Raw genomic sequence first — 144,179 nt, 5'->3', positions numbered from 1 at the left:
GTCGGGAGCAGGTTAAGTTGGAAATTAGAGATCAACCGGTGTAAAAGCACCGCCTGCCGACCAATCAATAGATTGATAACGGCGTCACCATTCTTAAAGAAGATCAGGCGGAGCTCGGTGCAGAGAGAGAGAGAGAGAGAGAGAGAGAGAGAGAGAGGGGGAGAGAGGGGTGCGCTCATAAAAGTTAAAACCTTTAGAGACCCCGTTAACATTCCCTGATGGGTATTTTTAATAATAATAATAATAATAATAATAATAATAATACATAAGTTATATATAGCGCTTTACATGGAACTCAAAGACGCTTTACAAACAAAAGAAACAAACAAACAAACAAACAAACAAACAAACAAACAAACAAGATGAGTGATTATTGTAAATTATGGATAGGCCAATTGAAACAAATGAGTTTTGAGCAGTTTTGAGCAGGTGTTCAGTGAGTCCGACTTCATGTGGATGGGGAGTGAGTTCCAGAGAGTGGGGGCAGCTATTGCAAAGGCTCGGTCCCCCAAAGTTCGGTGGGTTGATTTGGTGATGGGTTTGAGGAGGTTTAACCCTTATGTGGTCCTTCAGGTCCCAGTGACCCAAAGGACAAAACAAGGGTTATGTACTTTTGTTTACTTTGTTGAGAATTGCTCTCTAAACCCTGTCTCTTGTAAAGTAAGTAAGTAAAGTTTATTTCTAGAACACATTTAAACACAGTTTAAGCTGACCAAAATGCTGTACAAACAAACACTAAGGTGCTGTATTAACCCTTGTGTTGTCCTTTGGGTCACCAAAAGTTGCTGTAAGAGGTCTGTGAGGTATGGAGGGGCCAGATTATTGAGAGCTTTGTAGGTGATGAGTAGAACTTTGTAATGGATGCGCTGTTGTACAGGGAGCCAGTGAAGCTGTTGAAGGACAGGGCTGATATGTTGTCTTCAACCGGTGTGGGTGAGGAGGATTTTTATGAAATATATATATTTTAATGGGAGAGAATTACATATCGGCTTCTTGAGCCGTGTGTCGCCAATGCGCATATCGGTTTGAATTATGTTTTTATATTTTTTATTTGCTCTCACGATTGCTTCCCACTGCCAGGGTTGCAACTGAAATAATAGGCTAAAGCAACGACAGTTTATGGAAAGCACAAGTGTAATTATGGTCAGATCTTGGTCCTGACTGATGGGGAAGTGATATTGATAAGAGTAATTTATGCATCTACAGCGTGATCGGCAATTTATTTTTTTTTGCCAGCTTTCCTTCCTGTTTTAGGAAGCAGCGACTGTATTGCGTTTTCCCTGTAAAACCGAGTCTGTGTTCTTCATATTTATGGAGAATTATAATTTGCTCTTCTTATATATAACATGCGGCTCTGGTAGGTGTTTGCGATTGGTCGTGGTGCGCAAACACCGCCTCTTTTATGTGAACGCGCACGCCGCTGGATTGGGAAACCCCTGGGTTGATGGAACTAGTTGATAACCAGCGTCGTAATACAGGTTATGCGGGACCGCGGTTGTTAGGTTTGGTGAAGCCGGATTACTGAAAGAAATCCAGGCCATGTTGATCTGGATTCGTAGTACAGGCCTCTGGAGTCTTTATACCACAGGTAATGAGGAGATAGGATCCAGGTGTGCAGTCCAATCACCAGACACATCCACACAGCAACACACACACACACATTATACCACAGGTTATGAGGAGATAGGATCCAGGTGTGCAGCTGAGTCCAATCACTAGGACCCTCCCCCCCCCACCGCACACACACACACACACACACACACAAACACACACCCACAACAGAAAAAGTGAGACAAAAACAAATCAAGAACTATAGCACTGGCTGTGACTCATATCGCTATAAGTAAGCAATCCCACCATCAAAAATGTATTAAAAAAAGATGTTCTGCAGAAATAAATTACAAGCTGTGTAAAAGCCAACTGGTTTTCATCATATATAAATAACGTTACTGTCAATAAAACATTACGTTCAACCTATTCACCGATAAATAGACGGACTCCAGAGGGTTGAATATGTAGGTCACCCATATTCTATGTTAACTTATGTTAACATATTAATGTTATATGGACATTTACAGTCACTTTCAACTACTCCATCTCCAGACCAGAGTGAAAAAACACAGTATAAGCAGCCAAATATTCTGGATGATGGAAGATGTAGCACTCTGATTGTCGATGTTAACACATTTACACATGACTAGATTTATCCATATCTATAATAAGATCTTGTGATCAAACATTTGAAAGCGTAAGTTGGAGAGAGATGAAAAAAAAAAAAGGAATAGCAGCTTGAATTTAAAATATTCTGTTTTTCTTTTCCTATAATTCTAGAGCTGATGAAGGGGAACATAATCAAAAGTTTTTTCTCAGCATGTGACAAACCCATAAATGAATTGTCATTTGTTTGATTAAGCTTTTGATTTGGATTCTTTAATGGACTCCGGAGATAATAGGAACATGCTGCGAGGCATCACCTAAACTTCTGCTGTTTGATCAGATCTTCTGTTTTTTGGAACTTTTCTAAGAACTCTTCTTTTTTACATGAATTAATAACTTTTTTCTACTGTCTGTCTAGTTAACTAATCACCTTGAGATAAACTCAAAGGTTTTTGCAATATTGCTACTTAGCCAGGGGCGATTCTAGGATCAGACCTTTAGGGGGGGGACTCAGCCCCTAATGCGAATGTGACACAGATATAGTGCATGCAACCCATGAATATGCTTATTTTTTTAAAGTAAGTGCTGTAGTACAACTAGCAGGAGACATGTTCTAATTGAGGTAAGTTGGAGACACTACCTTCTTTAATCATTTAATTAATACATATTTTTGTTGTATCTCTTTTCGGTGGTGTAGTTTGTAGACGGTCCCTAAGCACTCGTCTTACTGCTGGCTGTTCGTTGAGCCCAATGTTATTTCTCCAGCTCGGAGGACGGCTCGTTTTGATGAAAATGAGTGTGTAGCTCGTTGTTAACCTTACTACGTTAGGAAAGATGCGTCATTTGTGATTTAATAAAATTTCGCTATAGAGTAATTGATCCCGAAAGTTTGAATCTGTGAATATCTTTCTAACTTTATGCTTTTTTGTTTCTCAGCTGACCCCAGGGGGGCTCTGTAACAAACTCTAACTTGAAGCACAACATTTTCTTTTGTAATTTTTAGGGGGGGTGAGATGAAATTGAAAAGGGTCTAAAATCGCCAATGTATTTAGCCATTAATGCCAAGGAAGTCTCTGAGTGTATACTGAGCTCAGTGTCCACTGCGTGTACAGTTCCACTTAGAGATAAAGAGGAAGTCTCCAGACACAGGCGACCTTTTCATAATTCCACCCGGACGATGACATCAGTCTGACAAGGGTTTCAGAATGCTCGCGTTCCCTTTTGATCAATACATCTTCAGGGACTTTACAGTACAATGTGATGACATGCTGGTGACTTTTCACAGCTTTCTCTGAGCTCAAGTGAACACGTTTGAGTTCAGAGAGGCCGGCAAGAAAGCTGCAGGAACATACACACACATGCACACATGCACGCACCCACCCACCCATGCACGCACGCACGCACGCACACAGTGTGTTTCACTATCTTTGTGGGGACTCGTCATTGACATAATGCATTCCCTAGCCCCTTACCCTAACCTTAACCATCACAACTAAATGCCTAACCTTAACCCTTACCCTCCACCCTAGTTTTAACCCAAACCTAACCACAACCTAATACCTAAACCAAGTCTTAACCCTCAAACAGCCCTTTAAAGTTGTGGGCTCCAGCATTTTGGCCCCACAAAGCTGTCCGGACCCCACAAGTATACTGGACTCCCGGTTTTTGGACCCCACAAATGTAGTTAAACAAGAACTCACACACACACTCACCTTCCTCCCGACACTGGAGCACTTCTGGTGAATATTGGATGGAGTGATGGGGAAGATCTCTGAGAGAGAGAGAGAGACAGAGAGAGATAGAGAGAGAGAGAGAGAGAGAGAGAGAGAGAGAGAGAGAGCACACGGATGAAGCCAGGGGGAAAATGGAATGTGACAGAGGCTTTCTCTTTGTCTTCTGTCCTTAAGTGCTAAAGTCCATTCAGTTCAGCTGAATTCAACTACAGGCAGGTTCACTCTGACACATTCTTCACATGGACTCCAGTGCTGGCTGATTAACACAGACGGAGCTTCACAGTAGTCCGGAATCAAAGAAATTGAAGGTGTCACATTAATTTCCTCAGTGGCATAACCTGAAAGGTTATTGCTGGAAAATGGATAATCAAGTTAGGAAATGAAAAGCTGTTTTTATTGGAAGGCATTTTTAGACATGAACACACATGAGTCTATTAATTGTGACCCTACTGTTTTTGCCGATTGCTTAATCAAAATCAAAAGTATTACACAATTATCAAAATCTTACACTCAAGGAGCAAGACATTGGCCCAGATGTGCACCACAATAAATAAGCACAATGTCAGCCTCACACATAATGCAATACACACAGCGATTTGCAAAACACTAAACACACTTTTATACATAGGCGGTGATTTATGTTTTCCTCCGTGGGTGCTCACGGGCGCACGCCCTTTAAAAAAAAAAGTAGTCAAAAAATGTTTGCATTTCAGAACCTTAGGAAATGGACAGCGTCCGACACGAACACACGCCTATTAACTCGATAACAAAGCTGTAAATTAGGTTATCTTTTAACTCAGGACAGCGCCACTTCTCACAAATACAGATAGGATTGGAGATGAGAAGTTTAAAGGTCCCATGGCATGGACATTTCACTTTATGAGTTTTTTTAACATTGATATGCGTTCCCCCAGCCTGCCTATGGTCCCCCAGTGGCTAGAAATGGTGATAGGTGTAAACCGAGCCCTGGGTATCCTGCTCTGCCTTTGAGAAAATGAGAATGAGAATCTTCTCCTTATGAGGTCATAAGGAGCAAGGTTACCTCCCCTTTCTCTGCTTTGCCCACCCATGAGAGAGAGAGAGACATCATGGCTTGAAAACAAGCGAATCATGGCAGTTGGTCAAGGCCACAACCCCCCCCTCCACCTTGCCTCCCCCCCTCTCCTCCTCAATAGCATTTAAAGCTACAGACACATCCTATGGAAAGCTCATTGTGGGACTGGCTCTAGTGGCTGTAATTCTGCACCAAGGCTGAATTTCAGGAAAGAGACTTCAGATACAGTATTAGGGGACCACTAAGGCCTATATAAAAGAGACTTCAGATACAGTATTAGGGGACCACTAAGGCCTATATAAAAGAGACTTCAGATACAGTATTAGGGGACCACTAAGGTCTATATAAAAGAGACTTCAGATAGAGTATTAGGGGACCACTAAGGTCTATATAAAAGAGACTTCAGATAGAGTATTAGGGGACCACTAAGGCCTATATAAAAGAGACTTCAGATACAGTATTAGGGGACCACTAAGGTCTATATAAAAGAGACTTCAGATACAGTATTAGGGGACCACTAAGGTCTATATAAAAAAGACTTCAGATACAGTATTAGGGGACCACTAAGGCCTATATAAAAGAGACTTCAGATACAGTATTAGGGGACCACTAAGGCCTATATAAAAGAGACTTCAGATATAGTATTAGGGGACCACTAAGGTCTATATAAAAGAGACTTCAGATACAGTATTAGGGGACCACTAAGGTCTATATAAAAGAGACTTCAGATACAGTATTAGGGGACCACTAAGGTCTATATAAAAGAGACTTCAGATACAGTATTAGGGGACCACTAAGGTCTATATAAAAGAGACTTCAGATACAGTATTAGGGGACCACTAAGGTCTATATAAAAGAGACTTCAGATACAGTATTAGGGGACCACTGAGGCCTATATAAAAGAGACTTCAGATACAGTATTAGGGGACCACTAAGGTCTATATAAAAGAGACTTCAGATACAGTATTAGGGGACCACTAAGGCCTATATAAAAGCATCCAATTAGCAGCATGTCAGAGGACCTTTAACTGACACGTAACCGCGATCAGCTTCATGGGAAATTAAGAATCAATGAAAAAAATGTAATGTCCGCAACACTGCTTAAACTCCCATATTTAATGCAAATGCAACTGGGTCTTCTTCAGGCCTGAAGAAGACCCAGTAATGAAACACAGTGTTGCGGACATTACATTTTTCGATGCACTTGCATCATTAGGTTTTGCTTTTTTAATAACAAATCTGTCCATTTTAGTCTCACTCTGATGACCTAATGCACATGCACGCACTGTATAGTGGGGGGATGGAGAGGGGTCAGATGCCGTGATTGGTGGATAGGATATGGAGCAGGGGACTGACAGTGACATAACCACAGATGCTCCACTTAGCACCAACTGCAATGTTTAATTTTAAATGAATGTAGCCTACTGGCGGTCTGGCACACGTTGGTGCTCAGTATTTTCTGTGGAGCACCCACGGTATCAGCGCCTATGCTTGTATATATTAGACACAGAAGTATATCATGATGTCACTTCCTTGCAATTCCAAAGCACTGACTGTCTGTCATATTACTACACCTAGAGCCAATCTGTGAAATGCAGCCATCAGATGCGCAAACACATGATTGCTTAATTGTAGACAAACCAATCAGGTTTAAAGGTTCCATGACATGGTGCTCTTTGGATGCTTTTATATAGGCCTTAGTGGTCCCCTAATACTGTATCTGAAGTCTCTTTTATATAGACCTTAGTGGTCCCCTAATACTGTATCTGAAGTCTCTTTTATATAGGCCTTAGTGGTCCCCTAATACTGTATCTGAAGTCTCTTTTATATAGACCTTAGTGGTCCCCTAATACTGTATCTGAAGTCTCTTTATATATACTTATAGGTCCCTTAATACCCTATCTGAAGTCTCTTTTATATGGGCCTTAGTGGTCCCCTAATACTGTATCTGAAGTCTCTTTTATATAGACCTTAGTGGTCCCCTAATACTGTATCTGAAGTCTCTTTTATATAGGCCTTAGTGGTCCCCTAATACTGTATCTGGGTGTGGCCTTGACCAACTGCCAATTTGCTCGTTTGAAAGCCATGATCTCTCTCTCTCTCTCATGAGTGGGCCAAATTCTCTGGGCAGGCAAAGCAGAAAAAGGGGAGGTAACCTTGCTCCTTATGACCTCATAAGGAGAAGATTCCAGATCGGTCCATCTGAGCTTTCATTTTCTCAAAGGCAGAGCAGGATACCCAGGGCTCGGTTTACACCTATCACCATTTCTAGCCACTGGGGGACCATAGACAGGCTGGGGGAACACATATTAATGTTAAAAAACCTCATAAAGTGAAATATTTCATGCCACAGGACCTTTAAGCACTATAAAGATGTAGCAGGTAAGTCTAGTACTTTCTCTACTGTATTTTCAGTTGTTTTTTTCAGATCTTTTTTTTGTTTGTTGTTTTTATTACTGTAATTGTAACTTGTACTGGATACAGTATTTTATGTTTCCAGTAGCATGAACACTGGGACATGTTTTGTTGTGATTCTCCATGTTGACATGTTGACTGATTTGGGTATATGGAGACAAATAAATTATATTTTCCTTATATTACCAACAGGGCAACTGCGCCATGGCCAAGGCGGGGGGGGGGGCACAGTCTTATAGAGTTTAGATTCAATTTAATTTAATTTAATTAATTTAGGTTTCATGTTTGGGTTTCATTATTTGGGCTTAAGGGTGGATTTGGGCTTCTTCAGTGTAGGAACGTCCTGACCTTATATGACCTATAATCCTGATTATCATGTTTGAGCTCCTTCCCCATCCACATCTATACGACCAATATCTGGAAAACGTGAGCGAGATTGATATGGACTGTTGTGAATCTGTTACATTTCATTCTGTAAAGAACTCTGAACAAAGTTTCTCTCATGTGTATTAAAGGGTATCATAAATCTGTTTCATAAATTGATACACTGTTTTCCTTCCTGAAGATTCATCTGCATGAACGCACCTTGAATCCTCCTTTCCTCTGGAGCCTCTTTCCTACCTATCTACTCTCTCACGCCATCGAAGTGAACGGCGCCATTGTTTGTTTGTGTGTCTCGTTCTACCTTTAGAGCAGGGGTGTCAGCTCCACTAAGGGCCACAGTGGAAAATGAGAATTACATTAACGGCCAGACTTGTATAGTTTGTTGACATGCTTTTATTTAAAAGAGTAAAATATTTTTGACTGTATTATTGCATGTCTCCTATAGTCTTCTCACTTACAATGTGGCCCACGTAAAGCCCTAAAAAAGTCAGCTAAAGAGTTCCTTAGCCATCATAGAGGAGCAAATCAAACGGCGCACACGCATGCACGCATACACACACTTTATCAATAAGCCAATTTATCAGGCCTAGTTGTATGTCAGTTCTGAAGGATTTTTATTGTTTATATTTGTTCTCACACACACACACACACATATATACACACAGACACAGACACACACACACATTTAAAGACATGAGGATAAACCCAGACATTTAATCAATAAAGCATTTTAATGTGGCTGGTTTTTCTGCAGTCAAAGATTTGGCGCGCACGCACGCACACACACACACACACACACACACACACACACACACACACACACACACACACACACTGCCAGCCCATTCAGTGCAGCCAATATCCAGGTCTGGGCGGTGAAAGAGACACAAGCATCTGGCCCCGGATTCACTACCGTCCAACATTCACCTCTCGCCGACAATTTAACCATTTGAGAGCGTAAATAATGGCGGACTGTACAGGTTTGTTACTTGAATGGAGGAGATCTCCCTGTTTGAAAAGAAGTGAAACTGACGGAAAACAACAAAAAGACTTCAGCGCAGGGTTTATTAATTTAAATATCTATCCTTCCCCTTCAGTATGATCTTGTTTTCCAACATGGAAAAAAAGTAAAGTGACACGTACTTGTGCGTGATGGATTGCACAATTTGTTTTTCAGCAGAGATAAAAAAAAAAAAAAAAAAGATTCACGGTTTCGGGGGTGGACTACTTGAATGACAGCTTGTAACTCTCCTGTGTCGGAAACGTTTGAGTCAAACCACTCACAATGTTTTTTGAAAAATGTCAGATATAATTGGATATTAATGGGGATTGTCAAGCACCTCTCCCTCCATCTCTGCAGTCAGTTAGAGAGCGGCACACACACACACACACACACACACACACACACACAGCTCTGCTGGAAGAGGCTGTTCAGTCCCACTCAGGCCGCCCACACGGACCGTGCGTTCAATCCCCCCACCATGTTTGCTCCAGTGCTGTTTTTATTTTTTTTTGCTTGTCCTTGTGAAAACAATGTAATTTAAACTGTGGCACCGGAGAACAACACTTGAAAATGAGAGTCTCTAGCTGTATCTTTGGGGGGGGGGCCTCCCACAGAGTATGTGGTAACGGGTCAGCAGTCATCTTTTCCCTAATCAGTCCTCTGTATCCCAGAACCATTGTGCGCTGCTTCGAGCTAAAAAAAAAAGGTCACAACAAGAAACCGGGTCACTAGTATTTATGATGTTTACGGGGAATATGAATAACCTTCTCGGTGCTCATGTAAACACAGTATCCCAAATATGATCATACATGCACACCAATATTCCAAATATGAAAAGAAAAAAAAATTCCAAATACATTTTTCCCCCGATTAAGACATGTGTGATATGCCGGTATTCAGGTTTTCGAAGCGTTATTTAGACATGTATACAGCATATTCAGAATCTGTGTCTCAATCGGGGGGTTTCTCGGCAGTTTATGACTCTCAGCTCTCAGCTCTCTGTGCATTGCTATGGTTACTGCACACAATCCAACCAAGGGGGCGAGCTTCTCCTCGGAAACGGTACCTCCTATGGCACCATTTTGATGCTAACAAGCCATCACCTCCCATTAGCATTCCATTGACTCCCATTCATTTTGACGTCACTTTGACAGAGAATAACTTTACATCTGAAGCGTTTAAAGACTCTATTTGTCCGTTGTTTATTTCTAAAGAAACAAGACAATGTATAAAAGGCTCCATTACCTTGTACCTCATGTTATGGCTCTGTAGCAGAAGTTTTTGTAAAAATAGGCAAACGATTGTGTCATAACCACGCGACTTATCGTACAGTAGCCTACAGGAGAAGCTCTCAGGCAGTTTCAACTCACATTAGCTGTTTAAGTTTAATAATAATAAGAGGTTCAGTCCTCGCCGCGGCGGCCGCGAGGTCGGGTTCCAACCTGCGGCCCTTTCTGCATGTCATTCCCGCGTTGATATGGAACCCACGCAACTTGTAGGTTAGACCCGCCCCTTCAATAGCATTCACACACTACTATTGGCCAGGCGTCCATGCTTACGCAAGGTAACGTAACCAGATTTGTTCAGGTCCTATCCCCCTGACCAAGCGGCTATCCTAACCATAACCACTCGAGGTCAATGCCCAACCCCAAACCAATCGAGCTGCTTCGTAGGGCGGGACTTGCCTAGAAGTTTCGTGGGATCCATAATAACGCTTCCTGCGTCATTCCCCCTCTCTCTCCCCTTTCATGTCTAAGCTCTCCTATCAAAATAAAGGCCTAAATGCCACCAAAAAAAATCCAAACCATTACTGCTGTTATTTTTGTGTGTTCTTTTTTTAATGCTGCTGTTAATTTTATTGTTCTTTAGTTTCATTGCTTGTTCTGTTGATGTTGTGCAGCCCCTCCAGTCCTTTCACAGAGCGGCTGCTTGGTGACCGCCATCCAAATTCATGTGAGAACAACCCGGCTGGTCGTCGCCTTCGACGGTCGTCGCCGACTGCCCTTTCTTCTTCTTGATGTCGAGGCTTTCAAACTTCTTTTTGCACTCCTCTACCAGATACGCCTCTTCCAGATCGTGGATGTGCTTTCGCTGCTCCTCCAACAGTCTGTGCAGCTTCTCGTTTTCTACGTTCAGTTGGTCTCTGCCAAGGTTGTGGATGGTCGTTTGCATGTCCATGACTTCTTTAAGTAAGACCGTATTTCCAAGACACAGGCAAATGTTGTGGTCAGCGATATTTTGGAATCTGTCGCAGAGTTCCTCAAATTGTCTGCGGAGCGGCTCGCTGTCTTGGAAAAGTTCCTCTCGTTGCAGAGACAGTCTGGCTTTGCGCAGCGTTTCAGAATAAGCTTCCATCTGCTCGGGATCCATCTTCGTTGTTGTGGGTGCCTTTAAAAAGCCGGTTATTTCTTCTGAACAACGAGTGACTGAGGGGTCACGAGTTTTTCTCCTCTGAACTCTGGAGTCTTCATTGAGACTGTGAAGCTAAAAACAGGGGGATGCTACATTTATGTGACTATGATGTCACATGGAATCAGAGATCAAGGCCAATGTGAAATTGGCATGATGACATCATAGATCAAAGAAAAAGACAAAATCCAAATCTGTATTTTTCTTTTTTTGTCAGACCATGCTATCAAGTGCGGTCAGAACGTAGTATGTATTGTCTTAGTTTCACTTTGCCCGACATTCCTCCACAGCGCTGCGGAGGAGGGTCTGGCTAGTCCACACAGCATTCCGGGACGGGAGAAAAACGTGCTCGGGTTTATTGGCATTTCTTTAAACCAATCGCAATCATTCATGGGCGATCAGTGATTTTTGCTAACACAAAAATCACTTCTGAGTATTGTTCCGGTCACAGTTCACAATCAACCCATAAAGCAAACCTCTTCAGACAGAGAAGGAGAACCTGCGAGGCAAACCGGATTCATACAGCCACACAGGAACGCAGAAAACACAGAATATGAAGATAAGATAATCAGTGTGTCATTGTGGGACTGCAAGCGTGACAATCATGAGAATGATATGTTTAGATTAGATTCAAAGCTCACAGATGTAAGCTGAATACAAATGCACGGCGACAATCTTCCATTCCTTTAATGCTTTTGCTTTTGCGTGTGTGTGTGTGTGTGTGTGTGTGTGTGTGTGTGTGTGTGTGTGTGTGTGTGTGTGTGTGTGTGTGTGTGTGCGTGCGTGCAACTGAAGGTGTGTCAGACATTGTTGGGTGAACATACAGACGCTTGTTTTTTATGTTTGTTTTTGAATGCTACCTGTTGACTGTTGGAGCAGACGATGCAAGAACATTTTCTGTGTGAACAGAAACCACTTATCTTCATATTCTGTGTTTTCTGTGTTCCTGTGTGGCTGTATGAATCCAGTTCGCCTCGCAGGATTACCGTCTCTGTCTGAAGATAATAGGCATTTGCAGGACGTTCAGGTTCAATTTGAGTTTGTCTGCTTCTTTTAATGCACCCACGCTGGTGAGTGTGTTTAACAACCTGTGTGTGTCTGTGTGTGTGCGTGTGTGTATGTGTGTTCTCGTTTAACTACATTCATGGGGTCCGAAAACCGGGAGTCCAGTATAGTTGTGGGGTCCCGACAGCTTTGTCGGGCCAAAATGCTGGACCCCACAACTTTAAAGGGCTGTTTGAGGGTTAAGACTTGGTTGTAGGATTAGGGATAGAATTAGGTTATGGTTAGGGTGAGGGTAAGGGTTCAGGTTAGGCATTTAGTTGTGATGGTTAAGGTTAGGGTAAGGGTTAAGGTTAGGCATTTAGTTGTGATGGTTAAGGTTAAGGTAAGGGGCTAGGGAATGCATTATGTCAATGACAGGTCCCCACAAAGATAAATGATAAATGATGAAAACGCATTGTGTGTGTGTGTGTGTGTGTGTGTGTGTGTGTGTGTGTGTGTGTGTGTGTGTGTGTGTGTGTGTGTGTGTGTGTGTGTGTGTGCGTGTGTGTGTGTGTGTTTCAGCAAACCTCAGGCTTTGTTTTAATCAAATCTTTTCTTCTTTCTCAAATCTTTCGTTTAATTTGAATCATCTGGTGCGAGAGGGACAAAGGCTTAAATATTGCACAAATACTTCTCCAAGAAGCAGCTCATCAACTGAATTGATTGAGGAATCCTCTGTTGTAAACAGTCTTAATGCCCGTGGTCGAAATAGAAAATATACATGACAATAGTTTCATTTGGCAACGGATGACCCGTTGGCAGAAAATGTTCAGATCGCTGCAAATGAATTTTCATACAGATGAACTGAAACCAATGGTTGTCTGGAAGACAGAAAATGATAAAGAGAAAACAGTCTGCGGTTAAAGAGATAAAACATGAAAAAGCACACACACTGCTGTACTCATAGATCGAGAAAGTGGTCGACGGCAAAATAACAATATGTGCTGTTTTTGAAAATACAGAATGCAACTTTTTTTTTGTAGTGGCATTTTAGTCCTTTACTAGAAAGGACAGCTTTAGACATGAAAAGGGAGAGAGAGGGGGAACAACATGCAGCAAAGGGCCGCAGGTCAGAATCGAACCCGCAACCGCTGCGTAGAGGACTAAGCCTCTGTATATGGGCACACACTTTACCAGGTGAGCTACCCAGGCACCCAGAACTTTTTCCTGCCTAAACTTAACCGTAATCTCCACCGAATTGACCGGCAGCTCACGGTGCTCTGTACACAGCGCTGGTTCAATTCAACTTAAACAGCTTAAACAGCTAGTACGGACTAAACGGAGCTCTGTAGCCGATGTCATGTGACCAGTCGGTGGTCTCCTAGTTTTCGTATGATATCATATGTTTTAGATAGATAGATAGATAGATAGATAGATAGATAGATAGATAGATAGATAGATAGATAGATAGATAGATACTTTATTGATCCCCAAGGGGAAATTCAAGATCCCAGTAGCTTAAAGACATCACACACAACATACACATACAGTACATCATAAACAGGATGATAAAATAACAAATCCACATGACTAATATGGACAATAAAAGAAAAGATACTAAATAAAAAATCCACATGAATGTACTATAAGGGATGTATAAGCATGAGAGGCTTGCAGTGACAGGGCAGGGCCTGACCCTGTGATTCAGTCTGCATGGTAAGGTGCTCTATGACAGGGTGTGTCATAGAGACCAGCAATAAATATGGACAATATAAGAGAATAATTTAGACACAGTAATATAAAATCTATAGCAGTGCAAGGATAAAGTTAAAAAAAGACAGCATTAAGTTTTATTTAAATTAAAATTATTTTAGTGTGCATAACTTTTTGTACAATATCATACGAACCCGTTCATAAGAATGTGTTGAGTTACCCTATGTACTCAGGGTGTGGTCAGTACCTGCTGACATCACAGTTGGTTTCAGTAAAGATTAGATGTGATTAGAATAGATTCAAATTAAATACAAAAATGTTAATCTCTGCTTCCGCATTTCAATCATTTGGATTGTGTTTGAACAGTTCCACATCAGAGCCTCAGGTCCTTTTTTCCGTGATGTCGCCGGCGTTCATTATATTAAATGTACCTTTTAAAATGCCTCCGTGGTGTCAATCCACTCCACAAGAACTGCCTCCTTTCTTCCTCTCTCCATGTTGTAATAACGCACACAGGGCATCTTTTGAAAAGTGGAATGGTCAAAGACTTGAAAGCGCATTCAATCAGAACATGATTTGAGTTTTTCTTCTAAATTTGAATAGCGCAGTTATCAAATCACCAGGGAAACATGCCTGTTGAGAATCCCACCTCATGTTTCAAAGACAGGTGTAGAATAAAAGTTCCAATGTTCAGGACGACATGCAATATGTCCAGGGTTTGACGTAAACTTTTCTTCTCACCAGCCACTGAGGTTACTAGTTTTCCAAAAAGTTCCAAGCCACTTTCACAAGCCACAACTTTCGTGGGAAAAATTACGTTTTATTTGATTTAAGTTGCATAAGGTGTGCAACCATTTTCTCGAAGAACTAGATTTACAACCCTTTTAGAAGTAAATGACCATTGTAAAAACCCAAATCAAGAAAACATGAATGATAAGTTTGTGTAAAGCTCCTTTAGTATGCAAACATAAAACCGATTCAGCAACCCGTTCTCACTCCCAACTCGTAAAATACTGACGCTTGGTCGGTGGCTCTCAGCGCCAGATACCGACGCAAAAATCCCCCTTTAGCGTCTGTATGGAACGCACCGGGCAGAGCGGCAGCTCGACCGCATCGCTGTAAGATGACGTGGTATTAAGAGCGACAACGGTAGTGAGTAGTATGAAGGGAAAGTAGGGAGGTTGATTGGACTTGGAAAGAACTTGTTTTGGTGGAACATATGTACGTTCAAAAGTTATTTTAGCCGTGCAACAGAAAACTCCGATTGGACAGATAGTCTAGCTAGCTGTCTGGATTTACACTGCAGAGATCTGAGGAGCAGTTAACCATAGTCCTCACAAATCCACCGGAGTTAGAATTCTAACACAAAAAAAGCAGAAGGTAACGGACATCCGTCCGAAAATAATGACATACAGCGTAATTTCCGGTGGCACCGGAGCAATCCCGGAAGTGGAAGGTCATGGATATGGACTAGAGTGACTGTGATACACGCCACTGCCGAATTCTACCCACATTTGGCTGCTAATGTCAAGCCCTGAATGAGTCGCTTTGCTGAGTGTGTCTAAAGGGTTTCATAATAACAAAATCTTACAGTGGAAATAATTCTCCTGCAGTCACAATTTGTGCCAGGTGCTTTAGTGTGGGCGAGTTGTGCTGTCTTTTCCTTTGGTTTTCTGTCTCTTTCCATCCACAGTGGTTATCACTGCTCCTGGTAACCACCCACTTCTTTCTTTCACTTTGCTCTTTTTAGAGCTTAGAAGACAGCATGTTTCTCACTGGAAATGATTCACATGTCAACATAGCAACAAGTCCTCCAAACCAAATAGGTTGTTTATTCCTACCCTCTAATATGACCCGCGGGAGTGTTTCATAATTTAGCAACCCGAGCAGGAAAAACAAAAACAGTCCACGGGAACTTTTTCCATCCTCACATCTTGTAATGGTCACAGTTTTAAAAACATTTATAAAGATATAGTGCGTAGTTTTCTTCTTTAGTTATACCATGCTAAGGAATGTCCAATTTAACCTTTTCAAGGCTGAGGAATAGCATGAGATCTTTGATCCATAGAGCAGCTGTGGGTGGGAGTGATGACTTCCAATTTAATAGTATGGGAAAGTCACCGGACGCCACAATCTTCTGAACGTAGCCATACTGAGAAATCCAGAGAGAGTTGTGTGGAGCTGATAGTCTTAATTAGCTTTGTACACACACACACACACACACACACACACACACACACACACACACACACACACACACAGGAACATGTGTGTGTGAATGTGTGTGTGTTTCAGTATACATTTCATTTATAACCGTGTGTGTGTGTGTGTGTGTGTGTTGCGAACAGTGCTGTTCAGACAGCACAAAGGCCCCAGCTGTGTGGGAAGTGATTCCTAAAATTGTATCATGGCAGCCTCTCCATCATTCACAGAATACATGACTGCTCCTCCTTTCTCTCCGGCCTCGGCAAGAGTTCCTGAGCTGCAAGGAGGAAAAGCTGCGGATGGACGTGTCCTTATTTGAATTCTCACCTTCGCTGCCATCCTTGCTCACTCTCGCCCTCTCGTCTCACATGTCCTTTGTTCTGTCAGCTCTTTGTCGTCCTGCTTTCCTGATTTATTTTGCACCCTGTCTGCCTTGGCTTTCCTCCCAATTTGCCCTCTGTGGGTGTCATTCTCTCTTCCCCTCCATTGTACGGCGATTATGACGCTTTCTCCTAATGATGTCCCTGGATTAAAGTCTTCCTGATGCGCGTATAGAATCTGCACTTTGGGTTTCTGGCAGTGCTAATATGACACAGAGGCGGGAAAAATGCAGACAGCAGCCATTTCCTAAACCACAACTCATACCTTAATAATCACAATTGAACTGTTAGGCAGAACCACATGCAAATGAGTCCCACCTGCCCCACCCCAACGCCCACCGCTGACAGTCTCCGTAATCAGCTCTGTGCTTGATGTCTCGGTTTCATGACTCGGCTGTTTAGCATTAAAGCTGCTGTGTGTTTGGGAAGTGTAATCTTCCTCCTGCTCGTTGGGCTAATTTCACACTCCGACACTTGTAACTCCTCTTGATGAGCTGTCTGATGAACTCTGTGTGATCACAGAATATTGAAACGGTAACGTAGTATGGGTACCTGATCTGACAAGCCCATTTAGCGGCCTTGTTTTTATCGCGTTGGACGTTGCTTGTGTCGGTCATAGTCTATATACACGACCAGGTGTTAAATTGGGATATGTTGTGTGGGGGGGCTCTCCCTAGGGGGGTCCGAGGTATGCCCCCGCGGGAAAAAAAATTGAAAAATAAACCGTTAAATGGCACTTTCTGGAGAGTTTTGTGCAAAGTAATGGAGAAATTGAGTCTTACATGATATGTACAAAACTGCAAGGTTAAGAGCCTATACTCTGCATTGTTGTAGTATCAATATTTGGGCATTTAGCATTTACATTACTGTTAATCAGTCATCACTTGATTACACATTGTATTACCTTGTTATTGAAGTGACCCAGACAATGTGCCAAACATAATGTGCCACATGAAGAGACAGTGCAGCATATGACAGTAGCAACAGCTGAGAAGATTTGGGTCTGTGGTGACCAGGTCCTCCTCACACAAACTTCCTTCTCCCAATCTCTCTCTTTACTACAACACACACACGCACGCACACACGGCACCGAGTGGGGCTCTCCGATGCTCGGAAGCGAGCCGTGGCCGGCTCAGAACCCTGCCGCTGGAGGAGATGCAACGGCGAGAACCGGTTCAACGGCTAGGTCAGCGACATGAACTCGTAGCGGCCGGTGGAGCTTCCGAGCACCGGGCTTTGGAGCACCCTAACCCTAACCTAACCTAACCTAACCTAACCTAACCCAGGCATTTTATCTGTTAATCCTACCGACGGAGACACTTTGGCGTTGTGTAGTTGACCCGCGGTGGTGAATTGTCTGCAGTTCTGGGCGGGTTGTTGCCGTGTTCTGATTGTTCTCATCTCAGCTCCGCCGAGACAAAATAGGCATGCCATTTCAAACATCTTTCATTTATTGTCAGAAATATCATGTTTTCACTTTCATCAAATTTTATGTGACATGTTTAGAATTCAAGCAGGCACATCCGGACAAACGAGCAGGCTTATGTGCTGGGGCTGAGCCCCGGAGAGCCCCGGCCCGATTTAACCACTGTACACGGCCTTCCACTTCCCGGGATTGTTCAGGTGCCGCCGGAAATTCCGCCGAATGTCCCACATTTCGGCCGAATGTCTGTTACTTTGGGCTTTCTTTGTGTTGGCGTTCTAACCTCCGGTGGATTTGTGAGGACTATGGTTAACTGCTCCTCAGATCTCTGCAGGGTAAATCCAGACAGCTAGCTAGACTATCTGTCCAATCTGAGTTTCCTTATACTATACTCACACTTTGCATCTTTTCTAGAAGCTGCCAGCGTCTGTGTTACATTATAATCCTATGGATTTACAAAAAAAAGTGTGAGCATTTTTATATTTCTTTTAAACGCCACCGCCAACTTTTGTTCTGCAGCTCGGAGCGTCTTTTTACAGCCGACCAATAACCAATAAGAAGTGGAGTAGCCAGACCTGTCGTTTCCAAGACAACAAGAAAAAATGGAGTCGGAGCACAGCGAGTTATACAATATGACCGGGTGCTCCCTGTACAGGGAACTCACTTTGTTTTATCTTATTTTAACTTATTAACGTTAGCACTGCTCTCTCTCTCTGTTCTTTCTCTAGCTCGCTCCACCACTTTGTTTTATCTAACGTTAGCACCTCTCTCTCTCTGTTCTTTCTCTAGCTCGCGCCATCTCTTTAATTTATCTAACGTTAGCACCTCTCTGTCTCTCTGTTCTTTCTCTAGCTCGCGCCATCTCTTTAATTTATCTAACGTTAGCACCTTTCTCTCTGTCTCTCTGTTCTTTCTCTAGCTCGCGCCATCTCTTTATTTTATCTAACGTTAGCACCTCTCTCTTTCTCTGTTCTTTCTCTAGCACTGCTCCACATAGCGCTCTAGCTAGGATACTGTGGCAGTAGCTGTTGTTGTTGCAACAAAAGACGCACTTGGCTGTTTTTTTAAATCAAAAGCGCCCTAGTCAACTTTTTCTCATAAAAAAATACGCCAAGTGTGAACATAGCCTAAAACGACTTTTAAACGTACACGTTCCACCAAAACAAGTTCCTTCCCGAGGCTATTTTCGTCCGGTGCTTAGCGGCGCCCAAGACGATTGTGATTGGTTTAAAGAAATGCCAATAAACCAGAGCACCTTTTTCTCCCATCCCAGAATGCTGGGTGGACTAGCCAGACCTTCACCCAGACCATGGTATAAAACAGGGTAATTGCTAAGATCTGGTAACAAATTGGGTGTTACACAAGAACCACAGTTTACAGTACTCTAATGTAAAACTGGTCCCTTCATTCCCTTCAGCTTGTGTCTGCACACTCTCAGCATATTCAGAGAGATCAGGGCTTGTTAAAGGATTTTAAAAAATATATATAGCTTCATTAAGTTATGTTCACATAGAATATTTAATTGTGTTTGAAAAAGTGCTGACGTTTCTTGTCAGGAGAAACAGCACACAGTGCACATTGTTTCCATAAAAGAAGGGGAAAAAAGATAGTTTATTATTAAATTATTACAACAGATCTTTTCCTCCACGTTTGCAAAGATGAAACGCAAAGATTATTGTGATTGACAAGCGTCGTGAAAAGGCGGTGGACGTCACTCAAATCTGATGAGCTGAACTGCGGAGCACTCCAAGGACAATTTAAAAAAAAAAATAATAATAAGGTAAGTAACGAAGATTGCATGGCCGAGAAGGACAATGTAATTGGGCTCAATTTTGGACTCGCAAACATTTTGGAAAACGTTCTGCTCTACCAGATAAAAGCCTGTGGGCACGAAGCCTTTCGAAACACACAAAATCACACCATCAGACAGTAACACTGTCAGTGTTTGGACAAATGGCCTGAACATCTCTGACATCAGCAACAGCAGATGTCAGTCAGTCAGTCAGACCGACACACACACACACACACACACACACACACACCTACCTGACAGTCATCCAAAGCAAGATCTTTCATTCATCAACCATCAACGAGGAGTGTGAGGTTAAAGACTGCACACGTAATAACTGAAATAGTCTTAAGGTAATGAAAGAGGGTAATAGGTCCAGTGGTAATGATGATAATTGCTCACTGTGAAGCAGCGCTGACTCTGAACTAAATTGTCTAAATTACAGCCCGCGCTAAAAGCAGACGCACAAGCGAAGGAGACTTGTAGGAGACGAGCGTGACGCAATACCTTACCGCTCTGAAAGAAATGGATTAAAGCCTTGCTTACAAAAGCTGGAACAAAATGAAGACTTAATAGGATATTTAGTTTTATTTTAATCTGTCCTTACATCCATATCCATAGTCAGTGTATTACCTACAGTCACAGATGTATAAAAAAAACAACAACCTGGATACAGCGTCCGAAGCGGCGCCCCACTCATTCCTATGAGAGTTGCTCAGTGGTGCATGAAGCCAAGAAGGTTCAACATCCAAAATGACCTAGATCACGTGTCAAACTCAAGGCACGCGGGCCAAATCCGGCCCCTCGCAAGTTTTGATCCGGCCCGCGTATCATTTTAGGTTCACAATAGATTTTGGCCCGCCTAGCTGTGCGCAGAAACCGAAAAGACGGAAACCTCTTTTCGAACTGTAATTGTGTGAGACTCAAAGCAGAATTTGGCAGATTTGCCGACTTTGAGACTCACGAATTCCCTCAGAAGCAGAGAGTTCTCATATTTAGGCTGTGAAACAGGTTGCTGTAAAAAATGTAATCATTGTTTTGCTTGATTTGCAAAACTCTATGATGGCTAATAAGGAACTTTTTTGGGGGGGGCTTTATGTCGACATAACTGTTAGTGAGAAAGCTATATGAGACATGCAATAATACAGTAAAATATGTTTGACTTTGATTAAATAAAAGCATGTCAATAAACTCTACATGTCTGGCCCTTGATGTGATTCTCATTTCCAAGTGTGGCCCTTAGTGAAGAGTTTGACCCCCCTGACCTCGATGATCGGCGCTGCTTCCACACTGATGATGCCAAGTGTTGGGAAAGTTCACTTGCTACATGAACTAGTTCAAAGTTCAGTTCACACATTTTAAAATGAACTAGTTCAGTTCATAGTTCATATTTCAAAATTTTTAACTAAGTTCACAGTTCCAAAAATGAACTAGTTCATAGTTCTTTGTTTTCCATATGTTGCTGCGAGCTATTATTTTTCAAAATTATTGCCACAGCCCATGTTGCATATATAGAACCACAGACAGCAATTATTTTATCATTTTTAACACTGAAACTATGCGTCAGATTCCATCTTCATATCCAATCAGTTCAATGTGCCGTTTCAGGTTTGCTGTGGATGGGACTGAAGTGCGGATTTTCTTTTTGAAAGCCGGCGGGCAAAGTTTGCACAGAAATGTCAGATTTTTCCCATCCTCACCGACCTTGTCATAAAACTGGTTTAAATGATCGTACGAAGCCTCCATGCTGCTTTTTGTTTTGATGAGGCATGTGGAGGTGAGACACTGGTGGCTGGTGTTGCCAGATTGGGTGTTTTTTTCCCGCTACATATTAAGGCCTGTTTACGGTGTGTTTTAGCCGGGTTTTGACCTGGAAGGCTCTATAGAGATCTGGCACCCTATTGGACGAAGTTAAACTGAGAGAGCGTGCCGTTCACAGACGCCAGAATGAAGGAGCTCACAGTAACGTTCATCAGGCAGTAATAGTAGTTCAGTTCCCGTCCGCCCAAAATATGAACGAGTTCATGAACTATCGTTCAATGAACGCGTTCAGGCACAACACTGATGATGCCCACAGAGCAGGTGCACTAGAGACTTCTGCTGGCTACTTCCAGTTTAGCACACTCTAGTCTATATCCATGACGTTCCACTTCCGGGATTGCTCTGGAGCTGCCAGAAATTCCGCCTGATGTCCTTCTTTTCGACCGGATGTCCGTTACCTTCCTCTGTCTCTGTGTCGGCGTTCTAACCTCCGGTGGATTTGTGAGGACTATGGTTAACTGCTCCTCAGATCTCTGCAGGGTAAATCCAGACAGCTAGCTAGACTATCTGTCCAATCGGAGTTTTCTGTTGCACGACTAAAACAACCTTTGAACGTACACATGTTCCACCAAAACAAGTTCCTTCCCGAGGACGACTGCGATTGGTTTAAAAGGGATGCCAATAAACCAGAGCATGTTCTTCTCCCATCCCAAAGTGCTGCGTGGACTGGCCAGACCCTCCTGCGGAGCTCTGTGGAGGAAGGTCTGGCAATATGCGACTAGGTCTCCACTAAGTTGACTAGGAATGAAATGATTTAATCGTGCAGCTCTTCTGGACTTTCCAAATGTTATCGGACCGAATGGATAGTGAAACGAGTCATTTACAGAAGTCTCTCTACCCATGTAAGTCTATGGGGGAAAAATCTTTTTGGGCCAGAGGGCATAACGCGACGGACATGAAAGTTGTAATTCCACTGTTTGGCCACTATGCCAAATTGGCTTCAAAGCCCAGCACACTTCCAGGGGCCCCGACTACAGTAAATGGCAGTTGGCACGCCCCCAGTTTGGAGAAGCGGGCACAAGTCCCAACACGGAGGCAGCAGCTAAACGTACATTGTTGAAGTTATAGCACCAACACGTTGCAAATAAATAATCTTTTGCAAGATAGCGTGCAGGAATTTGTTGGCAACGTACGACCTACTCGTCCCTCTCACTTGTTATGGTTTAGTGGCTTTCCCTGAACAAATTGTCAATGCAAATGTCTTTATTTGTGCCCACACACCAAAGCAACTCTGAAACAGCTCATCTCCGACACAAGCCCCCTGGGGGCACTCGCTGTCAGCAACAAGCTTTCCCACCTCGACACAGTCTTTAATTGCAAACATCAAGGCGCAGAAAGCAAAGTTCTACTCGTCTGGTTGTGCAGGTGATTGATATATTGCCTAATTTTAGTACGCTACGTGAGTGATCAGCGTCGACAGGCTTTGAGAGTGACGGCGTCCCACCGAGGCTGGCCTACTTTAGAGTAGCAAAACATTTTCACCATGCGATCGCAGGCCTTGAACCAGTTTATCAACCAAAGACAAATGTGTGTGTATGAATGAATGCACATACATACCATGCAGAACTGCTACTTATTTTCATCACCAATACTAATATTTAGGGTATGAAAGGTCATAATAGTAATAAATTACAACATTGACAAAGCCCAGAGTAGGGCTGCGCCCCCTTTCAGTTTTTAGATTAGTTGACTAATCCGTCATTTTGGTCCGAGTCTACCAAGATTAATCATTTTTATGCTTTTTTCATGCTGAATGATTTCCAAAAAAATCTGAGCACATCTCTGCTAAACACAAGATTTAAAGTGGTGCTTTACATGATTGTTTGTGGAGAAACCGATCTGTCGACTAAATCAACTATAATTTCTAAAAAAATTTCCCTGAGGGGATCAAAAAGTATTCTGATTCTGAACTAATCAATTAGTCGACAAAATCGTATGAGTGTTAAATTGACTAAGAATTTCTTCAGGGTTTCTACAGGTTTCCCCAGGTCAAATTTGAGACTTTTTAAGACGTTAATGAATGAAATTTAAGACCTATATCACGTCCAGAAACGTTGTCTGAATTAATTTTAGGACTGGTGTCTAGATTGGCTGCAATATAAGCTGCATGTTGGTATCATCTGTAGTCCTTATACAGCAAAATATATTTGGGACTAGCGACAGAAAGAACTACAACACCATGCAATAATTAATAAAAAAAATGTAATTCTAAAGCGCTGCAGAAACATTTCAAGAAATTAGAGGTAGCGTTATATTTATGTAGGAAAATTAAAACCCGTTTAAATTATTCAAGACCTAGAACACAATACTTTTTAAAGGCCTAGAATTTTGATTTAGAAAATTTAGACTTTTTAAAAAGGACAATTCCGGTGCAAAACAAACCTAGGAGGTAATAACAGATGTGTACCCACTCTGTCGTTCTCTGGGACATTTTTTCATGCTAATTGAATGTGTTCGTAGCTTGAAACAAGCTAGCGTGGACCGCTGATTAGCTTACAAAGCTAGTATTCGGGGCACCGGGAAAGTAAAAACATATTGCTATTTTATACCACTAAAAAGGCTCCAAATATAACCACACTTCAACGGTAGCATAATGAGGGTCCCTACATGTAAACCGAAACATTGAGAACTTCGTAAGTGTACAGACGGTTTATTAAAAAGATAGTTCAGAAAGACAGTAGCTCCCAAGACAGCGGCCGCCTGTATACGAGAATGCTACTGTCTTTATAATCTCTCTTTTTAATAAACCGTCTCATTATGCTACCATGGAAGTGTGGTGATATTTTGAGCCTTTAGTGGTATGAATAGCAATTTGTTTTTACTTTCGCTGTGCCCCGAATACTAGCGTTGTAAGCTAATCAGCGGTCCACGCTAGCTTGTTTCAAGCTACAAACACATTTGATTAGCATGAAAACATGTCCCAGAGAACGACAGAGTGGGTACACATATTGTCCTTTAAGACCCCACAGTAACCCTGTTCTTTAGTTAGAGAGCCCCAAAGGGATGGTTCTAAAATGCAACTTTTCTTTGGCCAGTGTTTAAAAAAAAAAGAAGAATCAAAGAAAAACAGCAGATCTCCACATTTGAGAAGCAGTTTTATATTTTTAATTGGAAAATAATTCCAAGGCTATAGAACGACAGTAGAGAAAATACATGATGGTATGACAGAAAAGTATGAAATAGGTATTTCAAAAATACAGAAAAGTGCACAATTTCAGAAAATAAAACAAGCTTTTTTTCCTTTTCTTTTTTAAACTCAGGCAGCTTTGAAAAAAACTATTTCCTGAACAAAAGAAAGAACACTCAGCAGGCCTTCATCTTGAACAGAATATAATGTACAGAGATGAACAGCCAGCGGTCCTACAGTCATCGCTTTTAGCACTCAGACCACGTGGACTATAACAAGTCTGCATGGAGGAGTTTCAATAACAAGTACACAGTAAAACCGATGATGCTTTCATCCTGCATTCTCTAGATTTAGTGTACTATCAGGTTTGTTCCGAGGGAAGAGATAAAGTGCGGTAGAGAGTGAGAAGTGAATATAAAGTGAATGACAGAGGCATTTAAAATACCTGACTTCCTATCTGAACAGTTATGAAAATGAAATGAATAGTTGCTTAGAACAACGCGAGACATTTCCAAAACGCTCTAATAGCAGCTTTCTTGATATCACTTGCAGAAAATAAAACCAGTGAGCTGGTGCTGCACCGCCTTTCACAAACAGGACAACATTGAGACGTCTGAAAAATGACACCACATAACTGCTATAGCTTCCTCACATTAAGTAAAACATAAAAATAAAATAAAATAACCATTCTCCAGCACAGCCCAAACATGGCGAGAGAATATTGCACTTTAAAGTAAATAAAAACAGTCAGCATCTTTTGTCTAAGAGGTGTAAAAGATGTACAAATTCAGAGTGCTTACTATTTAATAAGAGTATCTGCAGAGACGTGAGTCATTTGATGATAAATGTGGACAAAAGAGCAAAAAAAGCAGCCAAACGTTGATTAGTATTGTGAAGGAATAGTTCAACATTTTGGGAAACATGTTCAAGATTTAGATAACAACCAACAAAAAAAATACACTAAAACTCCGCACTGAACGCACAGATGGAAGTGGTATCCATCCTCTCATCGAACTCTCAGCAGTTTACTTATCCAAAATGTTGAACCATTTCTTTAACTGCCACTTTGCCACGTAGTCAGCTGTATATTAGCGACTTTGCTCTATTCTGAAAACAGTATTAAACTATAGATTTTTAGATTAAATAAGATAACTTAGAAGGCATGTTTTAAGACTTTCCAGCCCCCATGAAATAGAAAAAAAGGTGTTGGGCAGCTAAATGCTCCCTTCATTTTGTGAAGATAGTGTTGAGATGATGTAGAGTTAATGTAAGTAGGTTCATTATTTAGCCATCCTGGAGCGAAGGCGCCTCTTAATGATCGAATGGTCACTCTCTCTCTCCTCCGGCTCTCTGCTGATTATCTACAACAAGAAAAAAACAAATTGTTAAAGTGCCCATATTATGCTCATTTTCAGGTTCATAATTGTAATTTGAGACTGTACCAGAATAGGTTTACATGGATTAATTTAAAAAAAAAACCACCATATTTTTGTTGTACTGCACATTGCTGCAGCACCTCTTTTCACCCAGTGTCAGATCTCTGTTTTAGCTACAGTACAGAGCGAGACCTCGCAACTTCTGTAACATCTTTGTTGTCCGTTGCACATGCGCAGTAGCTAGGTAAGGATTACATGAGCTAGCTAGCCGTTTCTCCAGCTTTGGCCTGTACAAGGCAAGATTAGCCGGGAGACTTCTTCTAAACGAGGGCGCACTTCCAGCTTTGAGTGGAATACCTGCAGAACAGGGACATGTAAGTAGTTCTATACAATTTATTTAGTAGATTATGGTGAATTTGTGTGTGTTGTAGCAGTGTTTTGCCATTGAGATCGAGTTAGCATGCTAACGGTTAGCCCCCTAACCCCCTCGTTTCGGCTAGTGGCGTAGAAAGCCGAGCAGATTTTGAACAGCTCACCCGGAGACTGAAGACAAGACACATTCAGAAACCGTATCTCACTCAATACACCATGGATGGTTTTTTTCCCCAAAGTTTTTATGCATGCGGAAGCACCAGAGACACAAAATAACACCCCAAATTTTTGTTTTTGTGTATGACTGTAGGCTTGTAATTAGAGAGGCACAGACCCGTCTTTTAACAACCAATCAGAAGATCGACATCTTAGTTCAGTGGCTCAGCCAACGCCATGAACTGAGCAGATTGCTTATCGAGTCATAGTGCGTTCCATTTACAAGTCGGATTTTCGTTTTCGTCATTAGCTCTAGCCAGGTTAGCCGTTGTCAGCAATGCCAGTTGTTAACAATGCATTACGCTGTTTTTTGTGCATTCAAACAGCGCAACATATCCACAGATATAGAATATGGACAGCGCTGCATGTACGACTGATTTAGTGAGACACAAATAAGACAGAAGTGCTTATAACTGTTACTACAGCTTTCAATGCTGTTGGTGCACGGAGCAGCCATGTTGGATTTTTAGCTCGGGTTACTCTGTGGTTGTCCGAGTTCCGAGCTCTGCGCTCACGGAAGGCTTATATCATGTGGACGCGCCAACAGTTTTGTTGTCATTACTTAGAATTCCTCATGGGGGTGACAGAAACTACGCACTATAGCTTTATGTACGGATTTAAGACTTTTTAAGGCCTAACATTTTTATTTTGAAATCTTAGACTTTTTAAGACCCCCCCCACTGAAACCTCGGTGTACTAGGACGACAGTGGGCTTATGTATAATGACACTTACTGGGTGGGAGGGCATGTCCATGGGGGAGGAGATATCAGGCCGGTAGAGTTTCTTTTTGTTCTTCTTGGCTCTCAGACTGAGGGATGAAGAGGAGGCAGAGGAGGCTGGTGAGTCTGCATCGCCCCGGCCGCTCACCAGACTCATCATCTTCTTGGCTGCAGAGATGGAGGCATGCTGAATTAGATACTTCCGAGAGATTAAGATCTATTTTAATTGACTGCTTAAATTTATGTTGGTGAACCATTTGATCGTGTTAAATGTGCTCTGCATATTAATTTCACTCTGATTCACAGGCAAAACTTGTTGGCAGTATGCAGTCATTGTCACTCTTTTGTCTCGTCAGGGAAATTGATAATACGAAAAAAAAAATATATATAAAAAAAATAAAAATATATATATATATATACGAAAAATAATGTCAGTTTTATCGTTTGATCAATGACCTTGAAAAAAAATTCCAGCATCTGTAAAGCCAACACTGGCATGGCTGTTATTTATTGTTCAGGTTAAAAAAAAAAAAAAAAAAGAGACTGCAGGGTATACAGTAGGAAAGAAAGAATGGGAGGAAGAAAAAGAGATGGGACAGGGAGGTGGGGAAGATCAGCGATCAAAGGAATGGAGAAGGGAAAGGACGGAAAAAGAACAGTGGAGGGCGAGAAGGAATGAGCAACAGAGAGAAAGGGAGGATGAATGAGAAAGAAAAGAGTGAGGTGTTGGAGGAAATTAAATAACAACAAAAGATGATGAGCAGCAAGCAGCAAAAAAAACAGAGAGAGAGAGAGAGAGAGAGAGAGAGAGAGAGAGAGAGAGAGAGAGAGAGAGAGGATCAGATGGCAGCAGACGAGATAATCGAGATAATTCATTGACCGAGTGAAACTGCCAATCCCCGGGGATAAAACTCGCAGATGACTCCGGTTGATTCCAACATGTTCCCTGTCTTCACTTCCTCCTCTAAGCCATCATTAGTGTCTGGAACTCGGCCGCCCTTGCCCGGCTACTGTGTCAAACCTGCGTTATCCTTCAAAATGACTCCGGCAGGAACAATGAGGTTTGTCATTGTGTGTCCTACGTTGTGTTGCTGCATGAAAGTTTTCATCTGTGAAATTCAAAAATTCTAATAACCCACTTGGGCCAGGTAATTGTCTTCTATCAGTAAGTGGCTGAAGGTGAATTAATATAATGCATCACAATGCACTGGGGAGGAAATATACATATATATGTATATGTATGTATGTATGTATGTATGTATGTATGTATGTATGTATGTATGTATGTATGTATGTATATCTCAAGCTTTGAAGAGCCACACATTGACATACTTACCTTTAGTGCCGAAAAGCGTGGGGGAGCTCTGCAGGAAGTCTCCGATCTTCTGCAGAGTTCCTTCCTTTCTGCTGCGGATGCTGCTCTGGGAGTCACTGCGGCTCGATGGAGAAGAGATCTGATCACAGATGACAGCAAACGGTGGTTAGTCTGTCAGCGTGTACAGCGGGAAAAGCTCCATGTGGCTTACAGTACAAGCATACGGAAAACCCACCTGGTGAGGGAGTCCAGTGTGACCAAATGATTTAAACCACAGATCACAAAATCACACACTGTCCCTTGTAAACATCCATTAGTTTTTTGGTAAACTACCTCATGGTTCATCTTTGAACTACTGCACTTAGTAGAGTTGTGCATGCATGCATTCTAACAAAGCAGTAGAGAAGAAGAAGAGCACAAAATGACAGTTGGCGACATTAAAGAACAGCTTGTTTATTGCTAAGGACATATGGTCCAATTTAAATAATTTATTTAAAATATAATTACAACAATTTGTTTCACCAGTAAATTAATGTTAAACAACAAAAAGAAAAACCACTAAATGGCAGAAGGGTAAGACAGCAGTTTGAGTTTCTTGAGAGTGACAACTCTGGCAGTGGCCATGGTGATTCGAAAAGTGACGCAAGGCTACACTCTGTCTTTAGCTGCAGAATGTTGTACGTCCCGGTGTTGGAATCCTTGGAATTCCCAGTGGAATAAAGCCAAACGTTAGACCGTTTAGCTTTTAACCGCGTTTAAGCAAAGTTTAACGGTAGGCTCAAGTTAATTGCTGCCAAGTGCAACCTTACAGCAACACTAGAGAACTGTTCCTGCTTCGGTCCCCCCTACAGGTTGGAAGTGGAATTGTCCATTACATTGTGCAGGTTTGCCAGATCGGGTAGCGGATCTGTAGTTTGAATGAACTGGACAATAATGTAATGGACAATTCCGCTTCCAACCTGTAGGGGGACCGAAGCGGGAACAGTTCTCTAGTGTTGCTTTGACAAGCGATGCGTGCAGTGATGCTTCTGTTGCCTGTATTGTCTGTTTTGGAGCAACAGAGAGCAGCGCAGGCTTTTAAGTGGCACCGAAATCTGCACTGTCATCCGGGCCGGTAGATGCCGGCCGTTTGAGAACAAATGCTATATTGGCGCCAGGTTTTGGTACCCAACCCTACAAAGCAGAGGCCATTTGTTGTTTGTTCACCATAATAACATTGACCTTAGCAACCCCCCTTAGCAATTAGGGTAGAAAATTAAATATTAAAGTATGAATCACGATGACATTCATATTTTAACATTTAACATGGTCATGGTTATGCGTGTGTCTGCACGCGTTTTTCTGTCTGGTTGTCACCTCCTCTTTGTGCGGGGTCAGCTTTGGCATCAGTTTGGTCCGCGTGTTCCTTCTGTTCTCAGCCTCCATTTCCTCCTATCAACACACAAGGCAATATAAAATGAAGACACACAAACAAACAAGAGTGTGTACAGAGTCATCTGTAACAGCAGAATAGTAAGAGGCTGACGAACAGAGAGGTTTATAAAAATAACACCCACAAAATGTTTCATAATGACATGACTGGTTGAGATGGGGCCCGACAGTAATACGAGGTAGACGTCGGTAGAAAAACATTCAGACTTTGTGCACCAGCCTCAGAGGTTGTGAAAGTTCAAATGCACTTACACCATTTTACCGGCCGGCATCATTTTCAAGGAGAGAAAACAAGCTCCAATTTAGTTTCATTCACCTGCCACAGGGGCTTGAAGAGTCTCAGAAACACCCAATTGATCTTCAGTTTTCACTTACAAACAAGATTTTTATGTCGGTGACAGGCACTATTGTCCACCTTATGTAGAAAACCTTTCATTAAGACTAGAAGAAAACAAATATGTATTCCGCAGTTGAATACAATTTCGGAGGGAAGACTTCGGCTTTCAGGAAGAAAGTAAAGGACAATCTTCAACATTTTCTCCTCTCTCTTTTTATATCCCAGATATGCCAAAGATAACAATCTCACCAACATGCATTTTTCTTCATCAAGTGAAGCGTGACATGTTTCTCCCTGGTCTGCTGTCTGAGAGGTGATGAGTTGAATGACATGAGTGGCGTATGAGTTCATGGAGAATGATTTTATAAAAGTCTATGTTTGGACCTTCACAGATTGTGTCTTATGCGTCAGTTTAAAGTTAGTGCTATGCTGAAGCGTAAGTGTTATTCCACCAATAAAATGGGACTATTACACAACTGCAGCCTTTATTTTATTTCCAGCCATTGTGAAGTACAAAGAATGATTTGCCCAGAAAGGTTTGAGTTTTGTGTTGCAATGTGAGCCTTCACTGTGCTGGCTCGGCGAAGGACATTCTTTCGCTGATAAATTAACCTTTTTATCGCAACCACTGTTTTTTCTGTCTACTGTGCTGTCATTTAAAACAAACATTCAGTACCCAGTAGAAACACAAAAAAATGATTTAACCTTCACATTTGCTGGATAACGTTCTGATAAGGTTGAAGCCTCAAATTAAACTGGATAAATGTAGTTAAGTTACACAAAATAGTCCTAACTGACCGTGTAAATATGTACCAGAAAACTTTTACTCTCCTACTTATTTTGCTACTATCGCATCAAACAGTCAAAATGTACATTTCTTGATGCAAGACGCAAATGAATGTGCTTAACTTTTTGGTATTTTCTTGACTATCTTAGGTTTCCAGTTAGTTTGTCCGATTCCTCGGTCTTTCGCTTGGATTATCGCTTTAGTCAATAGCTTGCCAAAATTCAGAATCAAGAAATATCTCTTCTTGTGGTTCATCGACCATTTGACCAAGTCTTATTCATCCCTAGCGGTACCCAATGGTGCAGGGGTAAAACAGCCTCCTACCAACAGAGGGTCCTGGGTTCATTTTTCTGACGCAATGCTCCCATCTTTCTGTCCTACGCAGGCTAGTCTCACATTGGTTATCGTTTCTGGGATAGGGGGTAAAAACTTTCTGGCTGGTTTCCTTTATCCCATCAATGTACAATCGTTGAGCCAGAATATATGCAGACTTACAGAGGGAGTCAGCAGTGGCTAAGACCACAGGGAGGAACTGGCCACCCCAAATTGGGAGGGAAGAGGAAGTGTCAAATATATATATAAATATAATAACAAAATAAAAAAGATGTGATCCGTCTGTATATTCCTGCATCAGTACAACAAATCCCTGGATATATTTTGGTACTCTAGGAAATGATGCGATTCTGACTCACAACTAACCGTTGGGGACAAGCTGACCTGAGAGGGTGGATCACCGACCGCGCAATGTAGTGGGCGTGGTGGACGCCGTAAACATGCTCCACTTTGAAAAGCACAAAAAAAAAAGGTAGAAACACATGAAGTCATCAGTGACTCAGAGTACGTTTTTAAAAATAATCTGAGGAAGGAAGGAAGAACGGAAGGGAGAGTGAGAAGTATGAAAGTTGAGATGAAAAAAATATGAAGAATGCACATAATGGAGCTGGAGAGAGAGCGTGTGTGTACACATGTGAGCAAGTGAGGAAGAAACAAGTGGAAAGATACAGATGAGTAGTGAAGTGATAGCAATAAACCGTAGGGGAGAAAATAAACAAGATGAAGTGAGAGAGAGATGATAGAGGGAGCGTGTGGAGAAAGTAAAAGAGACGTGAGATAATGTGAATCAAGACTGGGGACAAAGAAAGATGCAGAGAAGATAGTGGGAGGCAAAGATGTGCTGCAAGTAGATCGTTTTCTTGCCAGATTTGGAAGAACAGATTCTATAGTTATTCCCCAGTGTTTCCCAAAAATTAGAAAAGGGGTGTTTGTTTAATATATAAAGGAAATACATGTATATATAATTGTGTAGTCATTCAATTTAAATACACATACATGTACTTCCCCTCCTCAAATCTTATCAATTGCAACAGTAATGTAAAGTGAAACGTTGTCTGTATTTAACATTTGAGAATTATATATATATATATATATGACTAGGTGCAGACTTTGATGACTGAGCCATCTAAACACTGATTTAGAGGACTTCACAGGCGGTGAGAACAGAAAAGAAAGGGGGGGGGAAAAAAAAAGACTACAAGTTGTACTCTAAGAAACAGTTATATAGTAAACAGTATATCAGTGTGTATAACTGATCGACTCCACGGTGCCCCTCTGTTGACAGGGCAACACTAACACCAATATCATAAAATCTAAAAATTCAGAAAGATTTTCTGGGACAGCGGCGATGTCTCCTCTAAAGAAGAGGCATAACATCGTCAATAAATCATTAAGAACTCATCTTCTGAACGGACAGACGTGGCTGGCTGGGAGAGATGAGGCATCATGAGAGACCGAGAGAGGAGGAATGACTGAAAGAGGTTCAAGGACAGAAAGAAAAGAAGAGCGAGAGAGAGAAAAATGGTCAGGACTGAAGAGAAAATGATTGTGTGCAAAGAGTAAAATCTGAAGCAGTTTATTTGCTTGAGCGTGTTCACATTGTGCCAGTTCACATGGCCCAGCCCGCCAACGCTATTATCATGAAGAAAAATTGAATGGTGCAGGAGTGTGGATGACTGATAACAAGCCGTATCGCTCCCGGGTCGATGCCTACAGATGTCAAACCCTGCTGATAAGAATCCACTTTAGTATTCAACTCACTGCCTGGGTGTCACATGGATGAAGTACAAGCACTCTATTTAAGAGGGAGCAATTACATTTACATTATTCCATTCATTCTGACAATATAATTACCTCCAAAAACAAGACAACTGGCAAGAAGATTGAATGCATCTAATTTGCATTTACTGTAACAATGTTTTAGAAGCAGGAAGCAGAAAGAGAGAAACACTTCTCATGTGACAAGCATTTGAAAAATAATCCTTATAAATTATGATTAATAATTCATAAGAAAAACACAAGTACAACATAAATCTTGAATTACGAAAAAAATAAAATATAGATAAAAATGACGCATATCCATTTGCTAAATGTTAGTACTTACTCTAACACTAACATTGACACGGGACACTTGGATAAACGCAATTATGATATCAACAATGTCATAAGGCACAAGCCGAGAAGGTCCCAGCTTTCTCCCCGAGAAAGCTACCAGTCTAACCCCTATTTTCCACTGGGCACGTAGCGCTGTATTACGGATGTGCCGTGACCCCTGCGAGCAATCACAGCCATTCAAGTCTATGCTTGATAATCCACCAGCCGCACCACGGCAAGTCCCGGAAGCGTGCTTGACAAAACATCACAGATCATTTTCATATAGACAACACCAAAAAGAGAAGACATGGAGTTTAACCGTAGGAGTGCTTGGAGTGAAAGGTTGATACTAGCTTCATAAACACGTGATTGTTCTGTAAAGTACTTGTAGAGACAATAACATCTGCGAGTCGGGCAGCAAGACGCTCCGCTTCGGAGACGCTCCCGTTGTGGTATGGCGCAAAATAGGAAGAGTTCATTTTTGTGGTTTAAAATTATGTTTAGGTGTTTTGCACAACACCGTCATCATCCAGAAAGCTGTGCAAATTATCCTGCAGAAGAATTGGAAACTTTAATCAGAGACGACTTAGAACTGAGACGCCCCAAGTCAGAGTCATTTCCTGTATCTGGGTCACGTTAATTTCGCCACTTTGGGAGACTAGAGGCAGGTCCTGAGTGTTTTGATTCCAATGGGAGTGGTAACTTGAACACACAGACTGATCTCATCAAGTGGCGTATGTATGACACGACAATTCATATGCCGTTGTGGCGTGTTATCAAGATGCATAATCGCTTTTTAGCGTGTTCATCAATGCCGTTCGGCCGCCATTGACCTCATTACGTGTGAATTTTCACCGTAGTGAGTAGTATGAAAGGACGTAAGTCTGTGGAGGGAAGTTGGTTGGATGGTGGTTGGGTAAAACACAGGACTTTCACCCAGGAGAGATGGGATCGCGTCTCTCTTTTTTTTTAAGCCTTCCCCAATGGCACAAATTAGGCGAAAAATAACTTAGTTTGAGACCTGTTTCTGTCTCAGCATCAAACTCCCGCAAGATCTGGCAACACAGATTATCCAACATCAACTAACGTCCTGAAAAGACACATTTTTGTAATGCTAAATATGGCTTTTAGCCGTTTAAATATCTAATGTTAACAAAAAAGAAAATAAATTATACAAATATAACTTTAGATGTCCACGACATTCACTACACTTCAAAACAAGGCCACGCCCATTTAGGGGACAGGAAGTGTTTACTGCTTTATACCATTGCGGCAACGTGTAATGCTTTCTTATAATCTTTAGTTATAGAGAATCTTTGCTTTAATACACAGTGCTGTGTTTAGCTTGGACTGTGAAGCCCCACAATTATTACATTTGATTAAGTTGTAATTGGCAAGGACACTTCCTGTAAATGCAGTAGTACAGGATGAAGTGATTCAAGTAGCGACTCCGCACTCAGCTGGGAGCAGCGTGGGCCTGTGGTCATACAAGCGACCCTGTAATAATCATTTTGAAACTTCGTCACTGAGTTATCCGCTCAAGTGTCCTTGAACAAGGAACTGAATCCCACCAATTTCCAGGAGCACAGCCCTGTGGCTCAGCCTCAACTCTGACCTCCCCGTGTAGAAGGGAGGATCAGGCTACAACTAGATTGTACCAGTCTGTGGCTACATCAGCACGCAGACCAAAGCTCCACTTCACCCACGTACTCTCTAGTCCACTTGGTGAAAATATATATATAAAAAAAATAAAGCTGTGTAGAGAGGAAATTGATGGAAGACTTAAGACACCAACTCTGCTCTCAGTGGCTACATTTTCACACGACAAAACGGTCAGTTTTTCCACACATGAATCCTCAGAGACTCACCAACCTGATGTTTTTATTGAAGGGGAAAAAAAGCTTGAGGTGGTGTCTGATTTTAAATACCTTGGAATCATTCCAGATTAAATTTTTTTTTTTTCTGACAAAACAATCACGAGACCCATACACATAACACAAGACCACAAACTCATCTGACATTACAATACAAAGTACAACAGACTGGGGTGGGATGGGGGTGGCAGGACTATAGTAGTAAATTCAATAAATTCCTAGATTTAAATCTATCGTTCAGAAAGCATGTTTTAAAGGTGGCCAGTACCATCAAATTCAACCTGGCTAACTGCAGGCATATAAGACCATATCTACCTACGGAGGCAGCAAGCCTCTTTATGCATGCGGTCATCTTGTCACACATAACATACCGTCTTACAAGCTAAGCAAGAATGACAACTCTGAAACCAATTGAGTCCCTTTACAAACATGACCAACACCTATTACAATTGCCACATAGTACAAATGAGCAATTTATATAATTTTGATCATCCTTTGATGATTTTGCCATCTTTAAGGAGACTGTGTTGTACAATAAAGACATAGCAGGTTTGGGCAAACAGTCTTCTCAAAGCCACCCGTTACCCAGTCTATATCCTTCGCGTTCCACTTCCGGGATTGCTCCGGTGCTGCAGGAAATTCCGCCGGATGCATGTATTTCCCGTTTCCTTCTACTTTCTTTGTGTTGGAATTTTAAATCCGGTGGATTTTGAGAACTATTGTTGACTGCTCCTCAGATCTCTGAAGGGTAAATTGAGACCGCTAGCTACACTATCTGTCCAATCGGAGTTTTCACTCGCACGACTATTTTGCAGCGTCTCTGTGCGGAGTTCAGCACCGCCCATGACAATTCTGATTGGTTTAAAGACATTTCAATAAACCAGAGCACGTCTTCCTCCCATACCCGAATGCTGTGTGGAGTAGCCAGACCCTCCGTCAGCGCGCTTTGGAGGAGGGTCTGGCAAAGCGAGACTACCCATTACATAACCATTAAAACATATAATTTAGAGATGGCTTTAAGCAAAAAAAAATTGAAATAATGATTAATCATGCTACATCACACGTGTCAAACTCAAAACCTTTTGCATTTTCTTCGTCATTTTTGTCAACCAAACTGTAAGTGAGAAGACTATATGAAACATGCAATAATACAGTAAAAGATATTTGACTTTTCCCATGACATAAAAGCAATAAACTCGACATGTCTGGCCCTTGATGTGATTCTCATTTTCTAGTGTGGCCCTTAGGGAAGTTGAGTTTGACAGCCCTGTGCTACATCATCTCTGCTAATTTTGTAGTGTATGCATGTATTTTATTATATTGAGTGTCCTGTAGTATTGAGGACATTATATAACCTTCCCAGGGACTACAGTTGAAAATAAGCTTATTAGCTAACTCGGGCACATTTCCACTGAGGTGGAAACTGAAATGCTAATAAATGTCCACTGTCTGTGGTGAATAAATTAATTAATAAAATAATGCAGAAGTACAAGCAAGGTGGAGCACATTACACAGCCACACTATGATTTAATGTTAATGCGTTAATGAGTAAGATACTCCTAATTTATTTGCATGACTGAATGCCATTATACCATATAAACCCTTATCCAACTATGAAGCAACTGTTTTGCAACCCAAAGCAAGCTGTAATCTGAAAAAATGGATACCAAGTTCTGCAACATTCTCTTTAAACGTGATTTCCCCCCATCTTTTAGAAAAAAATAAGACTGGAGACCAGCTCTACACTATACCACAGAAGCATCATGGAAGATATTTGTTTTTGAGGGCGAATGCTGGAGGGACTCTGTGACATTGAGGAATAATGTGAAGGGGGTGTCTTCAGGAATTAGTCACTTTGCTCTATAACATGGAAATGGGTAAATTAATGGAACGCTCTAACAAGCATCCCATATAAAACATCCTCATTGCTGTAATGCCTTGCTCTGGTTATTGGCCATAATCAAATTATGTTCATGTAAATGTAGTCTCTCTCGCTCAACTCTAGAGAGAGAGAGCATGACAGTTACACCATCTGTTTTTGGATGAAAAAAGGTTGGATGAACACATGCAGTGTTATGCATCATATCCTCACCGTTACTCATTCATTCTTGCATCTACTGTTGGCTAGCAGCCAATGAAGGAACTGGAGGTGAAAACACTGTTGAAGGACAACAACTCTGTCTCCTGCGTGAAAGGTTTTCCCAGTATTCTCTGCTGGATTTGTGAGGAAAGTTAGGGATTCAGGCCTGCTTTTAATGCTTATATTACGCTGCTGCTATACTTGAACTTCCCGTATAAATTCCTTTACCAAATAATGTGACTTATTCATGATGGGTAAGCCATCTGGTTTAAACTATACTAATGTGGATAATGATGATGAGTAATGAGGAATGTTTGGTTGTATGCTTATGAGTATGAAAGGGTGAAAACATGATGCGGTTCTGTAAAAGAAAAATATGTACCTTGTGTGTTGGTCGTCGTTTACTCCTTCTGAAAATGTGAGACTTTAGAAAAGAAAGAACTTTGTTAAAAACAAACCTACCTATACATGGTACACATTTGAATGAAATAACTATCTTTTCAGTTAGATTTTGAGTTTGTCGTGACATATTGAGACACTAATGAGATGGAATGGAATAGGGTTTAAGGTTATCATTTTTGAAAGAAAGCATTAACAGTTGATAGAGTTCAGGTCCTGATGGGATTGGATACAAAGTGCCACTGGTGCCACCGTGGTGTACAGCAGAGTCTATTTATCAAGCTGTTAGACCCCAAGAGCTCCATGACTCCCTGCTGCATTCGTGTTCAATGTTTAAAACCAATGGGCTGTGTGTGTTTGAAGATCCATATTACTGTATACATTTTTGTGTTGTTCACAGAGGGTGTATTTTGGAGTCACAGACTTTCCTTCTGCGGGAAAGCCACTAAAAGTATCAAGAGGAACATACCGAAAGAATGAAACCCATATATAACCCAAATGGAAGCTGTGGGAGCATTGTTTAAATTGCCTAAATTGTGTTTAAAAGTGCTGGTGTGGTTTCCAGAAGCATTAAGGGTTGTGTCCTCTGAGGTCACAAGACTGTTGCAAATATTCTACTTAAGTGCTGAAGAGAGTATTCGTACAGAAAAGGCACTGCATTTAAGAACCTTAACTGACTATGAGGTCATATTCTGCATTCTAGTGTTGAGGCCATGATAATATTGTCCCCCCCCATGGAGTGGACACAATGAAAACAACACCTAACAATGTGATGTTATCCAATACAACAGCACCACCCTAACCCTAGGTGGAAATGCTATCAAGAGATTAAAAAGTTAACATAAAACCATAAATGAATTTGTCCAAAAATGTCACCATTTATACCTTATGGAACTCCACTGTTGGATAACCACAAAACCCTACGTTAGCCTACTTTTCCACTGCTCATTCACACGTAACTGTACCAGCAACGTTTGGACTCCCTGGAACTGCCCCCTCATAGACATCAACCAATCGCCAGTTGTGATGTAGAACTAATTTTCTGTGTCGGCCTGCACAAAGTATACTGTACAGTATAACTTGCCAGCAGGTGTAGAAATTTAACCTACTACATGTTTCAGGAAAAAAAATAGTCAGTGTCAGAAACTTTTTAGTTTCTTTGCATTCCCAACTTTACTGAAAAGACACTTGTGACCTCAAAACCATGGAATCAATCATCTCTGTCAAATGTTAAACCCCTACTGAGTTAGCGTAACTGGACAGGGCAGAAGGGGCATGTCTGAATCCAGGTACAATGATGAACAATGTTTTCCCTATTAAACACCTCCACAGTAACCTGCCTAAAATTGAAGAGAGCTAGCCTACAAATTTACATTCATATATGACAATGTCAAGAATACACTGTTTGCATGTGAAAGCTTAAACTTAATTAATGTTGTGTGATGACCAGCTGTCTAGAACATATGGTCTCATATTCAAAGAACTTATACTCAGATAATCTATCAAGAATCACTGATGCAGCAGTAAACAAAACCAACAATTTCCAGATGTAACTTGCTTAGTCAAAGTTACTGAAGAAAATCTAATTTAGCTCCATAAAACAAGTTCTTTTAAATGTGGTATACTCTCATGACTTTCCCCCTTTCTTCCACATTTGCGTCGATGCATCGCAAGCACAGCCAAACAGAAACTCACGCACCATAAATACTCGGCTACTGTATGCAATTAATGAAGAGCTAAAGAGCGAAGCTGAGCGAGATGGATGGGTTGCTTTAAGTTGACTTCCCTTAAAATAAAAAAAATTAAATCTGCAAAACTGGCTAAAGGGTTTGAGGACTTCACTGTTTGTCCGTGTCTGTCTGTGTGTTCTCGGACTCTCACTCTCTCCTTGACATCTGTGAGGCCCTATTAGGCGTTGCCCCATTAATCAGCGGTGAACCTGCTCTCTGTCTGTGCTCCTGCTGACTCTCGGCAGGATCAAGGATAGGCCAAGATCCTGCTGGCAGACAGATCCCGACAGAGACAGAGAGAGAGAGAGAGAGAGAAAGAGAGAGCGAGTGTGTGTGTGTGTGTGTAAAGGATGAAATATTCTGTACCAATCACTTTCAGATGATCTAAAAGGCCCCACTGGCGAACATACTGCATGTCTCTTACCCTAAAGTAGCATTGGCTTTGAATAGCTCATATAATAAACCTACTGTACAAATTCTCGTTTTCAAAATAACTAAATAAAAATGTCATTTCATTTTGTCGTTTTTTTTATACGGTGGGGGGAAATCCGTATTATAGTAAACTCAGGGTCTTCAAAAAACACAATATTAGTAATAGTATGCAGATTCTCTGACATTTACTCATCCTACATGCAAATGTCATGCATGTTCTTTTCCAAAATATGACACAGTTAAATGTTGGCTTTGTAACCGTCAGTCATTTGGTTATAAATCAAAGTCAAGTCATTTAACAGTGAACACTTAACTACCCAAAGTTATTTTGGCAAGTTCTTATTCCAAGGATTCTTATTCCGTCAAAACACTCCACCACAACTGGTGACGCAAGCTAAATTTCCAAATACAAGACCTCCTTGGGTAGATCTTAAGCCACAAGAATAATTGTTTCGCCTTGCCTGGCTGTTACAGTATACATTTAGCAGTTATTTCCATTAAGTTATTACTCCAGTGAGACTCTGGGACGACGACTGACGCAGTTGGTAGGAGTTTTGTGATGGAACTAGAAAGTTTCTATTACAGGCTGTGTAACTGAAGTGGGAGGGGGACAGGGACAGCTAGCTGTGATCAATTACATGCGACTTCATGTGTGTTTTTTTTTAGTATGCATGCAATGACGCATGCATACAACATGTGTGCAGACTTTAGATTTGGTAAGGTTTTCTATAGTGCGATAAATACAGCACTGTCTTTAAAGACATTTAATATGTGAGTTAAGGCACTATCATGTTTGTTGGTTTTGCACCTGAGCATTTTACAAGTTAATTTGTGTATTCTTTGTATTTTTCCTAAGGTAACTTAAACACATTGCATCATGTGTCTGAGAGTTAATTATAGGCTATATTGTCAGACAATAAGACAACTTGCTGGGTTTCCGGTGATACATACGTATACACATAATTACAAAATGTGACTGTGTGATAAAGCGAGAACATAAAAGACATGCTGTGCTAATAGATGTGTACATTAAGTACAGGCTGTGCAGTTACTCTGCGCAGATCTAAAATCTCTCCGCAGCGAGCTGTCACCCTCTGACAGCTTCTTCCACTTTTCACCCTCATCCATTGCTGCTTATTGTTTCTGCTCCTTTCCAACCACCCTACCCACAACCCCTCCTCTTTCATCTTGACATCTAACCTCCCTCCTAATCTCTCCCCCACCCATCTCTGCTTGCCAGCCACTTTCATCTTCCCCATCTCTTCTTTCCATCCTCCTCTCTGCTGTTTTCCCTCCGCTGTCATCCTCCATCTGTCCTTCCTCCCAGCTTTGTTTCATTTCACTTTTTTCCTTCCTGGCTGGCATTTCCTCCCCCTCTTGCCCTTAACCAATCTCTCTCAATTTATTCTTTCGGTGCTGCTGCCTCCACATCCCTTTGCACTATTTCCTCAATTTATTTCGGCCCATTCCTCTTGGTTGTAAAGCTCACCTACTCTGTTTTTTCTACACCTTATGCTCTCCCCTTTTCGGTTGTTGGGTAGTAAGTTTTACTTCAGCCTCCTTTATTGGCCTTTCTTGGCCCGCTACTGTATGAAGGCCGACAGGGTCATTTATGTGTCGACGCCATGATGACCCTCGACACTTCAATACCCCCCGCATAATTTTTTTTCATATGAGAAAGGCTTTCCAAGTGGAAACTGGGTCATTGCAGCAGCATGAATGGAGGTACTGGTTAGAGAACAAAGTGTACAAAGAGAAAAAGACCATGTCTATGAAGCTGAAATTAATTTTAAAGAGTGTGCACGAAAACAGTCTTTATACCCACAGAGAATTTGTCTGGGTCTCCCGTCTTCTCTTCGGAGTCTTTTTCTACTGCCTTTATAAAAGAGATGTGTTGTCGTTCATAAATGTTGACTGGAGTGCCCCAGATCCCCAGAATAAAATCAGACACAACGATGCATCGCTTTGGATGTGCTGTAGAAGCCCTCCCCATCACAAACACCTACATCTTTTTGTGGGCTTTTTAATTGAACAACCCCCCCCACCCCCCCATCTCCTCTTCCCATTCTCCCTCTTGAACCCAGGTCAGTCAGCAGAACCGCAGTCATTAGTGGAATTACTTTGGGGTTTCATCGCAGAGCTTTCCCCCCCGTGTAAATTCTCCCGCTGCTGGTATCAAAGGAGGAGTACTTGTTACATTAACGTGTCCTAATATGTTCCAGCTAATGAGCTTTTGCCGGAGTATGTAGGCACATTGCTAACACGCCTTCACACAGTTCTTAGTTCTGATGGATTTAAAATATTGAGGAGGGAAGATGTAGAGTATCAGGTCTCCTCCTTCTTGTTGCTCTAAGTCTCTTGGGTAGCTGTTGAAATTCTAGATTACATTAAAACTACAGGTTTGGCCCACTCACAAAATTGTTTTAATTGCAGTCATTTTCCAATAATCCAGTAAAAGTGACAGTATTCCTCATTGCATTACAATGTACTTGTTCTGTTCTTACGTTTTTCATTTATTTTCATTATCACCTTAAAACAAAATAAGTATTCTTAAACACGAGAAAAAAGGTAATCAAAACTACACGTGAATATTCTCTCAACTGTGAGGTTCGGTGAGCAAAAGGTTACTGAATAGTTACCTCAAAACCGCCCAGTGTTTCCCTAGCCAAGTTTTATTACTCTTAAATATTTAAGACTTGAAGTTTGGCTTGTTTAATACAAAAAACATTTTATATTCCTTAAAGTAAGGTATCAAATAAAAGTATTTGAAACTCTGGTGTCGTGTCGGCTCAAGTATTGTTGTTTAGTTATGTGAAAACTTCTTTTGACGTCTACTTTTCGAAATGAAAAAAAGAAAAAAAAAAAATTAAAAATATTTTAAGTGGCTGCATCACAAAGTTGACTCATTCAGTTTCTAAAGAGCTTTCCTCTTGATGCCATCTCAAAGCGATTTTCATCTTTTATTCAGCAAGGTTCACTTTCCGTGGAGTGAAGATGCAGTGTCAAGATGCATCTGGGAAAACAACCTCAAGAATATTTAGTCAGTAATTTCAATTTCAGATACTTTAAGGTTAAAAAAAAAAAAAAAAAAAGGAAACCTCAGCAGACCGCTGTAATTAAAATGCCCATCTTTCATTATTCAAATCACTTCATTGTGCACACCAGTGTTCATTTTAACGAAATGTAGCATACCGACACCTTTTAAGTGCTGAAGCCATCAGATAATCAGCTGCTCCACAGGGCAGCACTGAAAGCAATTTGTGAAGGTAGATGAAATAATCCTCTGCCAAGTAAAAAAATCTTGTTTAGGAAGATTACCTACATTTTTACCTTTGAAAAAATAGAATCAGGGTGTGCTATGTTAAATGTTTGCCAGATTTTGCCATACAGTGTAATGACAAGTATAAGCATATGCTTGTCCGCTAAATCTCTGAAAACCAAATTTGAATGGACTCAGCTTTGTCAGTTTTTTCAACATGGAAAAAGCCTACATGTATTCTGATTTGCCTAGCATTCATACCGTTGCCCTTGGTGACAACACTTGACTCCAATACTTCGAATGTCAAGAAGGGACGTCACCCAACATCGTTTAAAGCACCTTTAAAGGGGTGATAAAATGGTTATTTCACGCTGTTCCTTAAAGTCTCCTAATAGGGTATGTAATGTTGGTTGGGCTGAAAATGACTCTCTTGCCATTTTTTTTGCCCTAATGCTACCCTGTTAAATGGGACTGGACTGAAACGAGAGCTTTTCTGCCTTATATGGTCTGCTCATGAATATTTCGATGAGCTGCAGGCTGATTGGACGGACGGACGGACGCACACACACACACTTCTATGTATGACCTACTTACCCTCCAAACTGTCGTTTTTCAACTATGACAGGGTAAAATCGGTTCTGCATTCTATCACCCCTTTAAGTGAAAATAATAAGTGTTAATAAGAAATGCCTAATTCTGCAAAAGGGTTGGATAGGCTTAGGCGACTGGAGGAATAAATTGGTGATTGGCAGTACATCGTTAGTTGTTTGTTGTTGGGGATTTTTGTCATTTTTTCAACAGCAGAGACACAGTGGGGAAAAACAGTGCATAGAGCTGACTTATTACACATATAACTCCGTAAATTAAGGGTTTATTTTGACCAAACCAGAGTTGGCGATTGTTTGAAGAGTGGTGTTTGGGAGATTTATTTTGTTTGTCGAATTTGAATGAAGTCTTTTTTACGATGATCAGCGAGGTTAAATTACGGTTTCTGTCAATGGAGTCAGGTGGCTTTGGGTAGAGCAAATAACAGTGCTGTTGTTTCACATCTAACTCAGTGAGTTCATGTCACCCAAACCAGAGTTGACGAAACCGTAGAAAGACCAACCAAGACAGCTTTGGTGAGTTTTAAGTTATGTTGTAAGAGTAATCCTCTTACACAATACATATCACAATGTGAATCGGCGGGAAGTTGATAAAACTATTCAACTGACAAAAATGAATACAACTGTATGTTTTGTTGGGTCAGTAATAAAGTAGTCTCTACCGTATTGTGTTTCAGTGACAGAGTACATGAAATGAACAGCAGCTGCCTGAACATTGCAACTTTTATCATGTCACCACTTAAAAACTGCTCCACTCAAAGTTCATCTCAACCATGACGATCAAACATGATCAAAACCTTTTTTTTGTCCTTTTGATAATATCTTGATGTTATCATTTCGTCATTCTGGTTTGCCATGCACGAAATTGTCTTTGATGGCTTGTTTTGCAGTTGCTATTAAAGTAAGTCAACTTATAACACGGAGCACGTGCAAGTATGAATTACCCAAATTTTTTTCAGGATTGAGAACAATTTCTTATTTGCAACGACGACCTGATCACATTCACACAGTTACACATTTATACATGGAAGCTGCCCAGTACAACCACAGTCTGATCTGCTGGCCACTGAGCAGCTGGAGCTGGAGCAGTTGACGTTAAGGGCCTTGCTCAAGGGAACCTCAGTGGTGGTAATGACGGAGGGACAAGTGCTGCTCTTTCACTTTCCCCAAACAGATTTCATCCTGCTGGTCTGGGGATTGAACCGGTGACCTCCCGGTCCCAAGCTAGGTTCTTTAACCTTTAGGCCACCACTCCCCCATAATAATAATAACAACAACAACAATTGCCCCATGCTGCATAAGGTGTGTTCATGGATTAGAATTTAGCACCTCCCAAGCACACTGCGTCTTGGGACTATGGTTAAACGAGGACAATTCTGATGTTTTAAAAGCATCAGACACTGTGAAATTACAATAATGATGATACATAATATGATTGGGCCTTACTATGTAGCTATATATGGAACCATGGAGTGGAGTAAATATCCACGATAGGGCAGTAGGAAAACATGAACATGACTGACTTGATTTGTTCAGAGACCTCATTTTTCATATTTGGAAATTTTACTCTCAAAATAAAGTCAATGAGAAGAAATAATAAGAAGAAATGATGGTGTAAAACCTCCATTGCCTTTATACAATCTTGTACTTTACATCTGTCAACAATTGTTATTTTGGCATTTTTCCAAATGCAGACATGTAGGTTTTCAAGAGGTTTGCCAAAGGGAGAAAAGAAAAAAAAACATGAGTGATTCTGATTTCTCCTCTCAACAGAGAAGTCGTACCAGCTGCAACCAGCGTTATCCTTTAGACACAGTGACAAAGTAATGTGACAAGTGAACTGTACTCAACCCTATGTTTCTTCGAGTGGGATGCTTCTTTAATATGTTCTCTGGGGAGAGCGTGTGTGCGCTACCACTAAAGTTACTGTGTTTTTCCTTGTAAGTGGTATTTATGATTAATGAGATGGCTTTTCTCACCCATATGTGGATGGTACAGTACATGCATGTGAGTGTTTTTACAATCTATACTGTATGCTTTATACCTACAGGGATTAAGGAAAAAGGACAAATGAAGGACTATCATATATCTTTTTTTTTTTTCATGTCAAAGATCTTTAGTTGCACAATCAATCAGAATTAAGTTGTCTTCAGATTGATCGGCTTCCCTTGCATGGCAGCTGAAATCTCGCAATATCGCGAGATTATGCGGAAATCGCAGGATCACATATCGGACGCAAATGCAACTCGCCAGGCTTGAAATGATGCGTTTGTGTAGTAGCTTACCTGACTGGTCAGCGTCCAGTGAGGAGCACCTGCCAGTTATGAGTGTGGATTAGGTGTGTGTGTGAGACGGCGGTGACTGTTTGTTCAAAACAACAATGGCAGATGTGACAGACAAAGGGTTCAACCAAGTGCCTGTTAGGTACCTTTTTCAAACAGTTTCCAATGAAGGCTTCTCAGATGCTTCTGTGTTAACCACCTGGCGCATCACGTTATGATTTGGGAAAAGTTGCACTTTTTTCTATCTATGATTATTTGCTGTTAAGTGTAAATTTTTAATGAAATGATTGAACAAAACTGAAATATTCTGGTAAATACTGAAAAGGCTGCTAAATTGTGGTGTGTTTAATTTAGCTACCTAATGCTAGATGGACGATTGCTGGACATTCGTCTTTGATAAAAACGTATACTGCAATACTATAACTTAGTAGAGAAAATAACCATTTACAAATTGTGTTGCGGTTGTGAAAATTATTAAAATTATGCATCGTTTCCTAGATCTGAATGATATTGTTTTATGGTGTCTTGTAAACAAATGCAGGGAGTAAACTGTAAAAGGGGAGTTAGCCTACTTCCCTTGCATTAGTCAGAACAAAACAAATTAACATAAGTGCAGGTCCTCCGCTGCATTTAATCAAATTCCATTGAGGCGATGTCCTGAAAAACACCTTTACCCAGTTCATGTTTCGGCACAGTCTGTCTCACAGTCTGGTCTTGTTTCCATGGAGTCTCTTTGGTCTGTTTTTTTGTACTAGTCACATATTGCCTACACAGTATATAAATTGCATTTGTTGAGATTCTGACAATTGCATAGCACTCGTGTTATTGCATACCACAGTTGCTGCCCCATTCTCAGAAGAAGGGTGTCATTTTTTCCACATAACGTGTGAAAAATGAACTCATCTCCAAAATTAAAAAAGTCAATCTATGAGGCTCATGTTGCACAGTTATTTTTTAGTCATCTAGTGATTATTTATTTTTAGGGGAACATGGTGTAGAAATGCAGGTTTATACAGCACAGTGGGATGTTCTCACGTGCACCATTTTTTGTAGCTGGACACAGATAGTAGTACATGTATCCACAAAGGGGCAAAAGACTACGCTGTTCAATCAATGCAAAACTTAAACCACCGCACTGATGAATTTTGCCAATTTATGATTTTCAGGTATCTCTTACTTTGGAAATGAAACATTTTTCAACACCTGATGAGTGTGTGGACGACCTGCTTTTGTTTAACTGGATCTTACCTTCTCCATCTCTCCGCTCTTCCTTTTGCGTGCCGAGCGGGTGATTTTGACGGTGACGGCGCTCTCCTCTCCCTGGCGCCGCAGAGCCATGCGGTTTGGCTGCAGAGGGCTGAAGGAGATCTCCAGCTCCGGACGGGGGAAGCGGCTCGTCCTGCCGTTCTCTGTGGAGATCTCAGAGGATTCTAGCACTGAAGGATAGCCAGCTGAGCTCTGCGGGAACACATGATTGACACGAAGGTCATTCCCTGGTCACTCAAGTGAGACGTGTGTCTAGATCTGAGGATACAGACTGGTCTGTCTGTTACTACAAGGTGTCGAGGTCAGCTGCCACAAAGTATCCACACAGGTTGCTGAGCGAGATGGCATTCAAAAAGTTTCAGGCTGGCAAAATGTGGACCGACTACTGGGGCTGCAAAATACACACATTACATATACACATACACACACACATATACATACATATATACACATACACACACATACACCTATATACACACACATACACCTATATACACACACACACACACAATATACACACACACACACACACACATATATACATACATATATACACACACATATGCATATACACACATATGCATATACACACACACATTATTGTCATCGCATTATCAACTGGCGCAATATACACATCGCGAAAGGCTGCGATATATTGCGATAGACACTCAGATTTTTTTGTGTTAGTTGAAAGAAAAAAAAAATCAGTAGAAAACTGGTCAGTCAGTCAGTCATTCTGGTACCTTTTATATTACATATCATTAAATAGATGCTTTTGTCCAAAACGACTTACAATTGCTATATATCAGAGGCCACACAACTTTGCAGCAACTAGGGGTTATTTGCTCATTTTTAATTTTAATAACTTAGAGAAAATAACCATTTACAAATTGTGTTAATTTTTTATTTGCTATGTTTAACCCAGATCTCCCACACCAAAGGCATGTGCCATATCTATTGCGCCATCACCCCCACCATATTCAATTCAATGTTCAATAAAAGAATGCTAAAAAAAAAAAATCCTAAAGCAAAAACACTGTTGTACTGCACATTGCTGCAGCTCCTCTTTTCACCCTGTGTGTTGAGCTCTCTATTCTAGCTAGGGTGAAACATCTCACTTCTGTTCCATCTTTGTTGGGAGTCACATGCGCAGAATCTAGGTAAGGACTACTAGCCAGTCAGAAGCAAAGTAAGAGGGCGTGCCCTGACAGTACCTAGGTAAGGACTACTAGCCAGTCAGAAGCAGAGTATGAGGGCGTGCCCTGACAGTACCTAGGTAAGGACTACTAGCCAGTCAGAAGCAGAGTATGAGGGCGTGGCACGCTAGCAGCTAGGTGTAATATGAGCACTTTAAAAAAAACTGATGCATGCAAAACACACTGAGGCCTTTAGAAAATAATTAGGGAATTGGAAATCATATTTTCTTGCAAAGGATTCAACTTTCATGGAGTATTATGATGACAGTAACTGGCTCCATCATTCATTTTTGTCACATGTTCTTGAATGAATGAACATCTCCTACCATGTGAGTTTTAGACTGAGAAAGTCATCTTAAGCATTCATGGAATGACACCAATCCAATCGCAATGTTGTGTTGCTGTAATTTTAGACTTGCATCAAGTTTAATTAATTATTCGTTAATTTCAAAGTATATTTGTGAAACATTGTGGAAAAGAAATGTAAACTTCTAATCCAACGTCATGTGTTCAACATACAGTATGTCCGCAAAGTTTTGGACTTGATTCATTAAGTATATTACAGCCTAGAGCTGGGCGATATGGAGAAAATCAAATATCACGATATTTTTGACCAAATATCTCGATACCGCAACGATATTGTAGTGTTGACTATTGGTGCTTTCACAAAATATTTACACAATGAGAAGTGGGAAAAGGCAAATAATAGAAGAGCTAGAACAGTCTGGTAAGTTCAGAAAAGTACATCACTTTACTGTAATGCAGCCTTTAAAACCAGGAAAAGACAACAGTTACGTCATTTCACGATATTACAATATCCAAAATCTAAGACGATATCCAGTCTCATATCACGATATCGATATAATATCGATATATTGCCCAGCTCTATTACAGCACCATCTTTTCTAATTCATGTCATCTCATTGAGGTTACCTGACTGCTGACAGACGCTCTGGTTTCCCTCCTTCCTCCTGACTTCCTGTTAATGGTTTCACTCTGGGGATTCCCAACCAGTGTAGCAGGGCTCGCGTTGCTTTTAGTCTGTCATAGGCAGAAAAAGAAATTCAAAGTATGTATAACTTCCAAAATATGTCAACACATTCAATGCATTATTACTTTCGTCCTACAATAACCGTTGGCGTGGCATTGGTGCAGGTGCGGGTTTTTGAACCAATAATTGCTAATAACTTGTTGTCCAAGAGTTCAAACTTAAAGTTGGATATGACAATCAGTTTATTTTAAATAAAAAAACAAAACTAATCAAACAAGATAATAGTTCTTTTAGTCTTACCACGTTATACACTTAACCACGTTTTCACCATTCACCTAACCATGGTCGAAAAACTGCAACCTCGCTGTGCACAACACAGCTGAACCGATAAGGCCACATTTAAATACACTTTTTCCACCCCCAGCGTCACACGCTGGTTGCCAATGAAATGGCTCCTACAATAACTGCTAAGTGCAACCACAGCCTCTATGGGCCATTTCAGATTGACAACGCTATATAGATAACAAAAGTGCCTCCTCTGTATCTGAAGCCGAGGGTTTCTCACATACAGATAGGGTTAAATCTGGCAGACAGTGTGTGTCAAAAACACAGACCTGCCAAACTTGAAGAAATGTTATGAGTACACTACAAGCGACCAATCACCGACAGCCCACCGCCAATATACGCTCCACCGTTGCACTCACCAATGAGAAAACTATGAGATACCTAACACCATACTACATAATATAATTTCACCAATCAAGATTTCTTAGTTACTCCATAACCATATACAAGTAGACCATAAATGTTATACAATTACTGATATCACTCCTAACATTGAATTGAAAACAAACTGTTATACAGGAGGCATAGCCCATGGAAACTTCTTCCACCTGAAAATACATTGTTTGGCTCATCACTACCTTCTAGATTACAATAAATTATTATTACTTTGTAGAGGAGTGGATGAACGGCTGTACGTGTAGATATTTTCAGATACGCTTTTACAAATTTGACATAGGTGACATTGCATTATGTCAGTTGCCATCACATCACATAAATAGCCTAACTGTTACCTTTATCTTACGTTAATCAGCACCTGGCCTTTCTAAAACCTTTTAGTTTTCTAGCCATTCCACAACTTTTCTAACTGCCCCCAACTAATGGGAAGGATGGCAGGTGTGCTATTGACACCAGTGTTGAGCAAGTTAATTCCAAAATGTAATACATTATTGATTACTAGTTACTGTCTTTGAGAGTAATTAGTTATATTACAATATTATTGTCTCTGATGCTTGCACTACTTTTGCGTTACGTTTGAGTTACTTTCACCAAAAAGAAGCAGAAATATTCTTGGCAGGTAGCTTGTGAATATGAAGTACATCATAATTTATTCATATTTTGTATTATTAATCTGACGCTGCAAAGTAACTAAAGCTATAAAATAAATAATTAAGTAAAACGTTCAATAGCCTACATGACTCTGAATTGTGGTGGACTAGAAGTAGCCTAATAAGTAGGAGAAAATGAAAAATACCCAATTAAAATTGAATCAAAGTAGCCGACGGTAGTATACCGACGGCTATAGTTACTTTCCATCGCTGACAAAATATAATATTACGTGTAGCAAGAAAAACATTAATTCTCGACATGTTATCTGTCAGTTGCTCGGTCACATTGCTGTCGCCACTGACAGGACACAGATGTCAGTTACTGTCTGACCACGGGGAACAGTGACGGGACAGCTCGCTTCAACGCAGTGTAAACAACTCAGGAAAATAATGTGTCGCAAATGTCCGTCTCTGCAGTCATTTCAACCACTGAATTGTAACGCTTTACTCCCATCACTGATGGACACTATGAACACTTTTTTCTTATCATACATTTATTTATAATATTATGTTTCGGGGGATGGGGAGTATTTGTTTATGGGACTGCGTTCGGTACCTGTTGCCCCTTGGGGACTGATGTCGTTGTCTGTCTTGCACACGGTGCAGAACGCGTGAGGAGGCTCTATATACTGTCTCTGTGAGGTAGCCTAGACATGTGGAGGAAAGGCCATCTCTCCCATTAAGAAATAGTTCCGATATATACCGTCTATGTCCCGAACCTTTTTTTGAGGCAGTTCAGCCATGGCATGCAAGGCTACGGTTATCCGGACAGCCAGGCTTGCTGAGGCACTGAATTGAATTTAACGCGCGAAGCATTTGGCTAGGAGGGGCCATAGACAGTATATAAGAAGGGAGGGGCAGGTGGGAGGAGGGTTAAAATGCAGCGCTCTGATTGGCCGAAAGCTTTTCACTCCACACCTCAGCAGCATAATCAACGTCATAGATGTAGATTGCATAGAAACTGAAACCGGAGAAATGAAAGATGCAACAAAATGCGTACCTAGAGAGCAGCGAATCGTACAAGCGTACTGAAAGGTCAAAATGCGTGCCGAGTACGCAAAATGCGTACATGTTGGCAGGTCTGAAAACAGTTTAACACTAGCAATGTCAACATGCAGTGAAAGACGACCAACTTGTTGGACCTTGTTGTTAGGATGTTTAAAACAAGAAAGTCCCCTAAGGACAATCTCCAGTATGAATGAATGAAGTAGAGAGGTGAAAGCTTCCACAGCCTTTATAGGGTATTACATTAAAGTTGTTTAGAACACGGTGACTGTTTGGATGGACATCGGATAAATTCACTATGATGCAGTAGTAGTTTGAGAAGCTTCCTAAATAAGGACAGAGGATTTTAAGTTCAGCAGTGTTTGAAAAAAGGAAATCTAAGGGCATTCCAGTATATTTGGGCTTGCAAACTCCTTTCAAATTGCAAGATTATTGATCCACCAGGAGAACACTTAAGAGACATAAATTCAAAATGACCACTGTTGCTGTTAAAGGATGAAGTCAGAACATATTTAAAAAGCCATCTTGGTGGTTAAAGGATAATAAAAAGATATTTTGGGTCAAGCTTCACCTGTGTGACTGTGCCCCCCTGTTCGGCTGTTGTGGCCTTGAGCTCTTCCTTCAGTCGTAGGATCTCCGCCTCTCTTTCAGACAGCGCGGCCTGCAGCTCTGCCACGCCGACACCGCCATCACCACTCTGTAACAGGAAGTTCATGGACACTGAGGAGGTTTTCTGTCCCTGCAGAGTTATGCTTCCCAATAAAAAATGTTTATCCAGAGCTTGGAACCATTAATGCAATTGGAAAATGTATAATCGCAACTTAAACAACCAATAATTAGGAATGTAAATACACTGTATTTATGTAGCGCTTTTCTAGTCTTAAGGACTACTCAGAGTGCTTTTACATAGTATAGGAACCATTCACACACACACACACACACACACACACACACACACACACACACACACACACACACTTGTACACTGGTGGCCGAGGTTGACATACAAGGTGCCACTTGCTCATCAGATAAATATTCACACACACATTCATACACCGATGGCGCAGCATTGGGATCAATTCTGGGTTCACTGTCTTGCCCATGGACACTTCGACATGGGACACCTGAGCCACAGCCACCCACGGACATCTCAAGATTGTTTTTGGACTAGGAAACACGCCACTTAACGGTTTATCAGTAAGCATCAACAAAAGTAAAAGAAATTTTCATTTCAAAATTCTGTAGTCCGCATAAAAAAATTAAAAATAAGACCTCACACTTTGCTTAAATATCATTTGCATCTGAACCTTTTCAGCAAATATGGCCTTAAATGAGAGGCACTAGTTACTCCTTTACACATTCCAATGCATATTGGATATACAAACACATTGAAATCAAATATTGCTTTCCTACACAAAGCTGAGGTTACCATTTATGATGGAAGATGTACATCTCATATTCAGGGAGAAATAAAAATAAAGTTAGAGAACATTTTGACGAGCAGTGAACCATGGAAACCTAAGGTATACAGGCATGACCAATGTCCCGGGCAAATGTACAAGACAACACAGCCAGTGGAAAACTGGAAAGATTGTGCTGTATGTGAATCAAGTGATGGAACTGTTCCCAATGTACCATGACTCTGGTCCCTAGCCCTCATCGCACCCTGAAAACTTGACATGCATCAGTTTTGACAGACAGCAGTGTTATCCTGGAGCAGAATATAGTGTTTGCATGGATCGACGTATGGATAAAATGAATGGAAACGAAACAAGAAATATATTTTAAATGTATGAACAAACTGACAACTCCACTGTAGTTGCTATCAAACGTTAACCCTCCTCCGATGTGGACATGAGCAACAGTGGATGCTTTTCATTGCACTATTCCTTCTAGCATTTAACACGTGATGCTGGGATAATATTGAGTTACAAATCTACAGATCCGGTGTATTTAGCTGAGCTAGACAGACAATATTTGGTTAAACTAGATTGGTGATGCCGTTTTATCATCATTGTTCTCTGTGAAGTTAGCTGGAAGTAAATGTAGCTGAATGTGAATGTCGAGTGACTGCGTCACACAGAAAATAGCCTTTTTAAATGCTTGCTTGCTTTTAAATAATCCTTGTATGACTAGCAGCTTGGATATTTCACTGCTCTGTCACACGGATCGAGTTTCCTTCATATTATTTGTGTTTTTTCAGATACAAAGAGACTGCATTAAATTAGCTGCAATTCTCTCCCAAATTTTTTAATCAATGCAGCTCTGCCAGACATTGAGCAGAGCGTCAATTTGATTTGGAGAATCATTACAGCCTGCTCTTCACACTGTGTTCTGTAGTTATCTTGGGTAGGCTGCCTGGTCACATTGAAAGAAATGATGTTATTTAGAAAAACCAAACAAAAGCTCAGTGAGGACAAAATGTGAGAGAGCAAAGTGCAAAATTAGTGAAATGTAACATGGGGAACAGAGATACGGCGCCATGTTAACAATGCTGATTCACTTACCAAACCTCCTGTGATTTACCAAAGAAGGAAAGAAAAAAACGAGTCAAACTAGTGGCCCAAAGCCCGCAGAAGTGTGACAAAACTCGAAGAATCTTTGCCACCGAGTACACTCCTCTGCAGTGTAAGATTACAGAAACCACAAGTAGAGAGAGAAACCGCGAGTAATTCATATTTATCTTAGTCTGTTAATAATCAGTTAAATTCTGTTACAAACTGGGTTAAAATGCTGAAAAATCGCTCCCTCAATTCTGTAGGGTTTCAATAAAGTTGGTGGCTCGTCTGCTCTCCTAATAACTCCTATCTAAAGGGTAAACCAGCTAGGGATGCACCGAATCCAGGATTTGGCCGAATATTCGGCTTTTTGACGTGGTTCGGTTTCTGCCGAACCTTAGAATTTTTTCCCACCGAACCGAACCCTATGCTTGCACTACGCACACTACGCTGGTCGCCGTAGTGACGGCACCGTTGATTATGGGAAGGTGTTTACGTAGGTGGAGCGTTCAATGCAGTAGGCTGTGAGAAAATGGAAATGGAACTCGTGAGCAGAAAAAGTTGTTATTTGGCAGTACTTTCAGTCAAAAGAAGGCCGTTCAAGTCCAGCTACATGTTCAATTTCCAATGCCGATTTGTCTTGTGGTGGCGAGGACCCTAAACAATACACAACATGGCCGCTGTTACAACATTTGGTATGAAACATCCGAAAGAACACGAGTTGTGCATGAAGGAATCTCCAGACAGCAGCCAGAATGCAGCAGCTTCAGGTACGACAAAGGAGGGATAGTCACAGCTAAAAACTTATGTCAACCATTTGTTTACTTCATTAATGTGTTTACTGTGTTAATGGACTGAGGATGGGTGGAGGATTCAGTATTTGGTTTCAGCAACATCTTAACCAGTGCAGGGTTTCCTTTAATGGGGGTGCGCATTATGTCAGCAGGATAATTTAAAAGGCAACAGAGACAACAGTTTTTGTACAGCCCTATTTCTGAAACTGCAGTGGAAGAAATTTTCCATTGTGGGCCACCACTACAAAATCAACATAGAGGAAACACTGCAGTGGATTCTGTATTCGGCCGAACCCCAAAAATCTGGATTCTGTGTATCCCTAAAATCAAAAACAAACAAAAAAAAATGGTTGATGCTGTTCAAACTTTCAGTTAAGTTTCACCTCTGGCTAAATCCAGATCCACGATTTCACAGCAGGCGTTTTGTCTTGACAGATAATGGGAATGAATTTCTCAGACATCATTGATTGGAGTGTGTACAGACGTGAAACATACTACTAGGATGTCTTACACAGAGGAGAGCAGCTACTTTTGTTTTTTGTTGGTCTTTTTTTTGTTATTTAAGGTTAAATAATCAAATAAAAGCCTCAAGACCTTATACACAAGAGTGTGACTCTAATCCTCCTTCCTCTTCTGCCTTATCGCCATCTCCACTTTAACTGAAGCAGATCGAACATTTTAAAATGCAAATTCACCTTGTCAGTCTGTTTGGTGTAAAAAAAGCAGCCAGTTCTTACAGTTTACATCTTCAGTGTTGTGGTCCCTGTTTCTGTTATTTTTAGCTTATACTGACCTCTTGTGGTTGCTGTAAGTTACTTTGGCGAAGCTGCAGGATGAGTTTGTCTTTCTCTGCTTGGCTCGAGAGAAGCTTCTGTAGCTGGACCTCCAAAGCTGCTACCAGAGTGTCTCTCTCCTTCCTCCACCTCTCCATGATCTGCTCCTTGTCAGCCAGCTGGGACGACAAGGACTCCTGACAAAGAGGGAAATGTACACGGAAAAAGAGATACAGAAAGAGAAACTATTATAAGTATTAGAAACCTAAAGAACACAAATAAAAAAATTAAAAAAATGTCTCTGTTTGGGGGACATTTCAAAATCAGCTTCTCAGGCTCAGCTCTACAGTGTCAGACTTGGTTCAACTGCTATCATTCTTTACAGGACCTTTAAAAATGAAGAGAGTGACCGTTTATCTTCGGAGCAAGAACTACTCTAGAGACATAGTGAGAGAAACAAAGTCTCCCCTGTTCTTTCTGACCACAGTGGGAAATCTGCAGCAGGAAAAGTTAACCCTCTCCTTGATTTCATGTTGTTTATGGAGAAGGTAGTCACGCTTCCTCCACAGCGCTGCGGAGGAAGGTCTGGCTAGTCCACACAGCATTACGGGATGGGAGAAAAACGTGCTTATTGGCATTTCTTCAAACCAATCCCAACTGTCTTGGGCGGAGCTAAGTGCCGGACGGAGCCACGGTGCCTCTGCAAAATAGCCTCGGGAAGGAACTTGTTTTGGTGGAACATGTGTACGTTCAAAAGTAGTTTTAGTCGTGCAAGAGAAAACTCAGATTGGACAGATAGTCTGGTTAGCTGTCTGGATTTACCCTGCAGAGATCTGAGGAGCAGTTAACCATAGACCTCAGAAATCCACCGGAGGTTAGAATTCCAACACAAAGAAAGCGGAAGGTAACGGATATCCGGCGGAAAAAAGTGACATCCAGCGGCACCGGAACGTCGTGGATATAAACTATGGAGAAAGAGACCCCAGCAAGGGAGTAGAGGGAAATGCGAAGCTACCACGCTACGGCCACGCGGACCAATCATTCATTCCTTCATTTTAATGTCCATTTAACGCAGAAGCATGAATTGGCTTTTAGTGTGTTTGCATATCATCCTCTCCCTACCAACTGGCTCTGCTGTCGAGTGTAGCGCTCTCTGTCTTCAGCAAACTTCCTCATTTCCTGGTTCCTCTTGTCCTCCGCCTCTTTGGCTTGGCCGAGCAGGGACAGCTTCTCCTCCAGCCACTTTTTGCGTTCGGCCTGGTGTTTCTCTGCACACAGCTGTACACAAAAGGGTTGTTTATGTAATGAGGATGTCCGTATTAAGTACCTGAAACATGCTTTAGCTGAAATGCAACAACAACAACAACAAGGGTGGTGCCTACAATTGCAAAGAAATACAAGACAAGCTACTCCGATCCAACAATAGACATCAGTCTTACTAGTTGTTCTTTAAGAACCTCAGCACATATGTGATAGGGATGCACCGAATATTCGGCCACCGAAAATTTTCGGCCGAAAATGGCCCAAAAGGGCATTTTCGGTTTTCGGCCGAAATACCTTTATCACCGAAACAATACGGCCGAAAATGTTGTGATGACGCAAACAGAAAACGCGACCTGCACGTGTGTCAGTACCCGATCCGTTCCACCTGCAAAGCGTCTCCTAAGCAAAGAGGTTGAGACGGACCACGGAGTGAAAACAATGAAAAGTACGCTCTTAGAGTCTGTCAGCACACGTTTCACTGAGATCTGTTCGGATCCTCTGCACTTCATCGCGACTGTACTTGATCCGCGTTATAAAGACCATTACTTGGATGCGGAAATAAAGCAGGGCGCACGAGAAATGATCCAGGCCGCGATGGATGCGGAGAACCCGCGTGGAGACGGAGACGGAGCAGCGCCCAGCGCAGGAGATCAGAGCGCAGAAAAAAAGACTCGTCTCGCTGCACCAGATGAGGGGCATGCACCCTCGTTGTCTGATATGTTCAGTGAAATCCTGCAAGAAAGTGCCTCAATTAATAATAATAATAATAACAACAATAGGTAAGCTATTCTGTTCTTAGGCTACTGTATACTGTATGTGACTATCAGATTGTAGCCATATTTCTGCTAGATATTTTTTTAATTAAACTTTAATATTAATTTATACAATTGCAATGCCTTGATTTTAGTAAAGTTAGTACACAGTCATAGCCATAAATGCAATGGTACTAATAATTGGCTTAATTTCTTTTGGTGTTTCGGTTTCGGTTTTCGGTCTTGGTTTCCTCTTTTTTCGGTTTTCGGTTTCGGCCAAGAATTTTCATTTCGGTGCATCACTAATATGTGACAAGGGTAATTTGTTAGTTTACATGAATGAAAAAAGTGGTCTCCGCACTGAACGTTTTTTTTTGTTGGAGGATCTGTTTGAAGTATTTGAAAAGGTAGGAATGCAAAGAAGAGATGGACAATTACTGTTGGGCCAACTTTGTGGATGACTGAGGACCCTCACAGACACATTAGTTAATATTTCCGACCACAAACCTCTATTAATAGTCAGTGTTCCTATTGGAATGTTGTCATTTAAATTTTTCCGTCACTCAAGTTGCATTTGAGAACATTTCTGGTCCTTGCATCTGAAAGAATATTTGAAAGTCACTTCCCCTCATTACCTTCAAGCTTTCCTGAGCCTGGGCAGTTTCCTGTTTGGCCAGTTTGAGGTCATCCGATGGGCTGTCGACGAAGGGGTGTGTGCCGTTTCCCCGGCGGTCCTGCTTCAACAACATCCCTTTCAATTTCTCCACCTCTGAAATGGTTGAAACCAGGGAACAAGACACTAAGTGTTTCAACAAAATGAATACGTACATTCAAAGACAAAACTAAGTACTTTTAGTATAACTTTAATATTCGCTAATGAAGTGGCCAGGTTGTTGCACTATAGATTTAAGTGACAGACTACATCTTCTTACTTAGATTTTTTTAGATCCTTACCGCTGGAGAGCTCCTGGATGAGGTTAAGTTTCTCCTCCAAGACCTGCTCCATCTGGTCCTGCGTCTCCTCCTGCTCCGTCAGAGCCAAACGCATTGCCTCTATCACACGCTCTTTGGCTTCAAGGTCTACATATCAACGGACACAGGCACACACAGGACAGGTTTACACGCAGGAAGTCAGATTCAACCTAAAAAATACATATGTTGATCCCCTGAGGGAGGTGCCTTTCATAAAGCAGGTCAAAGGTCAGCCACAGAGCGCGTTTAGCGTTTTATCCAAAGACCCTTGACAGAAAAGCCGCTCTGGAGATTCACTTTGGGTACAGGGCATACTGTACCTGAAGACTTCTTCTGCTTTATCAGATTATAAATTGAATATTGTTTGCAAGCAATCTGAATATGTCATCATTCAGCTCTGCAAACTTGTGATGGGACTAACAGAGATCAGTTTGACAATAACCATCAGTTGCAGCGCTAAAGAAAGACTTCTGATTTCCAAGGCAGATCTCCTTCCACAAACATGACAAAAAAGCTTTTCCTTGAGTGAAGCACACAAAAAGACACATTTACCTGTACTGGCCTTCTGGTAGCGTGTCTGTTCAGACTTGGTGTCAGAGGACTGTTCCTAGAGGAGGGAAGGAGGAGATGAGGAAATGATTCAAGTATTGAGGTCAATGCTCTTTTAGTGAAAACATGCTTAAAGCCTCCAGAGATTTGCAGGGTTTTTCCTGCATTAAACACATTTTTGCCGCCCCAACCCCCCAAAAGGTTTTAGCCAGCCAAGGAAGATCACCAGCACCAAAATAAAAAAAGAACAGGGAATAAAAATAGCAATTCAATCCTCTCTAAATGTGTTTAAGAGCAATTTACCAAACAACCGTTGAACGAGCAGAACGTGAACTTGAATATGAGCGCTGATCTCAGTTTAATCTCCAGAGTGAGCCTGTACCGGACTCTTCATTCCTATATTAATATATATTTAAGCAGTTTTGTTAATTGGGGTTTTTATTTACTTAAGCATAATATACTTTTGTTTACCAAATTGACAGAAATCACAGGTAAATGCATATATTTGTGTCAAATAAAGTAACACAGACTAATTGCCTTCACTGAACACGGACCGATCATGCCCAAAGGCCCATTCTGAGCCAGGAAAAACCCTGGGTTTAGTAAATGGAAACGTGAAAGACAGACGGACTATCTTACCACTTTGAGTTGCTGAATAGCTCTGTCTCTGCTGGCAACGTCCGACTGAAGCTGCTTCTTGGCTTTCTCGGCGTCGGCCAGCTTCTGCCTCGAAAGCTTTTCTTCTTCCCTCATGGCTGAGATCTTCAGGAATCAAAACAGTTGGAAACAAAAGTTCACATAACATTCTAGATAAAAGTGATTTAAGCCATCTGCTGTTTGTATCCAATTAGTATCGCTACACAGTGATCCACTGTTTGTGTTGAAGTTTCCCTGAATTTAACTTTCTTAAAATGTGAACAATAGAGGTGTGACGAGAGACTCTGCTCACGAGACGAGACTTTTCTTTTTCTTAATTGAAACTTCAATTAAGAAATATGACAAAAAAAATCTTTACTCCGAGAACCGAGGTTACAACGTAACCAAGCGTTTCATTGCAGCAGTAAACAAGGAAGTAGGCTGCTCTTGTACTGATTTATGACAATTTTAAGACGAGGGGAGAACATTTCTCTTTGTTCAATATCATTCAAAAGTAAAGCTAGGTTTTGCTTTTTGCTTCCGACTCATTTAAAAAAAAAGACCGAACAGTTGAGAAAAAAAAATTTAAATAAAAAAAATAAAAATAAAGCCAAAACAGCAAAAAGCAATATCTATGCTGCATACTTCAAAATCAGCTAGGGCTGCACGATATGAAGGAAAATATGTGTTAATGTTTTTGAATATCGTGATAAAAGATATTTCTTGTGATAAATAGATATTAAAGTATACTCAGTTCTGCTGCTTTCAGTATTCTGCTCAAATACAGCACATTGCTGATTGAATTTAAAATAAATGAAAGGAAAGGATTTCCAACATTCTTTAACAACTTGAACACTGAATTATATACAGCACAACACAAGAAATCTCTGAGTGTATTTTGCAATATGGCGCAGCCTTTCGCAATGGGTTTATTGCACCAGATATCATGACAAAATAAATAAAAACTTTATATGGGGCAACTGGGTGGTTCACCATGGTAGAGCGTGCTCCCCCATGTACAGAGGATCCGTCCTCGCCACAACGGCTGCAGGTTCAACTCCAACATGCGGCCCTTTGCTGCATGTCGTTCCCCCTCTCTCTCCCCTTTCATGTCTAATCTGTCCTATCAAATAAAGGCCTAAAATGGCAAAAAAAATAATCAAAAAAAAAGAAAAAAGAAGAAGCACCTGGCGCAGGTGCATTAAGAGCGTGTGCAAATCCACTTTTGCTAGTTTAACGGCAGAAAAAAAAGGGTCTGTGCGCCAGGCACATGGTTCAAAAGGGTTGTACTTCGTGTCTTAATTAATCATAGGTGTGTTTTGGGCATAACATGCAATCAACCAATCAGAGATCATCTCCCATTCCCTTTAAAAGCCAGGCGCGTTTGGAAATTGGAGCATTGCTATTATGATGGAGGATTTGCTGAGCAGGAAGGAGAGAAGAAACTGATGTGCTTGTGCGTGAAGTGATAGCACACGAGCAGATCATATCCTAATACTATTTCACATTGCAATATTTTTGTTTTTAATCTTCTGCATGTTTGTGTGCTGCTGCACAATTTTTTTTTTAAATTACATTTATATCTGCATTTATGTCAAAACCTAGAGACTTTCAGACATCAAAATATAATTTATTAAATGTATTTGTGTCAAAATGACATTTAAACATCTTTTCCTATTCCATTTTGCCTGGAAATGCTTCCAACACGCTTTGCGTGTCGCATGAAAAAATAGACGTCGGTCCTATTTCTACATGCACACGTTTTCGGCGTGGCTCGAGCCACGCCTGAGATGTGCGTGCCACGCAGGAAGTTTTCAAGTTGTAACCGGTTAACATGGGAGCAGAAATAAAAACGGGCACGCCACACAGCTGACCTGCTCACGCCACGCAGGCAGTGTGTAGCCAGCCTAAGACCAGCACGCCCATGGGCAAAAGTGCATTTGCTATTTAAACCACGCGGGCGCTGGATGGGAAGTTGACAACTGTGGTCTTAAACTAGCAAAGACACTTGTGTCGGGCTTTGCGCTGCGTCAGGTTTTAATAACATGATGTGTACCTCTTTCTGGACCTGCTGGATCTGCTTCTTATAGTCGGCTAGTTTCTCTCTGAGGTCTGACGTGTTGTCTTCTTTTCTCTGAAGGTCGAGGCTGAGGCTCTTGACTTTGTCCGAGTCCTGCTTGGCATTTTCTTTTAGTCTGGGAAAGTGAGACAAGATAACAATAAACTGCAACCAATTACTTTAAAAAGACAACTGAGTACATTGGGTTCCAGAACAACACCGTTGCTCCTCAGACTCTTTAATTCGGTGGGTGGAATGGAGGGATAAATGCAACTCTCCCAGGACACCAAAGTACTTGGAGATGGAAGACAAGGTAATACAGAGAAAATGTTTTTCACAATGACAGAGTAATAGTCTAGAACAGAACCATAAAACAACATATTACAGAGAGAGCGCATCTCACCATGTATTAGTTTTCTCTGCAGCTCAGGGGGAATAGTCTGAGTCAGAGAAGGATAATTAACAACTCCAGGCTAACAGGACAACATACTTTTGGTTTAGTTTTGTTTCAGAGACTGCTTTGTGAATAGATAGAGTCCATCATAATGGTATTTAGATATTTGACATTTAGCTGACAAAAATGTTCCAATCAACTTTGATGAAGTCAAACGCACAGCGAGAGGGTCAAAGTTTAGGACGTAAACACGGACAACACCCCAAAAACAAGTTCAGGTCTATTTTAATGTCCACAGTGCCATAGTTCCTAGCCTCTGTCCTGATTGACAGGCCCTAAAAGCAGGGCTTCTCAAAGTCGGGACCAAACAGCAAGTCAATCCGGACCCAGCCCGTACCTTGTGTAATGAATACAATACGCTATCAAGTGTAACGTTTTCTATTTTGAAATAATCTTTCTATTGATCTATACATTTTTGGTGATGTTGAATATTCACAAAGAAAATCAAAAAAAAAAAAAAAAAAATTCCACGTATTGGTACAAAAGCTGAGCAGGAAAATCAAGTACTTTAAAAGGTCAAGTGTGTAACATGTTTAGTTGTTAATTATCAAAATCTGTGTTGCCCGTTCACAAACTTGTCCTTTTTCATGAATATTTACCATCAATTCCAAGTATTCCTTTTGGTTGGAAGTTTTACATTTGCGTTCGCATGAACTGGGGTAGACGCTCCATATTCATGCTCCATCTTGAAATACGTTAGCCAGTAAGGGACATACAGGACATACTGCTCAGCCTTTCGCTGTCACGTGATAAACTCACAGGTGCTGCTAATGGGTATCGTAGCTTCCCGGCCCCGGCAAGTTTGAAGAAGGAAAGGTGGAGGACCACACGTATTCAAAATCCAAATTTCAGGAACAGGAGTCTTCTTCTTCGGCCAGAAAAAGGAGATTGAAAAGAGCAAGAGACCGGCTTTTTGAAGCGTGAAGGATACCGTAGCTGTAATAGGTACTTTGAACTGCGTGGTGCAAGAGAGTTGATTGCGATATATATGATCTCAATGCTAGATAGGAGAAATTCCTACACACTGGACCTTTAAGTGAGGTGATTAAATGTTGATTTGTTAGTGCCAATCGTTCCGGTCCTCTGACCCGGAATAAACTGACTTTAAAATAAATGGGAGCAACGTTTACAAAATAAACATCATGCTGTATTAAAGACTTGAAACTAGCAACTGACATATCGCTAGTAACGTAACAAATCAAGCAAGAAGTATGCTCATTTTCTCAGACTTCTACAAAAGCTTTTTGGAGCCAGTGGCGTTGCCCCCTGCTGGAGATGAAAGTTCCCACCCAAACGTGCAAAGGAATTGACCGGTTACCTGGCGATCTCCTCGGCTTTCTTCTCCAGCTCCGCGTCCTTCTGAGCGATGGCCTCATGCGCCACAGCCAGCAGCTCCCGCCGCCTTTCCACCTCCCTGCGCCGGGCCTCCTGGACCGCCTGGCTCTCCTCCTCCTCCCGCTGCTCCCGCGCCTTCTGCAGGCTCTTCTGCAGGGACGTCACCTGTGCCTCCTTCTCCAGCAGCTTCCTCTGCAGCTCCGCCACTCTCTCTGTGGACACTTCCGCCGCCTCTGCTAGCTCCACCTGTCTGTCCTTTTCTTTTAGCATCATCTCCATTTCTGAAGGAGCTCGCTGAGCTTCCGTTTTGCTAAGAGTTTCTGCCATGTTGGAAAGCTTTGACTTCAGGGATGCAATCTCAGTCTGGAGATCAGCGTTCAACCTCTTGAGATCCTCTTCAGCGGCAGAGCTAGAGGAAATGTCTGAACCTTGAAACTTAGCGTCTTCCAGTTTGGCTTGGAGCAGCTGTGCAGTTTGCTCCCGCTCACTGAGCTTTTGCTTTAGATCATCTAAAGCATCTTTTTGCTCACTCAGTTTGTGTTCCAACTCCTCCAGCTGCTGTTGTGACATCACTTCTTGTTCGCGCAGCTTCTCAGTGAGCTCCTGTTCCTGCTTTTCCGAGGCCTGCAATTGTTCCTTAAGTTTTGCTCTCAGCTGTTGTGCTTCTTTGTTGGAAGCACCTTCTTGTAGGGCTGCTAGATTATGGAAAAAATAATAATCACGATTATTTTGGTCAATATTGAAATCACGATTATTTAACACGATTACTCATTAACTTTGGATATAATGGATAGTGTCCAGGGTATAATCTGTTAGTGTCCTTTATCTCACAGAAAGACTCTTTGAATCAGAATAAAATCCGTTTTACTACTGTGAGTCGGTTCAGCTTTACAGATATCACACATAACATTATACAGATAATGAACAGTTCCACAGACCTAACACAATGTGCCTCTCACATCACATGTTCACTCACTATGACCACTACTACTGTCATTACGAAACATTGTGCCAAAATATCAACAATAATATCGCTGTCAGTGGGCTTATTTGCTAGCTAACCTTAGGAAAAATCCAGCACATACACGGTACCTTAGAGTAACGTTACATGAAACAGGTGATTTAACGTCCCTGCTCATTTACATACAGTTTAACAACTAAACTAAATGCTGAGGGAACATTACTGTGTTTTTTCATGTTGTTTTTGAGCAGTATGCCTCTGCACCCCCACTAAGCTGGAAAAAGATTTAGACAGTAAGTGAATACAGCGTGTCGGGGGAATACAACGTCTATAGACAGTATACTACAGCGGGGGGGCAAAGGCAGAGGGGCCGCAGGGTTAGCTAATGTTAGCTTTTCCCAGACAACGGAGTTGGTTTTGCCATTTTTTTCAGTGTCAGTTTTGCCTAAATGGCTTCGGGAGGGGCGGATGTGCGCATGCGCGTGCCATTCAGAACACAAGACAAAATATGAGTGTTCTTGCAAAACAGAACATGGCAAAATAATCGTTTTTTTCTCGATTATACTATTTCGGTGATCGTTGGGAGCCGAAATTGAAATTCAATTAATTGCACAGCCCTACCTTCTTGGCATTCTAGCTTGGACTCCTGAAGCTTCTTTCCGAGCTCTTCAACTTGCCGCTTTAAAGCTGCTTCTTGTTGATTCCACCTTTCGGTTAACTGTTCCAGCTGCTGGTCGGAGATCTGCTGCTTGAGTGCCAACTGTTCTTTTGCCTGTCCTAGCTCACGCTCCAGCTCCAGCATTTGTCTGCGCTGGCTCTCACTTTTCTCCTCTTCCACAGCCAGGTTCTTCCTAAGCTCAGACACTTCCTCTCCCAGCTGATCACGGACACCGTCGGACGATGCTGCTGAAGTCTGCAGTTCCCGTTTCAGGCTTTGGACTTCCTGTGTCAGAGTGTGGATCTGCGAAGTCTTCTCCTGGAGCTCCTTGGAGCGATCGCCCAGTTGTGCCTGAGCAGTTTGTAGTTGGCGCAACACTTCTTCCGCTCTCTCCGTCTTGCTGGACACCTGTGATCATAGATATCACTTTCTTTAGTCATGAAGCACTCAGAACATTTAATAAAAACATAAATAACCATTAATCTAAGACACACGCCAAACAACTTTCTGGCAGACAAAACTCAAAGCTTTTATCAGGAACTCAAATATCAGACTTCTCGATACATTTCTTGAAAAAAATCCTCATTAAACAAAAATAGTATACAGTAACAGTCAAAAGTTTGGACGCACTTTCTCATTTAAGTGAATGAGAAAGTGCGTCTTTACAGATTAATATACTGTGGCCTACCTGACGCTGTGTGGCTTCCAGTCTGGAAGTCAGCTCTTGGACTTCTTCTTGTCGAAGTGCATCACCCTCCTGTTGCCTCTTCACTCTATCCTCAACCAGCCGGCCCATCTCCTTCCTCTCCACCTCCAGAACAGACTGGGCATCCTCTTTGCCACTCCTCTCTTGACCAAGTGCAGCAACCACGTCCTCTCTGCTTTGTTTCTCTTCCAGATGGGCAGCAATGGCATCCTCCTTGGCTCTCCTCTCTGCTTCGAGGGCTGCCATTGCTTTCTCTTTGCCTTCTCTCTCTTCTTTAAGGGATGCTAGCAACTCCTCTTTGCTTCGCTTTAGCTCTCCGAGTGTGGCAAGGGCCTCCTCCCTGGCTTTCCTCTCCTCATCTAAGGATGCGAGTGCCTCTTCTCTTCCCATAGTCTGGTACTCCAAAGCAGCGAGGGCATCTTCTCTGCCTCTCTTCTCTTTCTCAAGGGCAGCCAACGCCTCCTAGGTGATAGGAGTGACCGTTAATTTCTATTTTAAATGTTCAAACAGCTAAAAAAAAAAAAAAAAAAAAAAAAAAACTTAACATGGGTGGGGAGAGTGTCACTAAAAACACAGACTAACAAGTCTTGCTGGTGAGAAACACTTCATTCATTTGGTCATTTCTTGTTTCTTGTAATTTCTTCTTTTCCTGGTAAAACCAGTAATCAGTTGATTTATTCTTGGTGACTGCAAAATTCTGTCCATTTAGACTCTTTTTCCCGTTCAATAAATGTTAAATATTCTATCTCCTAACCTAGGTGAGCCCTAGATACATGCATGGCATAACAAACACCAGGCTAATACTATATAGGCCAGTGACAGCCTGGGGGTTAGAAAGACGAGCTTGGGAACAGGTCACTGGTTTACCTACATGAACCCATGGAAATGTCGGTGCACAAACTGAAAGGGAAACATTTGACCCTCCGGCTGTCGAGATACCACTGAAAACGCCATTTACCTCCAACTGATTTTGGTGATGGTCACTGCGCAGCATCAATTAACCCTTGTGTTGTCCTTCGGGTCCCAGTGACCCGAAGGACAACAGAGCTGAAAAGGGTCTGCTGGCATCATGCATTACAATAGCGGCCTCTAGAGGCGAAATAAATACTATCACTGATGCCTCGTGTTGTTTATTTTCGACACGTGTTACTGCGCGCTGCACCGAGAGCACATGCTGTGCGGAGAAGGTGGACATCCGATGTGCGTTTAAAGCCTCGACAGCAAAAAGGTATGTATACAGTACATTTTGTCATATCATTATAAAGTTATTAATTTGTTGAATAGATGCTGCATTAGTAGACAAAGAACAGCACAGTATGTTTGCTTTCGAGGCTGAGAGGACGGCAAACATTAGTAGTAGGCTAACTTACCTCAAGCGGTTAAAACACTGACAAAAATAAACGCAAGTCCAAATGGATCACCTCTGATTCATATTTAGATGATTTAATAACAGTTAAACGTAGAGACTTACTGATTGCTGCAGCTAAAAGCTAACGAATTAGCTGTCACGGGGGTGTCTTTGGTGTCTTTCTAGCCATTACAGATGATTTTCTATCCAGCCTGGAACTTGTGCCTTTTTTCGGGTTTGTTGAGCATTAAATCCAAACTGTTACATCCAAGATTTATCCACTCGATGTCCATAATTCATCACGTTTTCGGTCATTTCTGCCGCTAACTCCGTGCTACCGACAAGGGAATCTCCCCTGATGCCTTAGTTTATGTTTTCAACCAATGGGAAGGCAGGTCCATCACACATTACGCCTTATATGGGCATCCAAGCGAGAAAAGAGTATATAGTGGATCCCTCCAGGTCAGAGATCGTCTGTTACCGTTCTACAGAGAAGAATGGCGTCATTGTTTTGAGATTTGGCATACATTTGGGCCTTTTTTGAAGAAATGTAAATAGTTTGTCCTTTATATGAATTATAATGCTCATTATGTTTATTTTTGCCTTGGATGACTCCAAATATGTAAGAGAACTGTTTTAGATAACACACATGCTTGTGTAGCATTGCTGTGGGTGTATCAATTCTAAATACTATCGGTCGATTAATCGGTTATCGGCAAATACGGCCCAACCTAGCTATCGATATCGGTAAAATCCACTATCGGTCAACCTCTAATGAAAATTCTAAGTCGGGACACCCCGAATTGTAAGAGAGGAGATAATGCTAATTAACTGGTTCAGGATACTTCCCCGGGGTTTTACCTGTAGCCGCTCTCTCTCACGTGGACTCCCCTCCTCGACCAGCAAGGAGCAGCCCTGTGAGCCCGGCTCCGCTGCCCTCTGCTGGCCTCCCACTTGTTTCTCCAGTCGGGCAATCTCTGACGACTTCTCCTGGAGCTGAATGAGAAGCCTCCCTTTCTCTTCTGCATCGACTCCACTGGCTTCACCTAGGAAATAACACCAAAAAAATGAAGATATGAAAACAGGATGTGAAAAGTAGGTTAGAGGTGTCATGCTGGAATCAAACCATCTATTTTGAAAGACCAACATGTTGCCATTTACCACTTTAAAAATACATTTCGCACTGTCAAACGAATATCTTACAGTACTCAGGTGAAGGTCAATACATTTTTGACATTTGACATTTCTAAAATGTTATTATTGCCAGTGAAGGGATTTCATTTTTTGGAAATATTTTCCACGGCCTTCATGGTTTAAGGATAATCCAGGCAACAATTGATACAGCATAATACTGTGATATTTTCTGTGGCAATACAGTATCAACACACGGACGCCAAGTATTGATCTTCTATTATATAAATTGCACATGAGAATTTACCTTTTTGGTACTAGAACTATAAAATTAACTGTTCAATCCTTCATGGTTTCTTTATTTAGAGAAATGTACCTTTTTAGATGAAAAAAAAAGATGTTGACAATAAATAAGAAATTGCAATATACCACAATATGTTTAAAATCGCATTAATAGCGTATTGTGACATAAGTATTGTGATAATATCGTATCATTGGGCCTCTGGTGATTCCAATCCCAACAAAATAACCTATTTTCGCTCTACCACTACTGGTACCAATCCATGCATACAGTAGTTCTGGTTTTATTTGATAAGGTTTTCAGATCTATGTGGTGAAAAGAATGTCATTGATGGTGCTCAAAATGAAGTGCTGTAATTTCCAGAGACATTCTCTGTCACTCTGGATACATTGTGAACAGTTGGAGGAGAGAAACATAATTGGGATATGAGTGAACTGATCCTTAAATGTGTGCTGGGTCTAACAAAATACCCATGGAGGCCATGAAGTCATGCTGTTGGATTACATTCATCTGTGGATCAGTGCTCCAGACCCCACCCACTACAAATGAAAGGAGTACAGCTCAGTTTGTCTTTTCCTCCTCCCATCTGCCTTTTAGACACATTGATGGATTCATGCGTGTTCTTACCATTGTGTTTGAGAGCCATCTGCTCTTGGAGTTCCAACACCTTTCTCTCCAGCTCCTCCACAAAGTCTCCTCTGTCTGCCTGAGCCCCTGCCCGGCCTGAATCCAGACATTTATGAGCAGCCTCAGCGGCCTTCTTTATGTCCGCCAATTCAGAGGAGTCCAGAGATGTGTCCTGCAGGAGGAAGGAAACATCAGAGAAGTTAGTCTGGGAGATTAGTGAGCACATCGCCGTGAGGTGGTTCAACCGCACCTAGTCTTGCATAGTATTCCGGAATGGGAGAAAAATGTGATCTGGCATTTCTTTAAACCAATCACAATCGTCATGGGCGGCACTAAGCGCTGGACGGAGCCACGGTGCCTCTGCAAAACAGCTTCAGAAAGGAACTTGTTTTGGGGAAAACCTGTGTACGTTCAAAAGGTTGTTGTAGTCGTGCAACAGAAAACTGATTGGACAGAGTCTAGCTAGCTGTCTGGATTTACCCTGCAGAGATCTGAGGAGCAGTTAACCATAGTCCTTATAACACAACACAAAGAAAGTGGAGGGACATCCCGCCGAAAAGAGTGACATCCGCCGGAATTTCCAGCGGCACCGGAAGTGGAACGCTGCGGATATAGACTAGACAACACCTGTCACTAGACCACAAATATACTTAACCCATACATGCTTAAATGTCTGCTTGGGTAATTAATATAAGTTGTCAAAAAGAGATCAAATAACTTGTCTGACTTTGTAGGCAATGTTAAAAAATCTTGCAATTCCCTTTGCTCTCACAGCAAATAAAGTCGGTCCAACAGGAATCATCATTATTTCGGTGACTTCAGCGGTAGGCAGAAGCCGGTCAAAAACAGGCCATACTCAGTAATTAGGGAAACTGTTACTGAAAATGTGATGGTAGCGCTGGGCGATATGGAGAATATCAGATATCACAATAATCTTGACCAAATACATCGATACCGATATTGCGACGATATTGTAGGGTTGACAATTGGTGATTCCACAAAATATTTTTTACAATGAGATTTTAGATAATCATTTTCAAGTGAAATGATATACTATGTTGACATGCATGCACAAAAAGAGTGTTATATTAAGACAAATCTGCTACTCTTCAAATGATATAACCTCAAAATGTTTAACAGATTTTCTGAGAAAATTGAGTTAGTATGGGCTTGTTATTATCATCAATTGTATATCAAGATATCTCAATATAGGATTTCATCACGATAGGATTCCATCGACAGACGATAAATTATCATACTGAATTATTGCGCGGCCCTAGTGATCGGTATCAAATACAGATTCATGCGTTCATGTTTTAATCATTATATGTTTTTTATCAAAAATCTGTTTTAGCATTGATTCTGACATGTACCCAGCCAACAAGTAAACAAAACAAACACATGGAATGTGATCCGAGGAAATGAGAGATTGGGTTACCATGGCTTGTGCATCTTGACTGGGTCCAGCGCTGGCCATTTTGTCAATGAGGTTCTTGAAGATCTCCAGCCTCCTCTCTGCTCGCTCCTCCAAGAGTTCTCTCTCCCTCGCCAAGCGGTCACTGAAAACACACACACAAATTACCATACCCAAATAGTTCCTGGTTACACATAAATAAATAAATAAATAAATAAATAAATAAATAAATATATATATATATATAAACAAACAAAAGAAATCTCACTTGTAGTCATTCTGCATCTCAGAGAAGAGCTCTGAGAACTCTCTGCTGATTTCCTCTCTGACCCGCGCCTCCATGAGCAGGCTCTCCGCTCGCTCCTTCTTCAGCTGAACCTGCAGCTGTTTCAACAGCGCCACCTGCCTCTGAGGAACGGGAAGAAAAATAGCAACACAACAAAAAACTGTTTAAACACAAAGGATTTGTGTATACACTAGTGAATATGTTAAGTACCTGTTTATTAAAAACAAGATGTGAAATCTACCCGTCTATATTCAGAGTACCCCCAGGACACTGAGTTAAATTCAACTTTTTAATACCACTCAGGATGATATTTAATATTAATAATATTTAATGCCAACTTTACAGCGGTATGATGTAAAATGTGTGGATTTTAAGCCAGAGAAAAGGATTATTTACCAGGTAACATTGCCTGAATTTAATAAAGCATTTTGTGCAGTGTGTTTGTACTCTAATCACATAAAATATGTGTCACATTTAGAGCTCTTAGTATAGTATTCAATTAAGTTGTTCTGAATGAAGAGCAATTTACTTACTCAGGGTCACGATCTACCTTGCCACACTTCCGGCCAGTTACTATTTTACATATACCGTATTTCCTCAAATAAAAACCAGGAGTCAATTAAAAGCCGGGCCTCTGATAGTGGCCGGGGGCGTGGTCAACACGGACAAATAAAGGCCAGTCTCAAATTAAGGTCGGGGACAAAATAGTGTGGATAATCTCCTAAATGCCTTTCATATAACATTAAGTCAAAATAAAATTCAAGTTCATTGTACATTTCTACCAATTTAATTTAACAGATTCAACAATATATTCATGCTTTTCCCGCACTTTGTTTTTCTGGATTATTGTCCTATGCGGCTGTATGTGTAACTCAGCCAAGTGTAGTGTGCAGTAACGTACAGGTGCCAGTAGATGGCAGTAGCTACATTGGATGTAACACGGGGCTCATTTAATGCTAGCAGAGAAAGACCAACTCTGGTGCTAGTGACGGACTTTTCAACAACAAAACGAAAAGACTTTTAAAGTATGCGGAGGAAAACTCGGGTGAAAAAGCTGCGGGACGTTTCGACATTGACCCCAGGAGAATCCGATACTGGAAGAAACAGAAGGATGAGCTGACAAGATCAGCAGACAAGAGCAGAGCACGGCTAGCTAGCTGGAGGTGGGAGGAAACAAGTTAGCCTGGAGCAAGAAACAAAGTTAGCTAGCTAGCGTCTGTAACGTTAATCAGATACTGGTGTAACTACTGTATGCTCTTATTGTAATCTACCGGTAATACTGTAGTACCTATATTTGAAATAAATACCCGGTACATTTACAGGGTTCAAACTGACACAATGGTGGTGTTTGATTAATTCTGACCCAAATTGCTTTGTCGCCCTTCTGGCTGTTGACGTATATGGTGATATTTTTGCAAATGTGAACGCTATGGTTTTTCATTTAAAACAGTTTATTTAAAATAATTATACTTATCAAACAGATGGAATTAGAAATAAAGGCCTGCCTCTAATAAAAGCCTGCTTCAAATACAAGCCTGGTCCCTTCTGCAGTTCAGGTAAATAAAGGCCCCAGCTTTTATTTGAGGAAATACGGTATTTATGTTTCAACAATGGTCCTGCTGCTAGTTTTTAATATCTACTTATCTCTCTTAATGATAAGTCAAGCAATTAGAGGCAACTCCTTTGTTAAAAGCACTGTAAAAATGGTAAGAGACTGACCTGGTGGGTCTTTTTACCGACGAGAATTCTATCATCGCCTGCATCGCCGTCCTCTTCATTGCCCGTCCGATCCATCGTGTCCTCCATCAGGCTGTTTTCTTCCTCATACTCGTCGTCCTCATCCTCCTGCACAAACAATTTTAACATCATGTTGACTAAATGGATCTAGCAATACTTCAGGCCAAGAATCAAACCGCAGCAGTAGAATATATCAACTGTAATAAAGAAAAGCCAAAGAGCCTCATGATGTGACTCAGGCCTCCACCCCACCTGTACATCCTCCAGGCTACTATCCCAGCCAATCAGGGAGCTCCTCCTGCTGCCCCGCAGAGCTTTCCTGTCAGCATTGTTGATGATGAAGGACACCTCACTGGCGGACCTCTGGGACAGGATGGGAGGGGGCCTCGTGGACAGAACTACAACCTGGAAACAGACGAGCAAAAAAAAGTATATAACAAAATCATTACTGCATTGCATTTCAAGGTTTTGTTTTTTTCAACGTTTTTGTTGCTTTATGCTAGGTATTTTGGTGCCTTTTCGAAGTTTTCCTTGCCTTTCTGATGTTTTTGTCGCTTTTTTTCGAAGTACTTTGGACCTTTTTTCCTCACCTTTTCCAAAGTGTTCCGTCATTTTTCACCCTTTTATGGAACTTTTTTTCCTAGATTTTTTGGGTGAGACACTGAATTTTGGTCGGTGGCTATTCAATAATGTATATGCATAATAATGATGTATTTACAAATATACTGCATTTGGTCGTATTGCAGCTTAGAGGACTTTAACTGTCCAAACTGTGATGCAATTTTCCAGGTGTGTGTTGTGTGTGTGTGTGTGTGTGTGTGTGTGTGTGTGTGTGTGTTCTGCAGCTGAATAAAAAATTAGAACACTATCAGAGCGCAAAGCACAATAAGAGAGAAAATAAAAGTGTGTATGTACCTTCTGTGCCACAGCAGAGAATCTGAGGACGTTGAGAGTCTCATCGTACATAGAGGCACACTGGTTGATGTTGACGATCATACAGGCTTTACCTCGACCGCAGAAGAAGCCCTGCAGGTAGTGGGTCAGCTTGCTTTCCCTGAAGGGAACATGATGAAGCAGCCTAAGGGAGGGAACAGCTTAGTTAGCATTGATATACTGTATGTATATTGTGCATTCTGAGCCGTTTTTTGCTGCTACATTGTTGAAGGTGAATTTGTGAAGAATTTTCTTAATCATTTTTTAGGAGGTAGAACAACAATAACAACCATCCATGGCTTGCATGTCTATCCACATTGTTGGAGCCATTACATCACTTAGTTTTGTTTGTATAGGCTACCATGTTGATTATGCCAATTAATATCTAGTTTTATGTTTGAGCGCTGGATGGAGCATTGCCTTTGGGAAGGCATAAAGGTAATCAGCCACAGGCACACAGGTGTGTGGAAAACAGGGAAAGCATACAGCTTTTCACCATGTCAGTGCGTGTCATTGTTTGATTTGTTTGATAAGGAAAATGAATGGAACTAAACCAGAAATGAAATGGACTGTAATGCTAGTGGGACGGTGAGCAGGCCGTTAAGTAAAATAAATGTGTCACAGCATCGAAATGCAGACAAATTGTGGACATTGATTATTGGCACGCAGAACACACATCCAAGCAAGTTCTCCCTTGATCCCACCGTATTGGCCTAATGTAGGAGTTGATAAAAGACTCTACACACAGACGGGCAACTTTGTCATCCTATTGAAGTTTGGTTTGTATCCACTTGATGAATTCAAGTCTAATATACATTCTCCGCAAGAAAAATAGCTGTCTCTTCATCTGCTAGATACAGTTAACCAAAACAAGTGTGCTTAAAAGGAGGATAAAATAGGGCTGGGCGATATGGAGAAAATCAGATATCGCGATATTCTTGTCCTAATACCTCAATGTTGATATTGTGGCGATATTATAGGGTTGACAATTAGTGCTTTAACAAAATATCTTTACAATGCGATTTTAGATAAATAATTTTGAGTAATGTAGATATAATGACTAAAGTGGGTAATGGTAAAAACTAATAGAAGAGCTAGAACAGTACGCTAACAGAAAATGATATCACTTTACTGTAATGCTGCATTTAACACCAGGAAAAGACACCACTTAAGCCATTTACGATATTACAATATCCAAAATCTAAGACGATATCACGATATCAATATAATATCGATATATTGCCCAGCCCTAGGATAAAAAGGCTCTAAAAGGGTTTCAGAGTTAGGTGTCAACTCTGCGATTTCGGACAGGTAATAATCTCACTTGGCCTGCTGATTGTGTCGCAGAGCGTTGATGCATTTCCCCAGGATGAGCAGCGAGGTGTTGATGTTTCCGGCCTCTTTCAGGCGCTCTCCTATATTCTGGGTCTTGGCGCATCTCTCCGAGCCAGCCAGGTCACACAGACACAACCTGATGACAAACACATTTATCCACATTAAAGACATCACTCTTAAATAAAATCTGTATTCTTATGTTAAACATTTCATGCTTTACTAAACCTCTGACAAGACTTTATTTTGCACACATGCATGCTTTAATGCTGCCTTGTTTCACAAGCATACAGTTACACACAGAAAACCATGTCTATATATGCCATCTAAATCTAAAGTTTCACTCACTCGCTGACTGCGTGGACCCTCGGAGTCCCAATATCTTCAATTCTCAATATGCGAATGGAGAATACACTGTGACTGCAAAACATTAAAAAAAAATTTCAGCTTTAAATCATGATATTAGGCTCAGTGGTCGATGACTGTCAGCCATCAGCTATCGACCAAACCCTTTTCGAAAGGGGTTTAAATAGACAAAGTAGAGACATATCTGGTGGGTAGAAACTGCCGTGTTCACAGGAACATTGGGCCTCTCGTATACATAACAAAATCACTCGTGAATTTGTAGTAAACATGTTATTAACATCAATAACCAAGATACGATAGAATGCATACTATGAACATTCTCTTGCTTAGGGGCAATGAAAGAAGAACATTATCGAGGTAGAATATCTTTGACAGTTTATACCACAAAACATACCAATGGTTCCTTATTGTTCCAGGTAAAGCTGGTGATCTAGCAAGCAATGCTTATTCGACTTTTGCACTTGTGTTACGTTGAAGTGTGAGGCAAACTCAAAGCTGGTAACTTTCACCCTCACCTCCTGCTGGAGAGCTGGTTGAGTCGGGTGGAGGAGAAGCTCTGGTTCTTCTTTCCAAGCTTCATCACCTTGTAAGCCTCTTCAGCACTATTCACCTGAACCCAACGCAGGTCTACGTACAAATGCACAAAAAACAGGACAGTCATAAAAAACTGAAATGGTCCCCAACTGGTGAAATTTCACTCATTTTAAAAACAAGAGCTGCAAGGAAGGTCACTCATTTTCAAACACTTTTGGAAACAGGCAGAACCAAAACCAAACGTTATAGTAACTTTAAAGTGATGTGCATTTTGTTCAGACTATTGGCAAATATTTTTCTCTGCATTATTTGAATCAGGGTTTCTGCAGGTTTCAACAAGTCAATTTTAAGACCTTTATTGATGACATTTTTTTATTTACATTAAAAGTACAACGAAATGCAGAGTCACTAAAGTAATTGCACAGTAAATAAATGTATTAAAATTAAATAAAAGTGACAGAGTAATAATAATCTTTACATATACAGCGAATTATATTTGGACTATCCAAAGGAAGAACTACAACACCACGGAAGTATTTCAATGAACATTAGAGGTAGAGTGACATAGACGTAGGGAAATAAAGACGCGTTAAAAATTACTTAAGACCTAAAACACATTATACTAATTTAATTATTTATTTAATTTAATTTTTAAGTCCCCGCGGAAACCCTGTTAATACAAAAACTATTTTAGACTTCTGTCAAGTTTTGTGGCATGTCTGTCCCCCACCCGACCCTTCAAACCTTTGACAAAGGCGTTGCCCTTGACGTCCTGTGAGAGGCGCAGTGCGGCCCTCCTCAGGGCCCCGTTGGGTACCACCTCCAGCAGGTCGTGAATGTTCTCATTGTAGATTTCACAGAAAGAAACCCAAACAGAGAACTTGGTGTGCGCTGCCACCGCCAGACTGATTTTGTCCCCCGCTGCGACAGTCGTGTCCAGCATGGAGAAGCCTGCAACGGACACAAACATTAAAAAAATCTTTGCCTGTGGCAACACGCTGAAGGTGACAGTGCCGTCTATCATAATTAGTATAATATTATCACATTGCACCAGGGGTTTCAGTGTCAGATTTGCAGCGACCGCAGCATGAAAAACAAAAAGCAGAAAATAATCAATAAATTAAAAGACTAATCTAAATCTTGCCTTCAAGAAGGGTCCTATTGGTCGAGGTCAGGCTGGCATTGCTCCTATCACTCTAAAAGACAAAAGAGTAAAGATGAAAAGTTTAAAAATGCATTAAAGACATTCTTTTATATCATTTATTCAAGTGTATTTATTTAGCACTTCTTAGAGCAATGACATGAGTAATTATTAAAAACAAATAGGACAAACAAAAAAAGCTCCTGAGCTGCATTTTTAAAGCATTAACAGTTTATATCTGGGGTAGAGTGAGGTTTACTTTTATTTTACAAGCTTTAAGAAAAGGATGACCAAAAACTTTCAGGCTTATTAGCGGCACATGACGGCAACTGACCTTTGTCGATTAAAAAAAAAAAGACAGATTCAGCAACTGTATGGCCTGTTTCTCGCTTAAAATGTTTTCAGAAACACATTTCGGTGAACTATTTTCGTAAAATACGAGATCGTATTCAGAACGAGACGCCATTAGAGTCAGTTTTGAAATCCGGGAGCAGCAAAACCCACATGACGCGTTCGTCCAATCAGCTGCCATGTGTTGCGTTCGTCACACTCATCCCCCTCGTCCGGTAAGTGTTTTAACATAGGTGTCGAAAGTGGGCACTACAGCAATAAGTGGTTAGTGCACATTAACAGTGTACTGATGGACCATGCGACACACACACGCTCCAAACCAAATGGTTCAGATGTTTTTTTCGATAGATAGATCAATAGAGAAATCACTAGTGTAGGTTGCCATCTATCGGACCTTTTAGAGCTCTAAAAGTCTCTCAAAACATTGAGCAGCCACACACATCTCACGCCCAAAAGGGATATTTTGCCAATTTTATTCAGGGTGTGTCATTTGTGTCAGGCAGAACTCTGCTGCTCAGAGCTCCAAGCAGTCGCGACACGGAGGGAGGCCAAACACCGTTCACCTAAACACACTGCCATGACACAGAGCTTGATTTTAATTCCCTAAATAGGTCTTTAAGACTTGCCCACACATGAGTTGTTTTAGCTACATGTTTCAGTCGCCAGTCTCAAACACATCCGACAGATTATCTTATTACACTATTTTACATCAACGCAACGGTCTACAAAGACTGCATAATGTCTCCATTTTACTCATGTTTTACATACGTAGCTGCAATCCAAAGCGTATGTTTAAGCTTCAAGTCTATTTTCTTCCATTTTACATGCAAAACTACAGCGCCTATGTATTGGGTTCTGAATGCTGTGAAAACACAGGCGACCAGCAATGCAGTGCTGTGCCTGCATGAATCCTGTGTAGACACTTATGAAGGACTGGAGCTATTGCTCTGCTAACATGCTGCCAGTTATGTTCCTGTCGTCCGCAGCAGCTTTGGACGGATGGCTTACCTCTTTAAGTTGTCTGAAGAAGTTCTTCTTGAACGCCACTTCCTCAGCCTGCTGCTCGACGGTGAGCCTTGTGAACTCTTGGCAGCGGTGAGGTTTGATGCTCATCCCAGTGAAAACCTGTTCATCAATACTGCTGAAAATAACATCGAGAGACCTGGGCAGGATACCGGCATCGGCATCTGGACCTGGAGTGACGAGAACACATTGTTGGATCATTACGAGTTAAGGTGCTTCTACCGTGACGTTGATACTGGTTCCTAAACAATACTTTTTGATACCAATTTCATAAAACAAAAATAAATTACAACATTACGGCACAAATCTTATTTATTTTTCTGCTCCTACTACGTGAGCCTTGGCTCTGTGCATAACTGTAACGTTACACAGCCAATCACAAGCATTATTAGATCCTGGTAGAAACATGCTGCATGCTTATTGGCTCCTTGACGCTGATCAGATTTACTCCTTACTGAAGGTAAGGTAACTAAAAAGTATTGAATTCGGTACACAGCCCTACTCCATGTGGCTATCACTGATTAGACACAACATTAGATCTGACATACAGGATGTGGTGGCAAAAAGCTTTCCTGCATTTAATCTAAAACGCACTTCCTTCCGAGACGGATTACATTCCAAAACTGCAGCAATAATTGTTTTGCATAATTTCAATAGCAGCACTAACTAAATGTCTGAGAGAGTGGAACACACCTAAAAACGTGAAGGTCTTCCCAGCGTTGGTGACTCCATAAGTGAAAACCAGAGAGTTTCCCCCTTCGAGAACATCTTTCACCAGATCCTTTACGGTGCCCTGAAAGAGCTCTCTCTGTGTTGTCACAGGACCATACACCTATTGAAGGGAGGGAATGAGTAGGACATATGGTCTTATTATTTAAAAAATAATAATGACAACACTCCCATCTTTTATGTCAGGATTTCTCAACCTTTCCTGGCCTGTGGCCCTGTTTTCAGGTCTAGAAATGAAGGGAGGTAGACCAAAAAGCATTGCATACATACATACAAGTGACGATATATTCAAAAGGAATTCCCTATTAAAATGTGTAGGCCAAAGAGCAATACAATAAACTTTTTTTGGTTTTCTTATGTGCCAGGAAACACCAACCTGAGAGAACTGGAAGCGCTGTCCAGTCTGTGGAAGGGATTTGTCAGTGCTAAGCCTCGCTGAGAGGGACAAACGGGGCGGCTTCAGCAAAACTGTTTCTGGGGACTCAATGGTAACACAGTCCTGTTATAAACGAAAAAAAAAAAAATAAGGGAAGAGGGTTTAAAAAAAGAGGGAGACAGAAGACAAAAAATACTCATCTCTCTTACAGAATTACTCCGTTTCCGTTCACATTTATTTAAGTGGCAGCATCACCAACTAAGTTATCAGTTATTGACTTTTGACGGCAGAACATTTGAACTGTACAGCAAAGACTGTTTTGAAGTGTCATTAAGTCAGCATTTTCTGAATAAATACCATAAACAGAGTTTGGACAAAAAAAAAAAAAAAAAAAAACAGCTATCACTATTTTATTTGTCTTTTTACCTGCGACTCTCCATTATCGCTCTCTGCTGAGCTGAAGGGTCGGATGCGGAGGTAGACCTGAAGGTGTTCTTTCTCCTCAATGCTGCAATGCTGCACAACACACAAGGGTTTAATTAAAGACAGCAAGAGGTAAAGTTAAAAACTACATTGGGCTACACACCCTAAACTTAAATCATAGTTTACATTTATTCCAGAAGTCTATCTAAAAACAGTCAGGTGGCCAAATGAACATTGAAACAGGTTTTTCTTGGTGTACTTCCTCCTGTTTATACAGGACATTAACAAATCCCTTCCTAATGCACTTTTAATGTAAGGAATTGGGGGGTGGGGGGGGGTTCTGACGTTAACACGAGCTGTCAGCACTGGGTTAAACAAATCAAGTGCTTATCTTCCAAAGCCTTTTCAAATCAGTGCTTCCTTTAGGATTTTTTTTTTTTTAGGGCAGGTCTGTCCGCACAACAATAACCTCTGAATAGTTTTACTTGTTGTTAAATTGCAATGTGAGCGGCAGCCAATGGGGTGTGCATTATGTCGGCAGGATAATTTAAAAAGGGACTGTGACAACAGTTTTTGTACAGCCCTATTTCTGATACCGTGGTGGCAGAAATTTTGCCATGGTGGGCCACCACTACAAAATCAACATAGAGGAAACCCTGTTGTCAATACAAAAATACTTTTTCCTTTCTGTTCTTCCGCTGCAGCTCAGCAAACAAGGTTTCAACAAGTCAAATTTAAGACTTGAAGACCTTTTTAATACCTTTAGATTCATTTTTAAGAGCTGTTTCGCGACAAAAGTACAACGAAATGTAGAGTCACAAAAGTACTTGCTAAATTAATAAACTTATTAAAATTGAGTAAAAGCAACAGAGAAACAATAATCTGTAAATATACAGCAATTATATTTTGACGAGCAAAAGAAAGAACTACAACACCGCGGCACAAAAAATAAATGAACTTTCAGTGACCATTAGAGGTAGCGTTACATGGACACAGGGAAATAAAGAGCTGTTTAAAATGATTTAAGACCTAGAACACAACACTTCAGAAAATTAAAGACTTTTTAAGGCCTAACATTTTTAATTTTGAAAGCTTAGACTTTTTAAGATCCCCACCGAAACTCTGGCAAATAAACACTGGAACACAATGAAGGCATTTTGTAAAAAAATAAATAAAGACATTCACTTGATTTGGTTAACTCAGACTGACGAAGCTCATATGAAACCAATATCACAATAGTCTATAGTCCAGTATGCAAGTCCAGTGTCTTCTTCCAGTGATTTCAGATTCTTGAAGAAAAGATTTTTAACTGCATCATTCTTAAATGATGAAACAGGTGCATTTTGTTTAAAACTATATACTGCACTTTATAATTCACTAAATACAGCAGTCATGCTGTATTAATATATGTGACATAGGTGCATTCTGCCCATAGTCACCTGTATAGAGATACCATACCATATCATTAATCGCAAATTAATTGTTGGTTAGTCATATAGTTCAAAGTTCAAGGTAACTTGGGGGCCAGGGGGGGGTTTTTTCCTCTTTTGAGGGCCCCTTTTTTTTTCCCGCCCCCCCCTCCTTTTTCCTCCCCCTTCCTTTTTTTTGGAATGATTCCATCATCCTGCAACAAATAAACAAGGATAAAAAGCAGTGTATTTGCAACAACAACAAAAATGCAATTTCCCTATACATTTTGTGTCCCTTTGTGGGTTTTTGCGTCTCTTTATAGTCGTGTTTTGTCTCTTTTTGGTCGTTTTTGTTTTCTTTGGTCATCTGACGTCTCTTTGTAGTCGGTTTGTGTCAATTTCTGGTAGTTATGCGTCTCTTTTTTATTTTTGACCATTATTATCACCATATCTGTGTCTAAAACGTTGGAAAAGCTAGAGCAGATAATTTAAAAAAAGCTAAAGACAAAAATTGCTTAAGAAGTCTGAGAATAGTCTTTTAGTTACATTCATTCAGCTTAGGTGCTGCACCTAAACCTTACAATGGCAGGGAAAACCCTGAAAAGTAAACCAAGACACCACCAAAAAGCCAAACAGTGACCAAACGTTTCCCTAACGTTACACCAAAGACAACGCGATATAACTGAACATGGTGATGGTGAAACTTAACGTTAGCTAATTTGATTTAACTTTACGTAAAGTTAACAACGGTTAACGTTGATAAGAAAGGGTCGACTATTGAGCCTAGTGGTGCTTAATTGACGTTATCTGTGTCAGCCAATTATAAATCAGTTTAAAGTTATACGTTTATTTACAAAAGTTAACTCGTTTCAAATCATGTTCACTAGCTAAACGTTTAGCCAGCAAACAAGCTAACTGGTTAGCTCGAAGTGTTCAGCTGACGCGCAGCCGCACCTGTCAACCGATACTAGTAACGTTAACATTAACATGGTTTAAAATGTCGGTTTACTTGTACACAAAGAACAAAAGGATGACAGTCGAACTGGTCTATTAGTCAACGAAACACTTACCTGGCAGTTATGTTTGGGACATTAGAAACTGAGACAACAATATTCTTTTGTGTGATAGTTAGCTAGCTAACTAACGTTAAACACAACACCAGAGCCGCGGTCTCAGTTTGAAACGGACCTATCGGATTCAAGCAGAAACTGCGCATGCGTCCTTTCTGTGTTTTTTTTCTTCTTTTTTTAGGCTACAATCCAATGTTAAGGGTGCATGCCGCCACCTACTGTACCGGAGTATGTAACACATACTTTAAACAACCATGCAGTCTAATGTAAACAACCAACGCTAATGCATAAAAAATAACTTTATATAGAAGTTATATTATGGATATTTTATATTCATTTAAATATTCAAATAAAACCCTTTTAACCTGTACTTGTTTTCCCCTGTCTCTAACAGTCCTTATACTTCCTAGAACCTATCAGCACATTCAACAGCTTCCTATCTGACGCTGTCCTTTTCATCCTTTTCTGCAGTCAATATTCCTTTTATGGTCAGAAATCAGGCTATCTAATGTAAAGTTCCAAATGCAATGTCGTGTTTGGTGACTGTTTAGATCCAGACACTCTTTTGGAATGTGTTCATTCAAATATGCGGTTGATACTGTAGGCTAAAATCAAGATCACTGTTATCAGTTAAACACATTACTTGACTCAAAATATATTAAACTTAATGCAGAATTGTAAACAATAGTTTGTTCCTGTAATTCACGTTTTTATTGTAAATTATAGCCTACCTAGGGATATTATTGTAAATTATTCAGAATCCCCCCTCCTAAAAGCATAAATAATAATTATCATCATCATGATGATATTTAGACCTAGCGCTTGTTGTTTACACAAAGCAAATAGGCTTTGCGATGCACTTTGCCAAAATATGTAACTTCTACCATAATCCACAGTCTCTGCCCTACCATCATCAAGGTACTTAAAGTATTGTATTTTATACTTCAGAGCATGTCTAATAACCTTGGTGAATCAAGATGTTTCTTCTTTCCTAGCAAAGAGACTGTGTCATTCAGGGTTCCAGACCTTGTTAGCCTTCTGTCTCCTGAAAAGTTTGTGACCGGGGTGGGAGGGATCAGCCACAATCTTTCCTGTGCGCTTCAGGGTCCTTGAGGGACAGCACATGCAGCAAATCACCTTCTCAGCAGAGTGGATGCTACGCTGCAGTCCACCCTTGTTCTTGGCAGTGGCAGCAGCGTACCAGATAATGATGCGTAGGTGAGGATGTCGTTTCAATGAGCCGTTGCAGTTCAACTTAGCCGACAAAAGTTAATAATCATGTGGCAACAACAGTTAAGATTAGACACCCAAAACGACTAGTTAAGATTAGAAAAAGGATTGTGGGTTGGGTTAAAAAAAACAAAAACAGGTCCCCTTAAACGGTGATAGAATGATTATATAGCGTATTTCACACAGTTCCTTAAGGTCTCCTAATAGGGGATGTAACATTGGTTGGGCTGAAAATTGCCCGAATGCTATTTTATGGGCCCTTAACTACCCTGTGAATATGGCCCTATTTGTAACAAGAGCTTTTCTTCCAAATATGGTATGCTCATGAATATGCGCTGATTGGTTTGAGCGAACCACATAGAAACACATTGGAGACAAGAAAGCAGGTCTCATATTTCAGACACTGCAAAGTTATACATTGTTTGTCTACTATTTTGTTATTAAATTCACTTCTGAGAGTTTTTTATGCGAGAAATCAACAATATAAAGCTCAAATATGGGCAGTTTTACGAAAATGTATGGCTAATTGCAAATTTGGTAAGACGTGTCAGACTTTAGGAGCTCCACACAGTCTGACGAGAAAGCGGCAACCTCCATACCCAATGAAAGTCATTGTTTCTTGGTCTAGCCGGATGCCAGTTGCCGGCATAACTAGATGCATTTTTGTGAATTTTAGGGATCTCCTTAGGAGGAGCTGCTAGCTAGGCTATGTGTTCCATTTAATCCTATGGGAAAAGATTGTTGCTACACTTTCGGCATAACTATCATATATTTACAGTTTGAATTTCGTCACGACATGTATATCACAGCTCCCTAAGGTGTTAACAAAGCTAACACTTTTGTCCGATTTCAATTTAATGCATTTTGTGAATTTTAGAGGTCTTGTTAGGAGGGGGCAAGCTAGCTAGCTAGCTCTCATTGATAGAGCTCCATCCAGCTCACAAGAGGGGTTTATTTCCCCGATCGTTTGTTTAAATAACTCAATACACATATCCATTATAAGATTAACTGGAACCTGTGGTAAGAGATTGCGGGCCTAACAAGCTCGCTGACCACGCTCTCACTTACACAGAATGGCCATTTAGCAGGATGAGGGGCGCTGCAGGCCCTGGAGTTCTGTCAGGGCAGCGGCGTTTGGTAGTCCACTAATCCAGTAATGGTGACTTTTGCACGGGTATCGAGCACCGTGGGCTGCCAGCGGTGACGGAGCTCCATCTACCTCACAGCAGGCTGGTTTAGCCATCAATTTTCGTAAAACGGCCAATATTTGACCTCTACATAGTTGATTTCTCGCATAAAAAAGTCTCAGAAGTGATTTTAGTGGTAAAACAGCAGATAAACAATTTCTGAGATCTGCCTGACCTATTCAGAAGACTAACTGACCTCAGATCAGTTAGTGGCCTAGTATGTAAATTTTGGGGCGTTACAAAGATAGAAGGTAGAGCAAAATAAGGAGGAATTGAGAAGTTGACGTCAACTTTTAGCTTTGTTCAGATTTGTCCGTTTTCAGAGGCAGTTTAAAATTGTGATTTTTAGGTTCTATGTATGTCCTATTTACCCACCAAACTGTTGTAATTCAACTATGACAGGGTAAAATCGGTTTTGCATTCTATCACCCCTTTAAGGCCGGTTACACACTGGACGCGTCATGCGAGCGTGTCAGCTGCGTGGCGTGTCCGTTTATATTTTGGCTCCCATGTTAACAGGTTAGGGCTTACACACTGCCTGCGTGAGACGCGTGCGTGCTAGAAATAAAACCGATGCCTATTTTTCACGCGAGACGCGAGTGTGTTGGAAGCGTTTCCAGGCAAAAAGAATAGGAAAATATGTTTATATGTCATTTAGACACGAATGCATATTAATAAATGACATGTTGATGTTTGAAAGCCTCTAGGTTTTGATATAAATGCAGATATATGAACGTAAAAAAAAAAAATAGATTTTCTAATATTGCACCTGTCAATACAGAACGAAATATTCTGGAGCCTATTTTGCCGTCAATACTGCCAACGTTGTCTTTGCTGTAATCAGATCAGTATATATTTATGTTTAACATGGTATTTCATTTTATCAATGGGAAACATACATGTGTCCAGACAAGGCTAGCAGCAGCAGACACATTTCTGGTGTGTAAAGACATAGAAAAATCCACGCTGCTGACACGCAACAGAAACGCCACGCTCACGCCACGCCGGCAGTGTGTAACCGGCCTTAGAAGTACTTCCACGACACAAACACCCGTTTCCTGGGTGAAAGTCTTGTGTTTTCTCTGTATCTTCTTCTGGGACAAGAACTTTGCTTCCCAGCTTGAAAGCCCTGTGTGTAAATACCAAATACGTGGTAGACATACGAATTACAGTACATTAATTATGTAGCGAGATGTATGAACAGCCTGAGACATTTAAAGAGGTTATAAGTCATACATTTTCTGACTGTCAGGCAAAGATCATAAATCTGTGTGTCTGGCAGGCAGAATTGAGCAGGCGGAAACTAAGGCTGGAAAGCTTGAGGTGTTAAATATGTAGACAATCTGGCAAGGAATGAGTAGAGATGGGCCGGTATATATACTGCAAGGCTGATTAGGGAAATAGGTAGTAGGTGAGTATGTGGGCAGGGAGGGAGTAAAAACACATGTCCTCATTTCCTCTCTTCACACGATTTCCTCACGTCTCTCCCATGCTTCCTTGGTGGGAGTAGTCTATATCGACGACGTGTCATTTCCAGGATTGTTCAGGTGCCACCAGAAATTACGCCGGATGTCTCTCATTTCCGATGTCCGTCTCCTTCCTCTTTCTTTGTGTCGGCGTTCTAAACCCCGGTGGATTTGTGAGGACTATGGTTAACTGCTCCTCAGAGGCGCTGTTGCTCTGTCCGGCGCTTAGCACCGCCCATGATGATTGTGATTGGTTTAAAGAAATGCCAATAAGCCAGAGCACGTTGTGGAGGAAGGTCTGGCCATGCAAGACTATGGTGGAATGGACTAAGACATGAGGAAGGGAAGCAATTGAAGGAAAAGTAGCTTAGCATTAGGCATTAGTAGCATTAGGTAGGGTGACCAAACGTCCTCTTTTGCCTGGACATGTCCACTTTATACCTACTGTCCGGGGCGTCTGGGGGGGTTTTATAAATTCATGAAAATGTCTGGTTTTCACTGTTTTTCATGGGACCATTAAGAGTGTACTTAAATTGACTGGCGCTTTGCACACAATACTACGGGACTTTGTTGTGTGAAGTAATTCCCGAGAGGCTGCCTTGTGGGCGGCTCTGTGACGCACACATACATACACAGGCACCAGAGCAGACAGGGACCAGAGCAGACAGGGATCAGAGCAGACAGGGACCAGAGCAGACAGGGACCAGAGCAGACAGGGATCAGAGCAGACAGGGACCAGAGCAGACAGGGATCAGAGCAGACAGGGATCAGAGCAGACAGGGACCAGAGCAGACAGGGATCAGAGCAGACAGGGACCAGAGCAGACAGGGATCAGAGCAGACAGCGGAGCAGCATTGCACACTAAATGCCAAAGCGTTTCCTGCTAAAGATTTCCCACCGTGGTCAGAAAACACAGGGGAGACACTTTGTTTCTTTCACTGTGACTCTAAAGTCGTACTCGCTCGCCATCACTACTCACTCTGAAGACAATCACCGTCACTCTCTCACTTCTCCCTCGCTCTATTATATCACCCACTCCCCACACACACACACATGTCGGCTCGACGCACACACCAGCGCACAAGTATAAACATCAGGCCACTTGCGTAGGCTACGGCGAAAGCTCTGCGCGGAGCCTCCGCAGAACCATAAAACAAAACTAGTGCAGCTAGTGCTGCTTCACAGTTGAACAGCAAAAAAATGTCCCACGTACCGTGCCGGTTGGGACCGGACAACTGGGAGGCGGAGTGCACCGTGTGCAAAGCTGGCACATATGTTTCAGTGTCTTCATTATTTACCTTATTACATTGAAAAGGTATTAAGATATATATTTTGTTGAAGCTGGATTTTCTAACACAGAAGAGGTCATATTTAGAACATTATTTCATATTATTTATTTATTTTAAAAGAGAGCTATTATTGTAGGTTGTTCTATTTTATTTTATTACAGAAGTTATTTTTGCACAATTGAGGCATAATAAAGCATGTTCATTAACCTCTGAGAAGCCTGTCAGAATTTGTGTCTCGAGGCCGGGCCGAGTGTCCTCTTTTTTGGAAATCAAAATATGGTCACCCTACATTAGGATGAAAGCACTCCAGAGAATCACAAATAAAGTGATTAATTGAATCATTTCACAACAAGCTGGTTGTTTTATATAACTGTATACACTTGTTCAACTGCTCGCTAACACAAATATTTAATAATGGCGTTCTTGTCCCTTCCCAATGTAGGAAAAAAAGCGACCGATTCTACTCCGGCTCTAAAGGCCAGAGTCTTTTAAGAACCACCGGTCACTTCTCAAAGTTTCCCCTTTAATTATTGTGTTCGTTGAAAGGCAGACCAAGAAATGAATACTCAGGATTCATTCAGTTAAACTATAACAATCTTTAGTAAAATGATATTGCAAACAGATATTTCATATGCATATGGATCAGCCGCTCCTTCGAGACTTTCTCTCCCTAACCACCAACAAAGTCTCTCCAGGTCTGACCCCGGACCTTCCTTTTCCCTATTCTTTTATTCATCATCAGGTTCCTCCTCCAGTCACTGCGTCTGGGCCGCCAATTGGTTGGATATCACTCCGACTTTCTGTCTCTGAAAAGATAGAGAAGTTGCGCGCTAGCCTTGGGATCGCTCTCATTCTCTTCTTCTCTCATGGCCTACAGATTGTCTGTTCCTTTAAGAGATTTTATTAGGTGCCTTCTGTTCCATTTGTTTATTAAACAAATCAGGCGCACTTTTGCTCCACTAAATTTGAACCCGTCTTATCTTGCACATGCCAGACAGGAGGAGACAGCGAGGCCATCCCAGGCTACAGGACATTCTTATTCTAAACTCAATAGATTTCTACACCAACCTAAACCTGTAACCATCTATTTCATCAGAGGGCATTGATGAATATATAAAGTTCCTCTGCTATGTTGCTCCTGTTTTCCTCAAAACTCAGTCAATCAGTCAGTCAGTCAGTCAGTCAGTCAGTCAGACATCAGCTAGTGAAGAAGCCAGTCAACATCCATCATGGCTGTTAACATCCCAGGAGTGATAGCGATGGTGTTTTTCTACCTGCTGGTCCTCGGGACCGGCATCTGGGCTTCTTTCAAGTCCAAAAGGGAACAGAAGAAAAGTGCAGCCACTGGAACAGAGATGGCCCTGCTGGGAAACCGGAACATTGGCTTGGTGGTGGGGATCTTCACAATGACAGGTGAGGAGAACACAGCTGACACAACTAGGACAGAAACTGTGAATTACAAGGTTGTGATTATTAAGGAAATATATTTATAAAATTATAAAATATCTTGAAAGTTCTTTACAGTGGTGTTATAACTGTTGGCTGCAAACTCAAAGAAAGAGTTTCCATTAAGCAACAAGATGTTTAAATAAATTGACATGTCTGTCCATATAAATAAATAATAAAATAATTCTGCATAAAGCTTTACAATATAATATAAGCATTTGAGTTCTTACACAAACAGCCTAATGAAATATAAGCTGCAAAATATGAGCAGGAATAAGAAATGTATAAAAACAAAGGTTACTATTCAGGTTGTTTAGTCTTCTGAACCAGTTTAGAAACATATCCAGGTTGTGGTGACGTTTCACAAACCGTGTTGCTTCTTCAGAGGGTTAGGGTTAGGCTGTTCAACAGCACCACAAACAGCAGCCTCCAAAATGATCCAAAATGATCATAAAGTTCAACAGAAATCTCTCTAAAAACAGGTTTGATAAACTGAAAATTAAAACTTTCAACGGGGTAGGAATTATTGCAGAGCTCCAGGGCTCAATAAATATTAGGATAAGGTAGATATTTGCAACAACAAAAAAATATTTAAAATGTATGCAATGAACTATCTGTATTACATCAGACCGAGCTCTTTGAATGTGTGAAATAAAACCTGTAATGAGTCCAAATGGTCCAAATAGCTGCTGTTTGTTCACCAAATGACTTGCTCGTGTGTTAATCCATCCCGTAGCTACATTTGTCGGAGGAGGCCTCATTGTTGGCACAGCTGAGATTGTGTACACGCCTTCTATGGGACTAACCTGGGCAATGGTGATGTTAATGGCATACAGCTCATCTTTTATTATTGGTAAGAGTTTGAAATTACATTTGAAAGGATACTGTATGTATGGACTTAAACAAGAGGAAGTGAGGGAGTGTTTTAACAGTTTAAGGGAAGTCATCTGTGTCTTGTAAACACAAGCAAATTGTTATTGCTGCACAACCTGACCCACAAACATGATTATGTATCCATGTATCCCTGATGTTACCATAATAAACTTGAGAGTCATGCTATGCTATTGAGGTTGAAGAGTGCCATCAGTTTAATTAACAATTATTAAAAATAATAATAAGAATACCAAGTTTAGGTTTATCTTGAATTCAAAAGATGTGTCTTTAAATGAAATAGAAACCGTATTTACAATGCAAAGCAGGAGACACCAGTAATGTGATATTTCTGTCGACACATTAGTAAATGGAACTAGAACATTTCACAATTATTTTGACAGTGTGCCTGCTACATGGTGGACATCCCAATGCTTTTATTACAGCTGTGTTAGAAATCCCTCATTCACTCAATCACTATTCCCTATATAGTGTTTATTAAATAGTGAACTGTATAGGGAACGACCAAACGAGATTTCAGACACTCACTGAAAACACATTGTTGCGTGACTTGCGTCAGGAGATGCGCCCGTTGATTGTGTGACAGAGGCGGGCGCATCGTGTACGGAGAACTCAAACAACACTACAAAATGGCAAACACAGTATGTAGTGCATTATCTCCATGATAGGGAACGGTTTCAAACACAGCTTGGTCTAAGTAAGCTGTATCATTGAGGTTCATAGGCCACTGTGTGTGTGTGTGTGTTTGTGTGTGTGTGTGTTTGTGTGTGTGTGTGTCTGGATGTTACCTAAAGTAATTTCTGCTTTTTAAATTTGAATATGGTGGAAATCATGTTAACTTTACACCTTACCTTACTCAATACTTTTAGTTTCTTACATTTTTTTTTGTTTTGTTATTTCCCTCTCACTTGATTACTATTTTTTTCTAATTGTTATTTCTTCTGTCCTATTATAAATAAAGTTGGCTTAGTGTTTGCAAAGCCAATGAGAGAAAGAAGGTATGTGACGATGCTGGACCCTTTCCATGCCAAGTATGGAAAAGTACTAACAGCTGGACTCTGCTTGTTTTCACTTTCTCTTGATGTGCTCTGGGTGCCCTTAATACTCATTGCTTTAGGTATGTTATACACATAAGTACTCTTATTATATTGTAGCTATATATGTAACTTTGTTTACAATTCCTTTATCTGTTAACAAATAACTTCATGTGTTAAGTGAAATAAATGTATACTTGGATATAAATTCTGACCTACGCTGTGTAGATATGACTTACTTCAATGAATGTAAACGTGTGTTGTGTTATTCACACAAAGACTGGTTATGAAATGTCACTGATAAAATATGTCTGACAGGAGGAACCATGAGTGTGGTCTTGGATTTGTCCTTCCCTGTGTGCATTTGGATCTCTGCTGCCATCGCCATTGCCTACACACTGCTGGGAGGTCTCTACTCTGTGGCCTACACAGATATTATACAGCTTGTGCTCATATTATTCAGCTTGGTGAGTTTGATATACTTTTAGTTTAAAGAAAACACTCTTACACAAGTAATTTAACACTCCAAAGGACGTACATAAAAGTTGTGTGTGTTTAAATCTTTCCATTTCTATTTGTCTCTGCAGTGGATCTGTGTTCCCTTTGCTTTGATGAACCCTTACTCCTTGGACATTAGCCAGACACTGATGAACAACACCTTACACGCTCCCTGGATTGGTACACCAGGACTGAAAAAGACCTGGATAATGATTGATGATTTCTTGTTCTTTGTAAGGAAGCAATAACACGGCTGATATGAAATGGAATGCAATTTGCTCCAGTCTTGATAGATATCGTTAGAAAGAGGATAACGTCGATATTTAAATAGTTTGTTTTTCATTTTAATTTCAAGTGCTCATATTATGCTCGTTTTCAGGTTCATAATTGTATTTAGAGGTTATATCAGAATAGGTTTACATCGTCTAATTTTCAAAAAACACCATATTTTTTTGTACTACACATTAGTGTGTTGAAATCTCTGTTTTAGCTGCAGAGTGAGACATCTCACTTCTGTTCCATCTTTGTTGGGAGTCGCACATGATCATTACCTAGGTAAGGACTGCTAGCCAGTCAGAAGCAGAGTATGAGGGCGTGCCCTGACAGTACCTAGGTAAGGACTACTAGCCAGTCAGAAGCAGAGTATGAGGGTGTGCCCTGACAGTACCTAGGTAAGGACTACTAGCCAGTCAGAAGCAGAGTATGAGGGCGTGTCCTGACAGTACCTAGGTAAGGACTACTAGCCAGTCAGAAGCAGAGTATGAGGGCGTGCCATGCTAGCAGCTAGGCGAGCATTATAACGTGTGTTCCAAAGTGACAACGTTTGTCTCTGAAGTAAAGGCTGGACTACAATAGAGCTGTTTGGAGCAGTTTGTGAACAGTGTTTTCTGTTGGACATGGTAAGTCCCTTTGGGGTGGAATTTGGGCTTTTTCACTTTGTAAACCTATAACGTGCACAAAAAAGATATATAGAAGCATAATTTCAGCACTTTAAGCATCAGACAGGTTGTAGGCCAAGGCTATTATCTAAAACAGTATGTCTGTGAATGTCGAGGTTCCAACACGAGTGTTTCATTTTACCAACTAAATGTTTTACTTTTCAGGCACTAGGGAATGTGGGATATCAGGGCTTCCACCAGAGGACTTTGTCGGCGTCTTCAACATCCACAGCCAAGATCACTTGCTTGGTCGCTGCTGTCATCTTCCCTGTATTTGGGATACCTTCTATACTGCTTGGGGCAGTTGCTGCATCCACAGGTATTAACATATTCTACATACTGGGGTAAGCTGTGAAAACTAATATCTTCAAGAAAAAGAAATAAAGTTTGTGTCAGAAATTAAGACTACATCCACACCAATATGATAAAATAAAAATATAAATATAAAAATATAAAATATAAAATATAAAATATAAAATAAAACCAATTTCTGTCCTGACAAACCTTTTAGTAGTGATGTCCAAATGAAGCTTCATGAACCATTATTTGTTCACCCAATAAACCCACAGGACATTGGAACTGTCGCAGATTGCTTGAATAATAGCTTACATCTTGCACATGTAGGAAGTAGTAGCCGTGACTGATAAGAGGAGTTATGAAACTAAAATGGGATTGGCAGCATTTTCAAATGTCTCCTTTTAAGGTGTGTGGACACTGGACGTAAACGTAGCAAAAGTTTTGCGTTTTAAAACAAAAATGTAATAAACTGTCTATGAATTTTTCATGTTGTATCAATATATCAAAGTCTTCAGGAGCAGAATATCCTTAGATCCCAGGCACCAGACTGGAGGCCAAATGCTCAAGGGTCTATATGCCTGTGCCATTAAAATGAACCAACTGCATGAAGGTGATTTGAATGGTATCTTGTGTTGCAAGCCCTGGGGTGTGGGCTTTCCACGTCACCAGTTCAATGACAAAAGCCGGCACCAGGAGTACAGTTGAACACAGTTGGGAAGTTTTATTCAGGATAATTGACAGCGTAGGAGGGGGATTTTCAACACTACCTCACCGTCCACTGCTTCACCGTCCACAATCCGTTCTGGTCGTCTTCTATCCACAGGTAATCCACAAGCGGGTCCTCATCCAAAACCGTTCGGTACCATAGACTGTTAATATTAATGGACAGAGCATGTGTGACGTCACCCATTAGTTTGTGGAGATCTGCTATCCGTCGTCGAGTTTGCTGTAACGGGCGCAGCCATCCTGGTTGCAGCTGTGACGATTTTAGACGAGAGGGAGGAGTGAGGGAGGAGCCACGTTACGTTACACACTTTCACTGGCTATTCACATCATAGCCACGCCCTAAAACACCCCCTGCTTTATCACCGATTTTAAAATCAATGACCATAATTAAAAAAATGAACATCTTTCTGTGTTGCAGACTTAAAACTAGCGACTGACACCATAAACTCATTATGAAAATGTTTCCTGAGGTAATAAATCAAGTGAGAAGTGGGTCACTTTCTCATAGACTTCTACAGAAACCAAACTCCTTTTGCAACTGCACGTCTCCCCCTGCTGGAATTCAAATAGAATGCAGGTTTAAGGAGTCTTCCCCTGCTGGAATTCAAATAGAATGCAGGTTTAAGGAGTCTCCCTCTGCTGGTAGTCAGATATAATGCAGGTTTAAGGAGTCTCCCTCTGCTGGTAGTCAGATATAATGCAGGTTTAAGGAGTCTCCCTCTGCTGGTAGTCAGATATAATGCAGGTTTAAGGAGTCTCTCTCTGCTGGTAGTCAGATATAATGCAGGTTTAAGGAGTCTCTCTCTGCTGGTAGTCAGATATAATGCAGGTTTAAGGAGTCTCTCTCTGCTGGTAGTCAGATATAATGCAGGTTTAAGGAGTCTCCCTCTGCTGGTAGTCAGATATAATGCAGGTTTAAGGAGTCTCCCTCTGCTGGTAGTCAGATATAATGCAGGTTTAAGGAGTCTCCCCCTGCTGGAATTCAGATAGAATGCAGGTTTAATGCACTTCCACATTTGCAGCACTTTGCTGAACCGGATGCATTGTCCATTAATATTTACAGTCAATGTTTGGTACACAGGGGGGTAGTCAGCCAGTCCAGATCACACCAGTTAGTCACACAGTTTTCTTCAGTATTACTTTCACTACTTTTCACCACTCTGTTTCACTCAGTCTCTTCCCTCTCCTCCTCTGGTTCTCTTTGTTCCCAGTTAAACCACCTGCCTGCCTTTTTCTTCTTCTTCTTCTTCTTCTTCTTCTTCTTCTTCTTATTCTTTCTGATTTAATGGCGGATTGCAAACAACTTTTAGTGCATACCGCCACCTACTGTACTGGAGTGGTTATCATCCTGTCATTTTACAATTATTTAAAATTCTACTCAACAACCCTGTAGCTTTTAAAAATTTAAAAAAACGCTTATCTCCTCTCCCTCCCCTTCTGATCCCAGTATCCCTATCAGAGTCCACTCCCACCCTGCCTCCCAAACCCTATCTTTTAATAATAATAATAATAATAATAATTTTATTTAAAGGCGCCTTTCATGGCACTCAAGGACGCCTTACAAAATTTATAAAAACATTTAAAGAAAAAGAAAAGTCAAACCAGTACAGCATCAAACATTAATCACATAAAAGCCTGCCTAAACAGATACGTTTTAAGACGAGATTTAAAAACTGAGAGACTAGAACTGTTTCGAACTTCCACAGGAAGAGAGTTCCATAAAAGGGGAGCAGCATAGCCAAAAGCTCGTGACCCCATAGAAGCTGTCCTAGTGCGTGGCAGAACAAGTGTAAGTGCAGAAGCAGATCTTAGAGTGCGGGAAGGAGTGTGAATATGAAGAAGATCTTGAAGATATGAAGGAGGCAAATTGTTAAGTGCTTTGTAAGTTAAAAGTAAAACTTTAAAATCTAAACGGAATTTAACCGGGAGCCAATGCAACTTCTGTAAAACAGGAGAAATGTGTTCAAAAATGCGAGTTTTGGTAATGACTTGAGCTGCAGCGTTTTGTACCAACTGTAATTTATGGAGAGATTTCGAAGGAAGCCCATAAAACAAAGCATTACAGTAGTCAATTCGTGATGTTACAAGAGCATGCACCAGCGTAGCAGTACTCTTGAGTGAAAGGACAGGACGCAGACGATTTATATTGCGAATGTGAAAGAATGCAGAACGGGTAATTCTATTAATGTGAGCTTCAAAAGACAATGTTGTGTCAAAAATGACACCCAAACTTGTGACCTGATTCGATAGAGGAACAGAACAGTTATCTATTACCATAGAAGAAATATTTGACTTATCGTATTTTTTGTACCAACTAGAAGAATTTCTGTTTTACTGCTGTTCAATTTTAGAAAATTACTTGAAAACCAATTTTTTAATTCACTTAAGCACTCACCAAGAGCAGAAGAGGGAAACTTTGATGAAGGTTTAGAAGATAGGTAAAGTTGGGTGTCATCGGCATAACAATGAAATTTAATATCATATTTCCTAAAAATAGTGCCAATAGGTAAAAGGTAAATAGTAAACAGAAGTGGTCCTAAAACAGAGCCCTGGGGAACACCAGTGACAACAGGAGTAGGATTTGATTTAAACTGTTTGAGTTGTACAAATTGAATGCGATCTGTGAGATAGGAACGAAACCAGCTTAAAGCCATACCAGTGATTCCAATAGATTCCAACCTACTCAAAAGTATAGGATGTGAAATGGTGTCAAATGCCGCACTAAGATCAAGAAGTATAAGTATTGATAAAAGACCAGCATCAGCCGCAAGTAATAGATCATTAGAAATCTTTACAAGGGCAGTTTCAACACTGTAAAGAACACGAAACCCTGATTGAAACTGCTCATATAAACTATTGCAAGAGAGATAACACCTGTCTTTCCACCTCATGCAATGTGCAATACAATATTATATGTTTAGCATTTTCTTTAACATTTAACATTAGCATTTCCCACAGTTTTCACAGTTCTCAATATTCATTTTCCCCATTAAAAACAAGGTACCATTCAGTCCTGTGTGATCCATCCTGAGTCTTGTCATTATAATTTCCTCCCTCCTGGTCCTTTCCGTATAATTCTTTATACTGACAGATTTTTGTATTTTATAATATCTCCCTCCTTTTCTGTCTTCCTTCCACCATTTCTGCCATATTTCAAGTCCTTTCTTCTTAACCACCGCTCTTCCTTCGCCTTTTCCTAGTGGAATTGGAACTGTTATTCCCTTTAGTAATGCCTCTTTAGCTAGTTTGTATGCACCCTCATTCCCTTTTACCCCCTCATGTGCTGGCACCCAGCAGAACTAATGCCACCCCGGTGTAATCTTAGCAAACTGTGATTAAGTTCTATTAGTAGGTCTTCTCTGACAGATGTCATGGACTGTATGCTTTTTATGACAGCTAAAGAGTCTGTGTATAGTACCACCCTATCAGGTCTGACCTCTTCAACCCACTGTAATGCAATGATGGCTGCCACCATTTCTGCTGTATATACCGATAACTGGTCAGATAATCTTTTGGAGAGATTTACTTTAAATTCTGGGATATGTATTCCAACTCCCATACAGTCTTGTTTGTTCTTGGATCCATCTGTACATCTTTAAATAATTATAGGAACTGTGTCTCAGGTAAATGCTTGTTTGAACTCCCACTTCCTCCATTCTCCATTCTCTTTTCTTTTCCAGGATATTAATATCGGCCTTTACTTCTGGAAAAAGCCATGGTGGAATGTTACTAACTGGGTTGGTCGTAGTGAAATCTAAGGCTTTCATTTAAAGGTGCTCTAAGTGATGTGATGCGTTTTTTAGGCTACAACATTTTTCGTCACATACAGCAAACATCTCCTCACTATCCGCTAGCTGCCAGTCCCCTGAACACACTGTAACAAACAGTGTTCCAGCCAATAACTGACAAGAAGGAGCTGGTTGAGTCATGGAAGGAGTCAACTCCTTCTTGTGTGGAGCCTGGGCTGTCTACAGAGACTGCGTTTTTTTTACAGTGTGTTCGGGGGACAGGCAGCTACAGTGCCTTGCGAAAGTATTCGGCCCCCTTGAACTTTTCGACCTTTTGCCACATTTCAGGCCTCAAACAAAGATATAAAACTGTAATTTTTTGTGAAGAATCAACAACAAGTGGGACACAATCATGAAGTGGAACGAAATTTATTGGATATTTCAAACCTTTTAAACAAATAAAAAACTGAAATATTGGGCGTGCAAAATTATTCAGCCCCCTTAAGTTAATACTTTGTAGCGCCACCTTTTGCTGCGATTACAGCTGTAAGTCGCTTGGGGTATGTCTATCAGTTTTGCACATCGAGAGACTGACATTTTTGCCCATTCCTCCTTGCAAAACAGCTCGAGCTCAGTGAGGTTGGATGGAGAGCGTTTGTGAACAGCAGTTTTCAGTTCTTTCCACAGATTCTCGATTGGATTCAGGTCTGGACTTTGACTTGGCTATTCTAACACCTGGATATGTTTATTTGTGAACCATTCCATTGTAGATTTTGCTTTATGTTTTGGATCATTGTCTTGTTGGAAGACAAATCTCCGTCCCACTCTCAGGTCTTTTGCAGACTCCATCAGGTTTTCTTCCAGAATGGTCCTGTATTTGGCTCCATCCATCTTCCCATCAATTTTAACCATCTTCCCTGTCCCTGCTGAAGAAAAGCAGGCCCAAACCATGATGCTGCCACCACCATGTTTGACAGTGGGGATGGTGTGTTCAGGGTGATGAGCTGTGTTGCTTTTTTACGCCAAACATAACGTTTTGCATTGTTGCCAAAAGTTCGATTTTGGTTTCATCTGACCACAGCACCTTCTTCCACATGTTTGGTGTGTCTCCCCGGTGGCTTTTGGCAAACTTTAAACGACACTTTTATGGATATCTTTAAGAAATGGCTTTCTTCTTGCCACTCTTCCATAAAGGCCAGATTTGTGCAGTATACGACTGATTGTTGTCCTATGGACAGAGTCTCCCACCTCAGCTGTAGATCTCTGCAGTTCATCCAGAGTGATCATGGGCCTCTTGGCTGCATCTCTGATCAGTCTTCTCATTGTATGAGCTGAAAGTTTAGAGGGACGTCCGGTTTTCTAGATTTGTAGTGGTCTGATACTCCTTCCATTTCAATATTATCGCTTGTACAGTGCTCATTGGGATGTTTAAAGCTTGGGAAATCTTTTTGTATCCAAATCCGGCTTTAAACTTCTCCACAACAGTATCTCGGACCTGCCTGGTGTGTTCCTTGTTCTTCATGATGCTCTCTGCGCTTTACACGGACCTCTGAGACTATCACAGAGCAGGTGCATTTATACGGAGACTTGATTACACACAGCTGGATTCTATTTATCATCATTAGTCATTTAGGTCAACATTGGATCATTCAGAGATCCTCACTGAACTTCTGGAGAGAGTTTGCTGCACTGAAAGTAAAGGGGGCTGAATAATTTTGCACCTCCCTTTTTCAGTTTTTTATTTGTTTAAAAGTTTGAAATAGCCAATGAATTTCGTTCCACTTCATAATTGGGACCCACTTGTTGTTGATTCTTCACAAAAAATTACAGTTTTATATCTTTATGTTTGAGGCCTGAAATGTGGCAAAAGGTCGAAACGTTCAAGGGGGCCGAATACTTTCGCAAGGCACTGTATATGTATGTGACAAAAATTTTTTTTAGCCTTTAATATTCCCTCACTCTCTCTTCCCTCGTCCATCCAAACCCAAGCCCCTGAAACTTGGAATACTCCCAACATTCCTGTATTGACTCTTTTGTAGGGTTTTCTTTTCCACTGCCTTTTAATCTGATCCAATATGCCAGCGCAAGTTTCTCTCTTCTCAACTCCAGTGGTGTCTCTCCTGCTTCTGAGTATTGCGTTAATGGGGGTTGACTTAATAGCTCCAATGCACACATGTAATGCTCTCTACTGTAATCTATTCATTTTTTCAAATATTGTTTTTGCCGCTGCTCCATAAACTACACAACCATAATCTATTGATGATCTAATGCATGCACAATCAACTGGTTCCACTGTGCTCCTTATAGCTTATCACACAGTACTTAGTTCACTCCTTAGTATATACAGTAGGCTCATCTCAGAATCCCTCAAAGAGATAATTTAACTATTTTTCAGTGTTTCCTTCTTGTGTGTCCATGCCTCAGACTGGAACCTGACTTCCTATGGTTCTCCATCTCCATATGAACGAGGGGAATCAGGTCTAGTTTTGCCCCTGACCCTGCAGCACCTCACCCCTTCCTTCATCTCCATCATCAGTACTGGATGTGTGGCTGCCGCTGTGATGTCATCGGCGGACTCTGCTTTGCTTTCTGCAGCTTCTCTATTCACCTCCAACATATACAAGAACATCCTGAGGCCTCAGGTGAAAAATGATCTGTTCTTCACCTCCTGAGCCACAAAATGAAGGGAATTGAGTACAGGAATAAAGTGGCACGAATGAGAAAGCAGGACAGTCTCAATTATCTGCTGTTTACCTGTTCTTCTTCCTCTCTACTTCTTTTCTGCAGGCATCAGACAGAGAGACTCTGTGGGTGATCCGTGCTTCTGTCTTGGTAGTGGGCTTAGTTTCTACATCACTGACCAACCTGGAAAACAGCATGTTATTGTTCTGGTTCATTAGTGCTGAAGTGGGCTACATCATTATCTTCCCTCAACTCGTCTGCGTCCTCTTCTTCAACATCTCCAACGGTTACGGGGCTGTGATTGGTTTCCTGGTGGGAACTGTGTTAAGACTGCTCAGTGGAGACCCATCACTAGGGTTAACACCAGTCATTCACTTCCCAGGATGCACTCTTGAGGACAGTGTTTATGTCCAGTACTCTCCAGTTAAGACCATCTCCATGTTGTCTGCCGTTGCTGCCATCTTGTTTTTCTCCTACCTGGCTTCTTTGCTCTTCAACAAAGGCCTGCTTCCTGAGAAGTGGGATGTGTTCAAAGTGAAAGTCCAGCACTCACCACAACCACTGACAGCAACATATGTTGCAACAGAACACACATGATAATGAGAATTTGAGCAGAACACAGTCATATTTTGTAAGTGTTCCTGTGTGTAGCAGTATCAGTTTTCTTGAAGCATAATATAGACTAGTAAATACCATAGACTGTAAAAAAAAATTAAAAAAAATAAATAAAAAGATGGACGACGCGTCTCCACTTCCTCCCATTGTACAAAAGTGAAGCCACAATATCCAGGATACAGGTGCTGCCATTTTGTGCAGAAGTGATAGGGCAGTGGAGCTGCAGTATTAAAGTCCCACCCATACACCCGCTAAACCAATCACGAGTCAATCCCAGCTGTCAATCATGACGTTTCACACTGTTTTAATGGCATCAAATAACTAATAAAAATCTTGTACACTTGAGCTACCTAAAATTACAGAAACAATCTTTGGGAAAAATGTATTTGAAGTGTACTTTGATGTTTTTAGTTTGGCCCATGTCCCATCGGCTAACATAGAGGGGGCAGGTTTATGACCTTTACTGCAGCGAGCCACCAGGGGGCGACCGAGATGTTTTGGCTTCACTTATACAGTCTGTGCATCAACCTAGTAAAAAGCTCTCTGGAGATTTTTGCATCCACAATGTATCATCAAAAATAAATACTGTGTTCCAAGAAAGTGCCCATTCATTCCAGTTAAAGTTGATCGCCCACAACGTCCTAAGGCATGAAAATTCACTTTATGAGGTTTTTTAACATTAATGTGAGTTCCCCCAGCCTGCCTATGGTCCCCCAGTGGCTAGAAATGGCGATAGGTGTAAACTGAGCCCTGGGTATCCTACTCTGCCTTTGAGAAAATGAAAGCTCAGATAAGCCGATGTGGAATCTTGCTCCAGAGGTGTGCAACCTCTGATGTATAGCAATTGTAAATCGCTTTGTATAAAAGCAAAAGCATTAGCTAAATGTAATGTAATGTAATACGGCAGAGCAGCTGCAGCTCCGTGGCGTGTGAAGATGATGTAGCATTAAGAGCGACAACGGTAGAAGACGGATGAGGAGAAACATCTTCAAAAACCTTACCAAGTTCAGTTTCCCCTGACTTTAACCTTCTTAGATACAAAGAAAGCAATTTAAAGTGTCCCATCCACTAAATCACAATATCTGTAGGAGGTGTTCATCAATATTATTTTATCCAATTAAATAACATTAAATGCAAGGTAATAAAGTAGCAATCATAGAAATAGTTAAACAGGCGTTTAATAGCAACATGATTAGTAGTATTAGGTGTACATCTTGTGGCCAAACATATATAGATAGATATTTAAAATTGCATTTTTGTCATGCCTGTATGGCAATATACACGGACAAATACATCAACAGATAACATAAAGATAGGTTATATAGACACCAGATCTATAAAATGTCAGCGAGTGTTCAGCAGTTTTATGGCTGAAGCGACAAAACTTCTGCCAAAGCAAGTCCTTCCAAAGTGTGCATATAGAGCGTGATTGGTGTCAACATTTTGAACAGAAATTAACACTCGCAAAAAATAATTTAGTTTGAGTAAACAAAAACCTATTTCGGGCACAATAAATGTATTTCATGTCTTTCTCTGCTCGCAGGTAAAAGCTGCTGCGCTCCGGTCCTGTCTCCCTTGCTCTCAACATCTTCTCTCTGCGTGCTCTAGACACGCTCGCTCAGATTTTCACAGCGTTACAAGTGTGCCACAAAACCAACCAATCGCAGAATCAAAAGGTCAATTCTGATTGGCTGTTCACCTCCAATTAGATCGCAAGTAGCAGGAAAGACATATCTACAGGGAAACAGTTTTTGACACAACACCTGCAGTGATTCCCCAGCAAGGGGTATCTCTGCTGTAGCTTGTGGGTACTTGGAAAGATTGTGGAGCAGCTTAACTAATCAAAATAATTTGATTGATTTAAAACAATATATCAGCTGAAACAGCTCGACACATATTTTTAAACATATAGCGAAGTAATCAATGGTAGAAATAAAAAGCTAAAAGTGGCCTACTGACTTAGCTAACAGTTTAAATGATTAGTTAAAAGTAATGTATGACTTTTAAAACATTAACCACACTTCAAGTAAAAGGCCAAGCTAGTAGAATTTCTGACCAAACCAACCTAAATGTCTATAGTTCAATTGCATGAAAATGTAAGAATATTCACTTTAATAGGATAGTGTGAACACATTGGGAATTGACGGGGTGGGTATGTGAGTTAATATGACAGGGATGTGCGGGAACCTCAGACCAGAAGGGTTGGAAAGCACTGATCCACAGTATTTTATATTATTGACCGACCGGTATATTACAGACATGCCTTAATAGTTGTGTTAATCACAAAACCGTTTTTTGAATTACATATCTCTGTGTGTGACTAACATCCTTCACAAGAAATCTAACATTAGCTAGCCCAGCATGGATACAGTCTATGCATCCAACATATTCATCTTAACAAACCTAAAATGTCACAATACAGCCACTTAAAAGAAGTTTGTAATACTGGTTACATCGATGTGGTGTTTTATTAACCTTAATTCTTTAAGGTTGGTTCAATTGACTTGCAAAGTAGCTATCCGTTGCTAACGTTAGCTAGCTAGCTTATTTATGTCAAAAAGCAGTAGCTAACGAACGTTACTGCCAAGATATGATTTCATTTTAAGACAGATGACAACACTTGACGAGTCTTATAACACCTCTCTGGTCTCTCGTGAAATCATATCTTGGCAGTATTTAGCTAACGTTTCTGCTTTTTGAAATAAATTAGCATTAGCAACGGATAGCTCATCGCAAGCTAATATAGCAACATAATTCAGGTTAATAAAATACGGTAATGTAACCAAAGTATTAAAAACTACTTACATGTGGCTATAGTGTGACAGGCCTACTGCTGTTCAGTCTCGCATTGCGAGACCTAACTTAGCTAGTTACAGTGCTGCGAGGCCTGTTCAGATGACATGTCGGCTGCTGTGTGTGAGCTAGCTAGATTGCTTGTGAAGGATGAGTCAAACATAAGGAGATATGAGTCAAACAAAACAACGGCATTATAGTAATATACACACAAATATTAAGACATTTCTGTGATATAGCTATGTCAATAATACAAAATACTGACCGAAATGTGTTTTAATCCAGTAACATTAGTCAAACAGCTCCACTGTAGACGGTATTTGCCGTACCAACAAGTGTTGACTGAAAAATACGGTTCCTCCTAGATTTTTGTTTCCTGATATTGCAATCTAATTGGAGACGAACAGTCAATCAGAATTTACCTTTTGATTCTGCGATTGGTTGGTTTTGTGGCACACTTGTAACGCTGTGAAAATCTGAGCGAGCGTGTCTAGAGTTGAGCGCGCAGAGAGAAGAGGTTGAGAGCGAGGGAGACAGGACCGGAGCACAGCAGCTTACATTTATTGTGCCCGAAATAGGTTTTTGTTTACTCAAACTAAATAATTTTTTGCAAGTGTAAATTTCTGTTCAAAATGTAATGTAATGTGCTTGCAAAATATAGTTCTCTACGCTCAAAACAACACACAATTACTCGCTCAGGAATGTGACACATATATAACGCCATATTCCCGCAGCTATGTTGCAGAGGCGCGGTTGCTCTGTCTGGCGCTTAGCACCGCCCATGATGATTGCGATTGGTTTAAAGAAATGCCAATAAGCCAGAGCACGTTTTTCACCCATCCCGGAATGCTGTGTGGACTAGACAGTCCTTCCTCAGCAGCGCTGTGGAGGAAGGTCTGGCAATGCGAGACTATGCTGGAATGGACTAAGACGTGAGGAAGGGAAACAATTGAAGGAAAAGTAGCTTAGCATTAGGCATTAGTAGCATTAGGATGAAAGCACTCCAGAGAGTCACAAATAAAGTGATTGATTGAATCATTTCACAACATGCTGGTTGTTTTATATAAGTATATACACTTGTTCAACTGCTCGCTAACACAAATATTTAATAATGGCGTTCTTGTACCGTGCCAACCACTGCCAAGTAATTAACCAGCTAAACCATCTATTTCACCAGAGGGCTTTGATGAATATATAAAGTTCCTCTGCTATGTTGCTCCTGTTTTCCTTAAAACTCAGTCAGTCAGTCAGACATCAGCTAGTGAAGAAGCCAGTCAGCCTCCATCATGGCTGTTAACATCCCAGGAGTGATAGCGATGGTGTTTTTCTACCTGCTGGTCCTTGGGACCGGCATCTGGGCTTCTTTCAAGTCCAAAAGGGAACAGAAGAAAAGTGCAGCCACTGGAACAGAGATGGCCCTGCTGGGAAACCGGAGCATTGGCTTGGTGGTGGGGATCTTCACAATGACAGGTGAGGAGAACACAGCTGACACAACTAGGACAGAATCTGTGAATTACAAAGTTGTGATTATTAAGGAAATATATTTATAACATTATAAAATATCTTGAAAGGTCTTTACAGTGGTGTTATAACTGTTGGTTGCAAACTCATAGAAACTGTTTCCATTAAGCAACAAGATGTTTTAAATAAATGATCAATAAATAATAAAATAGTTGATGAAGCTGTAACAATAGAATATAAGCATTCCACAGAGTTCTAACACAAACAGCCGAAATATGAGCAGGAATAAGGAATGTATACAAACAAAGGTTACTATTGAGGTTGTTTAGTCTTCTGAACCAGTTTAGAAACATATCCAGGTTGTGGTGTTATTCTGTACTTTCTGTTGGGTGCTGGTTGAGGGTGTGGCTGGTTTAATAAAGTCAGTGAGTCTTTGCACTTGTCTTGTCATACCTGGTGGAACATTGTTTGTGGCTATTGCATGATCAGTGATGTGTTCGTGGTGTACTGCCTGTATAAGTTTAAAGTATGTTTTACTGATGGCTCTGGTCTCTGGGTCTGGTGGTTGGGTGAGAGTCTGATTGGGTGGTATGTCCCTCATCTTGATTCGCAGTGTGGGAGGAGTGTTGGGCGAGGGTCTGTGGGGATTGTTAAAGGACATGAGTGGTGTTGGTGTATGTGGAGTGTGCAGGCTGTGGGGGACTCACCCTTCTGCTGGCAGGAGAGGCCTTCCCCTTAAAAAAAGACAAGTTAACAAATGCTTGTGTGATGAAGGGCTCTTACCTGGTGGAAATAAGCAGCTGTCTCAAGAAGTCCAGTGGTGTAAAATGGAGGGCGTAGAAAGGTTCTTTGGTGTTGCTTCTCAATGGTGTTGGAAGGTAGGTTAGCAGGGGGCTGCTGGGATAGCCACTAACTGTCACATAAACCTGTTACGATCTGTGATTGAGCATACGTCAGTACGCATGCATACGTACGATAATACAGGAAGTCAAATGAACAGTTGTCACGTGTGATAAGTTACGACGTGGGAATAAAGTCGAGCTAAAGACAATTTACCGTCTCCTCATAAATATATATATTATACTAAGATAGCAACACTTCACACTAACCCTGCTACGTAGCTACTAGTGGAAATGAGCTGTCTCAAGAAGTCCAGTGGTGTAAAATGGAGGGAGTGTGAATGTTCCTTGGTATTGCTTCTTAATGGTGTTGGAAGGTAGGTTAGCCGGGGGCTATTGGGGTAGCAGCTAACCTTGCTACGTAGTTAACTGTTTAGAGTCAAAAAAGAATAGCCTCCAAGAAAAAGGGTTGAAGGGTAGGCATCTGTGGGCAGAGCCCCTCCGCAAGCAATTTAAAAACAATTACTTTATTAAATGTTTTAAATTAAAAAAGAAAAGAGCAGATTAAAACCCCCCGCAAAAAAATGTGGAATAAATCCATACCTGCGAGCAGAAGTTTCCCTGACGTTTCAGAGGGTTAGGGTTAGGCTGTTCAACAGCACCACAAACAGCTGCCTCCAAAAGGATCCAAAATGATCATCAAGTTGAATCAAAATCTCTCTAAAAACAGGTTTGGCAAAATCTAACTTTGTACGCTGTGTGTTTACAAACACCTACCGAAAAAAGTTAGGCTACATTTTATACCTTTTAGCGCAATATTTAATCAAAATGATTAAATATTGGCTCCTGCCTTATTACACATTGTCCTGTCTTGCGTGGACCTGTGTCAGAATGCAGTTCCAATACCGTTATAATGTTCAGTTGATATTTTCCTTTTGCATATTCTTAAATTATTAGTGTTAAATTAACACTACAAATTAACACTATAAACAAGGTTCCACCTTGATGGATACTTTAACGCATTTACACACAACGCACACAGAGTCGAGGGAACGAGGCGGTCAATAGTCAGACCTCCCTGATATAATTGGGGTGGATCAAATATTGAAAACACCTCTCAGTATAGCGCACAATAATTCAACAGCACCGCAAACAGCAGCCTCCAAAATGATCATAAAGTTCAACAAAAGTCTCTCTAAAAACAGGTTTGACAAACTGAACATTAAAACCTTCAACGGGGTAGGAATTATTGCAGAGCTCCAGGGCTCAATAAATATTAGGATAAGAAAGATATTTGCAACAACAAAAAAATATTTAAAATGTATGCAATGAACTATCTTCCTCTGTATTACATCAGACAGAGCTCTTTGAATGTGTGAAATAAAACCTGTAATGAGTCCAAATGGTCCAAATAGCTGCTGTTTGTTCACCAAATGACTTGCTCGTGTGTTAATCCATCCTGTAGCTACATTTGTCGGAGGAGGCCTCATTGTTGGCACAGCTGAGATGGTGTACACACCTTCTATGGGACTAACCTGGGTATTGGTGATGTTAATGGCATACAGCTCATCTTTTATTATTGGTAAGAGTTTGAAATTACATTTGAAATGATACTGTATGTATGGACTTAAACAAGAGGAAGTGAGGGAGTGTTTTAACAGTTTAAGGGAAGTCATCTGTGTCTTGTAAACACAAGCAAATTGTTATTGCTGCACAACCTGACCCACAAACATGATTCCATGTATCCCTGATGTTACCATAATAAACTTGAGAGTCATGCTATGCTATTGAGGTTGAAGTGTGCCATCAGATTAAATAATAATTATTAAAATAATAATAATAATAATACCAAGTTTAGGTTTATCTTGAATTCAACAGATGTGTCTTTAAATGAAATAGAAACTATTTATAATGCAAAGCAGGCAGCAGGAGACAGTGTGCCTGCTACTTGCTGGACATCCCAATGCTTATATTACAGCTGTGTTAGAAACCATTCCCTCATTCACTCACTCACTATTCCATATACACTACTGGTCAAAAGTTTTAGAACACCCCAATTTTTCTAGTTTTTTATTGAAATTTTAGCAGTTCAAGTCCAATGAATAGCTTGAAATGCTACAAAGGTAAGTGCCTGAGGTTACAAAAAAAGTAAGGTTACCCAAAACTGAAAAAGAATGTACATTTCAGAATTTTACAAAAAGGCCTTTTTATGGGAACAAGAAATGGGTAAACAATGTAAAGCTGTTCTGCAGCAATAGAGGTTGATCAAGCTTTGAAAGTTGGTGCTACCAATTCCCACAGGTGTTCCAACTTGTCTGGATTACTTACAACCCCCTCTGTTTGTATAAAAGTATTGTTGGAACAAACTGTGGTACTGTACCCTCGTGAGCATTATTTGAACAGTATTGTACTGCAGAAAGTAATGTGTTGCTATACAAATGGTGGGAAAAAGGCAATTAACAATGGAAGAGAAACAGACCATCATAACACTTAAGAATGTTGGTCTTTCCTACAGAGAAATTGCGAAGAAAGTCAAGGTGTCAGTGAGTACAGTATTCTTCACCATCAAAAGGCACTTAGAAACTGGGGGAAACTCTGACAGGAAGAGATCTGGCAGACCCAAAGCCACAACAGAATCAGAAGACAAGTTTCTGAGAGTCAACAGCTTGCGTGATAGGCGGATCACAGGACAACAGCTTCAAGCACAGCTTAATAGTGGTCGTAATAAGCAAGTCTCAGTTTCAACTGTAAAGAGAAGAATTTGAGCTGCAGGTTTGATAGGTCGAGTTGCAGCAAGAAAGCCATTGCTAAGACGTCAGAATAAGAAAAAGAGGCTTGCCTGGGCCAAGAAACATGCCAATGGACTACTGAAGACTGGAAGAAGGTGGTATGGACTGATGAATCGAAATTTTAAATCTTCGGTTCATCACGCAGGATTTTTGTACGCCGTTGAGTAGGCAAAAGGATGGTTCCTCAGTGTGCGACATCAACTGTTAAATATGGAGGAGGAAGCGTGATGGTCTGGGGCTGTTTTGCTGGATCCACGGTCGGTGATTTGTACAGAGTGAAAGGCACCCTGAACCAAAACGGCTACCACAGCATTTTGCAGCGCCATGCAGTACCCTCTGGTATGCGCCTAGTTGGTCAGGGGTTCATCCTACAGCAAGATAATGACCCAAAACATAAGTCCAAGCTATGCCCAGGGCCCCAGACTAACGTTTTTCACTAGAAGCACAGTGGCCCCAACTGAAAATTTTATATATATATATATATATATATATATATTGTTTATTATTGTATTTGTATATTATTTTTTAGCCTGTTTTATTTTCATCATGACCGTTTTTAATTGATATTAATGTCTCATGTCAAGCACTTTGGTGCTGTAGAAATAAAGTTGCCCTGCCTTAGAACCTCAGCCTGTCAGTCAGTCACCAGGGCATAGAAACCACTGTTGTGCCTGGCTGCTCGTCTCCGAGGAAGTGTAACGTCAACAGCACCGCGAGCGCTTTCGGCTCGCCATTAATATCATATCGCAGCAAACGCTGTCTGCGTGAAGTTATAAAAAACTGTAATCACACTTGAAAACACTTTATCGGCATTTCCGTGACTCACTGACTTCAACAAAACTGCAGAGCCGACGTAGTTTGCGTCGTCTGCAGCTCTGCATGTCTGTGTGTTTGGGTCGGAGCACCGCTCTCTGTCAATTTTCAGAGAGGACAGATAAGCTTGCGCTTTCGCGCTCTCAGGTACCGAAATTTCAACGTTTAACGTGTAAAAAAGGGGACAAATTTCCTGGTCGCACATGTGCGACTGGATGTAAAATTCAGTCGCACACTCTCAAATATTGGTCTCAGTCTGGAGCCCTGTATGCCAGAACTACCTTAGCAAAAAAGAACAAGATGGTAATCTTAAAAACATGGAGTGGCCAGCACAGTCACCAGACTTAAACCCCATTGAGCTGGTTTGGGATGAACTGGACAGAAAAGTGAAAGCAAAGCAACCTACAAGTGCCACACATTTATGGGAACTTCTGCAACAGAGTTGAGAAGAACTTTCTGAAGAATATTTGATTTCCATTGTAGAAAGAATGCCATGAGTGTGTTCAGCTGTTATATCTGCCAAAGGGGCCTACTTTGATGAGTCAAAAATTTACATTTTGGTTTATAAATTGATTCCATGATTTATTTTTGAACTTAAATTGTTCATTTGTTCTATTCTTTCATTTCAGAGTACAATAAGACATTGAACTGCATGAATTTCAATAAAAACCATTGGGGTGTTCTAAAACTTTTGACCAGTAGTGTGTGTGTGTATATATATATATATATATATTCCGTGGATAATTCGAACAACACTACAAAATGGCTAACATACTATGCACTATCTCCATGATAGGGAACGGTTTCGAACACAGTTTACCAATCCTAAGTAAGCTGTATCATTGAGGTATATAGGCCAGGTGTGTGTGTGTATGTGTGTGTGTGTGTGTGTGTGTGTGTGTGTGTGTGTGTGTGTGTGTGTGTGTGTGTGTGTGTGTGTGTGTGTGTGTGTGTGTGTGTGTGTGTGCGTGTGTTAGGCCTGGAAAACTCGATTCCTTTTAAGGATTCGGGTTATTCTGAGTCACTCACTAAACTGATCCGGGTTGTGCGAGTCACTTGAGTCAGTATTGATACTATAGGTGAGCCGAGGCAAGCTTGCAACGTTTTGGACTGGCTGCTCGACATAATTGCATTTTATCATACTACATTTATACATCAAACCTACAGTAGGCCTAGCTAGGCTACGTGCAGAACATTTTATGTTATTTCAGAAGTTAAAGAATGCCTTTTGTTGTGGATTTTCTTTACCCTGACAAGAGAAGAGACTTCAGTCACTCGTCTGCTACAGATCCACTCATGACAACGTAGCCAGCTGATTCACGCGATTGACTGACTCACTAAAGAACTCATGAGTCATCGAGGACTCATGAGTCATGGGCAGGTCGGGAAGTTCCTTTAACCTGTCTCTGCTCACTCAGTCGCTTCAGTTGACTTGTGGAGTTGTGGTTGCCTACAAAATTGTAAGTTATAAAGCTTTTTGCAGCTAAGATGGCTAGGACTAGTAGTATCTAATGTTGCAAGAGGTTTGTGTGTGGTGCTGTTATCATTTTAGATTGAATTGTAGTAGGACTCAACTGATCCAAGTTAATGATACTAGACACTCGCAACTCATGAGTTAATTTAAAGTTTACATGACATAGTGCTCTTTGGATGCTTTTATATAGGCCTTAGTGGTCCCCTAATACTGTATCTGAAGTCTCTTTTATATAGACCTTAGTGGTCCCCTAATACTGTATCTGAAGTCTCTTTTATATAGACCTTAGTGGTCCCCTAATACTGTATCTGAAGTCTCTTTTATATAGACCTTAGTGGTCTCCTAATACTGTATCTGAAGTCTCTTTTATATAGACCTTAGTGGTCCCCTAATACTGTATCTGAAGTCTCTTTTATACAGGCCTTAGTGGTCCCCTAATACTGTATCTGAAGTCTCTTTCCTGAAATTCAGCCTTGGTGCAGAATTACAGCCACTAGAGCCAGTCCCACAATGAGCTTTCCTTAGGATGTGCCATTTCTGTGTCTGTAGCTATTGAGGAGGAGAGAGGGGGGGCAAGGTGGAGGGTGGGGGTGTGGCCTTGACCAACTGCCACTTTGGTTGTTTGAAAGCCATGATGTCTCTCTCTCATGGGTGGGCCAAATTCTCTGGGCGGGCAAAGCAGAGAAAGGGGAGGTAACCTTGCTCCTTATGACCTCATAAGGAGAAGATTTTCTCAAAGGCAGAGCAGGATACCCAGGGCTCGGTTTACACCTATCACCATTTCTAGCCACTGGGGGACCATAGGCAGGCTGGGGGGACGCATATTAATGTTAAAAAACCTCATAAAGTGAAATTTTCATGCCATGGGACCTTTAAAGAGTCTAGTAAAAGTATAGACAGTAAAGAAATGGACAATGTGACACCGTTGTTTTCCACGGAGACCAGTGAAGTCTATTAGAAGACTATTAGAAAATTAGAAACTTTTCCGGTGATGGCTGAGCGTCACTGCGCAGCCTCAAACTGAGCTTGACGACGTAGATGTCTTCTGGTAGCTGTGCCAAGAGAAATCTCAATCACTACGAATCTTGCAGAGATGGAGAGCGTAGGTATATGTAAGGAGATAACATAGGCACAGGCTAATTATTGCTAACTAAAATGCTAGTTAACATTAGTAATTAAACTTAAACAGCTAATGTAAGTCAAAACTGCCTGCAAGTTTCTTCTGTACTGTACGGTAATTTCTCTACTATGCGACAGTAAGTCGCGTGGTTATGGCACAATCGTTAGCCTATTTTTACAAAAACGTCTGCTACGGAGCCATAACGTGAGATACAAGGTAATGGAGCCTTTTATACATTGTCTTGTTTCTTTAGAAATAAACAATGGACAAATAGAGTCTTTAAATAATTCAGATGTAAAGTTATTCACTGTCAAAGTGACGCCAAAATGAATGGCAGTCAATGGGATGCCAACGGCAAGTGATGGCTTGATGTGTGTGTGTGTGTGTGTGTGTGTGTGTGTGTGTTGCGATGGTGATTGGGGCACAATGAGGGAGTGGAGGAGGGTGGGCACACACAATGTTTTTGACTGGTCAAAAAGTTAATTTAATAGAGATTTTACCTCTCAAGTTCCTTCTTTGATTAAAAAAACTGCGAGTCCAATCGCCAAAATATTATCACCAGAGAGAAAGGTCTCTCCGGAACGCTTTGAAGTGATTTGTGGTTTTTAAATATATGCGACACACATCTGCCTTCTTTCAGAAATGTCTTGTCTTAGTTTCTGTGGTAGCCTATTAGCCAGTTGGTTGGCACTCCCGTCCCTTGGAGGCTCACAGTGCCAAACGTTTGAGTCAGGTTGATTCCATAGTTGTAAATATGCATGCATAGTGACTTAACAGACATTTCAATTAAATTAAAGTCTTTGAAATTACAGCTTTAATGCTTTTAAGATTAGATGGAGCCTGTATTCATTTTTTTTATGAATTTCATTGTTTGCTAGCTAGCTAAAAACCACTTAGTTAGCCTGTGGCTATATTCCTTAACAAAACATTTAATTGTTTGCTAACTAGCTAAAATCCAGCAGTTAGCCTGTAGCGATTCCTTAACATAACTAAACATTGTTTGCTAGCTAGCTAAGTCAAATAGCTTAATGTTACTTATGAGTCGGCAGAGAAACTCTAATGTGTGTGTGTGTGTGTATGTGTGTGTGTGTATATATTACCTAAAGTCATTTCTGCTTTTTAAATTTGAATATGGTGGAAAGAAATAAATCATGTTAACTTTACACCTTACATGTTTTTCTTGTTTTATTTCCCTCTCACTTGATTACTATTTTTTCTAATTGTGATTTCTTCTGTCGTCTTATAAATAAAGTTGGCTTGGTGTTTGCAAAGCCAATGAGAGAAAGAAGGTATGTGACGATGCTGGACCCTTTCCATGCCAAGTATGGAAAAGTACTAACAGCTGGACTCTGCTTGGTTTCACTTTCTCTTGATGTGCTCTGGGTGCCCTTAACACTCATTGGTTTAGGTATGTAAAATAAGCACTCTTATTATATTGTAGCTATATATGTAACTTTATTTAGCATTCATTTATCTGTTAACAAATAACTTCATGTGTTAAGTGAAATAAATGTATACTTGGACATAAATTCTGACCTACGCTGTGTAAATATGACTTACTTCAATGAATGTAAACGTGTGTTGTGGTATTCACACAAAGACTGGTTATGAAATATCACTGATACAATATGTCTGACAGGAGGAACCATGAGTGTGGTTTTGGATTTGACCTTCCCTGTGTGCATTTGGATCTCTGCTGCCATCGCCATTACCTACACACTGCTGGGAGGTCTCTACTCTGTGGCCTACACAGATATTATACAGCTTGTGCTCATATTCTTCAGCTTGGTGAGTTTGATATACTTTTAGCTTTCATAGTGTTAGCTTTTTGTTTTAAGAAAATACTCTTACAAAAGGAATAAAACACTACAAAGGACGTACATAAAAGTTTTTTGTGTTTAAATCTTTCCATTTCTATTTGTCTCTGCAGTGGATCTGTGTTCCCTTTGCTTTGATGAACCCTTACTCCTTGGACATTAGCCAGACACTGATGAACAACACCTTACATGCTCCCTGGATTGGTACACCAGGACTGAAAAAGACCTGGATAATGATTGATGATTTCTTGTTCTTTGTAAGGAAGCAATAATACGGCTGATATGAAATGGAATGCAATTTGCTCCGGTGTTGATAGATATCTTTAGAAAAAGGATAACATCCATATTTAAATAGTTTGTTTCTTTATTTTAACTTAAGAATCAGACAGGTTGTAGGCCAAGGCTATTATCTAAAACAGTATGTCTGTGAATGTCGAGGTTGCAACACAAGTGTTTAATTTGACCAACTAACTGTTTTATTTTTCAGGCACTAGGAGAAGTGGGATATCAGTGCTTCCACCAGAGAACTTTGTCGGCGTCTTCAACGTCCACAGCCAAGATCACTTGCTTTGTTGCTGCTGTCATCTTCCCTGTATTTGGGATACCTTCTATACTGCTTGGGGCAGTCGCTGCATCCACAGGTATTAACATATTCTACATACTGGGGTAAGCTGTGAAAACTAATATCTTCAAGAAAAAGTTTGTGTCAGAAATTAAGACTACATCCACACCAATACAATTTTTTAACGGCATTTTAAAATAAAACCAATTTCCGTCCTGACAAACCTTTTAGTAGTGATGTCCAAATGAAGCTTCATGAACCATTATTTGTTCACCCCATAAACCCAAAGGACATTGGAACTGTCGCAGATTGCTTGAATAATAGCTTGCATCCTGCACATGGAGGTAGTAGTAGCCGTGACTGATAAGACCCAATCAGGGAGCGAACGTGGGTGTCTGCATCATTGTTTTTCTGCCTGTCCAGACTTAAACACAATCCTGGAGTTATGAAACTAAAATGGGGTCGGCAGTGTTTTCAAATGTCTCATTTTAAGGCGTAGTAGTGTGGACACCGGACGTAAAAAGTAGCAAAAGTTTTACGTTTTAAAACGAAAACGTAATAAACTGTCTATTCAGGAGCAGAATAGCCTTAGATCCCATGTACCAGACTGGAGGCCAAATGCTCAAGGGTCTATATGCCTGTGCCATTAAAATGAACCAACTGCATGAAGGTGATTTGAATGGTATCCTGTGTGGCAAGCCCCGGTGTGTGGGCTTTCCACGTCACCAGTTCAATGACAAAAGCCGGCACCAGGAGTACAGTTGAACACAGTTGGGAAGTTTTATTCAAGATAATTAACAGCGTAGGAGGGGTTTTCAACAATTCTTCACCGTCCACTGCTTCACCGTCCACAATGGACAGAGCATGTGTGACGTCACCCATTGGTTTGTGGAGATCTGCTATCCATCGTCGAGTTTGCCTTAGCGGGCGCAGCCATCCTGGTTAAGGATGTGACAATTTTAGACGAGAGGGAGGAGTGAGGGAGGAGCCACGTTACGTTACACACTTTCACTGGCTATTCACATCATAGCCACGCCCTAAAACACCCCCTGCTTTATCGCCGATTTTAAAATCGAGACCATAATTCACAACATGAACATCATTCTGTGTTGCAGAAGACTTAAAACTAACTCACTATGAAAATGTTTACTGAGGTCATAAATCAAGTGAGAAGTGGGTCACTTTCTCATAGACTTCTACAGAAACCAAACTCCTTTTGCAACCGCACGTGTCGCCCCCTGCTGGAATTCAGATAGCATGCAGGTTTAATGCACTTCCACATTTGCAGCACTTCGCCGAACCGGACGCATTGTCCATTAATATTTACAGTGAATGTTCGGTACACAGGGGGGTAGTCAGCCAGTCCAGATCCCACCAGTTAGTCACACAGTTTTGTTCAGTATTACTTTCACTACTTTTCACCACTCTGTTTCACTCACTCTTCCCTCTCCTCCTCTGGTTCTCTCTGTTCCCAGTTAAACCACCTGCCTCCCTCTTCTTCTTATCTGATTTAATGGTGGATTGCAAACAACGTTTAGGTGCATACCGCCACCTACTGTACTGGAGTGTGTATCATCATGTCATTTTACAATTATTTTAAATTCTACTCAACAACCTGTAGCTTTTAAAAATTTTAATAACGCTTATCTCCTCTCCCTCCCCTTCTGATCCCAGTATCCCTATCCACGTCCACTCCTGCCCTGCCTCCCAAACCCTATCTTTCAACACCTGTCTTTCAACCTCATGCAATGTGCAATACAATATTATATGTTTAGCATTTTCTTTAACCCCACAGTTTTCACAGTTCTTACTATTCCTTTTCCCCATTAAAAACAAGGTGCCATTCAGTCCTGTGTGATCCACCCTGAGTCTTGTCATTATAATTTCCTCCCTCCTGGTCCTTTCCTATATTTGATGTTAATATCGGCCTTTACTTCTGGAAAAAGCCATGGTGGAATGTTACTAACTGTGTTGGTCGTGGTGAAATCTAAGGCTTCCATTTCATATTCCCTCACTCTCTCTTCCTTCGTCCATCCAAACCCAAGCCCCTGAAACTTGGAATACTCCCAACATTCCTGTATTGACTCTTTTGTAGGGTTTTCTTTTCCACTGCCTTTTAATCTGATCCAATATGACAGCGCAAGTTTCTCTCTTCTCAACTCCAGTAGTGTCACTCCTGCTTCTATGAGTATTGCATTAATGGGGGTTGACTTAATAGCTCCAATGCACACATGTAATGCTCTATACTGTAATCTATTAATTTTTTTTACACAACCATAATCTATTGATGACCTCATGCATGCCCTATATATGTAAACTAGTCAAAGTCTGTCTGCACCCCAGTCACATCCGGCCACAGCTCTTAGAAGGTTTACAACTTTTTTGCATTTAGTTTCCAAGTGCTTTATGTGTGTTTTTTCATGAATACTTACTATCAAACCATAGACCCAGGTACTTAAATTCATTTACTTTCTCCATTGGCAGCTCATATAATGTTAATTTTTCAGCATGGCACTTGTGCTTCTTTGTGAACATCATGTAACAGGACTTGCTTGTCGATATCTTAAACCCCCACTCATATGACCACTTCTCTACTTTCCTTATTGCTTTCCTTATATTTTCTACTACATATGACACATTCCTTCCTCTCATCCAAATGGCCCCATCATCCGCATAAAGTGCTGATTTGCCTCCCTTTCACTCCAAACCTAATCACCTAATTAATCCCAGCCTGTCCTTGTTGGGGCAGGAAGTCCATATAAGGCTTGGGGGTGGAGCCTACAAGCTACCTTCCTTCAATTACCACTCCCCTCATCTCTACCTGCAATCTACCACACTTGGTTAAAAATCAACTGGGCCCACTGTGCTCCTTATCACACAGTACTTAGTTCACTCCTTAGTATATACAGTACACCCTAAAAAATGCTGGGTTATTTCATCTATCCAACCGCTGGGTTATGAAATGTTTTACCCATTATGGGTTATTTATATGGAAGTTGGGTTATTTTGTGCAACTCATGCGTTGAGTCAAAATCCATCAACCCAACATACATCGGTTGACCCAGCACTTGGGTTGTTTGTGCTTCGAACGTCATCAGATCATCACCAGAGTCCGCACACCGAGCGCTTGTCACAGCAGAGAACCAGTCTGGTCATCCAACGAGGCAAATAAATGATAAAAGGTTTGTGTACACTAGCTACATGTCTAATTCACATTGTCTGTGTTGCGTTACCTATTAAACTACTATCTTTATATTGTGAGGCTAGTTGGTTAGTTTGGCTAACAACGTAGCTAGCTAACGTTAGCCATTTAGCCGTTATCATGGAAGCATGGATAGCCTACAGCTTATCCGTTTTGGTCTGAATTATATTAATGAATTAATGAAACAAGTTCATAATGCCCATGGGCATGTTTATTGAGTTCACCAGGCTAATTTGCCAGCTAGTTTCAAGCTAGCCAGGTGATTCGCCAGTTAACAAACTATCTAGCTTGCCAGCTAGCTAGCTAGATAGTTTACTAGCCAACAGGCTGTCAGTTAGTTGCTTTGCTAGCTATATTATTTTAACTGGCTATAAATGAACAACCCGGTCCACGCGACGGTTCGTGTAAATGTCTACGTTATTCTTAATCTATTGATACGTGTTCACGGAGACGTTTTTCTCGTTTTTTACGTGTAAATGTTACATTATTTTTTACGTGTAAATGTTACATTATTTTCTCGGGGAAAGGACGCCGGGAGGCGGCCGAAAAGGTCGCTCCATAAGCCGGGAGGCGCCCGCGAGACGGCCCGCCCGCTGGGGACGCCCCACAATAACGGGATGGCGGAGGTTGGGTTTAGGAAAAAACTTACGGGGAAAGGGCGCCTTAAACGCCGGGGAAAGGGCGCCGTAAACGCCAGGGAAAGGGCGCCTTAAACGCCGGGGAAAGGGCGCCTTAAACGCCGGGGAAAGGGCGACTTAATTATATTACTCCCTACAATTTCGTGCTGTGGCCACAAAATATGCCTCCCATTGAAATACATTACTTTACATTTTCGTGTTGTCCACCACGTAAAAACCGACAAAAACGTCTCCGTGAATACGTATCAATAGATTCAAATAACGTCACATTTACACAAACTTCCATGAGACCGGGCTGAAATGAACGCGCTTGTTTTTCCTGAAGCTTTTAATGTGAAATGTGAAGGCATAACAGTGTGTGACTGATTAAAGTATGTAAAAACAGTGAGATAACCTAATATGTCTGACTAAATGCATTTATGTGCATTTATTTAAGTAATGTGGTGACCCACAATAGACAAGAACAAATGCTTATTTAAAATAGCGGCCTGGCAAACGACAAGGGCCACTTGAGTTAAGGGTTAAGAAATATATAATAAAGTCTGGGAACCACTGCTGTACTGTTGTACTGACACTCGTGCCCTGAAGGCTATGCTTTGAGCAGCCACAAATATTCTTGTAAAAAGGTAAAAACAATTCACATGCATGCAATTTGTCATATGAATTGTATAGGTAGAGAGGGAGGATTGTGATGCTAAATAAAATGGCTGTTATCTTCACATTGGATTACATTCTGCTGTTAGTCTGCATTGCTTTTACATGGTGATATCAGAATAGTTAATACAATAGCAATTGTATCTTTGCTTAAGCTCTTTTTGTGTTTGTTTCAGATCAATGGATAGCTTTGTCATTAACACTTTGACAGAGTGCCAGATCTTGTCGAAAGATTTAAAAGGTAAGAAATATGTTTTCCCATCCACAGCATATCAAGTCTGCATTGCTACTAAAGCCCTTTTCAGACATGAATTCTTATAAAATATAATTTCCTCTTTTTTTCAATAGCTTCCATGTAATATGTCAAAGTGACTCCAATAGATGAATAGAGCCGGCCACTGGATTCCTGGAGGAAAGGCTGCGGAACGTCAGGAAGCGGCTGAGATCAACCAGCAGGTCGCAGAGCACGGCACAGACACCACCACAAACACTAGATGATGGCGCTCTAGCAAGGGCTCTCATACCAGGTAATTATTAAACTGAAAAATTATTTGATGAAGCAAAACATCCATATTTCAGTGAATGACAACTTTCTTGTTCTTTTTTACAGAATGTACCATATCAGACGAACGTGAGTCACAGCTTAAAGAATGGTTGAGAAACAATTCTCAGCCCCTCAGCCAGATAGAGACCTACATGCGGAACACGGCAGTCTACAGGGCCAAGTGGATTAGGGACAACAATTGGACCATCGATCAGATCCTTGAAGAGTTCCCTCACCTAATGACCAAAGGCATGGTAGGTATAGGGAAATATGATCTTACATATAAGGATGCATTGTTTATAATGTTTTATTAGTGTGCCACATTGAATTGGTTTTAAAAATGTGTTTTCCATTTTATAGATTGCACAGGCTTGTCCTGCATGGGGATGCTGCATCAAAGTTGTTTCGAAACTTGGTCACGTGAAATGCCAGGAGGGGAAGTCTAAAATGGTAAAGTTTATTCAAAGTAGAATACTTGCTTGCAAGTAGAGCTAATGGCTCTTAATAGCAGCTTTTTAATAGGAATTTGAATTTGTTCACTATAGACCTGTTGAATGTTCAGCCAGTTCATTCGTAATTGTTGTTTTGCTCTGAATGTTTTCCTACCTGAGTGATATGAACTGCACCAGTTCCACTATATTGTTGATATAATAAAGTTTTTTCAAAGATTCCATTATGTTGTTTTGTTTTTGTATTGTTTAAGTGTTTATTAAATAATATATGCGGACATCTAGCATGTATTCTGTTCTAGGTTTGTAGTTTAAAAGTTTTATTGCAATTTATTTTCCTCTAATTGTACTGTAATGTGTTAGAATTAATCTGTCATATGGGTTAATTTTGCCCAGCATTCGGGTACACTATATAACAAATATGTAGTTGAATCAACCCAGAATTGTAATTAATTTGACCCAGCATTTGGGTACACTATATAGCAAATATGTAGTTGAATCAACCCAGAATTATAATTAATTTGACCCAGCATTTGGGTACACTATATAACAAATATGTAGTTGAATCAACCCAGAATTGTAATAAATTTGACCCAGCATTTGGGTAGAATATTTAACTTATCTGTTGGGTTAAAAATGACCAACCCATCTTGCTGGGTCTAATTAACTACTGTTGGTCCGGTGCAATAGTGATCCAGCGGTTGGGTTATAAAACAACCCAAGTTGGGTTATTTTTAACCCATCATTTTTAAGTGTGTAGGCTCATCTCAGAATCCCTCAAACAGATAATGTAACTATTTTTCAGTGTTTCCTTCTTGTGTGTCCATGCCTCAGACTGGAACCTGACTTCCTATGGTTCTCCATCTCCATATGAACGAGGGGAATCAGGTCTAGTTTTGCCCCTGACCCTGCAGCACCTCACCCCGTCCTTCATCTCCATCATCTGTACTGGATGTGTGGCTGCCGCCGTGATGTCATCGGCTGACTCTGCTTTGCTTTCTGCAGCTTCTCTCTTCACCTCCAACATATACAAGAACATCCTGAGGCCTCAGGTGAAAAAATCATTTGTTCTTGACCTCCTGAGCCACAAAATAAAGGGAATGGAGGACAGGAGAGTATAAATGGAATAAAGTGGCACGAATGACAAAGCAGGACAGTCTCAATTATCTGCTGTTTACCTGTTCTTCTTCCTCTCTACTTCTTTTCCACAGGCATCAGACAGAGAGACTCAGTGGGTGATCCGTGCTTCTGTCTTGGTAGTGGGCTTAGTTGGTACATCACTGACCAACCTGGAAAACAGCATCTTATTGTTCTGGTTCATTAGTGCTGAAGTGGCCTACATCATAGTCTTCCCTCAACTCGTCTGCATCCTCTTCCTCAACATCTCCAACGGTTACGGGGCTGTGATGGGTTTCCTGGTGGGAACTGTGTTAAGACTGCTCAGTGGAGACCCATTACTAGGGTTAGCACCAGTCATTCACTTCCCAGGATGCACTCTTGAGGACGGTGTTTGTGTCCAGTACTCTCCGGTTAAGACCATCTCCATGTTGTCTGCCGTTGCTGCCATCTTGTTTTTCTCCTACCTGGCTTCTGTGCTCTTCAACAAAGGCCTGCTTCCTGAGAAGTGGGATGTGTTCAAAGTGAAAGTCCAGCACTCACCACAACCACTGACAGCAACATATGTTGCAACAGAATACACATGATTATGAGAATTTGAGCAGAACACAGTCAAATGTTGTAAGTGTTCCTGTGTGTAACATTATCAGTTTTCTTGAAGCATAATATAGACTAGTAAATACCATAGACTGTAAAAAAAAAAAAAAAAGATAGACGATGCGTCTCCACTTCCTCCCATGACTGTACAAAAGTGAAGCCACAATATCCATCAAGCATCAAATAACTAATAAAAATCTTGTATACTTGAACAAACATCAGCGTCATAAGAGCTACCTAAAATGACAGAAACAATCTTTGGGAAAAATGTATTTGAAGTGTACTTTGATGTTTTTAGTTTGGCCCATGTCCCATCGGCTAACATAGAGGGGGCAGGTTTATGACCTTTACTGCAGCGAGCCACCAGGGGGCGACTGAGATGTTTTGGCTTCACTTATACAGTCTGTGCATCAACCTAGTAAAGAGCTCAAAGTACATCACTCTGGAGATTTTTTCATCCACAATGTATCAAGTGCCCATTCATTCTAGTTAAAGTTGATCGCCCACAACGTATGGCTAAAAGGTCCCATGGCATGAAACTTTCACTTTATGAGGTTTTTTAACATTAATATGAGTTCCCCCAGCCTGCCTATGGTCCCCCAGTGGCTAGAAATGGTGATAGGTGTAAACCGAGCCCTGGGTATCCTGCTCTGCCTTTGAGAAATTGAAAGCTCAGATGGGCCGATCTGGAATCTTCTCCTTATGAGGTCATAAGGAGCAAGGTTACGTCCCCTTTCTCTGCTTTGCCCGCCCAGAGAATTTGGCCCACCCATGAGAGAGAGAGATCATGGCTTTCAAACAAGCAAAGTGGCAGTTGGTCAAGGCAAGGGTTCGGACAGATATTTAGAAATGATGTTCGGGTTCGGGTCGGGCTCTGTCACATCATCGCAATAAGGCATTGAACATTTTAAATTTAAAACAGCTCATTATGTAGGTAGCCAATGTACCTGCTTCACTTGATGCAAAGGTTCATTTTTGTGATTAAAATACATTTGAAATATTACCCTAACATCTGTCTTCCTGTGTGCGGAAATTTGTTTATGTAGCTGTGAGAACGAAACTTGTGCATATTAAGCTACAAGTGGCAGCGCAGCGATGGAAGACGTTAAAAGAAGTTGGCCTCAGGAGATTTTAAAACCTTAAGTCCCCTTAAGTAGTACTTCCACGACACAAACATCTGTTTCCTGGGTGAAAGTCTTGTGTTTTCTCTGTATCTTCTTCTGAGACAAGAATTTTGCTTCCCAGCTTGAAAGCCCTGTGTGCAAATACCAAATACGTGGTAGACATACAAATTACAGTGCATTACTTATGTAGCGAGATGTATGAACAGCCTGACACATTTAAAGAGGTTATAAGTCATACATTTTCTGACTGTCAGGCAAAGATCATACATCTGTGTGTCTGGCAGGCCGAATCGATCAGGCGGAAACTAAGTCTGGAAAGCTTGAGGTGTTAAATATGTAGATAATCTGGCAAGGAATGAGTAGAGATGGGCCGGTATATATACTGCAAGGCTGATTAGGGAAATAGGAAGTAGGTGAGTATGTGGGCAGGGAGGGAGTAAAAACACATGTCTTCATTTCTTCTCTCACATGATTTCCTCACCTCTCTCCCATGCTTCCTTGGTGGGAGTAGTCTATATCGATGACGTGTCATTTCCGTGCCACCAGAAATTACGCCGGATGTCTCTCGTTTCGGCTGGATGTCTCTCATTTCGGCCGGATGTCCGTCTTCTTCCTCTTTCTTTGTGTTGGCGTTCTAAACTCCGGTGAATTTGTGAGGACTATGGTTAACTGCTCCTCAGATCTCTGCAGGGTAAATCCAGACAGCTACCTAGCAATCTGTCCAATCTGAGTTTTCTGTTGCACGACTAAAACAACCTTTGAACGCACACTCACATGTTCCACCAAAACAAGTTCCTTCCCGCAGCTATGTTGCAGAGGCGCGGTTGCTCTGTCTGGCGCTTAGCACCACCCATGATGATTGTGATTGGTTTAAAGAAATGCCAATAAGCCAGAGCACGTTTTTCGCCCATCCCGGAATGCTGTGTTGACTAGACAGGCCTTCCTCAGCAGCGCTGTGGAGGAAGGTCTGGCAATGCAAGACTATGGTGGAATGGACTAAGACTTGAGGAAGGGAAACAATTGAAGGAAAAGTAGCTTAGCATTAGGCATTAGTAGCATTAGGATGAAAGCACTCCAGAGAGTCACAAATAAAGTGATTGATTGAATCATTTCACAACATGCTGGTTGTTTTATATAAGTATATACACTTGTTTAACTGCTCGCTAACACAAATATTTAATAATGGCGTTCTTGTGTCTTCCCAACCCCTGCCCACTAATTAACTCGCTAAACCTGTAACCATCTATTTCACCAGAGGGCTTTAAAGTTCCTCTGCTATGTTGCTCCTGTTTTCTTTAAAACAGTCAGTCAGTCAGACATCAGCTAGTGAAGAAGCCAGTCAGCCTCCATCATGGCTGTTAACGTCCCAGGAGTGATAGCGATGGTGTCTTTCTATCTGCTGGTCCTCGGGACCGGCATCTGGGCTTCTTTCAAGTCCAAAAGGGAACAGAAGAAAAGTGCAGCCACTGGAACGGAGATGGCCCTGCTGGGAAACCGGAGCATTGGCTTGGTGGTGGGGATCTTCACAATGACAGGTGAGGAGAACACAGCTGACACAACTAGGACGGAAACTGTGAAAAACAAGGTTGTGATTATTAAGGAAATACATTTATAAGATCATAAAATATCTTGAAAGTTCACAGTGGTGTTATAACTGTTGGCTGCAAACTCATAGAAACAGTGTCCATTAAGCAACAAGATATTTTAAATAAATGACATGTCTCGCCATATCAATAAATAATAAAAAAATTCAGCATGAAGCTGTAACAATAGAATATAAGCATTCCACAGAGTTCTTACACAAACAGCCGAAATATGAGCAGGAATAAGGAATGTATACACAAAAAGTTACTATTGAGGTTGTTTAGTCTTCTGAACCAGTTTAGAAACATATCCAGGTTGTGGTGTTATTCTGTACTTTCTGACGGGTGCTGTTTGAGGGTGTGGATTGTTCACTAAAGTCAGCGAGTCTTTGCACTTGTCTTGTCATACCTGGTGGAACATTGTTTGTGGCTATTGTGTGGTCAATGATGTGTTTGTGGTGTACTGCCTGTATACACTACCGGTCAAAAGTTTTAGAACACCCCAATTTTTCCAGGTTTTTATTGAAATTCATGCAGTTGAATGTCTTATTGTACTCTGAAATGAAAGAATAGAACAAATGAACAATTTAAGTAAAAAAATAAATCATAGAATCAATTTATAAACCAAAATGTATTCTAAATTTTTGACTCATCAAGGTACCCCCCTTTGGCAGATATAACAGCTGAACACACTCGTGGCATTCTTTCTACAATGGAAATCAAATCTTCTTCAGAAAGTTCTTCCCAACTCGGTTGCAGAAGTTCCCATAAATGTGTGGCACTTGTAGGTTGCTTTGCTTTCACTTTTCTGTCCAGTTCATCCCAAACCAGCTCAATGGGGTTTAAGTTTGGTGACTGTGCTGGCCACTCCATGTTTTTAAGCTTACCATCTTATTCTTTTTTCCTAAGGTAGTTCTGGCATAGCTTGGACTTATGTTTTGGGTCATTATCTTGCTGTAGGATGAACCCCTGACCAACTAGGCGCATACCAGAGGGTACAGCATGGAGCTGCAAAATGCTGTGGTAGCAGTTTTGGTTCAGGGTGCCTTTCACTCTGTACAAATCACCGACCCTGGATCCAGCAAAACAGCCCCAGACCATCATGCTTCCTCCTCCATGTTTGACAGTTGATGTCACACACTGAGGAACCATCCTTTCGCCTACTCAACGGCGTACAAAGATCCTGCGTGATGAACCGAAGATTTCAAATTTTTATTCATCAGTCCATAGCACCTTCTTCCAGTCTTCAGTAGTCCATTGGCAGTGTTTCTTGGCCCAGGCAAGCCTCTTTTTCTTATTCTGACGTCTTAGCAATGGCTTTCATGTTGCAACTCGACCTATCAAACCTGCAGCTCGAAGTCTTCTCTTTACAGTTGAAACTGAGACTTGCTTATTACGACCACTATCAAGCTGTGCTTGAAGCTGTTGTCCTGTGATCCGCCTATCACGCAAGCTGTTGACTCTCAGAAACTTGTCTTCTGATTCTGTTGTGGCTTTGGGTCTGCCAGATCTCTTCCTGTCAGAGTTTCCCCCAGTTTCTAAGTGCCTTTTGATGGTGAAGAATACTGTACTCACTGACACCTTGACTTTCTTCGCAATTTCTCTGTAGGAAAGACCAACATTCTTAAGTGTTATGATCGTCTGTCTCTCTTCCATTGTTAATATCCTTTTTCCCGCCATTTTTTTAGCAACACACTACTTTCTGCAGTACAATACTGTTCAAATAATGCTCACGAGGGTACAGTACTACAGTGTGTTCCAACAATACTTTTATACAAACAGAGGGGGTTGTAAGTAATCCAGACAAGGTGGAACACCTGTGGGAATTGGTAGCACCAACTTTCAAAGCTTGATCAACCTCCATTGCTGCAGAACAGCTTTACATTGTTTACCCATTTCTTGGTCCCTGAAAAAGGCCTTTTTGTAATATTCTGAAATGTACATTGTTTTTCAGTTTTGGGTAACCTTACTTTCTTTTTAACCTCAGGTAGTTCACCACTTACTTTTGTACCATTTCAAGCTATTCATTGGACTTGAACTGCTAAAATTTCAATAAAAAAACTAAAAAAATTGGGGTGTTCTAAAACTTTTGACCGGTAATGTAAGTTTAAAGTATGTTTTACTGATGGCTCTGTTCTTTGTGTCTGGTGGTTGGGTGAGAGTCTGAGTGGGTGGTATGTCCCTCATCTTGATTCTCAGTGTGGGAGGAGTGTTGGGCGAGGGTCTGTGGGGATTGTTAAGGGACATGAGTGGTGTTGGTGTGGTGTTGGTGTATGTGGATTGTGCAGGCTGTGGGGGACTCACCCTTCTGCTAGAAGGAGAGGCCTTCCCCTTAAAAAAAGACAAGTTAACGAATGCTTGTGTAATGAAGGGCTCTTACCTGGTGGAAATAAGCAGCTGTCTCAAGAATGTTTCTTGGTAGTGCTCCTTAATGGTGTTGGAAGGTAGGTTAGCCGGGGGCTGCTGGGGTAGCAGCTAACCCTGCTACGTAGTTAACTGTTCAGAGTCAAAAAAGAATATACTCCAAGAAAAAGGGTTGAAGGGTAGGCCTCTGTGGACAGAGCCCCTCCACAAGCAATTTAAAAACAATTACTTTTTTAAATGTTTTAAATTAAAAAAGAAAAGAGCAGATTAAAAACTATCCCCAAATAGGGAAACTGTGTTGCTTCTTCAGAGGGTTAGGGTTAGGCTGTTCAACAGCACTACAAACAGCTGCCTCCAAAATGATCCAAAATGATCAGCAAGTTGAATCAAAATCTCTTTAAAAACTAACTTTGTACACTGTGTGTTTACAAACACCAACCGACAAAAGTTAGGCTATATTTGACACCTTTAGCACAATATTTAATCAAAATTATAAGGTATATAAAGTGCCTCCTGCATTATTACATAGTGTCCTGTCTTGCGTGGCCCTGTGTCAAAATGCAGTTCCAATACCTTTATAATGTTCAGCTGATATTTTCCTTTTGCATATTCTTAAATTATTAGTGTTAAATTAACACTACACATTAACACTACAAATGAGGTTCCAGCTGACTTGATGGATACTTTAATTTTTAATTTTTTTATTTATACACGCACACAGAGTCGAGGAAACGAGGCGGTCAATAGTCAGACCTCCCTGATATAATTGGGGTGGATCAAATATTGGAAACACCTCTCAGTATAGTGCACAATAATTCAACAGCTCTGCAAACAGAAGCCTCGATAATTATCATTAAGTTCAAAAGAAATCTCTCTAAAAACAGGTTTGACAAACTGAACATTAAAACATTCAACAGGGTAGGAATTATTGCAGAGCTCCAGGGCTCAATATATATTAGGATAAGGTAGTTATTTGCAAAAGAAAATATTTAAAAAAATATGCAATGAACTATATCTTCCTCTGTATTACATCAGACAGAGCTCTTTGAATGTGTGAAATAAAACCTGTAATGATTCCAAATGGTCCAAATAGCTGCTGTTTGTTCACCAAATGACTTGCTCGTGTGTTAATCCATCCTGTAGCTACGATTGTCGGAGGAGGCTTCATTGTTGGCACAGCTCAGATGGTGTACACGCCTTCTATGGGACTAACCTGGGTATTGGTGATGTTCATGGCATACAGCTCATCTTTTATTATTGGTAAGAGTATATTACAGCTGTGTTAGAAATCCCTCATTCACTCAATCACTATTCCCTATATAGTGTTTATTAAATAGTGAACTGTATAGGGAACGACCAAACGAGATTTCAGACACTCACTGAAAACACATTGTTGCGTGACTTGCGTCAGGAGATGCGCCCGTTGTTTGTGTGACAGAGGCGGGCGCATCGTGTACGGAGAACTCAAACAACACTACAAAATGTCAAATAAAGTATGTAGTGCATTATCTCCATGATAGGGAACGGTTTCGAACACAGCTTACCAGGTCTAAGTAAGCTGTATCATTGAGGTTCATAGGCTACTGTATGTGTGTGTGTGTGTGTGTGTCTTGGATGTTACCTAAAGTCATTTCATATGGTGGAAAGAAATCAATCATGTTAACTTTACACCTTACATGTTTTTTTGTTTTGTTATTTCCCTCTCACTTGATTACTATTTTTTCTAATTGTGATTTCTTCTGTCCTCTTATAAATAAAGTTGGCTTGGTGTTTGCAAAGCCAATGAGAGAAAGAAGGTATGTGACGATGCTGGACCCTTTCCATGCCAAGTATGGAAAAGTACTAACAGCTGGACTCTGCTTGGCTTCACTTTCTCTTGATGTGCTCTGGGTGCCCTTAATACTCATTGCTTTAGGTATGTTATACATATAAGCACTTTTATTATATTGTAGCTATATATGTAACTTTGTTTACAATTCCTTTATCTGTTGACAAAAAACTTCATGTGTTAAGTGAAATAAATGTATCCTTGGATATAAATTCTGACCTAAGCTGTGTAGATATGACTTACTTCAATGAACGCTTATTATTCACACAAAGACTGGTTATTAAAATGTCACTGAAACGTATCTGACAGGAGGAACCATGAGTGTGGTCTTGGATTTGTCCTTACCTTTGTGCATCTGGATCTCTGCTGCCGTTGCCATTACCTACACACTGCTGGGAGGTCTCTACTCTGTGGCCTACACAGATATTATACAGCTTGTCCTCATATTCTTCAGCTTGGTGAGTTTGATATACTTTTAGCTTTTTGTTTTAAGAAAACACTCTTACACAAGTAATAAAACACTCCAAAGGACATATATAAAAGTTGTGTGTGTTTAAATCTTTCCATTTCTATTTGTCTCTGCAGTGGATCTGTGTTCCCTTTGCTTTGATGAACCCTTACTCCTTGGACATTAGCCAGACACTGATGAACAACACCTTACACGCTCCCTGGATTGGTACACCAGGACTGAAAAAGACCTGATGAACGACTGATATGAAATGGAATGCAATTTGTTCCAGTCTTGATAAATATCGTTAGAAAGAGAATAACATCCATATTTAAATAGTTTTTTTTATTTTAACTTAAGACTCAGACAGGTTGTAGGCCAAGGCTATTATCTAAAACAGTATGTCTGTGAATGTCGAGGTTGCAACACAAGTGTTTAATTTTACCAACTAACTGTTTTACTTTTCAGGCACTAGGGATTGTGGGATATCAAGTCTTCCACCAGAGGACTTTGTCGGCGTCTTCAACATCCACAGCCAAGATCACTTGCTTGGTCGCTGCTGTCATCTTGCCTGTATTTTTGATTCCTTCTATACTGCTTGGGGCAGTCGCTGCATCCACAGGTATTAACATATTCTACATACTGGAGTAAGCTGTGAAAACTAATATCTTCAAGAAAAAGAAATAAAGTTTGTGTCAGAAATTGAGACTACATCCACACCAATACGATTTTTTAATGGTATTTTAAAATAAAACCAATTTCCGTCCTGACAAACCTTTTAGTAGTGATGTCCAAATGAAGCTTCATGAACCATTATTTGTTCACCCAATAAACCCCCAGGACATTGGAACTGTTGCAGATTGCTTAAATAATAGCTTGCATCCTGCGCATGTAGGTAGCAAGGGGGGTAAGCTTCGCTTCAGAACCCAAACCTCCTATGGCGCCATTTTGATGCTACAAAGAGATCACCTCCGTTAGCATCCCACTGACTAGCATTCATTTTGACATCACTTTGACAGCGAATAACTTTACATCTGAAGCGTTTAAAGACTCTATTTGTCCATTGTTTATTTCTAAAGAAACACAACAATTTATAAAAGGCTCCATTACCTTGTATCTGACGTTATGGCTCCGTAGCAGATGTTTTTGTAAAAATAGGCTAACGATTGTGTCATAACCAAGTGACTTACTGTCACATAGTAGAGGAATTACCGTATAGTACAGGAGAAGCTTGCAGGCAGTTTCGACGTACGTTAGCTGTTTAGGTTTAATTACTAATGTTAACTAGCATGTTAGTGATCAATAATTAGCCTGTGCTTATGTTATCTCCTTACATATACCTTCACTCTCTGTCTCTGCAAGATTGGGAATGATTGAGATTTCTCTTGGCACAGCTACCAGAAGACTTCCAACTTTCAGACAGGTTGTTCACGTCACATTTACGTTGTCTCTCTCAGTTGGAGGCTGCGCAGTAAAGCTAGTGATCACCGGAAAAGTGCTTCTAATAGCCTTCACTGGTCTCCGTCCAGAGCACCGGGCTCTGTTGGTACATTTTATATATGTCAATGGTAGGTAGTAGTAGCTGTGACTGATAAGACCCAATCAGGGAGCGAACGTGGGTGTCTGCATCCTCGTTTTTCTGCCTGTCCAGACTTAAACACAATCCTGGAGTTATGAAACTAAAATGGTGTCTGCAGCATTTTCAAATGTCTCATTTTAAACATACAATATGTAACTTTCTGCCGCTAGGGGTCTCTCAACCAAAACAATGGATGGTAAACACGGACTTTTGATGACGTTGGGAAGTTGCGTGGAATTATGGGAGTTGTAGTTTTTAATTCAGTTCTTCGCTGGTCAGAATGCATCAGTTCACGGACGAGTTTACCCATTCAAGTTTATTTTATTTAGTAACGTTATTCATGTTATTCTAATGAAATAGCTGCAGTTTCCCCAACATAATACAGTTTTTCTTGATCCGATTTTCATTGGTAACTGACCAGTTAGCTAGTGAGCCAGCAAGCTAACATTAGCCAGCAACTAAAACACAATATATTTGACATATCAATGTCACCTTTTGGATGGTTTCAACACCGGGGCGGACAGGGTTTGTTGTAATGCTAGCTAGCTACTCTACGAGGCTGAGACGGATGTGGGTGGGGATTGCAGGGGGAATCTCCGCGCTAGCGAGGACGTTCGATGCCTGTTGTGCAGCAGCAGAACATCTCCCAGCTGCCCAGAATTATCTCCCCTTTACTTCTCTGTAATCTTAACTTTTCGTTTTGGTGCTTAACCAACCTTTTGTCGGGTTAATTTAGCTAACCGTAAAGACAGCTAAACGCGAAGGGGGGAGAAATTTGACAGGGATGTGATTTTCGGCACAGACACCGGTACTGCTACGGAGATGTAGCTAAGGCTATGGACGGCCGCTGTTGCGACTGGGTGCTGGGTGTGATATGGTCTGTTTCCTGACGCTGCATTAAACTGCCGTTAGCAATGTAAGCACCAGGCACTGGAGATAAGTTCTGGCCGGGGGGATTGCTGTAATGAAAGTGGCTGGCTGATAGCTGACTGGGGGCTAACGGTAACTAGCTATTGCTACATATCCCGGGGCTGTTGTCTCTCTGCGCCAGGGGTGAGGCAGACAGACCGGGGTGTGCTAGCTAGCTAAATTAGCATTAGATTAATCGTCTATCTATACAGCTAACGTTAACGTTACTAGTGAACTTATTCGTGTGTTAGCCCAGTGCTGTTAATCGTGGTTGAAACAATCATGCTAAAAATAACTTTATGAGCGTGTTGAACATGTTGTAACCTCATAATGTTACCCACCAAGCATTAGCATCAACGTTAGCTACTTGTCAACCAGCACATTGTAGTAACGTTAAGGTCTCTGTTGTATAACTGTGATTAAAAGGTGGTATGTAATTAATCACAAAATGATGCTGTGAGGCAAAAAAAGCAGTATTACAGTTACAAGTATTTTTTTCTGTGACATTGTATGATTTACAATTACTCCTGAACGTATCATCTTGGTGCCAGTGTTCTGACGGAAGTTAGAGTAACTAGACAATGAAAGGTTATATGACGCCACTGACGGGCGACTAAAGGAACCGTCCCGTGTCTGAAAATAAAATAACAGATTTCTCTGGGTTTGACATTTGGTGGAAACATTTGGGATAGTGTAACTACACAACTCATAAAAAATATATAACATAGGTATGGTCATTTTTAGACATTTTAATGCAGAAATGTTACATATTGTACCTTTAAGGCGTAGAAGGGTGGATGCCGGACATAAAAGTAGCAAAAGTTTTACGTTTTAAAACGAAAACGTAATAAACTGTGAATGAATTTTTCATGTTGGATCAAGTCTTCAGGAGCAGAATATCCTTAGATCCCAGGTACCAGACTGGAGGCCAAATGCTCAAGGGTCTATATGAGTGCCTGTGCCATTAAAATGAACTAACTGCATGAAGGTGATTTGAATGGTATCTTCTGTGGCAAGCCCCGGGGTGTGGGCTTTCCACGTCACCAATTCAATGACAAAAGCCGGAGTACAGTTGAAAACAGTTGGGAAGTTTTATTCAGGATAATTAACAGCGTAGGAGGGGGATTTTCAACACTACTTCACCGTCCACAGCTTCACCGTCCACAATCCGTTCTTGTCGTATTCTATCCACAGGTAATCCACACGCGGATCCTCATCCAAAACAGTTTGGTACACAGGGGGGTAATCAGCCAGTCCAGATCACACCAGTTAGTCACGCAGTTTTGTTCAGTATTATTCTCACTACTTTTCACTACTCTGTCTCACTCAGTCTCTTCCCTCTCCTCCTCTGGTTCTCTTTGTTCTAGTGATGACGAACTGACCGAAGAGCCGGTTATTAACCCGATTCGTGTCACTGAGCCGGGAGAATCGAGTGCCATACGTCAATGAACCGACTCACTCCTGTTTTTTTACCTCATTAGCGCCTCCACTGGAGTGGTGGTAGAATCAATCAGGAAATGGGCTACCTCGAGCAGCACGATTCATTGGACCGAAAGAGTTGTTAAGAGAGTAGAGACCGTGCACCCGGCTACTGCCGAGAGTCTGCACTGCCGAGAGTCGAGACCGAATGTAACCGTTAACAACCGCTCGAGTATATAAGCAAACGGTTTGTCTAACGGTTCTCGGCAAGTTTGAGTTATTAACCAAGCCTTGTTTCTGATGCATCTTAGGTGATTGTGTTCGGAAATTCACACATTATTGATTGGGAAGTGCATCACATACAAATACACACGTTATCTTAGTTATGTTAAGTTAAATGTTAGAGAAGTGAATGTTACAGGCTGTCACGAGCAGACCGGGCGGGCACCCGGCTACTGCCGAGACCGGGAGTCGAGACCGAATGTAACCGTTAACAACCGCTCGAGTAGGCTATATAAGCAAACGGTTTGTCTAACGGTTCTCGGCAAGTTTGAGTTATTAACCAAGCCTTGTTTCTGATGCATCTTAGGTGATTGTGTTCGGAAATTCACACATTATTGATTGGGAAGTGCATCACATACAAATACACATGAAGCTCAGCGCAAATTCTTTCAGGAAGACGTCATTACCCCAGTCACTACTCCATTCTTAAATCAAATCAGCTGTTCAAGAAGTGACGTGTCAGTTAAACCAATCAGACTCGACCACGAGATTCAAGGGCCAATCACAGCCTTACAACTCTGCTTTAAATCTGTTCTCTCCTTGTGCTGTCAGCTGTCGTTTCAGGCAAAGCGCTCGTCTTTTGTCTGTCGGACGGCTTCATGGATCACTTTCCCTCTCTGTTTGGTGTGGTTATTTTGGTGATCGCTATGTCGGATTCCGAGTCTGCTCTCGCTTCGGACCCGTTTCCTGTAGCTAGCTCTTCGCCGGAGGCGATTCCTGGTTCTCCGGACGGCGTTACGAAAGCTTGCGGCTGGCTTCACTGCCCGGCTCCCGCTCGGATGGGTCGGAGTTGCTCCTTCGGCGGCTCCGTGATCGCGGCGTCGTGCCGGCTTCGGGTTTGCCGTCTCCTGAGCTCCGCGAGCTGGCCGTCCAAATCGGGTGTGTCTCGCCGGATCCCTCGCCCGCGCCCGCCGCTCCTGTGGCTGCCCGCGGTCGGAAACGGACCAGGAAGGCGGATCCCTCCCTCAGCGCCCCCGCGAAGACCCGCCGCGCTACTGCCCTGGACGTTCCAAGTGGGTCGTCGGACACAAGCCTCATTCTCGCTTCTCTCCAGTCTCTGGCCGGCTCGTTGCAGTCAATAGAAGCACGACTGCAGGCCGTTGAAAGCATTCCAGCTGCCGCTGGTTCCGTGACCGTCGGGGCTGCTCTCTCCTCCGCTGCGCTGCCGGCGCTCTGCTCCGCCCAGACGGGCCCGTCGGCCCAGGCCGACGCTGCCTTTTCTCTGGCCACTGCTGCTTCGGCTCTGTCCCCCGGCCTTTCGGCGCCGGTGCCCTACCGCCAGCCCCTTCCCTGTCACTCTGCCTTCTCTCCAGGAGCTGGCGCTGTATTGAACCTATCGCCCCTACATTATTATCTAGATTCCTCTAGGGATTATATGAGAAAAGGCTTGGCTGCATCTACTTTGAAAACCTATGATTTTGCTTGGCATACCTTCTGTTTCTTTTTTGTTTGTATTTCTGTTCCTCTTAAACCCGTTCTTACAAGCAGCAATTGTGCATTAATTTGTTATTGTACTGACGCTCGCAAATTTAAGTTGCAGTATACTCGAGGTTTGCTCGCCGGCGTTCAGTTTCACATCCGCTGTTACGACCCGTCGTTTCCGAGCATTTTTTCTAATCAGGCCGTTAAATTGCTGCTGAAAGGCATTTCCAAGTCCCATCCTTCTCCCCCCGATCCGAGGCAGCCTATCACTCTCGGTATTTTGCACGCTATGGTCTCTGTTCTTCGGGCGGGGGTGGTTTCTCCCTAATTTGACTCCTTACTGGAGTCCGTGTTTTTGCTGGCTTTTTATGCCTTTCTCGATTGCGCGAATTTACTACCCCTTCTAAATCTTTTAACCCTGATAGTGATGTCACTTTTTCTGATTTGGCTTTTTATCCTGGTCATTATCGCTTATCTCTCAAACATTCTAAACGCGGTGGGCGCTTGCTCAGTCCTCGCGTCCCCCCGCACTGATACTTGTTTTTGTCCCTTCAAATCCATGCTAAACTATTTACGGTTGCGCGCTCTCGCACTGGCTCTTCGCTTCGCGCGCCTCGGTTCCTCGTCCCAGGGGATTTCCCCTGTCGAAGCTTGGTTTGGGCTTCATCTAAAGCTCGTTCTCCTTAGAGCTAATATGTCCCCTCAGCATTATTCGGGCAATTCGTTTAGGATCGGGGCTGCGACGATACGCGCCAGGGCATATCTTGTGCTTCCTGCAACTGCTGGGTCGCTGGTCATCTGCTGCTTACTCCTCATACATTCGTCCTGACGTCGACGACCTTCTCACCATCCAAAGATCATCGAAGCCTTTATTCTGGTGAGCATGCATATAACTGGTGGTGGTGTGTTTTCACGTCTCTGTTATTGTCTCATTTAGGATGTTGTCCTGCTTGTGTCACATTTATTCTTTGCTTGTTGTGATTCGTGGCCTGCATTGCACTGCCGGTCATTGTGCCGTGGTTCTTCAGACTGGTTAGGTTTTTACTTTGTTTGGCCGGTATCGCCATTCCAGTCTACGCGCTGAGCTTAATAAAATCAGTTAGGCTAGGGCTTTCTTTTGTTTTGGGCAGTACTGCATTCCGGCCACGTACCACGGTTACTAAACATACTTGGGACTTTCTTTTGCTTGTTGCTGGCCTGACTTGCCACCCCGGCAGGTATGCCGTGATTCGTCCTGCTGGTGCAGGGCGTTATGCCGGCCTGTGTTGCCGATGCCGGCCTGAATTGCCGATGCTAGCTGGTGTTGCCGATGCCGGCCTGAATTGCCGGCTGGTGTTGCCGATGCCGGCCTGAATTGCCGATGCCGGCTGGTGCGGCCGATGCTGGCTGGTGTTGCCGATGACTGACTTCCAAGATGTATTTTGCCTGCTGTATTAGGGATGGATCATTGCATTTGTTTTCTACTTCCAGATCCATGGAGGTGCTGTGTTATGCCGGCCTGATTTTGCCGATGCCGGCCTGAATTGCCGATGCCGGCTGGTGCGGCCGATGCCGGCTGATGCGGCCGATGCTGCCGATGCCGGCTGGTGTTGCCGATGCCGGCATGACTTGCCGATGCGGCCGATGCCGGCTGGTGTTGCCGATGCCGGCCTGTCTTGCCGATGCTGGCCCGATTTGCCGCATGTGATGCCGGCAGAGTTGCTGGTGCGGCCAATGCCTGCTGTGCCGGCCTGTCTTGCCGATGCCGGCATGACTTGCCGATGCCGGCTGATGCGGCCGATGCCGGCTGGTGTTGCCGATGCCGGCATGACTTGCCGATGCCGGCTGGTGCGGCCGATGCCGGCCGGTGTTGCCGATGCCGGCATGACTTGCCGATGCCTGCTGGGCCGGCTGTGTGGCAGATGCCGGCATGACTTGCCGATGCCGGCTGGTGCGGCCGATGCCGGCTGTGTGGCAGATGCCGGCATGACTTGCCGATGCTGGCTGTGTGGCAGATGCCGGCTGATGCGGCCGATGTCACGAGCAGACCGGGCGGACACCCGGCTGCTGCCGAGACCGGGAGTAGCCGGATGCCTCAGCCGCAGGCACGTGAACTGTTGACCGAATCTATAGACTCGGTTCGCCAACCAACAACCGTCCGGTTGAACCGACTCGCGTAAAAGAGCCGGTTGTCACATCACTACATTGTTCCCAGTTACTTCTTCTTCTTTAGGGTTTTACGGCAGTTGGCATCCTATGCGTTGCATTACTGCCTCCTACTGGTAATTACTCGTTATCTATTTATTTCGTTTCATTATACTATAATTTTCTAAGTAGTCCAGTGCCTTTCAAATATGCAAATATACATTTCCGTCCATTTATGGAAACCCCACTTTCAAGAACATCTTTAAACCTGATTTCCACTGGAATTCCTGTATGTGCAGGTACCCACATGAACACCAAATTCTTACCCTGATCGGTGAATTTGTAAACAAAATTTCATACACTAGGTCTTGGTGATTTCTGGCTGATCCTGCTTTGATACTTGACAGTGCTGACACTGAGTCGCTACAGATGAGTACGTTACGCACCATCACCTCTTCCACCCATTGTAAGGCTAATAGAATTCCAAGTATTTCAACTGCGTATACACTTAAATAATCTGAAGTTCTCCTACTGACTCCAGTCTGATAACTGGGAATCACCACTGCTGCCCCCTGTTGCCTCGGTCAGTAAATCTTTTGAGCCATCAGTAAAATGCTGTACGATAGAAATTACAGTGATTATCACTGTAATTTCTATCTTTATAATTGTAGTATTCTTGAACTAGGTCTGCGTTCTTATTCCTGCGCTTGATATTCAGCAGCTCCAGATCCACACAAGCACTATGCAGCATCCAGGCTGGCCTCACAGGCTACAGCACAGTTGGACAAAATTCAATTCTTTGGACTTTCATCTGCTCTGCTATGTTCTCACCTATCCACCCAAAACTTGTCTTTTGCACTTTACCCCTTTCCCAGCATTTCTCCAATACCCTCTTAGTAGGATGCCATTCATCATGGCCCCTTAAATTTATCCAGTAATTGGCCATAAGCTGTTTTCTACAGAGCCATAGCATTGATCACTTTTTTACATTTACTACCAACATACCTAATATGTTCTTTCTACGTCAGTCTCGTATCAAAATACACACCCAACAAACAAAACTTATCAACTCTCTCCAAATTATTTCAATATAGTGACAGATTATAATCTTTGAGTTTTTTCCTTGTAAAGAACATAGTTTTAGTTTTTTCCACTGATAATTTAAATCCCCATTGTGTTCCCCATTCTTCAACTCGTGTAACTGCATCCTGCAATTTCTCAATCAAATAGTCAATATTTCTCCCTCTTTTCCACACAGCTCCGTCATCTGTGAACAGTGATCTGCCTACGTCCATTGGAATATTCACATAAACATCATTTATCATAATAGAGAAAAACGTCTGACTTACTACACTCCCCTGAGGTGTCCCGTTTTCTACAACATACATAGCTCTGAACCTATCTTCACTTGTATGGTCCTTTTATCCAGAACATCCATTATTCAATTGAACATTTTCCCTCCAACTCCAATCTTATGGAACTTTATTAGAAGCCCCTCAGTCCACAACATATCATATGCTTTCTCAACATCAAAAAACACTGCAACCACTGTCTCTTTATTTACTTGGGCTTTCCTTATCTCATCCTCTAAACACAGCACTGGAAGCATAGTGTTCCTACCTTTCCTGAAGCCACTTTGATAAGATGCCATCACGCCTCTACTTTCTATCATACGCTCCATTAAGTTCTCCATCATTACCTTCGTACTGCCATTGAAGGGAATCCCAAAAATCACCCTCTTACAACCATTGAACCTCTTTTCCCCAACCTTTACAACCCGGGATATTTTGACTTTCCCAAAGCTAGTCATTTCCAGTTTCCATCTTCTAAAACCCTTGCATGTCTCACTTCACCAACTTGCCTTCTAATGATTTAGAGGATCAAGTTTCTTCACTCCCCCTTCCTCGAATCTCACCACCATATTAATCAATCCAGTTTTCGGATCTCTCCTCCCAACTTCTCTTCCTTCACTATCCGACCCACCAGCGCTAGTTACCTCTTTTTTCTTTTCTTACTACCACTCTCCTTCTTCGCTCTACTCACTACCTCTTCCAAATCACTCTCCCTTCTCTCTTCCTCCTCACTTAACATCAAACTACTATCGCCACCATCAGTCTCCTTCCCTGCCATCCCGTCAGAGTTTGCAGAGAATTCAATTCAATTTTATTTATAGTATCAAATCATAACGAGTTATCTCGAGACACTTTACAGATAGAGTAGGTCTAGACCACACTCTATAATTTACAAAGCCCCAACAATTCTAATAATTCCCCCAAGAGCAAGCAGTGCGACAGTGGCGAGGAAAAACTCCCTATTAGGAAGAAACCTCGGACAGACCCAGGCTCTTGGTAGGCGGTGTCTGACGGGCCGGTTGGGGATGTGATGAACAGTGGCAATAATAGTCACATTAATAATGGAACAGTGACTTCAAATGGTAGTCGTAGTAGTTCATGTCATATCAGGGCGCTGCAAGGCGTTACAGGATGTAGCGTGGCACAGCAGAGCATGGATGGACGTAGCAGGAAGCTGTAGGGTTCAGCAGGATGCAGCAGGACACTGCAGGGTACCGCAGAGCTTAGCAGGGAGTGCAGCAGGACCACGGCGACAGCTGCAACCAAGATCTTGGTGCCAACGTACTCCAAGGAAATATGCTGGGTGAAAAAACATAAGGACTCCGGGGAGTAAACTCCCCAGTGCTAGGTTAGTAACAAGCATTTCTGGGACAAGATGCACACAAATGGAAAGGGAGAGGAGAGAGCAGCTCAGTGTGTCAAAGGAAGGAAGTCCCCCAGCAGTCTAGAACTATAACAGCGTAACTAAGAGAGACAGGCAGTTTAGAGAACAAAGCAGAAATACTGATACAGGCCAATCTTCCCACTAACTGTTCCCCACAATACTCAGTCATATACCGATGCCCAAGCACAAAACACCATAAATACAAAGTCGAGTAAAACCCATTTTTCAACTAGTTTGAAATCACAATCGAGTTTGCGCGCACCACAACCCACAGAAAACAAAGACAGGAAGTCTGCTTGTTCCCAGTTAAACCACCTGCCTCCCTTTTCCCTCCAAACCTAATCACTCAATTAATCCCAGCCTGTCCTTGTTGGGGCAGAAAGTCCATATAAGGCTCGGGGGTGGAGCCAACGGGCCGCAAGATACCTTCCTTCAATTACAACTCCTCTCATCTCTACCTGCAATCTACCACACTTGGTTAAAAAATCAACTGGGCCCACTGTGCTCCTTATAGCTTATCACACAGTACTTAGTTCACTCCTTAGTATATACAGTAGGCTCATCCCAGAATCAAACAGATTCTCTCATCAACTGGTCCCACTGTGCTCCTTACTCCGGATTTCCACTGGATGCGTAACGGCTGCGGACCGGCTCTGCTGCGTGTCTGCTGCGTGCTCTGCTGTCAGTCAATACCCACTAGGTCCGGATTTGTTGCGGCACAGCTGCGGCCATGACTGACAGCTGTAATCACGAGGACCCACAAGTTTGCGAATTCACATAGAATAGTGTGGTGGAAGTTTTCCTTGAAAGCAGCAAGGTTTAGTGATATCCATGATAAAATCAAAACGAATAATGACTGTTTGAGAATTAAACCAAAGTTTGGTCTTTGAGTATTTATTTACATTTGCAAATGGAGAAATACAGTTTCACAAGTACCGCAGCACGTCTGAAAAAGTCTTCTAACCTAAAGTCTAAACATCCACACATCATATAGTGAAAACCTATGTTAAGCCACTCCTCTAAATGTATCTTCTAGCATGGCCATAGTTGATCACCTTCCCCTCTGCTCCTGTTCTTTTCATTAGCCTAAACAACAGTTTTATCTCAGGAGACTGAAACCTACGTAGTTCTCACTGTCGTAAACAGTCATCGGCCTTCTCCACTTCTATCTAAGCAAAAGACAACAATGTGAGAAGCTTCAAACTAGTAAAACTAAATAATTCTACTAGGCTATAGTTGACGGCTGTAGCTGTTCCCCTCTCTGGTGCTTTAAAAGTCTACAGGAAGGAGCAGGATTTTGTGGAGGTTTAAAACAATCTTTAAACAAATGGGTAATATCATTAAACAAATGGTTAAAATAAAATTTGCCACCACAATAGAACCACAAAACCAACAACAGTCTGTTTCTATCCAGAGGAGTAGAGGGAAAACAACTCTGTGCTGTGTTTTCAAGGTGTAGTGCAGGGAAATATGATCCGCCGTGAGCACGGTGTATTTTATTTGGAAAATTAACCAGATGTTTTATTTTGCTTCTGTGCTCGACTTCCTGTCCCACACTATCTGCCCTGTGCTGAATTGCTGCGGAGCTCTCCGGCGTCCGGCAAAAATAAACTTAGCACAAAAAGTAAGGAAATTTGTGTTTGGTAGATTATTTCTCTGTGGTAACAATGCTTTTTGGCAATAAATCTTATACCGTTGGAAAGCCTGTTTAATTCCCTTTCAAATGGTGCCCCATTTGTAAGGAACATGCATTTGTGGGATGAGCAGCAGTGCTGAGTATGTGGGTTGCGCCCATTAAACATTTGTCAAATCTTCCCTGCCAATGCCAAACAGCTTATTCTGCCATTGAGTCATTTGGTGTTTGGTGGATTGGATGATTGAAGTTTGAAGAAACAAGACATATTGACAATTTAATGTATTCATTTCACAAACAGGAGCCTCAGTAGCATGTGGAAGAACCATACCCAGCCACAACAGCCTGGCACCTCCTCCTCATGCTGGTCACCAGCCTGGTCACACACTGCTGTGGCATGGCGTCTCATTCTTCAACCAGCATTTCTTGGCAACGTCAGCCAACTTGGTTGCGTTGGTCACTCTGGCGCGAACAGCACGCCCAAGCTAATCCCACAAGTGTTCAATGGGGTTGAGGTCAGGACTGCTGGCAGGCCATTCCATCCTCTCCACTCCCACATTCTGGAGGTACAGTAGTCTCTCATAAACCCCGCCCTGTGGGGCCGAGTGTTGTCATCTTGGAGGATAGAGTTCGGTCCCAGACTGTGGAGATATGGGATTGCCACTGCCATTGCTCATCCCACAAATGCATGTTCCTTACAAATGGGGCAACCATTTGAAAGGGAACTAAACAGGCATTCCAACGGTATAAGATTTATTGCCAAAGAGCATTGTTACCGCAGAAAAATAATCTACCAAACACAAATTTCCTTACTTTTTGTGCTAAGTTTAGAAGCTCTGTGTATCTGCTCCGGAGGGTTGCGGATCGCCGGAGCTGTGCCGGAGTCGGAACACAGCCGTTCTGCAGTCAGTGGAAATACACACATTGACTTTAATGGAAACCTAATGACTCCGCCGCCGTTCCGGAGCCGGTACGCATGCAGTGGAAATCCGGGGTTATATGTTATAACACAGTACTTAGTTCACTCCTTAGTATATACAGTAGGCTCATCTCAGAATCCCTCAAACAGATAATGTGATTATTTTTCAGTGTTTCCTTCTTGTGTGTCCGTGCCTCAGACTGGAACCTGACTTCCTATGGTTCTCCATCTCCATATGAACGAGGGGAATCAGCTCTAGTTCTGCCGCTGACCCTGCAGCACCTCACCCCGTCCTTTATCTCCATCATCGGTATTGGATGTGTGGCTGCCGCCGCGATGTCATCAGCTGACTCTGCTTTGCTTTCTGCAGCTTCTGTCTTCACCTCCAATATATACAAGAACATCCTGAGGCCTCAGGTGAAAAAGTAATTTGTTCTCCACCTCCTGAGCCACAAAATGAAGGGAATGGAGTACAGGAGAGTATTAATGGAATAAAGTGGCATGAATGAGAAAGCAGGACAGTCTCAATTATCTGCTGTTTACCTGTTCTTCTTCCTCTCTACTTTTTTTCTGCAGGCTTCAGACAGAGAGAGTCAGTGGGTGATCCGTGCTTCTGTCTTGGTAGTGGGCTTAGTTTCTACATCACTGACCAACCTGAAAAACAGCATGTTATTGTTCTGGTTCATTGGTGCTGAAGTGGCCTACGTCATAATCTTCCCTCAACTCGTCTGCGTCCTCTTCTTCAACATCTCCAACAGTTACGGGGCTGTGATGGGTTTCCTGGTGGGAACTGTGTTAAGACTTCTCAGTGGAGACCCATTACTAGGGTTAACACCAGTCATTCACTTCCCAGGATGCACTCTTGAGGACGGTGTTTATGTCCAGTACTCTCCGGTTAAGACCATCTCCATGCTGTCTGCCGTTGCTGCCATCTTGTTTTTCTCCTACCTTGCTTCTGTGCTCTTCAACAAAGGCCTGCTTCCTGAGAAGTGGGATGTGTTCAAAGTGAAAGTCCAGCACTCACCACAACCACTGACAGCAACATATGTTGCAACAGAATACACATGATTATGAGAATTAGAGCAGAACACAGTCAGATTTTGTAAGTGAAGTTGTAAGTGTTCCTGTGTGTAACAGTATCAGTTTTCTTGAAGCATAATATAGACTGGTAAATACCATAGACTGTTAAAAAAAAAAAAAAAAAAAAAAGATGGACGATGTGTCTCCACTTCCTCCCATTGTACAAAAGTGAAGCCACAATATCCAGGATACAGGTGCCACCCTTTTGAAATCTGTGCAGAAGTGATAGGGCAGTGGAGCTGCAGTATTAAAGTTCCACCCATACACCCATAAACCAATCATGAGTCAATCCCAGCTGTCATCATGTTTTTATAGCATCAAATAACTAATAAAAACCTTGTACACTTGAACAAACATCAGCGTCGTAAAAGCTACCTAAAATGACAGAAACAATCTTTGGGAAAAATGTATTTGAAGTGTACTTTGATGTTTTTAGTTTGGCCCATGTCCCATCGGCTAACATAGAGGGGGCAGGTTTATGACCTTTACTGCAGCGAGCCACCAGGGGGCGACCGAGATGTTTTGGCTTCAGTTATACAGTCTTTGCATCAACCTAGTAAAGAGCTCAAAGTACATCACTCTGGAGATTTTTGCATCCACAATGTATCATCAAAAATAAATACTGTGTTCCAAGAAAGTGCCCATTCATTCCAGTTAAAGTTGATCGCCCACAACATCCCATGGCATGAAAACTTCACTTTATGAGTTTCTTTAATATTAATATGCGTTCCCCCAGCCTGCCTATGGTCACCCAGTGGCTAGAAATGGCGATAGGTGTAAACCGAGCCCTGGGTATCCTGCTCTG

At 41.4% G+C, this 144,179-nt stretch overlaps 4 protein-coding genes and 2 long non-coding RNA genes across 7 annotated transcripts; 4 read left to right on the top strand and 2 right to left on the bottom strand.

Annotated features, from left to right (window-relative positions):
- Positions 1-24,548: 24,548 nt before the first annotated feature.
- On the bottom strand, positions 24,549-81,322 carry LOC120548448 (kinesin-like protein KIF20B). The gene is made up of 35 exons (XM_039784706.1): positions 81,311-81,322; positions 80,554-80,643; positions 80,128-80,250; positions 79,716-79,854; positions 79,008-79,192; positions 77,652-77,703; positions 77,252-77,458; positions 76,489-76,600; positions 75,956-76,027; positions 75,600-75,746; positions 74,258-74,420; positions 73,595-73,747; positions 73,325-73,450; positions 71,588-71,727; positions 71,344-71,464; positions 69,906-70,077; positions 68,708-68,892; positions 66,481-66,960; positions 65,756-66,200; positions 64,157-64,868; positions 62,382-62,520; positions 60,329-60,451; positions 59,693-59,747; positions 59,123-59,248; positions 58,804-58,937; positions 57,276-57,431; positions 56,174-56,350; positions 52,660-52,785; positions 49,635-49,742; positions 47,488-47,697; positions 37,915-37,956; positions 29,953-30,027; positions 28,618-28,735; positions 27,295-27,449; positions 24,549-25,958 (listed from the first exon to the last, which is right to left on the bottom strand). Exons 1-35 carry the CDS (start codon positions 81,320-81,322, stop codon positions 25,878-25,880), a joined length of 5,661 nt encoding a protein of 1,886 aa, XP_039640640.1. The 3' UTR covers positions 24,549-25,877.
- Positions 81,323-88,861: 7,539 nt separating this feature from the next.
- Positions 88,862-94,257, bottom strand: LOC120548325. The gene is made up of 3 exons (XR_005637169.1): positions 93,513-94,257; positions 93,167-93,373; positions 88,862-89,650 (listed from the first exon to the last, which is right to left on the bottom strand). It is a non-coding gene; the product is annotated as an uncharacterized LOC120548325 (long non-coding RNA).
- LOC120548323 (high-affinity choline transporter 1-like) lies at positions 89,431-101,614 on the top strand. Of its 2 annotated transcripts, XM_039784492.1 has the most exons (8): positions 89,431-89,614; positions 90,384-90,500; positions 91,500-91,655; positions 91,891-92,039; positions 92,160-92,303; positions 93,174-93,327; positions 100,184-100,401; positions 100,547-101,614. In XM_039784492.1, the coding sequence occupies exons 1-8, from the start codon at positions 89,431-89,433 to the stop codon at positions 101,036-101,038; spliced, it is 1,614 nt and encodes a 537-aa protein (XP_039640426.1). In that variant the 3' UTR covers positions 101,039-101,614. The 2 variants fall into 2 exon arrangements, with proteins under 2 accessions (XP_039640426.1, XP_039640427.1); XM_039784493.1 differs by lacking the exon at positions 91,500-91,655.
- Positions 101,615-105,135: 3,521 nt separating this feature from the next.
- LOC120548447 (high-affinity choline transporter 1-like) lies at positions 105,136-121,947 on the top strand. The gene is made up of 6 exons (XM_039784705.1): positions 105,136-105,319; positions 113,985-114,133; positions 114,276-114,419; positions 114,650-114,803; positions 121,046-121,263; positions 121,423-121,947. Exons 1-6 carry the CDS (start codon positions 105,136-105,138, stop codon positions 121,912-121,914), a joined length of 1,341 nt encoding a protein of 446 aa, XP_039640639.1. The 3' UTR covers positions 121,915-121,947.
- On the top strand, positions 119,346-119,960 carry LOC120548326. Its single transcript, XR_005637170.1, has 3 exons — positions 119,346-119,459; positions 119,567-119,745; positions 119,829-119,960. It is a non-coding gene; the product is annotated as an uncharacterized LOC120548326 (long non-coding RNA).
- A 2,452-nt stretch (positions 121,948-124,399) lies between the features above and the next one.
- LOC120548324 (high-affinity choline transporter 1-like) lies at positions 124,400-143,460 on the top strand. Its single transcript, XM_039784494.1, has 8 exons — positions 124,400-124,583; positions 128,139-128,255; positions 128,755-128,910; positions 129,133-129,281; positions 129,409-129,524; positions 129,721-129,893; positions 142,494-142,711; positions 142,871-143,460. The coding sequence occupies exons 1-8, from the start codon at positions 124,400-124,402 to the stop codon at positions 143,360-143,362; spliced, it is 1,605 nt and encodes a 534-aa protein (XP_039640428.1). The 3' UTR covers positions 143,363-143,460.
- Positions 143,461-144,179: the final 719 nt, after the last annotated feature.

This window comes from Perca fluviatilis, chromosome 19, assembly GCF_010015445.1.
Source record: "Perca fluviatilis chromosome 19, GENO_Pfluv_1.0, whole genome shotgun sequence".
Taxonomy (NCBI): Eukaryota; Metazoa; Chordata; class Actinopteri; order Perciformes; family Percidae; genus Perca; species Perca fluviatilis.
Note: the sequence above shows the minus strand (reverse complement) of the source record. Positions and strands in the feature narration are given on the sequence as shown.

Excerpts from the sequence above, each read along its gene's own strand:
- LOC120548448 (XM_039784706.1), bottom strand. Across the intron at positions 71,728-73,324 it reads TCGGTAAAAAGACCCACCAG|AGGCAGGTGGCGCTGTTGAA; the intron begins GTCAGTCTCTTA and ends CCCGTTCCTCAG. Across the intron at positions 59,748-60,328 it reads CTATTCAGCAACTCAAAGTG|GAACAGTCCTCTGACACCAA; the intron begins GTAAGATAGTCC and ends TCCCTCCTCTAG.
- LOC120548323 (XM_039784492.1), top strand. The coding sequence starts at position 89,431 with ATGGCTGTTAACATCCCAGGAGTGATAGCGATGGTGTTTTTCTACCTG. Across the intron at positions 91,656-91,890 it reads CTTAATACTCATTGCTTTAG|GAGGAACCATGAGTGTGGTC; the intron begins GTATGTTATACA and ends TATGTCTGACAG. Across the intron at positions 92,304-93,173 it reads TTGATGATTTCTTGTTCTTT|GCACTAGGGAATGTGGGATA; the intron begins GTAAGGAAGCAA and ends TTTACTTTTCAG.
- LOC120548447 (XM_039784705.1), top strand. The coding sequence starts at position 105,136 with ATGGCTGTTAACATCCCAGGAGTGATAGCGATGGTGTTTTTCTACCTG. Across the intron at positions 114,420-114,649 it reads TTGATGATTTCTTGTTCTTT|GCACTAGGAGAAGTGGGATA; the intron begins GTAAGGAAGCAA and ends TTTATTTTTCAG. Across the intron at positions 114,804-121,045 it reads GGCAGTCGCTGCATCCACAG|ACTGGAACCTGACTTCCTAT; the intron begins GTATTAACATAT and ends TCCATGCCTCAG.
- LOC120548324 (XM_039784494.1), top strand. The coding sequence starts at position 124,400 with ATGGCTGTTAACGTCCCAGGAGTGATAGCGATGGTGTCTTTCTATCTG. Across the intron at positions 129,282-129,408 it reads TCCTCATATTCTTCAGCTTG|TGGATCTGTGTTCCCTTTGC; the intron begins GTGAGTTTGATA and ends TTGTCTCTGCAG. Across the intron at positions 129,894-142,493 it reads GGCAGTCGCTGCATCCACAG|ACTGGAACCTGACTTCCTAT; the intron begins GTATTAACATAT and ends TCCGTGCCTCAG.